Here is a 144,179-nt window from a genome sequence, read left to right as displayed (position 1 = left end):
GTATTATTGTAACGGAGGCATTTTTGAAGATCCTTAATGGATCCACAAAAAATGCTAGTGTAAAAGTAGCCTTATCTGTATGTCGTGAGTGCAGAACTCCCGGTGTATCCTACGTAATGCTGTTTTACATTGTTGCTCTCCCCTGACTCACACTGCCTGGCAATACTGTCTGTGTGTGCTTTGTACAGACTGTCCAGTGTATTCTTATGAGATGCTGCTGCTGCACACTGCCCTCCTCTGACTCCTACTATGTGTGTGTGTGCTTTGTACAGAATGTCCAGTGTATTTCTATGAGATTCTACTGCACACTGCCCTCCTCTCATCCTATCTGTGTCTGCTTTGTACAGAAGGTCCAGTGTATTCCTATGAGATGCTGCTGCACACTGCCCTCTCATCCTATCTGTGTTTGCTTTGTACAGAATGTCCAGTGTATTCCTATGAGATGCTGCTGCACACTGCCCTCCTCTCATCCTATCTGTGTCTGCTTTGTACAGAATGTCCAGTGTATTCCTATGAAATGCTGCCGCACACTGCCCTCCTCTCATCCTATCTGTGTTTGCTTTGTACAGAATGTCCAGTGTATTCCTATGAGATGCTGCTACACACTGCCCTCCTCTCATCCTGTTTTGTACAGAATGTCCAGTGTATTCCTATGAGATGCTGCTACACACTGCCCTCCTCTCATCCTGTTTTGTACAGAATGTCCAGTGTATTCCTATGAGTTGCTGCTGCACGCTGCACACTGCCCTCCTCTCATCCTATCTGTATCTGCTTTGTACAGAATGTCCAGTGTATTCCTACGAGATGCTGCTACACACTGCCCTCCTCTAATCCTATCTGTTTTGTACAGAATGTCCAGTGTATTCCTATGAGATGCTGCTACACACCGCTCTCCTCTAAGTCAGTGTTCCCCAACTCCAGTCCTCAGGGCTTTAGAATTTCCTTAGTATTCAGTAGGTGATATAATTAATGGCAATGCATCAGGGCTTACCTCAGGTAATGATTCTGTGGTATGTTCTCAAATCATGACTGATAGGTGGGCCCTGAGGACTGGAGTTAGTGAACACTGCTCTAAGTCATGCTATGTGTGTGTGCTTTGTACAGAACATACAGTGTATTCCTATGAGATGCTGCTACACACCACTCTCTTCTAACTCATACTGTGTCTGCTTTGTACAGAATGTCCAGCATATTCCTATGAGATGCTGCTACACATCGCCCTCCTCTAAGTCATACTATGTGCGTGTGCTTTGTACAGAACATCCAGTGTATTCCTATGAGATGCTGCTTTAGAGTGTGAAAACTATCACAAGCAGGAAGCAGGGGAGGCAGGCTGAAGCTGCATCACATAGGATGCACTGACACTGCAGTGTGAGCTAGGGGACAGCAGTTCTGTACCACTAATCTATCACTTGGTATCTTTGGATCTTTAGACAGGACTCAGAACAGAGCAACTGCTGTGGGATGAGACTAAGCCCCCTCTGTATCTAAGAAGCCAGAGGCATGCTGGGAAGTATAGGCTATACTAGTGGCCCATATCAAGGTGGTGGAGTCACTAAAGCGAGTATACACAAGGCAGGAGCCATGTTACAATGTATCAATCAAGACAATCATATGTAAGCTAAAAATAACAGTTGCACACATTTCTCTCCTGTCCTAGACTCCAGGTAGACTGCACCTGAAGCATGAGGTCAGGGTAGGTTTTCAGCCTCTGGAGAAACAGTGCAGACATACACAGCTGAGGTTTGTATCCAGTCTTCGTAAGCCCTTAACTCCAGATCAATACATTAAGGCGTATTGCAGGTTCCTGATATTGATGAACTATTCTCAGCCCCATTGATTAGCTGTTCCCTGCAGCCTCCGACACTGGAACTAGCTCTTGAATGGAGCAGATAGAACAGCTCCGGTCAAAGTGTAGTGGCCGTGCTGGGTTACTGCAGCTTAGCCACCATTTAAGTCAGGCACCTTCAAACTGCGGCTCTCCAGCTGTTGTAAAACTACAACTCCCACAATGCCCTGCTGTAGGCTGATACCTGTAGGCTGTTCGGGCATGTTGGGAGTTGTAGTTTTGCAACAGCTGGAGCGCCGCAGTTTGAGGATGCCTGATTTAAGTTAATGAGAGCTGCAGTAACCCTGCACGGCCACTACACTTTGACCGGAGCTGTTCTAAATTGCTCCATTCAGGGAACAGCTGATGGGTGGGGGTGCGGGGTGTCAGACCCTCATTGCTTGGATATTAATGACCTAACCTGAGTAAAGGGTCATCAATATCAGGAGCCCAAAAAACCCTCTTTAAAACTGTGCCCACACTATTATGGTTTATGTTTATAATGGAAACCACAATGCACTGACCGATCAGTGGCAGATTCCACTCCCTATAGACCCCATTGACCTACAATGGGTTTAATAAGGTTTTGTCCCGGTTTCTGTTGTCAGATCTTCTGGGGCTGCTGATAGAGCCACCAAACGAAGCCACTGAAGGCAGTGTGAACGCCGCCTTATCTGCACTGATACAGTGTTGCAAACTTGTAGGACAGGAGACTGATGTATTTAGCTACCAGATGATTGTCTAAACTGGATACAATTGTAGCAAACTTTCAATTGTGAGAAATGTTAGGCTGCGTTCACATCTGCATCACAAAATAAAGCAGCATGCAGCACAATTTGGCAAAGTGATGACAGACTCCATTATCATCAATGGGGTCCATCGGGCACTGCTGTCGTCTATCATGTGACTGATCCAGCACTGCTGACCCATGTGACGGAGCAGAAAAACAGAAATGAACATGACAGATGTGAACGGGGTCTTAGATAATGAAAGGTTTTCATCTTTAATCCGTGCTGAAGAGGTTTCTCTACTTACAGCAAGCAGAGATCTTGTAAATAGTTAGGAACTAAAACAATTATAACAATTATATTGCAGAACTTTTCATTTTACAAATTTAAGGGTTTTTCCAGGCTCCTGATATTAATATCAGATCAGTGGGGGCCTGAAGCTCTGCACATTCTTTATCAGCTGTTCCCTGCAGATTCCCGCACTGGAAGTAACCCTTTGAATGGAACAGGAAGCACAGCTCCATTCAAAGTGAAGTGGCCGTGCTGGGATGCTGCAAGTCAGCTCCCATCATATTATAAAGCTGTCTTCCTGCAGCTACCACTAGGGGGAGCTCAGTGCATAGTAGTTTATACAGTTACCATTGTCTGCAATGGAAGCTGTTATCATCATTTTGCACTGAGCTCCCCCAAGTGGTGGCTGCATGAAAATGCACTGTTTTGACATCGGAAACAAAAGAAGTTCAGCGTCGGGTCCCATAGCAGTCGCGTTCTCTGCCTCCATTGAAGGTATGCCACTGGTCATGCCCGACAGGGGCATTTGTGACTTGTTGGCTTATGAGTTTGACTTTAAAAGGGTTTTCTGACATTTTACTACTGATGACCTAGTCTCAGGATAGATCATCAGTATCTGATTGGTGGGGGTCAAACACACAGGATCCATGCCAATCAGCTGTTTGAGAAGGCACCAACCATCCTGTGAGTGCCGCGGCCTTCTCTGTGCTCACCAAGCACAGCGCCGTTCATTGTATAGTGGCTGTGCTTGGTATTGCAGCTTCATTCACTTCTACAGGGCTGAGCCGCACCTAGGCCACATGACTGATAAACATGTTTAAAAGCAGAGAGGAGGCCATGGTGCTCACAGGAGAGCCACTGCCTTCTCAAACAGCTGATCGGCGGGTGTCCGGGGTGTCAGACCCCCACCGATCAGCTACAGAGGATAGGTCATCAGTAGTAAAATGTCGGAAAACCCCTTTAAAGGTCTTTTTTACATTTTTATGTAAATAAAGTGTAATCATTTAGTTAAGAAAAGTTCTTCAACTTTCAACTATATTATGTGATTACGATTTTCAAGATCTGTGCTTACTACCAGTGAATAGAAATATTCTTGTCCAGCCCCAGAGGCCGAAAACCTATAGTAGAGGGTTTGTCACAGTTGTATCCAGTCCCCATCTGTAACAGTCGTTCTGGTCCATTAAGGGGTCTGATCCCTGGATGTGGGGGGAGGCTGAGGACACTACAGAAAAAGGATTACAGGCCCCAGCCATCGGCATGGATCTAGTCATTACTTTCAGGACCGTGATGACTCAGAACCAATCCGGGGTCTTGTAATAAGGGTTTAGGGGCCCTTTAAAGCCGTAGCCCTTATTGTTGGTAACCTTAGTACACATGAAGGAAACAAGTCTGTGCAGTGACCTTCGTACTGACAACAACCGAGACCTAAAAGAACCTTCCTTATATAATGTTTGGGATTTTCCTGCTTATAGTTCCCTATAAATTGTTGCCTTGGCTTCATAAGACCTGTATGATCTTATAACGGGGTCTATAAGGAAGAAAATGTCTATTTTCGGAGCCCATTAAAACAGTGTCTCTCCAGCAGTTGCAAAACTACAACTCTCAACATGCCCATAGGCTGTCATAGCATGCTGGGAGTTATAATTTTGCAACCGCTGGAGTGTCACTGGTTTCAGACTACGGTCTTAAAGGATACGTCCATGTTTTTTTTTTTTTTTTACTGATTTCTTTTTACTTTTATCTCTTGGAGCAAGAGGAGAGGGGGAGGGAGAGTTGAAGGACTAAAAACTAAAAGCAGTGGCCCCCGAAAGTGAAGGAGAGCACACTGTGCATGCGCGGTGTGCTCTCCATTAATTTCTATAGGAGTTCCGAAAATAGATGCGAGAACACACTTGGCTATTTTCGGTACTCCAATAGAAATGTATTGCGAGAGCACCGCGTAGGTGCGGCCACCATTCCATTCAGCTATTTTCGGCAGCTCATATAAAAAAGAATGGAGGCCAGCTGCAAGTATCTTTGAAAGTCCCATAGAAAGGAATGGAGAGTGCACTGCGCATGCGAGGCCGTCTCTCCATTCACTTCTCTGGGACTGCCAAAGATAAACGAGCGAGTGCTTGTCTATTTTCGGCAGCCCCATAGAAAAGAGTGAAGAGCAGCTGTGCATGTGCGACTGCTCTTCCCTCACTTTGGGGGTCCCATTCTGGGACCCTCACCTATCTGATATTTGTGGCATATCTTATCGATATGCTATCAATGTCTAAAGCCCCTTTAACCTGACTTCTTTACCTGTTGCTTGCCTGCACTCACTACTAGGGGAGCTTCTGTTTAGTACAATACTGCCTGTATAAATCTATACGCAGTGAGCTCCCCCTAGTGGTGACTGCAGGCATACAGAATGTTATCATCTAACCCAGGCATGCTCAACCTGCGGCCCTCCAGCTGTTGCAAAACTACAACTCCCAGCATGCCTGAACAGCCTACAGCTATCAGCCTACAGCAGGGCATTGTGGGAGTTGTAGTTTTACAACGGCTGGAGGGCTGCAGGTTAAGCATGACCGATTTAACCCTATAACTATGGTTACTTATACTCCAGTTACATCAAAAGCTGCATTCAGATTTTTGCTGTTTTTGCTCTGGGTTTTTTTTGTTTTGTTTTAATACAGGGATTCCCAACCTGTGGCCTTTCAGCTGTTGCACAACTACAACTCCCAACATGCCCTGATAGATGTAGTCTGTCCAGGCAAGCTGGGAGTTGTAGTTTTGCAATAGCTGGAGGTCCGCAGGTTGGGCATCCCTGTTTTAATACATGGCAGAATCTCCCACCTCAATCCTTGCTGGTTCAGGGTCTGTACAGAACGCATCTCTGCTGCTTGGGATTCGGGGAGATGATGGCGTTGCACATTAGATGTGAGTTTACCATACCGCTGCATTACAGGGGGCTTGGCTAGAGGTGTGTCTGTCAGCTCCGCGCTGACGGATCCCGAGCCGTAAACTGCAGAATCAGGAGCTGAGCTTTGTGACTACAATATGGCTGTACGATCCAGATACAGGGGTGTAGCTATAGGGGTGCAGAGGCTGCGATCGCAATCCGGGCCTTGGTGCCTTAACGTGTTAGAGTCCTCCCTGTGCCACCAGTATAATAAATAGTACATAGGCCAGGAGCTCCAATGAAGGCCTCTGCTGCCCCCTACAGTAAATTATACTCCTAACTAGGAGTCTTGTGACCACATAAAGAGGTGGCAAAACTTTTAAGTAACTTCTCATATTATAATTTATACTATGGAATACAATATTCTTCATAATACAGGACAATATAGGACATTTTGTGTCACATGAAGATTTATATAAAAGATTAACCAGTGATATACCTACTATAGCTACCTACACCACTGCTAAAGGACTGACCATCATAGAGTAAAATAATAGCATTCTGTCTACCTGGAGCTGCCAGTAGGGGGAGCTCACTGCATACAGATTTATACAGAGTTCAGGAGGAGTTGTCCGAATCCATATGCTATGAGCTCCCCCTAGTGGTGGCTGCAGGCAGACAGTATTCTATTATTATTTTTTTTTTACATCTCTCTGTGTCAGAATAAAAGGAGCTGCAAATAGTATAATAAAGGTTTGTACCCACAGCCGGCCCGATCTATTGTCTCTGTCTCATAGCAGAATAGTAAGTGCCCCCACATTTGAAATGTGTTATTCTCTTGTTCCTAATAGTAACAATGTCTCATACATATTTTGCCTTCTTGCTCCCCAATCCCGGATCGGCTTCTCCAGCAATGACTCTTCTGTGTCTTTTTAGACTCCCCGCCTTAAAATACATGCATGGGGCTTTCCTGAAACCTCTGCATCTGGTTTTAGAAAGATTCCTTCAGGTTTTTTTTGGGCTCCAATGAAGCGGCTCACTTAAAAGGTCACTCAGCTCAACATCATCTGACTTCAGATGACCCAACTCTAATTTTATTTTTCCTTTTTTGTGACTGATGAAAGAGGACAGATTTTTTTTCTGCTACCATTTAATATAGCCTGGCTCCTGAGGAGGATTATTGGACGTATCGGGGTATAGGTGGCGGCCCGCCATGACCACAGTCTCTGCACTTTTCTTATTGTTGCTTTTTATTTATTTATTTTACCCATTTACTTTTTGGAACTGCAGCACAGAGTATTTCAGAAGATGACAGTGCATTTCTAAATTCACATTGATGGCCCATAGTTAGGTTAGTGTAACGGGGCGCACTCGGTCTCCCATCAGCCGCAGACCTGCTGCTTAGCTTCGGGAGCGAGGATCTGTGTTCGGCCTCGTTCCCAGGGCGGCTTTGCTAGCTGGGAGGCTCCCTGCTCCTAGGTCTGCCTTGAGAGCTGATCACTCGGTGCTCGACTTGTCTGTCTGTCGGTCATGTGACGCTGGCCACGTCACATGACCCTCACTCCCCACTATAAATACAGGCGGCCTGCTGGCTTCAGGTTGCCTGTGATTTTCGTCTCTAGGGCTGTGTGTACTATTATTATTGCTTCCTACTTGCCCTCTGGTATTGACCTTGTTTGTTTCCTGACCTCGCTTTGCCCGCTCCCTTGGTACCTACGCTTTCTCTCGGATTTGACCTCGGCTTGTTCTCGGATTTCGTCTCCTGCCTCATCCCTTGTATTGACGTGACCTCCCGGACCGACCTCGGCTAGTTGACCCGCCATTGCCTTTCCCATCACTGGGTACTGTTGTCTTTTCTACCCCCTGTCTATCCGTTTGCCTTAGTCTTGTGTACCGTCTTCTGCCTTGGCTGTATGTTTCTCTCTTTCTCTGTTCGCTCTGCTCTACACTTACGTAGGGCAGGGACCGTCGCCCAGTTGCGCCCCGTCACCTAGGGCGGGTGGTGCAAGCAGGCAGGGACAGGGTTGAGGGTGGCAGTTTAGGGGGTGCACTTCCTCTCTACCTTCCTTACCCGTGACAGTTAGGCTATAAAGGGTGTAATGCATGGGTTCCTGTGAATGGGGCTGAATACGGGATGAGGATGCAGGACCAGATGCAGCCACCTATACAGAGAGGCCTCCATGAAAGGGCTGCAGTGCCCGAGCCCCCTCCGGTGATGCCTTAATGACCTATCCTAAGAAAAGGCAATGTAATTTCCTACATAAAGCAGCATGTGATAGTGGCAGTGCCATGAAGTAAGGTCGGGATGGGGTTGTTGGAAATCAGACGGTAGGGTAGCTTTTCATAGTGAAAATTACCATGGCCCCAGCAGCACAGAGTATTGCAGGAATCAGGAGAATGATGTGCTAGATCTTCTGGCAGATCACAGACTGAAAGGTACAAAGCTGAAGAAGCAGAGGAGTACTCCAGCAGCACAGAGTTTTTCAGCAAAGAGCTGTGCTGACCTTGTGGGATGTAGGGACCATAGTATTTCAGGAGAATAATGTCATCTCCACCTTTTTTTTTTTCTTTAGAGACACAATTTTGTGCTGATTATTTTCCTAATACATCCTCATAGCAGTCAGTGCTTTTTTTTATTATTATGCAAAGCCCCAAATCCTCCAACATGTGTCACACTGACTGACTGCCTGATGAGCAGTATGCGGTGAGCTCCCTCTAGTGGTAGATATTCACTTTAACATGTCAGTGTGGCTCTCTAGACCAGTGGTGCACAACCTTTTCTGGTTGGGGGCCACATTGTCAGCCTACACCAATTCCAAGGGCCGAAAAAAACAACTTAAAGGGGTATTACCAACTGAAATACTGTATTTTTGGCATATTGAACATACAGTATATTCTATAAATGTTTAGTTACAATTCCAGGACTCCCATCTAATAGGAGAATACATGAAAGATACATGTAAAAAGCCATAAGACATAGACATACATGTCTTTTACCAGATGTTTGGGGGCCGCACAGAATGGTATCGAGGGCCGCATGTGGCCCCCGGGCCGCAGGTTGTGCACCCCTGCTCTAGACCATTCCAGATTTTTGGATTAGAAGTGCGGGACACAGACGATGTCTGGAAGTCTGAACAAGTCCAATCTGTTCACCAGTGACTGGTCCCAAGCAATTACATCTTCCCGAATCTTCTTTCTCTTATATGTATGCACATTGTGGGAATTCGCTCTGGTAGGCAGGGTAAGCGGACGCAGTACAGAGGCAAATTACCAGTTCTTTAATCAAACTTCAGTGTTTATTCACACATGGGACAAGTTCACAAAACAAAACGTCACTTTGCAGTCTTGGAGTTAATTCACACACAATGGCGAGTTCATACAGCAAAAATCACCCGCCTCCAGCAGACTAGCAGGCTTCAGGGGGCCTGTTTCCCCGACACGTGGGACTCAGCCCTCCAGCCCCAAACAAGCCTCAGATCCCAGCACAGAGATTGCTGCTTAGCCCAGCTCTCTTTTAAGGACAGCCAGGTGCTGCCAAAACCCGGACCGACACTTAAAATCCGGTCCGGTATTTGACCTCACCCGACAGCAAATCAGCCCAGCAGCAAACGCTGGGAGGAAAATACCTGTTTTCCCAGACCATACCCTTCCCTGTGTCACAATATATTCTGTATATTATGTACACTACGGCAGTGTTTCCCCAACCAGTGCGCCTCCAGCTGTTGCAAAACGACAACTCCCAGCATGCCCGGACAGCCTTTGGCTGTCCGGGCATGCTGGGAGTTGTAGTTTTGCAACAGCTGGAGGCACACAGGTTGGGAAACACTGCACTACGGTATGAATATACCTTTGAGTTCCACTTTAAGAGATGATGACGTTGATGGTTGTTAATTACCTGGGTTATCCCCTATGTTAATTACATGGTTGTGCAAATGTTCCGTTTAGACGCGTCCGATCACACAAGAGACGGCAACACTGAGGACGATCGCAGTCCTTACAAGATCCAGGAGCGAGGCTGGGGGTCCCCCATACCTGTGAGTGGTTACTTGCATTTACTGAACTAACTCTGCTATACTGAGCAACTCGGGTAATGGCACTTTGTGTATATTTTATAGAGAGAAGGCTCATACATTATAAACTGGATCTACCTTGTTGTCTTTAAAGTGTTTCGATTTCTGGAAAAAATTTTTACAGTACAAATCGATTTATGAAGTTATTACGCGAAGTCTCGCGAGACTTCGCAAAAGTAATAACTTCGACTCATCGGAGCCAATACATTCTAATACTGTACGGAGCTCCCGCTCCGTACAGTATTGAAACAAAGTTTTATGCAAATCGACTTTGGATGTTTCATCCGAAGTCGATTCGCTCATCTCTAGTTACAATGTTTCAGTGCAGGCGAGTGCACTGAAACTTACTTGCAGTTCAAGCAGTATAGATCAGCCTGGACACAATTGTAACAAAGCCTCTGCTGTGAGAAGATTTATGCCTATGCAGGGGTGCACCTTCCATGAGGCCAGGTGAGGCGACTGCCTCAGGCGGTGAAACCCGGAGACAAGTGGCGGCGGTGGCAGGGCCATGGAAAATGAGCGCTTCCATTGTAGAAGTGCTCGTCTCTCTATAGTCAATTGTATCACAGTATGCCTTTAACAGTAGGGCTGGATGGGGGGCGCCGTTTCAATTTTCGCCTCAGGCAGCAGAAAGGCTAGGTGGACCCCTGTGCCTATGAGATGTGGCGGCCATGTGGTTGGGGTAAAATAGCGGGATTACAGCCTGACAGAGTTACTATAATTTATGCCAGGTGCTGGTGCAGAGCTGACATAGGTTTGATTTTGTGGCACACGGACTGCTGGAAGATGCGCCAAATTCGTAGCCTTTCACTTCAACAGACTTTAGACTAAGACGGGCGTCGAAGAATGTTTTTGTTTTGTTTTTTTTAACTAGTTTTCATTTAGTTGCCAGCACAACCACTTAAAATTCCAGCGCAACTGCAAGGGGAACTCCAGAGATTCTGTGAAAGAAAAGATCACAGCACATTCCTTGGTGCCTCTTATACCGAAAATTATGTTTACTGTTATTAAGAGACGTTACTCGCCGCAGACTTCACCCCACCGGTTTACTTACATGTGACTTAAGTGTTTGTGAGGGAATAAAATGGTAATTAATGTAATTCCCCTAACAGGGGACAATAATTTAGGATTTTCAGCCAATAAAAAGCAGTAAGATGTGTGCAGAATGGGGTTCTCCGGGAATAAAGAAAATGAATATACCTATATATTACTTTATGATAAATATATTCCCAAATACCTTTCATTAGTTATAATGGCTCATTATGTCTAGGGTGCAATCATTAGGAGAAATAAAATGGCTGCTGTCCTATACATACTCACAAAACCTGTCCTAATCACACAGGACAAGTTACGTCAGAGCTAAAGAGCCGCCTCATCCTCCTCTCTGTTCTACTTGTCAGGGATTATCATAATGAACACAGTTTAATATGATCCATATCTGATGAATGTCTGTAGGAACGGAGTTCATGAGGAGACATGAAGTACAGAGAGGACAGACTGTGGTAATGGAGACTGTATACAAGTGCTGCCCGTTATCCACAACCCCACCTCCTCTCTGTACTTTTATGTCTCCTCATAAACTCCATTCCTACAGAGATTCAGCTGAAAATCCTTGACAAGCAGAGCAGAGAGGAGGATGAGGCAGCTCTTTGCCTCAGTGTTCTGAAGTAACTTGTGCTGCTGTGCGATTAGGACAGGCGTTGTATGCAGTAATAGGACAGCGGCTATTTTATTTTTCCTAATGATTGCTCAAGAGACTAAACGAGCCATAATAACTAGTGAAAGGTATTTGTGAATATATTTATAATAAAGTAATATATAGGTATTTTCATTTTCTTAATTCCTGGAGAACCCCTTTAATGAACTACAGTAAGAATTGTAGGAAATTCTGGATTATGAAAAGGGCATCTCCTGCCTTCCCCACACTTCATGATGTCTACATAGCACTGAAGTCAATATTGTACTACTATCTACACTATGTCTATGTCTCTCAAACCACCAATGACCTAGTGCTGATCGCCCCCTAGTGCCTAAACAAAGATAATTTCCTACTAGTCTTGCTGTCTCATTCCTAATAAATACCTCTGGACCATGTAGAGGAATATAACTACTATAATACTGCTCCTATGTACAAGAATATTACTACTATAATACTGCCTCCTATGTACAAGAATATAACTACTATAATACTGCTCCTATGTACAAGAATATAACTACTATAATACTGCTGCTATGTACAAGAATATTATTACTATAATACTGCTCCTATGTACAAGAATATACTACATAATACTGCTCCTATGTACAAGAATATAACTACTATAATACTGCTCCTATGTACAAGAATATACTACTATAATACTGCCTCCTATGTACAACAATATAACTACTATAATACTGCCTCCTATGTACAAGAATATAACTACTATAATACTGCTCCTATGTAAAAGAATATAACTACTATAATACTACCTCCTATAACTACTATAATACTGCCTCTATGTACAAGAATATAACTACTATAATACTGCCTCCTATGTACAAGAATATAACTACTATAATACTGCCTCCTATGTACAAGAATATAACTACTATAATACTGCCTCCTAGGTACAAGATATAACTACTATAATACTGCCTCCTATGTACAAGAATATAACTACTATAATACTGCTCCTATGTACAAGAATATAACTACTATAATACTGCCTCCTATGGTACAAGAATATAACTACTATAATACTGCCTCCTATGGTACAAGAATATACTACTATAATACTGCCTCCTATGTACAAGAATATAACTACTATAATACTGCCTCCTATGTACAAGAATATAACTACTATAATACTGCCTCCTATTGTACAAGAATATAACTACTATAATACTGCCTCCTATGTACAAGAATATAACTACTATAATACTGCCTCCTATGTACAAGAATATAACTACTATAATACTGCCCTCCTATGTACAAGAATATAACTACTATAATACTGCCTCCTATGTACAAGAATATAACTACTATAATACTGCCTCCTATGTACAAGAATATAACTACTATAATACTGCTCCTATGTACAAGAATATAACTACTATAATACTGCCTCCTATGTACAAGAATATAACTACTATAATACTGCTCCTATGTACAGAATATAACTACTATAATACTGCCTCCTATGTACAAGAATATAACTACTATAATACTGCCTCCTATGTACAAGAATATAACTGCTATAATACTGCCTCCTATGTACAAGAATATAACTACTATAATACTGCTCCTATGTACAGAATATAACTACTATAATACTGCTCCTATGTACAAGAATATAACTACTATAATACTGCCTCCTATGTACAAGAATATAACTACTATAATACTGCCTCCTAGGTACAAGATATAACTACTATAATACTGCCTCCTAGGTACAAGAATATAACTACTATAATACTGCTCCTATGTACAAGAATATAACTACTATAATACTGCCTCCTATGTACAAGAATATAACTACTATAATACTGCCTCCTATGTACAAGAATATAACTACTATAATACTGCCTCCTATGTACAAGAATATAACTACTATAATACTGCCTCCTATGTACAAGAATATAACTACTATAATACTGCCTCCTATGTACAAGAATATAACTACTATAATACTGCTCCTATGTACAAGAATATAACTACTATAATACTGCCTCCTATGTACAAGAATATAACTACTATAATACTGCTCCTATGTACAAGAATATAAACTACTATAATACTGCCTCCTATGTACAAGAATATAACTACTATAATACTGCTCCTATGTACAAGAATATAACTACTATAATACTGCTCCTATGTACAAGAATATAACTACTATAATACTGCTCCTATGTACAAGAATATACTACTATAATACTGCTCCTATGTACAAGATATAACTACTATAATACTGCTCCTATGTACAAGAATATAACTACTATAATACTGCTCCTATATACAAGAATATTACTACTATAATACTGCCTCCTATGATACAAGAATATAACTACTATAATACTGCTCCTATGTACAAGAATATAACTACTATAATACTGCTCCTATGTAAAAGAATATAACTACTATAATACTGCTCCTATGTACAGAATATAACTACTATAATACTGCTCCTATGTACAAGAATATAACTACTATAATACTGCCTCCTATGTACAAGAATATAACTACTATAATACTGCCTCCTATGTACAAGAATATAACTACTATAATACTGCCTCCTATGTACAAGAATATAACTACTATAATACTGCTCCTATGTACAAGAATATAACTACTATAATACTGCTCCTATATACAAGAATATAACTACTATAATACTGCCCCTATGTACAAGAATATAACTACTATAATACTGCCTCCTATGTACAAGAATATAACTACTATAATACTGCTCCTATGTACAAGGATATAACTACTATAATACTGCTCCTATGTACAAGAATATAACTACTATAATACTGCCCCTATGTACAAGAATATAACTACTATAATACTGCCTCCTATGTACAAGAATATAACTACTATAATACTGCTCCTATGTACAAGAATATTACTACTATAATACTGCTCCTATGTACAATAATATAACTACTATAATACTGCCTCCTATGTACAAGAATATAACTACTATAATACTGCTCCTATGTACAAGAATATAACTACTATAATACTGCTCCTATGTACAAGAATATAACTACTATAATACTGCCTCCTATGTACAAGAATATAACTATTATAATCTAGATATATATTTATATAGTAGGTTTGTACATTGCGGTTATTTTTGCTCCCCTCCCCCGCAGACAGTTGTAATATACCAGAAATATATTTCTTTAAATAACGAGGAGTCAGTCCCATGGAGGCACAGATCCCTAATTACGACACTTAATCCTGCCCCAATTACTTATTTTAAATAAGTGCACTCATGAGAATAAAAGCGAGCCGACAAACCCAGAATTGGCGCCACCAGGTTAGGCCCCCACCTCCCCGAGCTATACAAGGATAGCGCCAGTCCTGGAAGGAGTCTTGGCTCTCACAGTGCCAGCTATCAGGTTCCCGGAGTCCTGTGTTTGCCAGCTTTTAGTCTCACCCGACCAGCTGTTTATTTTCAGATATGTTCTGCAGGTGACCTCTGTCAACCTCAGGAGTCACTCAGTCCTTACGAGTTCGACTACACGGCGACAGCAAGACGCAGAAAAGCCACGTGACACAAAAAGATGTGGGCCTCGTCTGCAAGGTGTGCATGCGCGACTCTTTTAGAACTGTGATGGGGTCTTATAAACATTGGGGGGAGGGGTTTGATTGGGGGTCTTATAATCAATGGGGGTCTTAACTGAGGTCCGATTGGGTATCTTCTAAACATTGGGGGGCCTGATCTGAATTTGATTAGGGGTCTTATAAACATAGGGGGTCTGATTTGGGGTCTTATAAACATTGGGGGAGGGGTTTGATTGGGGGTCTTATAAACAATGGTGGTCTGAACTGAGGTCCGATTGGGTATCTTCTAAACATTGGGGGGCCTGATCTGAATTTGATTAGGGGTCTTATAAACATAGGGGGTCTGATCTGAGGTCTGATTGGGGGTCTTCTATACATTGGAGGGCCTTATCTGAAGTTTGATTTGGGTTCTTATAAACATAGGGGGTCTGATGTGAGGTCTGTTTCGGGGTCTTATAAACATTGGGGGTCTGATCTGAGGTCTGATTAACATTGGGAGTTTGATTGGGGCTCTGAGCTGAAGTCTGGTTAACATTAGGGGTCTTATAAACATAGGGGTCTGATTTGAAGTCTTTTAAACATTGGGGGTCTGTTCTGAGGTCTGATTAACATTGGAGGTATGATGAAAAATATTTATTTTCTTATTTCTCTCCTCTAAAACCTAGGTGCATCTTGTAGGGTGAAAAAGGTGATGTCTCACTTCAGCAAATGGCATTTATCATGTAGAACTTAATACAAGACACTTACTAATGTATTGTGATTCTCCCTATTGCCTCCTTTGCTGGCTGGATTCATTTTTCCATCACATTATACACTGCTCGTTTCTATGGTTACGACCACCCTGCAATCTAGCAGCGGTGGTCATGCTTGCACACTATAGAAAAAAGTGCTGGACTATGTGCGCTCCCGCAGTCCTAGCCATCAGAGAAGCCGGCACTTTTTCCTATATTGTGCAAGCACGGCCACCGCTGCTGGATTACAGGGTGGTCATAACCCCTGGAAAGGAGCCGTGTACAATGTAATGGAAAAATGAATCCAGCCAGCAAAGGAAGCATGATAAATGCCATTTGCTGAAGTGAGAGGACCCCTTTAACTCTATATTAATGCAGGGGTTTAGTGCCCTATATGAGAAAAACAGGGCACTGACCCCTCAGGTGACATTCACTTTAAAGGGTTATTCCCATGTCAGCCCTTCACGGCTCTGATCGGAGGCCTTCAGAGGGTAATTCTGATCTCAGCCATGAAAGTCCTGATAAATGACGTCTTGTGTGGGTTTCATTTACTGTAAATTTATAGGAAATTAACAATGCTCCGCCTCTTATGACATCACACATGACATCATTAGGCCACAGTCTGACTTATTGTAATATTAAAGGATCATTGCACTCGCCTTCTGGAAGAAAATGTACGGTGACTCAAATGTCGAGTTCCCAGACAAAGACGATAAATGATCGGATTATCTCAACCGAAACAATTAGTAATTACAACTTAGTTTTTTTGCGCTGAAAACCCCCGTCCGGCACGTTCAATGACAGCAAACAATCGCTGTGATTCACCCGATGGCGAAATACGTCAGGCCAGGTTTCCAAAACCATAAAAAATTATTTCATCTGGAGTTTTCGGACACGAAGCCTAAGCATAAATTGCTTTGAAAAGGAATCTTAAAACTCGCCGTGCGCTTTGTGCATTTTTTTCCGACTTCTAGGTTTCAAAAACGCTGCACTTTTTGTTGCTTTTCTTTGGAGCAAAAAATGCTACACGCAGATGTTACATGATGGCCAATAAAAAATTATTTAAAAAAATGTCCTACAAACCTGGCAAAAAGTATCACAATTCTTCTGGCTGTCATTGGAAACAGTCAGCAAGTTTGTTGAAAAACCAACCCCTAACAGCTTGGTCACTAAATACAGGCACGTTGGCCCATGCGTCACACACAGAGCACAAACATAGGGTGACTATAACATCAGCTGAGCGCCTAGAACGCAGGAAGGAAGTTTGTTTTTCTATACATACAGTAATTGTGCAGTGCTAGAAGGAGGACATTCCCTTGAATGCAAATCCTTATAATAACCTTTGTGCAGACAGTGGACGAGCAGGCCTGCACCTAGCCTTCCTGCTGCCTGAGGCTAACACTGAAACGGCGCTGTAAAAGACATACTTGGAAAACACTACATACATCGCTACAAAACGTACAGAAGAATACAGCGCCACATAGTTCTTTCATCCAGTGATGTCTCCACTGATGTAGACATTCTCTTTCCTCATCTTCTCCATTCAGACCAGACCGCCATGATGGCTTCTTTCAGCCATCTCTTGTCTCTGCAGAGTTTGCCAAACGGACATCTTTGTTTCCTACTTTTCCTTCCACCTTCTGAACACCCCATCCTGCCACCCCCAATACTGTGCCCGCTGTGCTCTCCAATACTATACTGCAGAAACAATCCCCCTGAAAATGCTATTACCACACAGATAGTTGCCCTTCAATAATTATTGCCCTAAAAAGTAACTGTGCCCAGCAAATAGTGTCTCTGAAACCTATAGTGCCGTAAACATAATTGTCCTCCAAAAATAATTGTGCTAAGCTGATACTGTGACAGTCCTCCCAAAAGTCCCACCAATAGTAATAATTCTCTGCCAGATTGCACTATGTGATAATAGTGCACCCAATAATAATAATAATGTCCCTTATTTTGCCCCAGAAGTAATTATTCCCCCATAGTGCCCCCAGTAGTAATAATTCCCCCTATAATATGTGCCAATACAAAAAAATGACCCCTTATAATGTGTGCCAGTAAAATAATTCCCCATTGCAATTTGTGTCAGTACCAAAATACCCCCTTATGTGTGCCAATAGAAAAATGCGCCCTTATAGTGTGTGCCAGTACAAAAAAAACTTTTAGTGCCCCCTGTAGAACAAATGTCCCCATATTGGCCACCTTAGAATGTGTGCCAGTAATAAAATGCTGCCTTATAATGTGCGCTAAGTACAATAAATGCCTCTTTATGTGCCAGTACAAAAAATGCTCCATTATAACGTGTGTCAGTACAAAAAAGAACCCCCTTTAGTGGCCCCTGTAGAACGGACGTCCCCATATAATGTGTGCCAGTACAAAAATACCCCCTAATGTGCCAGTACAAAAAATGCTCTCTTATAATGTGTGTCAGTGCAAAAACACTACCCCCTTTTATTGCCCCCAGTAGAACAGATGTCCCCATAGTGGCCCCCTCATAATGTGTGTCAGTACAAAAATGCTTTTTTACATCCGTTTTACAGCTGCAATGTCCCCATAGTGCTTTCTCCAGTTACAAAATTATGATCTCCCCCCCCATTGTGGCCCAACAGCATGCCGCCAAATAAAAAAAATTAACTCAAATACTTTCCTCTATTCTGCTGTCAGCGATGCGGTGCAAGTCACGGACCTCTTCTAGTCTGTGCCCTGAGCTCTATACAGCCCAGCTCAGGCAGCGCGATAATGATGACACCGACCTCTGATAGGCTACAGGAACTAGGACTAAAGCCTATAAGGCTACTTTCACACTCGCGTTTTGTGCGGATCTGTCATGGACGGATCCGTTCAGATAATACAACCGTCTGCATCCATTCAGAACGGATCGGTTTTGTCGGGGATATAAAGCAAAAGGCTTTGTATAAAAGAAATGATCAAGGAAAAAATTTCAAATGATTATTGATCTTCGAGGTGGACATATATAATACCTCAAAAAGAGTTTGATCGGTTATTTAATTATATTGTGCAATTAGTAAAACAAGGTACAAGCATCTATGCAAAATATTAATTATTTATTATACAATAATTTAAAATACCATCAAAGATTAATCAATGTGAAACTCAATAATCTGCAATGATACACAGTGATATGCAGTACCCAAAATTCGCCACCAGATGGCACCAACACAAATACCAGCGTATGCACAGTACCTCTCAGACATAAGATGAAATATAACGTCCCGACCACACTTTTATTGAGATATAAAAACTCAATAACGTTAATAAAAGATATGAATCCTTGCTCTGCACAAACTATGACAAATCTTGGATAATGAGGTAGCAATATAAATTATCAAGCCTGGTATTGACTATGGAATGAAATTATTCCAATCAGAGAGTTACCTTTGAAATCAATATTTAGGTATTTTATTCAGTAATATGCATTGTTACTGAATAGTGACAATATTGATGTAGCACTTTTAACAACTATACTTCTGATTAATTTATATCAATACTACACAAAATAAAGTTATACATTACCGAGAATGCAGATGAATAAGGGAAGTCAGCTCTAAGGTACGACCTGGTCATTAGGATCTTTCTCCTGGGTTTTCTTTGTTTCTCAGCGTTTTCTCTTTTTTCTTGTTCTTTTCCTCATGTGTGTATGGTTTATGATCACAAACTTATCAGTTTGACACACCTTCCTAGCTTGGAGTTTTCCAATCATTGTCGGCTAGGCGTGTACATATGATAAGTACTGTGATGTCATTGTATTACCAAAAATACACTTCTGCTGTTGGTGTAATGTTACTCATTTACCCCTAGGTGATACTATTACCTAAGCTATTAGTATCATTCTATTAAGGGTTAAATATCCAAGTATGACTTTATCTCGCATTCTATATATATGACCTCTGGAACCTATATCAAAGCTAGAGGGATTCATTCTGACACTTCTATCAATTAAGCACAGACTTTTAGGCACCATTTAAATGTTTCCCACATTGTTAATTTATGGGACCAATAACAATATGATGAGCCTTGTTTTCTCATATCTGTGCCTCCTCTGCTACACCAACAGGTGATTGATGGTTAGTTAAAATATCACATCTTTACAGATACTCATTAACAAACTCCATACTTAAACTGTTCTCAAATAATAGGAATATATGTGTTCCTATTGAGAAATATATATGACGACAAATACATAAAAGTCCTTAATAATATGTAACAATATAAAACGATACATATGTCTTATTGATTTTCTTGTACAAAACTATATAGATATCACAGATTTTCTGCTTCGTTAAGAAATACCAAACTGTAGAGGTAATTAGCACCAGTTGCTTCTAGAGAACATCCTAATCTCCTGTCATAAATCCATAAGGAGACAAGAAGGCCTCTTTTCAGACTGGTACATCCATGAGAAGAAATCTTATTATGTCCTTCCCATGACACTCTCTCGGCCATCTTTAAAATACATACGTATAGCAATATAGCCTCTTGTAGGTCTAATCAAATCCACTATAATTATGATATTTAGATAAATGTTTTATACACTTATGAAAAAGCACAACAGTATGTATTATCTTTAACATAGCCGAGACGGATCCGTCTTGAACACCATTGAAAGTCAAGGGAGGACGGATCCGTTTTATATTGTGCCAGATTGTGTCAGTGAAAATGGATCCGTCCCCATTGACTTACATTGTGTCTAAGGACGGATCAGTTTGGCTCAGTTTCATCAGAGGGACACTGCAAGCAGCGTTTTGGTGTCCGTGTCCAAAGCGGAATGGAGACTGAACAGAGCCAAACTGATGCATTCTTAGCGGATCCTTATCAATTCAGAATGCATTAGAATGCAAACTGATCCGTTTTGGACCATTTGTGAGAGCCCTGAACGGATCTTACAAACGGAAAGCCAAAACGCCAGTGTGAAAGTAGACTTAAAGGAAACGGTGGTCCACGAAGATATCGCTCCCGTGCCCGGTCGCGGCATTCAACTGCACTGCTGTCCTAAGTACAGCAATTCAGTTGAATATGTAGAGATGAGCGTTTCCACAATGGAAGTGCTCATTGCTGATGGCCCTTCCGCGGCCCCCCTACCTGGTGCTGCCTGAGGCCATCGCCTCATCTTGCCTCATTGGCGGTGCACCCCTGTGAACAAGCAGGAAATGCTGGGAGATTTCGGCTCTGACACTGCAGATTTGTGAATTAATCTCTGGAGTATACAAGTTGTAAGTTAAAACCAAATATATAATGTGTGTATACAGTGACTCCACCAGCAGAATAGTGAGTGCAGCTCTGAAATATAATACAGGATGTAACTCAGGATTGGTGCAGAATAAGTAATGTATGTACACAGTGACTCCATCAGCAGAACAGTGAGTGCAGCTCTGGGGTATAAAACTCTGGATCAGTACATGATAAGTAATGTAATGTTTGTACACAGTGACTGCACCAGCAGAATAGTGAGTGCAGCTCTGGAGTATAATACAGGATGTAACTCAGGATCAGTACAGGATGAGTAATGTATGTACACAGTGACTGCACCAGCAGAATAGTGAGTGCAGCTCTGGAGTATAATACAGGATGTAACTCAGGATCAGTACAGGATAAGTAATGTATGTACACAGTGACTGCACCAGCAGAATAGTGAGTGCAGCTCTGGAGTATAATACAGGATGTAACTCAGGATCAGTACAGGATAAGTAATGTATGTACACAGTGACTCCACCAGCAGAATAGTGAGTGCAGCTCTGGAGTGTAATACAGGATGTAACTCAGGATCAGTACAGGATAAGTAATGTATGTACACAGTGACTGTACCAGCAGAATAGTGAGTGCAGCTCTGAAGTATAATACAGGATGTAACTCGGGATCAGTACAGGATAAGTAATGTATGTACACAGTGACTGTACCAGCAGAATAGTGAGTACAGCTCTGGAGTATAATACAGGATGTAACTCAGGATCAGTATAAGACCCCATTCACACAGCTTCTTTTGATGTAGCAATTTTGCTGAGGATTCTGTGCCAAACAGCCAGCGGCATCTGCATGGAATCTGCCTCTTTTCTGTGGGAGGTCAAGCTGTGCCAAGAAAGGACATATCTTCTTCTCCTTTCTCAGCTTGGTCTCCAGACAGACCCCGCCAGTAGCCGTCTGGAGCCTCACAGTTTGGGCCCATTCACTGGGGCTAAACTATGAGCTGGTCTGCAGCATCAATATTGAAAACCTGCGTCGGTTTCGGCCACGGAATAAGCAGTGGATTTTGTCTTTGGTGAAATCCACAGTGTGAACATAGCCTTAGATCAGGAGGGGCAGGAATTTACAAATATCAGGTTATTTATTTTGTGTCAGTGATATACAGTGATCCCTCAGGATACAATATTTTCAACATACAATGGTTTTTTCTGACCCAACATACCATGTGTCAGAGTCAGCCCCAACCAATAAAGGTGACTTCTCTGGTAAAATAGCTGTACGAGTTGCTAGTTAGCAGCTTTTCCTGGCTGTTATATGTAAGGACTTGTCTTATCTGTCTTAGTTATCTGCTTATTTTTCTTAAAATCTTCATTTTCTCTTATCTTGGATGACATTTTGGGGCTTTGGAACCAATTACTCAAGTTACAATGGTCGTCCTGGAACCAATTAATATTGTAACTTGAGGAACCGCTGTACTGAGAATAGTCGATATTTAACTTTGGAACGACAAGAATAAGGAGACATTGGTTGAATTAGACTTGCCCAGTATGTTTTACCCTATGCATTAGGGCTCATGCACACAACTGTATGTATTTTATGGTTTGCAAAAACGGATCTGCAAAAAATCCGTATGACATCCGTGTGCATTCTGTATTTTGCGGAACGGAACAGCCGGTCCCTAATAGAACAGTCCAATCCTTGTCTGTTATGCGGACAATAATAGGACATGTTCTATTTTTTTTGCGGAATGGTCATACAGAAACGGAATGCACATGGGGTAACTTCTGGGGTTTTTTTGTGCACGCACTGAACCGAATAGTTCCGCATATGTTCCACAAAAAAAAACTGAACGGAAACGGAAAGAAAATACGTTCCTGTGCAGGAGCCCTTACTGAAACACATTAAGGGGGGCATTTATCAAATCAGATTTCTCAGTTTTGCGGCTTTAAAGAGTCAACTGTTCCGTTTACACAGCTCTTGCACACTCACAGGTTGCACTGCAGCCGCTATACACAGGGATCTGCAGCAGCCTTTGGTTTACACTGCTCTTGCACACTCACAGATTGCACTGTATACATTAGTATAAGTGCACATACCTTACAGGACAGCCGCTATACACAGGGATCTGCAGCTGCCTTTTGCTTGCACTGCTCTTGCACACTCACAGGTTGCACGGTAAACATTAGTGTAAGTGCACATACCTTACAGGACAGCTGCTATACACAGGGATCTGCAGCTGCCTTTTGCTTGCACTGCTCTTGCACACTCACAGGTTGCACTGCAGCCGCTATACACAGGGATCTGCAGCTGCCTTTTGCTTGCACTGCTCTTGCACACTCACAGATTGCACGGTAAACATTAGTGTAAGTGCACACGCAGTGTCCCACTCCGTGTTGGAAGTGGGTCCCTTAAATCTCATGTATGTCATTTTATGCCATTGTATTTTCTATGTATTATGGCTCATGCAAACAAACATATTTTCTTTCCGCTTCAGTTTTTTTCCGACCGTACGCGGTACCATTCACTTTAATGGGTCCGCAAAAACAACGGAAAGTACTCCGTGTGCATTCCGTTTCCGGATTTCCGTTCTGAAAAAAAGTAGTGCATGTCCTATTATTGTCCGCAAATCCTGGTCCGAGGTCCCATTCAAGTCAATGGGTCCGCAAAAATACGGAACGTACACGGGACACATCCGTATGTCATCCATATTTTGCGGATCCATACTGTAGAAATGCTATGCTCAGCCCATATTGCTCATGTATTTGGTGATTAATAAGTTACTGTTTTCGTTTCCGATCCGCAAAAAACGGATCGCATACGGAAACCATACGGATATGTTTTCTAGAATAACGGAACGGAAGAGGTCTTAAATCAGAGGGGAAAAAAAAACTCAGATACGGAACAACAGATCCGTGAAAAACGGACCGCAAAACAACGGTTGTGTGCATGAGCCCTTAAGCTGCAAATTCCCTACAACAGGCTGGTAGTTGCATTACATCCATTCACCCCTAGGTGGTGCTGGCACCACATATATATATACACCTTAGGGTGTGTCAGTTCTGTGTAGAAGGAAGGAAGTTAGCTGAGGAGTAAGGAGAGAGGTAGTGATGTGTGAGGAGCAGGAGAAGCAAAGTCCAATATGTAGCTGCTATCTTAGCCCTGGCCAAGCTGAGGGCGTGTGGAGAACATCCTTACAGCTGCCAGACCAGAGTAAACTGTGGATATAGAGAAAGTCTAGTGGAGATGGAAGCAGCATTAGCTTATGGACTCCACTGCACCAGTGACCGGGAGAAGCCCAAGAGCACCTGGACACAGCCGGACGACTAGGCGCAAGGTTGTCCATTACCACATGCCTCTATGGACATTGTGGACCAGTGTTTCTGAAAGCAACCAGTGCCAACAATGGAGCAGAGGATTCATGCCTGCCATTAGGGAGACCGCCCTGTGGGTCATTATTATATTCAGTATCTAGAGTGTGGACATAGTGAGGACAGTTAGAAAGGAACCCTCTCATACCAGCCAAAGGAAAATCTCAATGCACCTATTGTCCAGCCTGTTACTAGGATTGCAGCGAAGCCAATCGTGTCTGCATCATATGGGTTGTCACCCTCGCCATGTAAATGTACGGCACTGACTACCTCAAGGCAACTGATTAAGTAAAAGGTTCCGTTGTTTACAACCATTGACTCCTCATCCTTTCTACCACCTTCCTTTGCACCTAACGGTGCTGGCGTCACGAACACCAGGGACTTATATCAACCATTCCACCAAGGGCACCCCAACCACCATCTGGCGGGAGTCCCTGGACAACAGAGTGTGCCCCGAAGGAACTGGTGCTGTCCTTCCATTCACTGCACACCGGCCCAGAGAGCTCTACAGAACAGTGAGTAAACAACTACTACCCCCATCGGCCCACCAACACTCACATATTGCCCCTGCGGCCTGGTCGCTGCACACATACATTACAGGACAGCCCCTGTACACAGGGATCTGCTGCAGCACTTGGCTTGCACACTCACAAGTTGCACTGTATACATTAGTGTAAGTGCACATATATTACAGGACAGCTCCTATACACAGGGATCTGCAAAAGCCTTTGGCTTGCATTGCTCTTGCACACTCACAGATTGCTTGTACACATTAATATAAGTGCATACACATTAAAGGGCAGCCCTTATATATACGACTTTCCAGTAGTCTTCTAGGACACTGCTCTTGCACACTTACAGGTTGCACTGTATACATTAGTGTAAGTGCACGTACATTACAGGGCAGCCCCCATACACAGGGGTCTGCAGCAGCCTCTGGCTTGCACAGCTCTCGCACACTCACAGGTTGCACTGTATACACTCATATAAGTGCACATACAGTGCCTTGCAAAAGTATTCACCCCCTTGACTTTTTTTGTGTCTTGTTACATTACAGCCTTAAGTTCAATGTTTTGCTAATCTGAATTGTATGTGATGGATCAGATACAATAGTTTAAGTCGGTGAAGTGAAATGAGAAAAATATATAAATAAAACTATTGTTTAGAAATAGAAAACAGAAAATTGCCCCGTGCGTATGTATTCCCCCCCTTTGTTAGGAAGCCCATAAAAAGCTCTGGTGCAACCAACCTACCTTTAGAAGTCACATAATTAGTGAAATGATGTCACCTGTGTGCAATCTCAGTGTCACGTGATCTGTCATTACATATACACACCTTTTTTTAAAAGGCCCCAGAGGCTGCAACACCTAAGCAAGAGGCATCACTAACCAAACACTGCCATGAAGACCAAGGAGCTCTCCAAACAAGTAAGGGACAATGTTGTTGAGAAGTCAGGGTTAGGTTATAAAAAAATATCCAAATCTTTGATGATCCCGAGGAGCACCATCAAATATATCATAACCAGATGGAAAGAACATGGCACAACAGCAAACCTGCCAAGAGACGGCCGCCACCAAAATTGACGGACCGGGCAAGGAGGGCATTAATCAGAGAGGCAGCACAGAGACCTAAGGTAACCCTGGAGGAGCTGCAGAGTTCCACAGCAGAGACTGAAGTATCTGTACATAGGACGACAATAAGCTGTACGCTCCACAGAGTTGGGCTTTATGGCAGAGCGGCAGAAGAAAGCCATTACTTTTAGCTAAAAACAAAAAGGCGCGTTGTGAGTTTGTGAAAAGGCCTGTGGGAGACTCCCAAACTGTATGGAGGAAGGTGCTCTGGTCTGATGAGATGAAAATTGAACTTTTCGGACATCAAAGAAAACGCTATGTCTGGCGCAAACCCATCACATAACCCAAAGAACACCATCCCCACAGTGAGACATGGTGGTGGTGGCATCATGCTGGGGGGACTGGGAAACTGGTCAGAGTGGAGGGAAAGATGGATGGTGCTAAATACATGGATATTCTTGAGCAGAACCTGCACCACTCTGTGCGTGATCTGAGGCTCGGACGGAGGTTCACCTTCCAGCAGGACAATGACCCCAAACACACGGCTACAGCAACACTGAGAGGTTTAAGGGGAAACATGTAAATGTGTTGGAATGGCCGAGTCACAGCCCAGATCTCAATCCAATAGAAGATCTGTGGTCAGACTTAGAGGACCTTTCATCAGTTTTGACATAGGCTAATTATGGTATTACCTTGTAGGGTGGCCCTCACTGATGCCATGGGTGTTTTTTTTTAAAACGCAACTCACAAGCGGAGCCCCGAACACTAGTGTGAAAGTAGCCTAAGCCTGCTCTCCCTGCACTCACTGGAAGCCATTTGACACCAGGAGTGGTGTGGAGTGGCCCCGGCATGCATGTTGATACCTGCATTCCCTGGATTTAATGGAGGCCATTTTGGCACCAAAGATGACAATAATTAAAGTGGGCCCAGCATGCACGTGGAACCTACAATCCCTGAATTGTATGGTAGCCGTCACGGCACATAACAGGTAGAATTCCCGTCTTACAGAGATCGCCTTGACGTGCGGCAGACGGGCATAAATAATTTTGTACAAAATGTATTTGCCAAGCATCTCTAATTTATATAATAAGCGTAGCGTTAGAATAGTTTTTTGTACTTTATTTGGTTTGCAGAGATCTGTTGCATTGCATTTTTTACTTTGTGAATAGTTACGCACACTGACTTTTTCTGTTATTTTGTCCTATTTGTTGTTTGCTTCACAATAAATAAATACAAATCTTCAAAGTTGTGGCATGTATGATCCAAATCCTCAAACAATCCATGTTATTCCAGGTTGTGAGGCACCAAAAACACAAAAAAGTCAAGGGGTGTGTGTGAATGCTGTATATTACAGGGAAGCCCCTATACACAGGGATCTGCAGCAGGCTTGCACTGCTCTTGCACACTCACAGATTGCACTGTATATACACTGCTATAGTGCACATATATTACAGGACAGCCCCCATACACAGGGATCTGCTGCAGCCTTTGGCTTGCATTGCTCTTGCACACTCACAGATTGCTTGTATACATTATTATAAGTGCATACACATTAATGGGGAGCCCCTATATACACGACTTTCCAGTAGTCTTCTAGGACATTGCTTGTATTGCTCTTGCACACTCACAGGTTGCACTGTATACATCAGTGTAAGTGCACGTACATTACAGGGCAGCCCCTATACACAGGGCTCTGCAGCAGCCTCTGGCTTGCACTGCTCTTGCACACTCACAGGTTGCACTGTATACACTGGTATAAGTGCACATACATTACAGGACAGCCCCCGTACACAGGGATCTGCAGCAGCCTCTGGCTTGCACTGCTCTTGCACACTCACAGATTGCACTGTATACACTGGTATAAGTGCACATACATTACAGGACAGCCCCCATACACAGGGCTCTGCAGCAGCCTCTGGCTTGCACTGCTCTTGCACACTCACAGGTTGCACTGTATACACTGCTATAAGTGCACGTACATTACAGGACAGCCCCCGTACACAGGGCTCTGCAGCAGCCTCTGGCTTGCACTGCTCTTGCACACTCACAGGTTGCACTGTATACACTGGTATAAGTGCACATACATTACAGGACAGCCCCCATACACAGGGCTCTGCAGCAGCCTCTGGCTTGCACTGCTCTTGCACACTCACAGGTTGCACTGTATACACTGCTATAAGTGCACGTACATTACAGGACAGCCCCCGTACACAGGGCTCTGCAGCAGCCTCTGGCTTGCACTGCTCTTGCACACTCACAGGTTGCACTGTATACACTGCTATAAGTGCACGTACATTACAGGACAGCCCCCATACACAGGGATCTGCAGCAGCCTCTGGCTTGCATTGCTCTTGCACACTCACAGGTTGCACTGTATACACTGGTATAAGTGCACGTACATTACAGGACAGTCCCGATACACAAGGATCTGCAGCAGCCTCTGGCTTGCACTGCTCTTGCACACTCACAGGTTGCACTGTATACACTGGTATAAGTGCACGTACATTACAGGACAGCCCCCATACACAGGGATCTGCAGCAGCCTCTGGCTTGCACTGCTCTTGCACACTCACAGATTGCACTGTATACACTGGTATAAGTGCACATACATTACAGGACAGCCCCCATACACAGGGCTCTGCAGCAGCCTCTGGCTTGCACTGCTCTTGCACACTCACAGGTTGCACTGTATACACTGGTATAAGTGCACATACATTACAGGACAGCCCCCATACACAGGGCTCTGCAGCAGCCTCTGGCTTGCACTGCTCTTGCACACTCACAGGTTGCACTGTATACACTGGTATAAGTGCACGTACATTACAGGACAGCCCCCATACACAGGGATCTGCAGCAGCCTCTGGCTTGCACTGCTCTTGCACACTCACAGGTTGCACTGTATACACTGGTATAAGTGCACGTACATTACAGGACAGCCCCCATACACAGGGATCTGCAGCAGCCTCTGGCTTGCACTGCTCTTGCACACTCACAGGTTGCACTGTATACACTGGTATAAGTGCACGTACATTACAGGACAGCCCCCATACACAGGGATCTGCAGCAGCCTCTGGCTTGCACTGCTCTTGCACACTCACAGATTGCACTGTATACACTGGTATAAGTGCACATACATTACAGGACAGCCCCCATACACAGGGCTCTGCAGCAGCCTCTGGCTTGCACTGCTCTTGCACACTCACAGGTTGCACTGTATACACTGGTATAAGTGCACATACATTACAGGACAGCCCCCATACACAGGGCTCTGCAGCAGCCTCTGGCTTGCACTGCTCTTGCACACTCACAGGTTGCACTGTATACACTGCTATAAGTGCACGTACATTACAGGACAGTCCCCATACACAGGGATCTGCAGCAGCCTCTGGCTTGCACTGCTCTTGCACACTCACAGGTTGCACTGTATACACTGGTATAAGTGCACGTACATTACAGGACAGCCCCCATACACAGGGATCTGCAGCAGCCTCTGGCTTGCACTGCTCTTGCACACTCACAGGTTGCACTGTATACACTGGTATAAGTGCACATACATTACAGGACAGCCCCCATACACAGGGCTCTGCAGCAGCCTCTGGCTTGCACTGCTCTTGCACACTCACAGGTTGCACTGTATACACTGGTATAAGTGCACGTACATTACAGGACAGCCCCCATACACAGGGCTCTGCAGCAGCCTCTGGCTTGCACTGCTCTTGCACACTCACAGGTTGCACTGTATACACTGCTATAAGTGCACGTACATTACAGGACAGCCCCCGTACACAGGGCTCTGCAGCAGCCTCTGGCTTGCACTGCTCTTGCACACTCACAGGTTGCACTGTATACACTGGTATAAGTGCACATACATTACAGGACAGCCCCCATACACAGGGCTCTGCAGCAGCCTCTGGCTTGCACTGCTCTTGCACACTCACAGGTTGCACTGTATACACTGGTATAAGTGCACGTACATTACAGGACAGCCCCCATACACAGGGCTCTGCAGCAGCCTCTGGCTTGCACTGCTCTTGCACACTCACAGGTTGCACTGTATACACTGCTATAAGTGCACGTACATTACAGGACAGCCCCGATACACAAGGATCTGCAGCAGCCTCTGGCTTGCACTGCTCTTGCACACTCACAGGTTGCACTGTATACACTGGTATAAGTGCACGTACATTACAGGACAGCCCCCATACACAGGGCTCTGCAGCAGCCTCTGGCTTGCACTGCTCTTGCACACTCACAGGTTGCACTGTATACACTGCTATAAGTGCACGTACATTACAGGACAGCCCCGATACACAAGGATCTGCAGCAGCCTCTGGCTTGCACTGCTCTTGCACACTCACAGGTTGCACTGTATACACTGCTATAAGTGCACGTACATTACAGGACAGCCCCGATACACAAGGATCTGCAGCAGCCTCTGGCTTGCACTGCTCTTGCACACTCACAGGTTGCACTGTATACACTGGTATAAGTGCACGTACATTACAGGACAGCCCCCGTACACAGGGATCTGCAGCAGCCTCTGGCTTGCACTGCTCTTGCACACTCACAGGTTGCACTGTATACACTGCTATAAGTGCACGTGCATTACAGGACAGTCCCCGTACACAGGGCTCTGCAGCAGCCTCTGGCTTGCACTGCTCTTGCACACTCACAGGTTGCACTGTATACACTGGTATAAGTGCACGTACATTACAGGACAGCCCCCATACACAGGGCTCTGCAGCAGCCTCTGTCTCGCACTGCTCTTGCACACTCACAGGTTGCACTGTATACACTGCTATAAGTGCACATACATTACAGGACAGCCCCTATACACAGGGATCTGCAGCAGCCTCTGGCTTGCACTGCTCTTGCACACTCACAGGTTGCACTGTATACACTGGTATAAGTGCACGTACATTACAGGACAGCCCCCATACACAGGGATCTGCAGCAGCCTCTGGCTTGCACTGCTCTTGCACACTCACAGGTTGCACTGTATACACTGGTATAAGTGCACGTACATTACAGGACAGCCCCCATACACAGGGCTCTGCAGCAGCCTCTGGCTTGCACTGCTCTTGCACACTCACAGGTTGCACTGTATACACTTGTATAAGTGCACGTACATTACAGGACAGCCCCCGTACACAGGGCTCTGCAGCAGCCTCTGGCTTGCACGCGCACAGCAGCAGGCCAGGCCAGGGGATTTCCATGCATGCCGAGCAGAGGAAGTAGCTAAAGGGACTTTCCAGCTTGAAGCGCGTAGAGAGAAAGAGAAAAAAAAAAAGTGGGCGGCGCAGTAGAGGGCAGCAGAGGGCGCTGGGTAAGGGGCTTTTTCTGTACCTCATGCGCCCATCTGATTCACCCTTCAATGTCCGGCTTTTTAGATTTGCTTTGAGCAGAGACAGAGGCGGCTGTGAGGGCCGGGCGTGCACCTCCACACTGCAGGAACCACAGTAAGTAGCCTCTGCCTCTGCCCCTGCCCCTCCACCCCCCGGGGGGCACCCCTTGTTATCCCCCTTGTATCCTGAGGATCCCCGATCGGATACAATGTAGCACCGTGCGCTCCTGTGGGAGGACCATGGCCTTAAAGGGACAGCGCTCCTAAGCTCCAGTCTCCGGGCAGGGGATGGGGTTTGGGTATTTTGAGGGGCCTGGGAAAACTAGTTGAGTGCCTGACCTCTGGTGGGTTCAGTGTGGGGGGGGGGGGGGGGGGGGGGCGTTTACATTGTCCTGTGCCATGCTCTGCAGTTGTGGTGGGCAAGGGGTTAAAAGGTCCTGCATGGTTGATGCTGCACTGACAGGCTATAGGTATGAGCAGTGCGATGGCTGCTGCCTTACCATGTGTATAGATATACCTGCTTACTACACACATTACAGATCTATCTATAATTATATATTGTCACACACACACTAATGCATAGCTAAATATACTTCATATATATATATATATATCTCCATTATTTATTTATTTATATATATATATGTGTGTACTTGTGTAGCTAAATATATTTTCATATACACACCCACCTAAATGCACATTGTCCTGATATATATATATATATATATATATATATATACATTCCAACACTGGCAAACATAAAAATGCACACGTGTGTCCGATTTTTACATATACACCTAAATCCATTCATCCTCATCCTCCCATGACCATCTACATATATAAATAGAGAGGTTGTGTAACAGATCATTGCTGTTTTGTGCTTGATGATGGCCTCCTTCCTGACTCATGCTGGATGGACTGGTTTTCTTGAAGTTCCATAAAATTCTCCTTTGTATGAAAAACTTCTATTTAAAAAAAAAAAAAAAAAAGTATAATTGTCTATTCATTGCATGTAACCTCCGGGGGCGGTGGGTGGGCTGTGGATACATACAGATCTCAGTGTACTATTACTATTCTATGCATGTTATTTATTTTGTTGCGAGGGCTTGTTTTGTAAATATTGTTGTATTGTTATACATTGTTGCAGTCTCTGAGCGGGCACAGTGCTGCAGACTGCTGCCGTTCTCACATGGTCTCATGCGTTTCTGAGGTCATTTGGTATGGGATGGAAGCGTGTCAGCTGTGCGGTGTCACTGCCCGGCCCCCCATGACTTCGCTCCAGACGTCATGTTCCGACCATGTGAGGTAACTCTGTGAGCACACGTTACTACTGCTCTTGTGCAATTCTTACTGCCTGCCCTGTGTCAGTTTTTAGTAATCTCCTCCGTCAGAGCAGCAGAACGTTTCCTTGTCCTGAGTCATTGAGAAACCTTTTATCCGGATGTTCCTTTTTTGATCTTTGGGAATTTTTGCCTGGTACTATAAAATCTATGTTTCGGGGTGAGCAGTGCGCCGTAAGCTCCTATCACATGACTTCTGTATGGGAAGTTGTTTGGGTCACTATGGGGGGAAAACTTTTGGAACTGCCTTTTAAGCAATTCCCTACCTGACACAGGACGACCTGTCAATAGAGTATATTGTGCCCTACGAGTATCTATGAGAGCGATGGCCCGTCAGATGTTATGGGGGTCTCTGACATGGCCCTTGGCAGGGGCGGACTGGAAACTTAAAGTGGCCCTGGAAATAATACTAAAAGTGGCCCCATTTTGTAGTTGGGTCCAAATTGATGGAAGGCAGGGCAAGCAGTACCATATTGTGGCACATTATACATCCCCAACAGAGCCAAATACCACAGTCCATCACAAAATACTGCCAGCAACACATCCCCCTAAAGCTTCCAATGGCCGGCCATTAGGGAGCACCTAGGTGGCCCCCTGGGCATCAGCCCACCGGCAAAAAACCCTTTAAGGTCTATGGCCAATCCGCCCCTGGTCCTTAGCTATATAAAAGGGCCACATATCACATTGAGCCAGGACTGGGACCTTGACTCTCATATTGGTGGTGTGTTTCCTCTGTCTATGGTCAGTCAATAGAGATGTCTACACGTTGCCTTCCTCTGAGGCCCTGGCATCCCTGGTCTCTTATGCCCGTGCCTCAGCAATAGATGCTGGTCTCTGGGCTCATGCACATAGCCCTATACAGATCCCATACTGTACCTCTGTGGGCCTCTAATTTTTGCATACCATATTTTGGAGGTTTTCTCTCCTAGAAGAATCACTTCTATTGGAAGATGTGGTATCTTGCGCCTTCTTAATATCCAACTGCAGGGACTCAGCATGCCGCCATACGGTGCAATGCACGCAGCTTTCCTTGCGCATGAGCTGGCCGTACAAATGAGAACTGCTGGCCTAATGCTCATCCTGACCCTGCATACACACGCATTAATGCAGCTTAAAATTAGAATATTGTGAAAAGGTTCAATATTCTAGGCTCGAAGTGTCAGCTAATTAATCCATACCCCCTGAGCAAAGGGGACCTTAAAATTTAGACTTTGCGGTTTTCATAAGCTGTAAGCCATAATCATCCAAATTATAACAAATAAAGGCTTGGAATATCTCGCTCTGCCTGTAATGAGTCTCTCATGTTAGTTTCACCTTTTAAGTTGCATTACTGAAATAAATGAACTTTGCACAAAATTCTAATTTTTCGAGTTTCCCCTGTATGTAGATAGTTATGTCTCAGGGTGACTTCCTTTTGTAATATCCTGAAGAAATGATCAGATGAGGAAGGAATGGGTTAATGGTAAATGTGTACAATTTCTGCTTCTGGATCCTGGATTTCCAGGAAGTCATCCTGTTTTACAGTCGTTGCTTATTTAAAGGGGAACTCCACCTCTCCTCATCTTCTGAGGTGTTATAGAAACATCGATAGGGTCAAGGAGGCTCGACTCCTCCTGACCAGTTTGATCAGTGAAGGTGGTTGTACAGGATTGAAAAACGTTGCCGATTTCTTACAAAAAACAGCGCCGCACCTTCTTGTAGGTTTGGGGCGATGTTGAATTGAGGAGAATGGAGCGCTGCAGTCTCTCCAAACAGCTGATCGATGCGGGAGCACCATCCATCTGATATTCATGACTAGTGATTAGTGTTGAGCGAACTTGTGTTTTAAGTTCGGCGTCTAAAGTTCGGGTTGTCGAAGTATCCCGTTATGGATTCCCTAACAGAATTTAGAATCCATAACTGGATACTTTTGATAACCCGAACTTTAGACGCTGAACTAAAAACACAAGTTTGCTCAACACCAGTGATGAGCGAACTTCTGTTTTAAGTTCGGCGTCTAAAGTTCGGCTTCCGGTTAGCGGAGAATCCCGATATGGTTCCCGATATGGATTCCGACTTCCGTTGTGGTCCGTGGTAGCGGAATCAATAATCGGCCATTATTGATTCCGCTACCACGGACCACAACGGTATTCGGAATCCATATCGGGATTCTCCGCTAACCGGAAGCTGAACTTTAGACGCCGAACTTAAAACAGAAGTTCGCTCATCACTACTCAACACTACTAGTGATGAGTGAACTTGTGTTTTCAAGTTTGGCGTACGAGTCAAAGAATCCCGTTATGGATTCGGCTACCACGGACTTCTATGGCGGCATGCACCCTACGGAAGCCTAGAAGAGGCATTTCATATTGCATTGTGTCATACTAGAAGTCTATGCTGGCCATGGCCGTGGTGCATGCCGTCATAGAATTCAGTCACAGTCCATGGTAGCGGGATTCTTTGATAACCCAAACGCCGGACTTGAAAACACAAGTTCGCTCATCACTATTGATGACCCATCCTGAGGATAGGCCTTCAGTATAGGAAACCAGACAACCCCTTTAAAGTGACACATATTTTAGGGCTGACCATGTATTATTTAAAAAAAAATTCTGTAATTGGTACCGGGCACTGCTGCTGATGTTCTCTGACATGTTAGATGAAATTTAAAGGTGCAGTTTCCGCTGTGGCAACCCAGGATCGCAGAGTAGTGGTGACCCCATAGAAATTAAAGACATCGCTGCGCCAGTCGCAAGAAATCCAGAAGTGTTGGACCAGTGTCTCCTTGTAGCCGTAACCCGTAATGCATTATAGAATACATTGTAGCAGATAGGTGCAAGGGGGCAGCTTTGGATTACACTGCCGGAGGATGAAAAAAAGAACGAGTGGAAAATGTATCGCCATTGAGCTGAGAACTCCTGTAGCGATCATTAGTGCCAAGGCAGAACCTCCTTTCATCACTGAACACAATCAGAATTTGCTGGAACGCCTACTTCTTTCCTGCATGGAGCAGACGCACAGGAATGGGGCTCCATTAGTCCCCGTGGCCGTTCCCATCTGGTATTCATGGAGAGAACATTGACCAGTTTTCGGTACGTCCAGGACTTTGTAGAACCAGTCCTATTGCCTTTTTTGACTCGGGAGACGTGGTGTTCCAACAAGATAACGCCGCCACACACTGCCCGCACCACACAACCTGCTCTTCAGGGTCTCAGCAGCTCCCCTGGACCGCTCGATCACCAGATCTCTCCCCCGTGGATAATGTCTGGGACTGGATGGGGCGAGGGATCTCTGACAACCACCTTTGTCTGAACTACAACTCCAAGGTGTAAGAGCTTGTAATGACCACAGGAGGATCTCCAGCATATAGGGGCACCACCTTGGTTGTGTGATCATTGATCCAGCACCTCTAGCCGCTTATACTTCGCCAATCTTCGCTCAATCGCATTACGTTTTCCGGGTCTTCTTCCACTGGTGTATTTACTACCATAAAAGCTAGACTTGGGGCATCTAAATTTGAGGCTTTGGGTCTGGAGTGAGCTCTTATTTTCTACTTGGGGAAGGGCATTTGCATTTCATTTACTGGAAACCTCATTGCTGAAAAGCTTGTCTTTTGTCAGATATTTGGGAGCTGCCCGTGATGCCTCCTGTGATTTCTCCTGGGTTGGGGCTTGGGTGGCACAGGGTGGTTTATGGCACTCGCTGCTGATACTGACCAAGCTGCTGACAGTAAAGTTTTACTTACTTTTTATTGTATGCTCTAGGGCTGGGATCACTGTGTTGCAATGGACATGTGCCTTGGAGAAATATTCGGGGATTTTCATTAAAGGGCCGGTAGCTGCTAAACAGGAAGCGTACTGTCAACAGTAAGCGGGGTGTAGATTTCGGTGGAAAATGTAGAAATCGCCTTCTTTGGTAAGCAGACGTGACCCTGGGGTTCCAAAAAGCTAATTATTGTATCTGTATGGATTTGAGATCATTGTCGGTGCTTATTAACCCTAAGGCCCCTTACACACGGGCGAGTTTTCCCGCACGGACCCTTTCATTTCTATGGGGATGGGGCTGTGCACACGAGCAGTGATTTTCACGCATCACTTGTGTGTTGCGTGAAAATCACAGCAAGCTCTATGTTGTGCGTTTTTCACGCAACGCAGGCCCCATAGAAGTGAATGGGGCTGCGTGAAAATCGCAAGCATCCAGAAGCAAGTGCGGATGCGGTGCGATTTTCACGCATGGTCACTAGGATGAAAGTTTATTCACTGTATTATTAAAATAATAGCATTCTTTAATACAGAATGCTTAGTAGAAGGTCAATTAAGGGTTAAAAAAAATTACAAATAAACTCACCTCCTCCAATTGATCGTGGAGCTGCCGGTCTCCTGTTCTTTCTTCAGGACCTGTCAAAGGACCTGTGGTGACGTCACTGAGCTCATCACATGGTCCCTTTGCGGGATCCCGAGCAGTATAGAGCCATAGGCACTCCGTGTGCTGCCATATGGCGATACCATACAATAATGTACTTCTATTATTAGATTTTTCTTTTTACGAGCAGGGGTAATCCATTAATGGAGCAGGAAAGTCAAATTCCCCCTGTCCTCCCTGCAGTCTCTCAGCAGACATTGGCTGCTCTACGACATCTTGTGCCTGCGCTACTATAGGCAGTGTACAGGCTCCTTTATTGGTCCCCGCAACGCCGCGGCTGCTTCTCCCCTTGCGCAGATGAAAACACCCGGTGTCTGGGGGGGGGGGGGGGGGGACCAATGGCAGACGAGGACGAGCCTTCCTAGCGTCACTCCGCCATACTATTGATGCTTGTCCCCGTGCCTGCCTGCCATTGGCTGCTTCCCCCCCAACACCGGATGTTTTCATCCGCGCAAGCGAAGAAGCTGCAGGACCAGGAGCGGCGCAGGAAGCCAGGTAAGTATATTCATTGTGAGGGGCCCGGCATATGGGGGGCATTTAATAGTCTTGATAACCCCTTTAAGGGAAGTCAGTGCTTGCACAGAATGCGGCCTTCTCTTCAAACAGCTGAACGGCGGGGGTGCCTGGTGTCGGAGCCCCGCCAATCTCATATTGATGACCTATCCTGAGGAGAGGTCATCAATAAAAAATCCCGGAAAACCCATTTAATGTCTCTATGTCCTTTTATAGAGCTGAACTAAGTGAACAATTCCTTTAAGGCTTCCAACTCATATTAATCTGTATTTCCTGTAATTTTATTTCGGATCTGCTCTGCCACTGGTGCCAATGATCCAGTCCAGGGAATGCAAACCAAAGCATGGATCCCATGGTCCGGTCTTGACGATCAGAAACTCTTGATGTTTCAATGGAAAATAGGGGCAAATTTTTTTTCTGCCACGACCACAACTTCCAATTTTGGGAGTTTCTTCTTCCCATTCCCTATGTTGCCCGATCCTTGATCTGACCGACCTTCGTGGACCAAGTCCCATTTTCTTCTCCTCTGAGGGCAGCTGTACCGTCAACACGTGCCCAAGTAGTTTCAGACTTGATCTTGTCACTTGGTGACATCTTGTAGACTCGGGGCTTGGATCGTATGAGTCAGTGCGATTCCACTGGAGTGGGCAGTGTTTGACTACTTACTCAGAGTATTTTCGCTTGTGAGTAGAGCAGGCCTGGATCTATGTGAAGAAAGTGGGCTGCAGCCAAATTTCTGAGCTCAGAAAGACGTAGGTGGCGGCTGAATAGTCTCTACACACGTGTCGTGAATTTTTGGGAAAAACCTTTTAAGAGAAAGCTTGGAGTCCTGATAACTCTTCTGTTTGGTAGTAAACTGTTGTATTTTCATTTTTTTATGTAGGAGAATTGTTATTTTCCTTGCTTTTTTATATATATTTTTTTTCTCTCAAAATTTGCTGAATTTCAAGCTGCATTATAATCTTATAATCTGCTTATATTTCTTGGTTCTTTTTTGCTGGGGATTTCCCTTCTCGGAAAACTATGTGCGCATATTTTTTATATATTTTTTTTTTTTTTAAGGTCACACGGAAAAGCCTCTTCCCTAACCTTTTTACTTATATAATCCTTGTCCTACAAAAAAAACAGCACCCCTTCCTGTTTCACATTCTTAAGAGTTCAGTAAACTTTCGTAAAGACTGACACCCAAATAGATCAATAGGTAAATGGGAATGACTGGGGATGTACAGGGACGAGCACTTTTAACTAAGGATGAGCGAACTTCTGTTTTCAAGTTCGGCGTACAAGGTTCGGGTCATCTAAGAATTCCGTCACCACCGACCATAACTTATTGTCCGTGGTAGCGGAATCCATAACGGAATTCTTAGATAACCCCAACCCGAAACTTGTACACCGAACTTGAAAACAGAAGTTCGCTCAGCACTACTTTTAACTTATAGACACAGATTTCCGGGGAGAGAAGGATCGGGCGTGTTGGACCTTGAAATACCCGATCTTTTTTTCCCCCTCTTCTCATTCAAAATGCATGCATGCTTGACCGAGCTGAGCATGCGTGCGTATATAAGAGGATTGGCTAATGGTCATCCCATGTCTATGGCTGGCTGCTCTTTTTCTTGTACTGAGCTCGAGTTGTCTGCTCCAGTCACATCTAAAGCTGCATGTAGAGTTTTGCTGGTATTAACAGAGAAAAGTGCATTGTGGGAGCTGGTAGGTCACACGACTGACTGTATGATGGAGACCTTTGGAGGATTGAAATCAACATCTACGTCAATACTTACACCCTAATCGGTCTAAATAGTGGGAGACATACAGTGGGTATAAAAAGTCTACACACCCCTGTTAAAATGTCAGGTTTCTGTGATGTCAAAAAATGAGACAAAGATAAATCATTTCATGTTTCCACCTTTAATGTGACCTATAAACTGTACCACTCAATTGAAAAGCAAACTGAAATATTTTAGGTGGAGGGAAGAAAACAAAAAAAATAATATGGTTGCATAAGTGTTCACACCCTCTTAGAACTGGGGATGTAGCTGGGTTCAGAATTAAGCAATCGCATTCAGAATCCTGTTAGATAGGAGTCGGCATACACCGGCCATCATGTAAAGTGCCTCTGATTAACCCCAAATAAAGCTCAGCTGCTCTAGTTGGTCTTTCCTGAAATGTTCTTAGTTGCATCCCACAGCAGAAGCCATGGTTCACAGAGAGCTTCCAGAGCATCAGAGGAGTCTCATTGTTAGAAGGTATCAGTCAAGAGAAGGGGACAAAAGAATTTCCAAGGCATTAGATCTACCATGGAACACAGTGGAGACCGTCATCATCAAGTGGAGGAAATATGGCACAACAGTGACATCACCAAGAACTGGACGTCCCTCCAAAATTTATGAAAAGACGAGAAGAAAACTGGTCTGGGAGGCGACCAAGAGGCCTACAGCAACATTACAGGAGCTGCAGGAATATCTGGCAAGTCCTGGCTGTGTGGTACATGTGACAACAATCTCACGTATTCTTCATATGTCTGGGCTATGGGGTAGAGCGGCAAGACGAAAGCCTTTTTTTACCAAGAAAAACACCCAAGCCAGGCTACATTCAGCAAAAACACATCTGAAGTCTCCCAAAAGCATGTGGGGAAAGGTGTTCTGGTCTGATGAAAGCAAGGTTGAACTTTTTGGCCATAATTCCAAAAGATATGGTTGGCGCAAAAACAACACTGCACATCACCAGAAGAACCCCATCCCCACAGTGAAGCATGGTGGTGGCAGCATCATGCCAAGGGGCAGTGTTTCTTCAGCTGTAACTGGGGCCTTAGTTAAGCTAGAGGGAATTATGAACAGTTCCAAATACCAGTCAATATTGGCAGAAAACCTTCAGGCTTCTGCTAGAAAGCTGGACATGAAGAGGAACTTCATCTTTCAGCACGACAACGACCCAAAGCATACATCCAATCTACAAAAGAAATGGCTTCACCAGAGGAAGATTACAGTTTTGGAATGGCCCAGCCAGAGCCCAGACCTGAATCCGATTGACAATCTGTGGGGTGATCTGAAGAAGGCTGTGCACAGGAGATGCCCTCACAATCTGACAGATTTGGAGTGTTTTTGAAGAGTGGGTGAATCTTACCAAGTCAAAATGTGCCATGCTGATAGACTCCTACCCAAAGAGACTGAGTGCTGTAATAACATCAAAAGGTGCTTCAACAAAGTATTAGTTTAGGCTAGTTTCACACTAGCGTTCGGCTGTCCGCTCGTGAGCTCCGTTTGAAGGGGCTCACGAGCGGACCCGAACGCTTCCGTCCAGCCCTGATGCAGTCTGAATGGATGCGGATCCGCTCAGAATGCATCAGTCTGGCGGCGTTCAGCCTCCGCTCCGCTCAGCAGGCGGACACCTGAACGCTGCTTGCAGCGTTCGGGTGTCCGCCTGGCCGTTCGGAGGCGTGCGGATCCGTCCAGACTTACAATGTAAGTCAATGGGGACGGATCCGTTTGAAGATGACACAATATGGCTCAATCTTCAAACGGATCCGTCCCCCATTGACTTTCAATGTAAAAGTCTGGACGGATCCGCTCAGGCCAATTTCACACTTAGCTTTTTTTTGCCAATATAATGCAGACGGATCCGTTCTGAACGGAGCCTCCGTCTGCATTAATATGAGCGGATCCGATCGAACGCTAGTGTAAAAGTAGCCTTACACTTATGCAACCACATTATTTAAGTTTTTTTTGTTTTCTTCCCTCTGCATAAAAGATTTCAGTTTGTTTTTCCATTGAGTTGTACAGTTTATAGGTCACATTAAAGGTGGAAAAAGTTCTGAAATGATTTATCTTTGTCTCATTTTTTGACATCACAGAAACCTGACATTTTAACAGGGGTGTGTAGACTTTTTAGATCCACTGTAAGGCCTGTGACAACAATGCACGGCTGGAGGGGACATGTAGTCATTGGGTTCATTCGGTAGTGCAGCCTCAGGCTTTGGACCTGTAACTTCCGCTGATCACAGAAGTCCGATATCTACAAACCGTTCTCACATTTGTAACGGATGCTGAAGGGTCCTTTTATGTGTGTATTCAGATGGGAATTCTCTGAGAGTTGTCGCCCCAGTCCAGCAGTCTGTGGGAAAGCTGGGTGACAACAGTGTGACACCAGAGAGCTCCTGGGGGGGGGGGGGGGGTTGTCACTTAGCTTTTGCAGAGCCCTGAATGATAAATCTGGCGACACATCCTTCGTCCTATTACTACTGAGCTAGGTAGATCAGGACATAGAAAAGCTGGGTGACAGCCCTAGTAGTAGTCTCCTTAAAGGGGTTCACTAGGAATTAAGAAAATAAATTACTTAAATATTACTTTAGTATAAATATATTCCCAAATACCTTTTATTAGCTATAATGGTTCATTTTGTCGAGAGAGCAATCATTAGGAGAAATAAAATGGCCGCCATCCAATAATACACACAACGCCTGTCCTAAGCACACAGGAGGACAAGTTACTTCAGAACACTGAGATAAAGAGCTGCCTCATCCTCCTCTCTGCTCTGCTTGTCAAGGATTATGATCCTGAATACAGCTGATAAGATCTTCAGCTGAATCTCTGTAGGAATGGAGTCCATGAGGAGACATAAAGTACAGACTGTGGTTAATCCTACTAGTACACACAAAACCTGTCCTATTTACACAAGAGGACAGGTTAAAGAGCTGCGCCATCTTCCTCTCGTACTTGTTAGGGATTAAGTCATTCCGTTATGCATTCCCTCATAGAACTGCGTTATAGTCCGTGGTAATGGAATCCATAATGCAGTTCACCTTTTACCAGTAAACGAAGCGTGAACGAACTTCTAAATATGAAATTCGCTCACACCTCAGCTGCTGCAGAACCTCGTAATACACACCTCAGCTGCTGCAGAACCTCGTAATGCACACCTCAGCTGCTGCAGAACCTCGTAATGCACACCTCAGCTGCTGCAGAACCTCATAATGCACACCTCAGCTGCTGCAGCACCTCATAATGCACACCTCAGCTGCTGCAGCACCTCATAATGCACAACTCAGCTACTGCAGCACCTCATAATGCACAACTCAGCTGCTGCAGCACCTCATAATGCACAACTCAGCTGCTGCAGCACCTCATAATGCACAACTCAGCTGCTGCAGCACCTCATAATGCACAACTCAGCTGCTGCAGCACCTCATAATGCACACCTCAGCTGCTGCAGCACCTCATAATGCACAACTCAGCTGCTGCAGAACCTCATAATGCACAACTCAGCTGCTGCAGCACCTCATAATGCACAACTCAGCTGCTGCAGAACCTCATAATGCACACCTCAGCTGCTGCAGAACCTCATAATGCACACCTCAGCTGCTGCAGCACCTCATAATGCACACCTCAGCTGCTGCAGCACCTCATAATGCACACCTCAGCTGCTGCAGCACCTCATAATGCACACCTCAGCTGCTGCAGAACCTCATAATGCACACCTCAGCTGCTGCAGAACCTCATAATGCACACCTCATCTGTCGCGGAACATCACAATATATGCCTCAGGTGCAAGTTGCTACAAAGAGCGCCATATACAGTATTTAAAAAAAATACAAATAAATGTCAGCGCATATATCAGTACGCAGTGTATTCGGCGCTGTCTTCATTGCTCGGGGTTGGGTAACTCCAGGTTCCTGGTCTCCTCTGCCTAATGATGTAGTACTGATGGTTATCATCACTTTTTTACAAGAAGCACAAATTATCTGTGAAAAGTCCGGCCATCGATAACCGTAAACGAGATATGACAGGAATGCTGCTATTCCGAGAAGCAGACAATGCGCCGCCCTCTCCTGCTTGCTGACTGTCGCCAGTGACCGTGCAATGCGCCGCCCTCTCCTGCTTGCTGACTGTCGCCAGTGACCGTGCAATGCGCCGCCTCTCCTGCTTGCTGACTGTCGCCAGTGACCATGCAATGCACCGCCTCTCCTGCTTGCTGACTGTCGCCAGTGACCGTGCAATGCGCCGCCTCTCCTGCTTGCTGACTGTCGCCAGTGACCGTGCAATGCGCCGCCCTCTCCTGCTTGCTGACTGTCGCCAGTGACCGTGCAATGCGCCGCCCTCTCCTGCTTGCTGACTGTCGCCAGTGACCGTGCAATGCGCCGCCTCTCCTGCTTGCTGACTGTCGCCAGTGACCGTGCAATGCGCCGCCTCTCCTGCTTGCTGACTGTCGCCAGTGACCATGCAATGCGCCGCCCTCTCCTGCTTGCTGACTGTCGCCAGTGACCGTGCAATGCGCCGCCCTCTCCTGCTTGCTGACTGTCGCCAGTGACCGTGCAATGCGCCGCCTCTCCTGCTTGCTGACTGTCGCCAGTGACCGTGCACTCTGGTTTTAAGTGTTTTTGGTGACCCTCAAATCCTTTTACACTAAAGCTTTGTGAACGGTGCTGCTCCGACTTCCAGGACCCTCACCGATTCCAAAATCGGAGACCATGAGCTCCACATTGGGCAATTCCGCCCAGCGGCGCCCGAGTCTACCAGCAGGAATAGGTCTCGTGCGCGGCTGCTTCCTGGTTCGGTATAGAAAGGGTTTTTCCATTTTCATGTAAATGAAGCGTAATTGTTGTAAAAAGAAAAGTTCTGCAACTTTCTAATCTACGTTGTGTTTCGATTCCTCACTTGTCTCCAGATCGGGGTCGGCTTTCGTTGAACGGGAACATTTGTGTTTGCATCCTGAAGCTTAAAGGGGGGTTTCCGGGACATAAATGTTGATGACCTATCATTAGGATAGATCATCAATAGATCCATGTGTGTGTGGGGGGGGGGGGGGTGTCTTACTCCCTGCACCCCGCCGGTCATCTGCTTGGATGGACTGCAGCACCGCTGGGCCATTTCATAGTATACTGGGCAGTGCGCCATTCATTGCTGCAGCTCAGTCCATTCGCTTGAAGGTCATGTGACTGATGGAGGGGTCGATGAAGAAGCCGCAGAGCTCCTCCGAGCACCATAGCTGGTCGGCGAGAGTGCCAGGAGACAGACCCCCACGATTAGGAAATTGATACCTGGAGGATTGAGGATCATTTCTGATATCTAACTATCCCGAGACCCCTTTAAGGCTGGGTTCTGATCCATCTGAAGAACAGTCAGGAAAACGGATCCTGTACAAAAAAAATGACCCTGAGCATCCATTATGCACATTTTGCATCTGTTTTAGCCATTTCCACCTGTTTGTTTTTTTTTAGACGGAGAAAAAAGTCCTGCGTGCCAAAAAAAACTGATCTCAGGCGGAAATGACTAAAATGGATGCAAAATGTGCATAACAGATGCCTAAAATATAGGATCCGTTTTTTTTGTTTTTTTTCTGTTCTTCTGACGGATCAGAAGAATGGAAACTGAAACGGTGATGGGAACTCTAAAAGGCTACTTTCACACTGGCGTTTCCGTCATGGATCTGCACAGACGGATCCGTTCAGATAATACAACCGCATGCATCTGTTCAGAACGGATCCCTTTGTATTATCTTTAACTTAGCCGAGACGGATCCGTCTTGAACACCGTTGAAAGTCAATGGAGGACGGATCCGTTTTCTATTGTGTCAGTGAAAACGGATCCGTCCCCATTGACTTACATTGTGTGCCAGGACGGATCCGTTTGACTCAGTTTCATCAAGCGGACAGCAAAACGCTGCAAGCAGCCTCCAGAGCGGAATGGAGACGGATCGGAGGCAAACTGATGCATTCTGAGCGGATCCTTTTCCATTCAGAATGCATTAGGGCAAAACGGATCTGTTTTGGACCGCTGAGCCCTGAACGGATCTCACAAACGGAAAGCCAAAACGCCAGTGTGACAGTAGCCTTAAATCTGCACAGACCTAATGCATCTCAGAGCTGAGGAGTTGTTGCAACAATCGTCCGTGGGCTCTGGGGGCTGATACATGTTATCTGCAGTGATACATTGTAACAAACTATCAGCACTGGAGAGACCTTTTCTGCAGATGTTCACATCTCCAGTGATTTAATTTTGTTAGTCTGTTCCGTCAGAGGAACAGACTAGCGGAGTTACCATATCCGGCATGGCAGTATGCCACCGCTGGATCCCCATTGATTATAATTGGATCTGAGGAGGATCCGGACGTTTTCCGGAATAAATGCTGGATTTTGGACGAACAACATGTAGCTGTATTTGTCCAGCCAAAAACCAGCATTTATGCCAGAAAGCGGCTGGGGGGGGGGGGGGGATATCTGTACGGTGGTATCCAGTAGACAAATTGTCGGAGATGTGAATCTTCTCATAGTGGCCATAATTATGTTCCCCAATAATGTCCCCCACCCCCATGCCAAGAAAAAAAACATTCCTCCTCATCCACATGCATGGGGACACCTGCTCCTTACTGGAGCCAGCAGGACCTGACTCTCCCAGCATGGTGACATCACGTCAGGTCCTGCTGCCTCCAATGAGGAGAAAGTGTCCCCATGCATGTGGATAAGTGTTTGTTTTTTATTTGTATTTATTTATTTTTTATTTCATTTGTTGGCATGAGTGTGGGGGACATTAGCGAGGAGCATGATTATGGCCACTATGAGAAGACTTATACAGAGTGGATGAGGTATTATTCGATTTTATTTTTTTATAAATGTCTGTTAGACAGGTGCACTTGATTTCAATGGGGTCCAGCCATGTGAATAGCCCCATAGACTTTAATTGGCTCTGAAAACGGCCACGTGCCGGCCCTTACAAAAAAACGGATGTCGAGCTGCCTATTTTTCACTTGTCCTGTGAATGTAGCCTATGTATGTATGCTGCTCTCCACTGACAGCAAGCAGAGAGTTTGACAACGGTGACTTATTCGAACGCACTGTCATATAAAGACCCCTCAAATCTCATTTTGGTCGCTTTTATTTTTTTCACATCGACCTTGCAGAAAGGGAAAGTGACGTAATGTCCTGGCCGATAGTCGGGCCCCTGCAGATTATTCTTCATAATAGCCAAGAAGGAAAGACACAAAGGCGGCAGAGCGCCCGCTCTATTCTAGTATTCACAGTGGGCGTGCAAACTGCTGCAGTGTTTGGATTTTGGGGGCGAGAGGGCGGCTCTTCCAGGACTGGATGATTTCGGGGTTGTCAGGGTGATGTTCTAAAGGTATAATTGATTATAATTAACGCAAGTCAAAGCCGAGGACGGTGTCCTGGGGATTTTTTTCCTATAAATCTCCTTTTACTTAGAAAGACTATTATGGTATAAAAGGAGCAAGAAGTGAAATTTAGGGAGTTGTCTTATGAGCGACTGCACAAATCCTCGTATTGTGCAAGTGTCCTGCTGAAACGTTGTATTCTGGTGACTGGTTGAGCAGCCGTGTGGACGTTGAGTTGCAGATGGCTTGTGTAGACGGCAGAGCCTAGGTGGCGGCATGCACAGTGCCTAGGCTTCCGTATTACGGCTCTGTCGGCACTCGCGGGGCTGCGGTATGGTGCCCCGGAGATATTCTAAGGTGCAATGAGAACAGCTCTATATTGAGGCATCTTCCAAGGGTCAACCTTGGACTCGTGGCACAGATTGCTCTGCAAATGCAAATCGTATATTTTTCGACACGTATTTTGCCGTATGCCCATAGGTGCGGTATTGTGACCCTTGTGCAACCCGAGGCTTGTAGGGGAGCCGTAATACATCTATATTCATGAGGCTTCCAAGTGGGAATGCAAAGGATGTCATAAATGTGTGTAAGATGAGATTGCCCCTCTTGAAAACTGCATTGACTCGTAATAGACTTACTGTAGGGAATTGCTAATAATGCAATTCCCTAATGTGCAGCGGTGATCAGACAATGATTATGTACGAAGGAATCTGCATTAAAACATATGTTTTAAAAATCCTTTGCTTGACAGTTGCCACCGGCCAGCTTTGCAGCTCCTTTTTGGCCACTAGGGGAGCTGTTCTATTGGCTGTAATTTCAGGATATTTCAGCCAAACGACAGATTTGTTGGATTTGATGAACTGCTGTAGATACAAATAAGAGTTGTCATGTAGGAGAAAGAAGCGCCCAGAGCGAGTGCAATTCTGCCTTTTAGCCAAAAACTGCTATTTGCATCTCCAGGCTTTTGCTGGTCACACTGCGCAAATCATCCTGGTCGGCCTCCAGCTGGGCAGTGGGCCAATCCCTGACTGTAAATACCTTATTATTGTGCAAGTTTGAAAAGAAAAAAGAATTTTACTTTCAGTTTAATACAGAAAAAAAAAAAAAAAACGTCTTTAAGTCATTGAACATTACACAGAAAAGTGTTGGAAACTTTCCGCAGGGGAAGTGCTATTTACACGGACTCGAGGATGTCTCTGCAGTCTCTGGTGCAGGTAATCCCCTCGGCATCACATATACTACAGCAGCCGCAGGAGGAAGAGGACGTCAGTTGTGCACGCTGCAGGGGACTTGGAGGTTGTATAGGATTTCAGATGCTTGCACTTGTGGAATAACAGAAATTTGGAAAGTGGTGACTTACCCCCTGGGTGTAGGTGAAGGTTTTCTGGGATCTGAGTGAACGGATGTTCGCAGCAAATCCAAAAATGGCTGTTATATTCTGTGTCTGGTGAGTAGGATTGCATGGTATATCTACAGTATATCAGCAGAATAGTGAGTGCAGCTCTGGGGCATAATACAGGATGTAACTCAGGATCAGTACAGGATAAGTAATGTCTGTACACAGTGACTGCACCAGCAGAATAGTGAGTGCAGCTCTGGAGTATAATACAGGATGTAACTCCGGATCAGTACAGGATAAGTAATGTCTGTACACAGTGACTGCACCAGCAGAATAGTGAGTGCAGCTCTGGAGTATAATACAGGATGGAACTCAGGATCAGTACAGGATAAGTAATGTAATGTATGTACACAGTGACTGCACCAGCAGAATAGTGAGTGCAGCTCTGGAGTATAATACAGGATGTAACTCAGGATCAGTACAGGATAAGTAATGTATGTACACAGTGACTTCACCAGCAGAATAGTGAGTGCAGCTCTGGAGTATAATACAGGATGTAACTCCGGATCAGTACAGGATAAGTAATGTAATGTATGTACACAGTGACTTCACCAGCAGAATAGTGAGTGCAGCTCTGGGGTATAATACAGTATGTAACTCAGGTTTAGTACAGGATAAGTAATGTATATACACAGTGACTGCACCAGCAGAATAGTGAGTGCAGCTCTGGAGTATAATACAGGATATAACTCAGGATCAGTACAGGATAAGTAATGTATGTACACAGTGACTCCACCAGCAGAATAGTGAGTGCAGCTCTGGAGTATAATACAGGATGTAACTCAGGATCAGTACAGGATAAGTAATGTATGTACACAGTGACTCCACCAGCAGAATAGTGAGTGCAGCTTTGAAGTATGATACAAGATATAACACAACACTTCTGGGACTTGTGGTTCTAGGGTGGCTTCATCCAGCCTCCATTTCTCTGCTCTTTTACCTTGCATTGCACTTTCATAGAATTGGCTAAAGGTACATTTTTTTAGCTGACAGTGATTTTTCTCGCTCGTACGGAGCCGCACAGCACATTGAGGTTTCTATTAATATATTGTAGAAGAAAAAGCCCCTTTCAGATGATGGAAAATATTTTATCATGGCTGCCTCCATGTGTAGCCGGAACCTGGTCTTGCATTGTCTTCGCAGTTTATTTTCCAGTTTGACTTTTAATGCTCCAGACAATAGTTTTAGGAGGGGAATTCAGATAAAATGTGACCTTATAAGCCAGGGCAGTACCATAGAGGCAACCATTGGGGCCGCCATGGGGCCCCTGGACTGAGGCTGGCTCATCCCGATGGCAAAGTGACCTCCCCCCTCCTCTCCAGGGGGCGCTAGCGAGAAGACACACGTGGCGGCACATCTGGGTTAGGTCTCGTTCACACAAGCGTGTGATGCCCGTTGCCGTATTGCGGATCCGCAATACATGGGCACCGTTCCGTTGCCATTCCGCATCACGGATGCAGACTCATTTATTTTAATGGGTCCGCAAATCCGGAGGTGCGGAACGGAACACTACAGAAGCACTACGGAGTGCTTTTTGGGGTTCCATTTCGTTCTTCTGCGCCACAAAAAGATAGAACTTGCTCTAGCTTTTTGTAGAACGAAAGGATCGCGGACCCATTCAAGTGAATTGGTCTGCAATCCCCATGCGCCTGCCCCACGGACGGTGCCCGTGCATTGTGGACCACAATTTGCGGTCCACAGCACCGTTGTGCATTGTGCGGCGACAGATAGGAGATCCGACAACAGACGCCGCTGATGTCGGATCTTTCCCCTGCACAGCTGGAGGCGCGGGCCTCGTCATAGATTTGGAATATCCTCTAGCAGGCCGTCTGCCATGCCGAAATCTAGTGCAGCCTCCTAGCTGGCATGAATGAAGATAAGTATGCCCTGCCCCCTGGCCCCGCTCCCTCCCTGCCCTCACAACGTACCCTTTTCGGAAAGTGGCATGAGCAGTGTGGAAACGGCAACAAAATTTTGTCGTAGTGGCGGTTTTATACCATGGGGTAATAATAATAAATAATCCTCTACATTTTTATGTAGATTTCAACTTTTTGGAGTAAACCTGAAACACTTTCAGGGCAGGATTGGATGTGTCTGTGTGATCTCACTGCAGACAGTTAGGCCTCTTGCACACCGTGGGGCAGCCGCAGCAGATCGCGGAGCCATTCACTATAATGGGTCCGCGATCCGGCCGTTCCGCAAAAAGATAGGACATGTTCTATCTGTTTGCGGAAAGGAAGTACGGGACGAAACCCCACGGAAGCACTCTGTAATGCTTCTGTAGGGTTCCGTTTCGTGCTTCCATTCCGAACCATTCGACATCTCTGGATTTGCGGACCCATTGAAGTGAATGGGTCCACACTTGGAATGGTGCCCGTGTATTGCAGATCCCCAAATGCGGTCCGCAATACGGCCACGGAGCGCACAAGTCCGTGTGCAATATGACTTAACCTCCAAAGACTTGTCTTTTTTCTATAGATATATAATTTTTCTTTGTTGTTTTTTTGCTTTTTATATTTTCTGTTTATGTTCTTTGCTTTTTGTTATATTTCAGTTTTTTTTATGTTCTTTCTTTGTATTACCGGTAGCTTTTTTTGTTGTTTTTGTTGCCTTTTGTTATATTCTTGTTTTATAGTCTATTTTTATTATTGTTTTTTTCTGTTTTTGTTATAGTATTTCTTTGTTATTCTTAGTTTTCTTTTTTCTTTTTTTGTTCTTTTTTTTTGCTCTTTTTTGCTTTTGTGCAGATTAATTATAGTCTTTATACTAACAAGAATTTGGAAGACGTTTCTCATAATAAATACAGAACATGGGCTCTCCCTCAAGAAACATGAGAATAAATTGTCTTGTAACTTTGCATATAGCCCTTTGCCCTGCTGGTTTTGTGCATGATAAAACTAGTTTATACTCTTTGACAACAACAAAAAATGCAACCAGATTGAAATTTTGGATTGCTGCAAAACTCGTCATGTATTTATGTCTGAGGCAGATATGTAAATGATTACATTACTTATCCTGTACTGATCCTGAGTTACATCCTGTATTATACTCCAGAGCTGCACTCACTATTCTGCTGGTGCAGTCACTGTGTACATACATTACTTATCCTGTACTGATCCTGAGTTACATCCTGTATTATACTCCAGAGCTGCACTCACTATTCTGCTGGTGGAGTCACTGTGTACATACATTACTTATCCTGTACTGATCCTGAGTTACATCCTGTATTATACTCCAGAGCTGCACTCACTGTTCTGCTGGTGCAGTCACTGTGTACATACATTACTGATCCTGAGTTACATCCTGTATTATACTCCAGAGCTGCACTCACTGTTCTGCTGGTGCAGTCACTGTGTACATACATTACTTATCCTGTAGTGATCCTGAGTTACATCCTGTATTATACTCCAGAGCTGCACTCACTATTCTGCTGGTGCAGTCACTGTGTACATACATTACTGATCCTGTACTGATCCTGAGTTACATCCTGTATTATACTCCAGAGCTGCACTCACTATTCTGCTGGTGGAGTCACTGTGTACATACATTACTTATCCTGTACTGATCCTGAGTTACATCCTGTATTATTCTCCAGAGCTGCACTCACTATTCTGCTGGTGCAGTCACTGTGTACATACATTACATTACTGATCCTAAGTCACATCCTGTATTATACTCCAGAGCTGCACTCACTATTCTGCTGGTGCAGTCACTGTGTACATACATTACTTATCCTGTACTGACCCTGAGTTACATCCTGTATTATACCCCAGAGCTGCACTCACTATTCTGCTGGTGGAGTCACTGTGTACATACATTACTTATCCTGTACTGATCCGGAGTTACATCCTGTATTATACTCCAGAGCTGCACTCACTATTCTGCTGGTGGAGTCACTGTGTACATACATTACTTATCCTGTACTGATCCTGAGTTACATCCTGTATTATACTCCAGAGCTGCACTCACTATTCTGCTGGTGCAGTCACTGTGTACATACATTACATTACTTATCCTGTACTGATCCTGAGTCACATCCTGTATTATACTCCAGAGCTGCACTCACTATTCTGCTAGTGGAGTCAATGTGTACATACATTACTTATCCTGTACTGATCCTGAGTTACATCCTGTATTATACTCCAGAGCTGCACTCACTATTCTGCTGGTGCAGTCACTGTGTACATACATTACTGATCCTGTACTGATCCTGAGTTACATCCTGTATTATACCCCAGAGCTGCACTCACTATTCTGCTGGTGGAGTCACTGTGTACATCATTGCTTATATTGTGCCACAAAAATTCATATCATCCTCAAATTCAGATCTCTGTAAATTTGGGGCTTCCCATGTTCGGTCACAGAATTCCAGTGAAACTCATTCATGGGAAGCCCCGTACAATCATGTTCTGGTAAATGACTGGATTTGTTCTTTCATTGTTTTCAAAGGAAGTTTAGAATCAGAATTGCAGCCGGAATGTTGGTGTCAGGAGCGCACAGCCCTGGACGGAGGAGAGGATGATGATGAATGGATTGTTGTGTTAGCGCTAGGACGCCACCTACTGTATAGTTAAGAGGGTTTTCTAAGATTTTATAACTGATGACCTATCCTCTGGATTATAAAGTCTAGGCAAACCCCTTTAAATATAAAGCTGTGCATATGGAAGTATTATGTGACATATTCTGATAACCGCTATTTTTGCAATTTGCAGTTTTTTTGGGGGCTATACTAGTGCTGTGCTCCAGGAGAAGACTGGAAACTTAGGCACCTGGTCTGGGATTAGTAGAGTTAATTTTCCCTTGGAATGCAGCAATATAATGTATGTACACAGTGACTCCACCAGTAGAATAGTGAGTGCAGCTCTGGAGTATAATACAGGATGTAACTCAGGATCAGTACAGGATAAGTAATGTATGTACACAGTGACTGCACCAGCAGAATAGTGAGTGCAGCTCTGGAGTATAATACAGGATGTAACTCAGGATCAGTACAGGATAAGTAATGTATGTACACAGAGACTGCACCAGCAGAACAGTGAGTGCTGCTCTGGAGTATAATACAGGATGTAACTCAGGATCAGTACAGGATAAGTAATGTATGTACACAGTGACTGCACCAGCAGAATAGTGAGTGCAGCTCTGGAGTATAATACAGGATGTAACTCAGGATCAGTACAGGATAAGTAATGTAATGTATGTACACAGTGACTGCACCAGCAGAATAGTGAGCGCAGCTCTGCAGGATAGGACAGGATGTAAGTCTATAATATAATGCCCATACTGAAATCTGTAAACTTGTGAGATTCTGTGTGAGTTAGTTTTTTTTCTATTCCCTTAGGCTACTTTCACACTCGCGTTTGGTGCAGATCCGTTCATAACGTGTCTTGAACACCATTGAAAGTCAGTGGGGGATGGGTCCGTTTTCTATTGTGTCAGTGTAAACGGATCCGTTTGGCTCTGTTTCGTCAGACGGACACCAATACGCTGCAAGCAGCCTACAAAGCGGAACGGAAGCAAACTGATGCATTCTGAGCGGATCCTTATCCATTCAGAATGCATTATGGCAAAACCTGATCCGTTTTGGACGCTTGTGAGATCCCTGAACGGATCTCAAACGGAACCAAAACGCCAGTGTGAAAGTCGACTTAGCTGTAAGATCCTTGGGGACTTCCCAACTAACTTTGTGACTACTGAGGAAAAAACCAAATATACGATGTCTAAGATGACTTTGGAATGAGAAGGGCTTATATCCCCGAGGTGTCGGTGCTTATTTCTGGGTGTTGCACCAAGCAGAAAATTATTACTGATGACTGAGAGGATGCGAGCGTGTGTGCGTGCGAGTGTGTGTGCGTGCGAGTGTGTGTGCGTGCGAGTGTGTGTGCGTGCGAGTGTGTGTGCGTGCACGCCCTGCAAGCCTGAGAGAGGGTCGGCATTAGTGAACGTAACACACACAAAAAATTATCATTATTGGCATTCTATAATGATTAGGCTCCATTCACACGTCCGCAACATGTTTTGTGGATCCACAGAGCCGCAAAACACGGAAAGCCGCAATGTGCGTTCCGCATTTTGCAGACCGCACATTTCCCTAATAGAATATGCCTGTTCTATTTTTTAGTGGACCCGGAAGTGCGGATCCGCAATTCCGTGTCCGTGCAGCACATCGTGCTGCCCCATAGGAATGAATTAGTGCGCAATTCCATTCCGTAAAATGCGGAACGAAATTGCGGACCTGTGAATAGAGCCTTATACTGGTGATTCTGTGTGTATTATTAGGCTTCCAGTTCCCAGTACTCGGGAAACACTTCCTAAGGGCTTGTTCACACAAACGTATGGGTTCCGTTCCATGCATTGCGGCCGAACGTTCGTGAGTCCTCCGGGACTGATCCAGATCCATTCAACTTGAATGGGTCTGCATCCCTCCGTTCCGCAAAAAGATAGGATATGTCCTATCTTTGTACAGAATCCCGCAGAAGCACTCCGTGGTGCTCCCATGGGTTTCTGTTCCGTGCTTCCAATCCGCATCTCCGGATTTGTGGACTCATTCAAGCGAATGGGTCCGCATCCATGATGCGGCATGCACACGGTACGGTGTCCGTTTATTGCTGATCCGCAATACGGCAACGGAACCCATATGTTTGTGTGAAATTTGAGCGTCATCTGCATTTTCAATCATTTTCGTTATGTTTGACGCCAAACGGTCGTAAGGCAGCAGCTGTCTGCAGCAGGAGCCTCTGTCTTCTGCCGTGTCTGAAAGAAGGTATAAGAAGGGACTGGCGTCCATTGGGGTGTATCAAGATGTCTTCGTCACCTGCAGATTTGGAGTTGTCACCCATGAATAATATATTGCATCGTTACCGTCCCGTGGTCTCTCCCATCAGTATGTGGTGCCGCTCAGTTTATTTACTTACACCCAAAAATGCCTCTCTTTAGACTGGGGGTGCGCTCACGCATGTTTGTTATTTATTTTCCCTCCGGGAATTGCTTGGTGTTTTTGCTCAGTTCCTTCCTGGAATGAACCCTTTGTGGAGTTTACCTCGTAAATGTTATACTTTGAATTTCCCCCTTTCAACATAACGTCTGCCTGTTTTGCATTGATGAGCATCCCGCCCTCCCGTTAGTACACGTAGGCTTTTAAGTTTTCCGTTTTTTCATCATCACTCAGCTTTCCCAGGCTTCCGAGCAGCAGACTGCAGCATTTCACCCGCTTAATGACCGCAGACTTTTGTATGAAGAAAACCAGACATAGCGGTGTGATACATTGATACATTCCTCCCGCAGCGAATCCGTTTCTGTCAGTGTTTGAGGAGATTCTTGTTTTCTCGCTGCTTTAGTCCTGCTCACAACTGTAGGTTTGTTCCAACGTATCAGTGTAGATTATTGCTATCATTCTTAGGTCTTGAAGGAAAGAGATTTGTGCTGCTGGAGAGGACTTTGCCCAGCTCTATATCACTGGCAGAATGCAGAGTCCGTATTGATAAGTCTCAGCCCCCAATGCAACGAGCATTTCTTAGTGTCATTTCAGAACTATCTATATACACTGCCCGTCCCCAAAAAAAGTTACGACTCCCGACCAAAAATATTTCGTTGGACCGCCTCTAGCTTTGATTGCGGCACGCATTCGCTGTGGCATTGTTTCGATAAGCTTCTGCAATGTCACAAGATTTATTTCCATCCAGCATTGCATTAATTTTCCCCCAAGATCTTGCACTGATGATGGTGGAGTCTGACCGCTGCGCAAAGCCTTCTCCAGCACATCCCAAAGATTCTCAATGGGGCTCAGGTCTGGACTCTGTGGTGGCCAATCCATGTGTGACAATGATGTCTCCTGCTCCCTGAACCACTCTTTCACAATTTGAGCCAAACGTTTAAGTGATCGCCGATCACCATCATTCAGGATTTTTTCCCCGCCACATTTCTTCCTCGAATACGATGGGTCCCCACTATTCTTCCGGTTTGTAATAATGCTTTGGACAGTTCTTAACCCAATTTTAGTAGTTTCTGCAATCTCCTTGGATGTTTTCTCTGCTTGATGCATGCCAATGATTCGACCCTTCTCAAACAGACTAACATCTTTTCCACGACCACGAGATGTGTCTTCTGACATGGTTGTTTAAGAAATGAGAAGCAACTCATTGCACCAGTCGGGGTTAAATAACTTATTGCCTGATGAAAGATAATCGCCCGGCAGTAATTATCCAATAGGAGGCTCAGAACTATTTGCTTAGTTAAATCCAGGTGGCGACTTTTTTTTTTTTTTTTGGACAGGCAGTGTAACTATCTATCATGCAAAGATGGAGCATTTCTAAACTTGAGTGTACTGTCATGTGACAAAAGCAATTGAAAAAGTTAATCAAAAGTTACTTGCCCTTGTTTACTTATTGGGCATCTGTCAGCAGTTTTTTACCTATGACACTGGATGACCTGTTCCATGTGCACTTGGCAGCTGAAGGAGTCTGTGTTGGTCCCATGTTCATATGTGCCCGCATTGCTGAGAAAAATGATGTTTCAATATATGCAAATGAGCCTCTAGGAGCAACGGGGGCGTGGCCATTACACCGAGATGCTCTGCAACTGCTGCACCCTCTGCACTTTGATTAACAGGGCCAGATAGTGAAAATATCATCACCACACCTGGTCCTGTCAATCAAAGAGCAGAGGGCGCGGCAGCTGCAGAGAGAGCAGAGCCTCTAGGTGTAATGGTAACGCCCCCGTTGCTCCTAGAGGCTCATTTGCATATATTAAAACATCATTTTTCTCAGCAATGCGGACACATAGGAACATGGGGCCAACACAGATGCCTTCAGCTGCCAAGTGCACATGTAACAGGTCAGCCAGTGTCATAGGGACACATCTGCTGACTATCTTTCATACTGATTACATTTGTCCTTTTTGATTCAGTATTTACTTCCTTCATTGACTTGGAAATTTGAAGAGATAAGACAAATCCTAACTCGGGGTGGGGACTTTGTAGCACAACGACGTCCATATTGAGTGTTCATTTTAGGTATAACTTCCATATTCTATTTGAACGACTTCTGTTCTGAGAGTCTTGCTCGGTCTTCCGGTGGAGCGCGGCGATGAAATGGCCGGTGATATTAATGCTTTCTACAGAAATGTTTTATTTTGTGCCATTCGTATTTTTACGGTATTTCAATGACATTCTCTATTCAGAAATATTACAAAATTTTGTAAAATAATCTGATGATATAGACATAATATAGTCGTAATAAAAGTGTGTGTTTTCATTCACTTCACCTGCTTAGTGTACATACAATTGTGTCAGTTTTGGTCTTTAAATGTGATTTATATATATATTTATTTTTAACTTTTTTGCATTAGCAATCTTTTCCCTATTGCCCACATTCATCTCCTGTGGAATCTATTTTTACTGCGTTCACACTGTATTTCTGAGTCAGACTGTACAGAAATATGCTGCCTCAGTTGTAAAAATGTCAAAAGGGGAAAAAAAAATGAAAATGGCGAGGCGTGGTCCGCGGCTTGTGATCACAGCGGCGATATGACTCCTCACGGCCGGACTGGTGGCTGTCACTATACGGGGCCCATACGAGGAGGCGGCCTGCGGGGTGATCGCACTACGGTGACATTTTCACAGCATTGACAAAACTTGTGCACACGGAAAGATGAGTAGGTTTAAGCTTTACAGTCTTACACAGAAGCTGGTAGCGTCACGCTGGCTCATTCAATTCAAGACTTACCTCATTCTGACCGTGACGAAAGACTAGACGGCACACGGCCAAATTCCTCGGGAGGCGACATGAAAGGGGGGATAGTGCAGCTGAAATCGCGTATCCTATGAGGCTTGGGTGGTGACCTAGGAGCCTAGGATACGTTATCTATACCTGCAGTATCTCTACGGTTTTCTTATATGACCAGAGGAAGCAACCTACCTGGTGTATGTTCTGTACGAGGGCATCCTCACTCCTGTACGGTGCATAGCGCTTTAATTCCTTTTGACAACTGCATCCCGATGACCAGACAGTTTAAACTTTGCATGGTTCCTACCCCTTTTAAATCCTTCAATTTTACGGGCAAAATTCGTCATTTATCTCTTCTGTACGTAAAAGTGGTTGTGCCAAGTTATCCTTTATGTACAGGAATAGGGGATAGCCATCATTGGTGGGGGGTCTCATTGCCGGGACCCCCACCGAACCGGACAACAGGGTCCAATTTCCCGATGTGAATGGAGTGTCAGGTTGAGCATGTACATTCACTTTCTATAGAACTGCTGGAGATTGACGTGCCCTCTACTCTGGCAGTCCTATAGAGCAGTGTTTCCCAACCAGCGTGCCTCCAGCTGTTGCAAAACTACAACTCCCAGCATGTCCGGGCAGCCTTTGGTTGTGCGGGCATGCTGGGAGTTGTAGTTTTGCAACAGCTGGAGGCACACTGGTTGGGAAACACTGCTATAGAGAATGGAAGGGTGCATGCCTGGCCTGCTACTCCACCAGGACGGGGACATGGGACTCCCATTCTTGGGATCGTGGGGGGGGGTCCCATCGGGATGTCCATGCGTTATTAATGGCTCTTTTCTCTACCCTCTTTCAGAATTTAGCTGTCATATCATGGATGCCAGCAAAAAGATAGACTTACAAACACTACAGCAGAGAAGCAACCCCGACCGCAGCCTCGCCACCACCATCTACGTACCGGAGCAAGGAGGCTACAAGGAAAAGTTTCTGAAGCAGGTGGAAGAAAAGTACAAGTGTGAGAAGTGCAGGCTCGTCTTGTGTAACCCCCGGCAGACAGAATGTGGTCACCGATACTGTGAGACCTGCATGAACTCATTACTAAGGTGAGCGACCACCGCCGACTGAGCGCTGGGGCGTAGCTATAGGGGGTGCAGAGGTAGCAGTCGCTGAGGGGCCCAGAGACCCTTGTGCTATATAAGAGGACACTGGTATTATAGACAGTGCATACTGGTCAAGTTACACCTCTGGCTGAAGGGAAGGGGTTAGGTCAAGAATTTGGATTGAGGGGGATGCTGTTTCAATTTTTGCCTCAGGTGGCACGAAGGCTATGTGTTTCCCTGTCCCTTGCCACAAAGTAGGGGCCCAAGCTGAACTATTGCACCAGAGCCCATGAGCCTTTAGCTACACCCCTGCTCACAGCAGTTGTCAGTCTTCCCCACACAATATCATCGAGGTATGGCTTGCTGTAAAGCATCATGGTCTATGATATTGTTATGGGGGTCAAATAAAATTGACTGTATATGACCGGTCTGTTACCTTGTTTAAGTCCCTCAATGCCTAAGGGGCATTGATATTTAAGTCTCTGAAACCCCTTTGAATTATAACATGGCATAAACTAGGTGCATGGACATCATGTACTTGTATATACCAGACTTGTATGCCCCGGTTTTGGAGCAGGTTTTTCATACAGATGATGTTGGCTACAGGTCTGTATCCCTTAGGCCTCATGCACACGGCCGTTTTTTTTTTACGGTCCGCAAAAACGGGGTCCGTAGGTCCGTGATCCGTGACCGTTTTTTCATCCGTGGGTCTTCCTTGATTTTTGGAGGATCCACGGACATGAAAAAAAAGTCGTTTTGGTGTCCGCCTGGCCGTGCGGAGCCAAACTGATCCGTCCTGAATTACAATGCAAGTCAATGGGGACGGATCCATTTGACGTTGACACAATATGGTGCAATTGCAAACGGATCCGTCCCCATTGACTTTCAATGTAAAGTCTGAAGTCTCTTTTATACCATCGGATCTGAGTTTTCTCCAATCCGATGGTATATGTTAGAATATACTGTCGGATATGAGTTACATCGTGCAAACTCATATCCGACAGTATATTCTAACACAGAGGCGTTCCCATGGTGATGGGTACGCTTCTAGTTAGAATATACTACAAACTGTGTACATGACTGCCCCCTGCTGCCTGGCAGCACCCGATCTCTTACAATGGTATTGATGCAATAGAGGGAGGGAGGGGGGGCCAGGGGATGCCGCACACTGCCACTAATGTTATTAATACAATAGAGGGAGGGAGGGGGGCCGGGGGAGGCCGCACACTGCCACCAATGTTATTAATACAATAGAGGGAGGGAGGGGGGGCCAGGGGATGCCGCACACTGCCACCAATGTTATTAATACAATAGAGGGAGGGAGGGGGGGCCAGGGGATGCCGCACACTGCCACCAATGTTATTAATACAATAGAGGGAGGGAGGGGGGCCGGGGGATGCCGCACACTGCCACCAATGTTATTAATACAATAGAGGGAGGGAGGGGGGCCGGGGGATGCCGCACACTGCCACCAATGTTATTAATACAATAGAGGGAGGGAGGGGGGCCGGGGGATGCCGCACACTGCCACCAATGTTATTAATACAATAGAGGGAGGGAGGGGGGCCGGGGGATGCCGCACACTGCCACCAATGTTGATAATGCAATAGAGGGAGGGAGGGGGGCCGGGGGAGGCCGCACACTGCCACCAATGTTGATAATGCAATAGAGGGAGGGGGGCCGGGGGAGGCTGCACACTGCCACCAATGTTAATAATGCAATAGATGGAGGGAGGGGGGCCGGGGGAGGCCGCACACTGCCACCAATGTTAATAATGCAATAGAGGGAGGGAGGGGGGCCGGGGGAGGCCGCACACTGCCACCAATGTTAATAATGCAATAGAGGGAGGGAGGGGGGCCGGGGGAGGCTGCACACTGCCACCAATGTTGATAATGCAATAGAGGGAGGGAGGCGGGCCGGGGGAGGCCGCAAACTGCCACCAATGTTAATAATGCAATAGAGGGAGGGAGGGGGGCCGGGGGAGGCCGCACACTGCCACCAATGTTAATAATACAATAGAGGGAGGGAGGGGGGGCCAGGGGATGCCGCACACTGCCACCAATGTTAATAATACAATAGAGGGAGGGAGGGGGGCCGGGGGAGGCCGCACACTGCCACCAATGTTAATAATACAATAGAGGGAGGGAGGGGGGCCGGGGGAGGCCGCACACTGCCACTAATGTTATTAATACAATAGAGGGAGGGAGGGGGGCCGGGGGAGGCCGCACACTGCCACCAATGTTAATAATACAATAGAGGGAGGGAGGGGGGGCCAGGGGATGCCGCACACTGCCACCAATGTTATTAATACAATAGAGGGAGGGAGGGGGGGCCAGGGGATGCCGCACACTGCCACCAATGTTATTAATACAATAGAGGGAGGGAGGGGGGCCGGGGGATGCCGCACACTGCCACCAATGTTATTAATACAATAGAGGGAGGGAGGGGGGGCCAGGGGATGCCGCACACTGCCACCAATGTTATTAATACAATAGAGGGAGGGAGGGGGGCCGGGGGATGCCGCACACTGCCACCAATGTTATTAATACAATAGAGGGAGGGAGGGGGGCCGGGGGATGCCGCACACTGCCACCAATGTTGATAATGCAATAGAGGGAGGGAGGGGGGCCGGGGGAGGCCGCACACTGCCACCAATGTTGATAATGCAATAGAGGGAGGGGGGCCGGGGGAGGCTGCACACTGCCACCAATGTTAATAATGCAATAGATGGAGGGAGGGGGGCCGGGGGAGGCCGCACACTGCCACCAATGTTAATAATGCAATAGAGGGAGGGAGGGGGGCCGGGGGAGGCCGCACACTGCCACCAATGTTAATAATGCAATAGAGGGAGGGAGGGGGGCCGGGGGAGGCTGCACACTGCCACCAATGTTGATAATGCAATAGAGGGAGGGAGGCGGGCCGGGGGAGGCCGCACACTGCCACCAATGTTAATAATGCAATAGAGGGAGGGAGGGGGGCCGGGGGAGGCTGCACACTGCCACCAATGTTAATAATGCAATAGAGGGAGGGAGGGGGGCCGGGGGAGGCCGCACACTGCCACCAATGTTAATAATGCAATAGAGGGAGGGAGGGAGGGGGGCCGGGGGAGGCTGCACACTGCCACCAATGTTAATAATGCAATAGAGGGGGGCCGGGGAGGCCGCACACTGGCCACCAATGATATTCAAACTGGGGAGGGGAGGTCTGCCCCCTGCTGCCTGGCAGCCCCTGATCTCTTACAGGGGGCTATGATACGCACAATTAACCCCTTCAGGTGCAGCACCGTAATTGTACGGATCACAGCCCCCTGTAAGAGATCGGGTGCTGCCAGGCAGCAGGGGGCAGTCATGTACACAGTTCGTTGTATATTCTAACTAGAAGCGTCCCCATCACTATGGGAACGCCTCTGTGTTAGAATATACTGTCGGATCTGAGTTTTCTTCGGATCCGTCTGTATGAAAGTAACCTACGGCCACGGATCACGGACACGGATGCCAATCCACGGATCACGGACACGGATGCCAATCCACGGATCACGGACTCATTGACTTGAATGGGTCCGTGAACCGTTGTCCGTCAAAAAAATAGGACAGGTCTTATTTTTTTGACGGACAGGAAACACGGATCACGGTCTCGGCTGCAAAACGGTGCATTTTCCGATTTTTCCACGGACCTATTGAGAGTCAATGGGTCCGCGAAAAAAAAACGGAAAACGGCACAACGGCCACGGATGCACACAACGGTCGTGTGCATGAGGCCTTAAGGTCTCTCTTGGAAAGTAAGAAGCCCGATCACATTAATCTCCTTCGTTGTTCTGCCTTTTTTTATTTTTTTATTAATTTGATATTTTTGATGTTTTTGGCCCCCAGCTCCTCCAATCCACAATGTATGGCTTGTGAAGAAATTATTATTAAAGATAAGGTAAGAACTTTATTCATTTTTTTTTTTTTTTTTTCTTTTGAAATCCATGAAACGATGATGTCCAGACAAAGCCAGAACAAAGCAGGGGGTGGGAGGATGGGTGGGAGAGAGTCTCGCTGTAAGTTAGGAAATCGGTATGAGCTATGTCTTAGACTAGTTCCACACATGCAGTAAAGAGATCAGCAGGGGAACAGCTGGCCGGGGTTCCTCGTATCTGGCTTAACCGTATAGGGCCGTGTATCGCTGGAGCCCATTGTCTGTAATGGGTTCTGGTGGGGATTCGTCTGGTTTCCATCATGAGCGCTGGGTTTCACCCAGATTGAAACCCGGCGCTCATGCCGAAACCGGCTAGATGTCATTACAGTCAATGGGTCTGGTTGTGAACAGCAGTATCCGGCTATGCCAAATACGTTGAACCCTTGGCAGTCTGTTCCTGTGCTGGATAGCTTCACCCCATCTATGGAACTAGCTCCCAACTGGTGGTGGTGGTCGAACTTGATTCCACTAGATATGTCTTTGGTCCCTCCAAAGTCTGTGAATGAGATCATGTACAATATCTTTGCCCAACAGTTAGCCATAGGCTTTACAGTTAGTGTTAAGCGAACTTGTGTTTTAAGTTCGGCGTCGGGTTTTGGAAGAATTCCATTATGGATTCTAAATTCCGTTATGGTCCGTGGTAGTGGAATTCATAACGGGATTCTTCGATAACCTGAACTTTAGATGCCGAACTTAAAACACAAGTTCGCTCAACACTACTTACAGTCTCATATAAGCATGTTTATAAAACTTGTCTATCCATGTGAACTTGGGCCAGCTTCACTTACTACAATCGTTTTATAGAGCTCCTCTGTCCAACCGGCGGAGATGGACAATCTTGACTCTACTAGATATTTCTATAGATCTGCTCTGTCCATTTGGTGACCATAGGCCCTCTTAACTCCTTTAGAATAGGTTATAGAGCTTGTCTGGCCAACTGTAAGACATGGGTCCTCTTGGGTCTGCTAGTCATGACTTGTAGAACTGTCCCAAATTTAGCCCCCCCCCCCCCCCCTAAAAAAGTCCATGGGCCATCTTCAATGTTCTGTGATAGTAGCATTTTCCAGCCTGTACCCATGGAAGCTTTTGGCTCTGCTAGACACGTTTATACATCTGCTCTGTTCTTGTGGTGGCACAGGCCATCTTTGTTCTATTAGACCTTTTTTATGAGATTGTCCTGTCCAACCAGAGGTGTTGAACGGTCTTCGTTCTACTAGAAAAGTTAACAGAGCAGCATTTTCCCCAGCATTTGACCGTGGACAATTCTGACTCTAGTGGAGTTTTTATAATCCTTGTGGAATTGAAGGAGATTTCACAAAAAGACTAATTAAATTCACATCCAGCAAAGCAAGTTGATGTGGATATCTTGAACAAGCTGATTCTCTCACTTATGGTCATGGACAGTTGACCACATTCGTATGGCCGCATCAACACCGAAAGTTCTGGAGGCCCATGAGTCTTCTCGCTAAATGGCTAGATAGAAGGAGAGGAAGGGATATGATAATTATTGCTTCATTACGTGAATTCCTTCATGCAGTTATCATTGTTACAATGCTGGTTAATGAGGTTGCATGGCTTCCGATATAATGTGGGAAAGTTTTCTTGTGCAACATGATCACTATTTACACGACTGAAGGATTGCATCAATGTCCGTGTGTCAGTGACACATTTGTTCCACCTGGTTTCTTGCTGCTGATACTAATCGCTTTAAAGCATCAGTCTACCTACCATAGGGGCCTATGGCATTGTGTGCACATGGGTACTAGTGACCAACCGCGCCTCAAAAGTGCAGATTATAATTTCCTTCTGTTGGGAATAGGACGTTTAGATGGTGTCCTCTCTCCTCACCCTTTCTTGATTTCAGACCCATCCCACCATGGGACACCTTTAAAACCTCTCCAAAACACAACATCTTTCAGAAGGCCATCCCAGGTCTAGACCAGATCTGCCATTACTTTATATCTTGTGTGTACATTAACCCGCTTCTTTAAGATCCTCAGCTAGAGGCCCAGTTTGACTACAGTTTTGGGTTGTGATTTCAGAGAATTCAGCAAATTTAAAGGGAATCTGTCAGCTCCAAAACTAGGCAGCGATGCAGAGTGAGAAAATATAATTTTTATCTTCATACTCGCTTGCGTTCCGACGCTGTGCTCCCACAAACCAACAGTAAAATGCATTGAGAAGACAGTGGACTCCCATGCTCAGGCACATAATGGAGAGGACTCTCAAAGAGGAGTCCTCTCAATGCATTTTACTGTTGGTTTGTCATAGCGCAGGATCAGATTGGAAGCGAGTATCAAGATAAATACTACATAGCCGGACTTGGCATCACTTAGGGGCCATTTTGTAAATGCAGCAGTCCCCTCCACCAGCGAGCAGGTGATTATCGGGAGGGAACACTTCCTTCCTTACAGTCTTTTGCTGTACCGTCCCATGTAAAGGATCCTTTACACTATACACCGCTTACTCTAGTTTGGAGGGTGTTTTGAAGCTGACAGATTTGCCTCATTACCTTAGTGGCCACGGTAGAGGACAAGCCTGATCGGGTCGCTGTGGATGAGCTCTCGGTGTGTTGGTGATAGAAGAAAATTGTGGAGTCCTAAATTCCAGCCCATTTGCCTATATTATCATGAGGGGAATATTTGAAGTCCGTTTTGCTTGAGTCTGCGTTGACGTACTTTATGCCACATTTATCAAATGTCACAGGTTGTTCTATAAATGTGTCTCATCCTTAAACCTTAAGACTGTTGTCTAGAAAAGCTACCCCACCCTTCTACTGGAGTGAGATTGCAAAAAAAATGTTTTGTTTTTGCTGATTTTTAAAAAAGCCTCATTGATAAATCTGGAGTAAAACTCATTAACATGGCTAACCATGCTTACTTCCAAACCCATATTTCAAAAACTGGAGAGAGTGGTGTAAAAATAGAGAAAGGTGCAAAATGTTTGCACAAGTGAGGCCCAAAAACATGCAAAAAGCCCCATTTTGCAATTTTTTTAAGCCAGAATTCCGGAGTGAAGTATGATAAATCGGGGCCATGGTTGCTTGTTAAGATGGAGCCAAATCGATCAAGACTTATTTTTCTCAGGGTTTTTGTAGGAAGTGCCGGATCCAGGTTCTGGAGCGCGCCTCGGATCTTGTTGGTACTGTTTAGAAACAGCTCAAATCATTTGTTCCCTTTTCTGTAGTAGAAGTTTCTAAGCGTCTGGCGCCAATGTGGGAGGGCTTGAATGGAAAATGCGGCTCATTTAGCCTCTGAGCAGAAGAGAGAACTGTAATTACTCAGGAACTGTTAACTCTTTGATCACGGCATTCTCATGCTATGATGGAGAAGAATCCAAGGAGATGAGAAGGCGTGAGAAAACTGATAGGCAAGAAACAGAAAGCTGATGAGAGTACAGAGATTGCCAAGAAAATCTGAACTCCAGCACTGGAATCGGCACTCCTTGCGTAAACAGGAATATAAATTCTGGGAGGTCTCAAAATGTCTCACACGTTTCAAGTCTTAGGCTGTGACTAAGAATAGCTAAGAAACTATGATTACAGCATGAGACGTACTCAAACATTAACCACGACTCCCCATTGAGGGAAAACTATGTTGCAGGTGATCAGGGCAGTTTTATTTTACCTCTTGCATCATCTTGGGTGGTGCTATTTCGGTTTCCTTATCCCCTGTATGGGCATAGCAATGGATAAAGGATAAAATTAGGGTGCCTCTCAGCCGCCACTAGGGGGAGCTTTGCATCATGATCATACATTGAACGCCATAATAACACAATATACAGTAAGCGTCCCTTAGTGGTGACGGCACACAGGCAGAATTTATTTTTTAACTTTGACTATCAAGGGAGTTTGGAGCTTTGTATCAGAATCTTGGACCTAAAAAATGACCAGGTTTTTCAGAAGATGAGTTCTTTATATGCTGCAGACCATCAGTGGTGGGTTTCAAGATCATATTTGTCATGTTGCACTCACGTACAAGATAATTAAAGGTAAGGAAGGAAGAAGACGGAGCAGAGATGCTGGTAAAGACGTAGAACAGAAAAAGAGGAAGACCTTCTAGTAAATGATGGTAGGGGAGTAGCCAGGAAGTCTAAGAGGGCTTGAGAAGTATAGGAGGACTTGGACATGTCTAATGACCTGTCAACTATGTAGGTCTTAATCTTTCAAGGAGTATGTGTTACCTTCTAAGCATTGAATGCTGGATTAAAGAGCGAATATGGTGACGTCCACTTGCCTCGAGGGTGGACACATGACAGAGAACTGAGAATAGAAGAATCGTCCTTCGTCTGATCCATCATTTCAAGTAACTACTCAGCTTCAGTATGTGGATGATTGAGAAAACACATAGATGTAGCATTGGGGAGTGCCAGCATTATCAAGACGCTGCTCACATCTTCAGCATTGTTTGTGTGAATAAGCTTGAGTTGAGAAGGTTTGGAAAGTCCCAAGCAAGAAACAGGATGCATGTCTCTACAGGATATTTTTGTCGAAATCTGATCTTAACCGCTTGGACTATGGCACTGTAGAAGTATCTATAGGTCCTCTGAACAAAGGGAAGCCTTGAGCCAGGGGGATTTCAAAGACGGTGACTGGTATATATGACTAGCTTTAAACCGGACTTCACATAATGATACTCGGCCTTAAATTATGACCTGTCCCTAGAAAAGAGACCTTTCAGTCCATGTGGCTACAGAGCACATGTCATGTTTCCTGTGGATAGATGCCTGATTGTCTTTTAAACCAAGGGCTGATGCGTCAAAATTTCAGACACTTAAGATTTTAAAAGAATGCTAAACACAAAAATGTAAAAAAAAAATTAAAAAAATTCCCAGCAGTTCCTCCATTAATCTCTTCCTGCCCTCTGAACTTGTTTTGTCTCACAGTACATTTAAAACCGCAGTGTATATAGAGATCTCAGGAGCTCAACCGTGTCCTCCTCCTCCTCACAATGCTATGACTGGCTGTAAGACAACTGGCCGTAGCAGGAGCCTCCTCCCTCAGCAGTAGGCCAACATGGTTGTTAAAGGCTTTGGACACCTTGGGGGCAATGTTTTATTATTGCATTTTACTGATTTGGGGCTAAAAATCAATTGGTCGTTATTAAAAATTGCTAGCTGTTTTTGTGATACATTCGGTTAAAATCAGTCTATTTGCCGGCTGTCCCTCCATGTAAAGCCTCATCTCTGATCTCATAAACACCCATTTAAGGGTACTTTCACACTTGCGTTGTTTGATTCCGGCAGGCAGTTCTGTTGCCTGAACTGATCAGTCAGAAAAATGCATTGCAATACCGGATCCGTTTTTCCGGTCATCAGGCAAAACGGATCAGGTATTTATTTATTTTTCTCATTTTTAAAGGTCTGCGCATGCGCAGACCAGAAGGACGGATCCGGCATTCCGGTATTTTGAATGCCGGATCCGGCACTAATACATTCCTATGGAAAAAAATGATCCGGCATTCAGGCATGTCTTCAGTTTTTTTCGCCGGAGGTAAAACCGTAGCATGCTGCGGTTTTCTCTTTTGCCTGATCAGTCAAAATGACTGAACTGAAGACATTCTGATGCATCCTGAACGGATCGCTCTCCATTCAGAATGCATGGGGATATGCCTGATTAGTTATTTTCCGGTATAGAGCCCCTAGGACGGAACTCTATGCCGGAAAAGAAAAACGCTAATGTGAAAGTAGCCTAAGCCATGTTCTTAGCCGTTTGATAAGAGATTAGCTATAATAGGTGTTTATGAGGTCAGGAGATCAGAGATAAGGCTTCACCTGAGCCATCAGCTGACAGAACTCAAGAACAAGTCTGCAGAAAGACTGATTTTTAACTGCATGTATCACCAAAGCTGCTACATTTTATTTAATTTTTTTTAAATAAAGACTGACTGAAAAAATTATTCTAAGCCCAAAATTGCCCTGAGGGTGTCCCTAGCCTTTAAGCCCTGTCCCTTGAAGTACCCCAACCCACATGGCAGAATATGGAGCAGATCAGCAAGACTTTGTGCTCTCTGCAGAATTTCTTCAAGACTGTTTTAGGATCCTGCAGAATCACAAACAGTGGGGCCTAAAGTATCCCCGTTTCTTTCACCGGTCATTTCTAGATTTAGTGTTCCTTTAAGGAAAAAAATACAAATTATATCAGAAATGGGTATGAACGCAAGAGTTGCTGGTGGAGCCAACACATAGTCTTTGTAGCATAGTTGCTGCAGTTTTTGGTGAAAACCTTCTGCAAATGGGTTGTGGCTCCAGAAAAAAAAAGTTTTTTTCATACGAGGATAAGCTTGAAAAAGTTACACCAAGACTAAATCCTGCTATTGTATCGGTCTCGTAGTCATACTGCTAATTACAGTTTAATGGTTCCTGACTGATATGGTGTTGGCTATAATTGGTCAAAGCCATTAGCGGAGGAAGTTCATCGCAGGTTGGTCAGGACCACACATATACGGGTGACTGGATTTGGGGACAAGTGCGATAAATATAGGTTGTAAGTTGGTCTTGACACATAAATTATTCTGTAGTACAGAAAATAAAGTAGAATTTTCATCTCTGCTGCTCAGTACCCCGTCTGTGGTTAAAATGTAATATTCATTTATTTTTAATGTGGATAATTTCTAGGTGGGCTGAGAGAAAAGCTCAAGTAGGCATTCCACGGTGATAAGCATATTAGTGCCGGTGGGATAAGCATGGCTGTTCGGATTATACAAAGCGTCCGAAAGAAAATGAATTCTACGAGTAATAAAATAATCTCTTGATTTTCAGGTGTTTAAGGATAACTGTTGTCGGAGAGAGGTGCTTGCACTTCAGATGTACTGCAGGAATGAGAGCAGAGGCTGCAAGGAGCAAATAACACTAGGCACTTTATTGGTAAGCTGTAAATCAAAGCCTTGGGGTAAATATCGCTGCCATGTAATTACCGGTGGCTTCAGTACAAAGTGCACCAAATTCCATTTTTGTAACTGCAAAAACAACCTTCCATTAACCTCGCCTGCCCCATAAATAAGGGACCCAATCAAGGTCTTGTTCTTTGCAGAGACGTTGGTTTCCTTGTCTTCCTCTTTTACTCCCTGATTTTCTTACTTTCTTTCTTCTTTATTTCCTTTCCTTCTTTCCTTACTTTTTCACTTCCTCCTTTTTTCTGCGTTTCTTCTATATCTATTGTCATCCTTCCCTTCTTTATTTTCCTTCCCTTTCTTACTTTATACCTTGTTTCCTTATCTACCTTCCTTCCACCTCCCTCCTTCTCCCATTACCCCGTGATTTCCTTTTTTTCCTTTCTTTTCTTCTTGCTTTCCTTTCTTTTCTTTCTCTTTCTTTTCTTTCCCACTTTACTTTCTTTTCTTTTTGCTTTCCTCTTGTTTCCTTGCTTCTTGCTTCCCTCACCTTGATTCCTTCTTTCCTTCCTCTCATTCACTACTTCCCTCTTTCCTTTCCCACTCTCCTTTCTTTCTTTTTCGCTTCCTCATCTTTCCTTCCTTTCCTTCCTGCTTGCCTCTCTGTGATTCCTTCTTTACTTCCTCCCATTCCCTTCTTCCCTCTTTGCTTTCCCACTCTCCTCCCTTCCTTTCTTTTCCTTCTGTTCCTCTTCTTTCCTTCCTTTCCCTTTCTTCCTTTCCTTCCTGCTTGACTCTCTGTGATTCCTTCTTTACTTCCTCCCATTCCCTTCTTCCCTCTTTCCTTTCCCACTCTCCTCCCTTCCTTTCTTTCCCTTCTGTTCCCCTTCTTTCCTTCCTTTCCTTCCTGCTTGCCTCTCTGTGATTCCTTCTTTACTTCATTCCATTCCCTTCTTCCCTCTTTGCTTTCCCACTCTCCTCCCTTCCTTTCTTTTCCTTCTGTTCCTCTTCTTTCCTTCCTTTCCTTTTCTTCCTTTCCTTCCTGCTTGCCTCTCTGTGATTCTTTCTTTACTTCATTCCATTCCCTCTTTCCTTTCCCACTCTCCTTCCTTTTTTTTCCTTCTGTTCCCCTTCTTTCCTTCCTTTCCTTTTCTTCCTTTCCTTCCTGCTTGCCTCTTTGTGATTCCTTCTTTACTTCCTCCCATTCCCTTCTTTCCTCTTTTCTTTCCCACTCTCCTTCCTTTCTTTTCCTTCTGTTCCCCTTCTTTCCTTCCTTTCCTTCCTGCTTGCCTCTCTGTGATTCCTTCTTTACTTCCTCCCATTCCCTTCTTTCCTCTTTTCTTTCCCACTCTCCTTCCTTTCTTTTCCTTCTGTTCCCCTTCTTTCCTTCCTTTCCTTCCTGCTTGCCTCTCTGTGATTCCTTCTTTACTTCCTCCCATTCCCTTCTTTCCTCTTTTCTTTCCCACTCTCCTTCCTTTCTTTTCCTTCTGTTCCCCTTCTTTCCTTCCTTTCCTTCCTGCTTGCCTCTCTGTGATTCCTTCTTTACTTCCTCCCATTCCCTTCTTTCCTCTTTTCTTTCCCACTCTCCTTCCTTTCTTTTCCTTCTGTTCCCCTTCTTTCCTTCCTTTCCTTCCTGCTTGCCTCTCTGTGATTCCTTCTTTACTTCCTCCCATTCCCTTCTTTCCTCTTTTCTTTCCCACTCTCCTTCCTTTCTTTTCCTTCTGTTCCCCTTCTTTCCTTCCTTTCCTTCCTGCTTGCCTCTCTGTGATTCCTTCTTTACTTCCTCCCATTCCCTTCTTTCCTCTTTTCTTTCCCACTCTCCTTCCTTTCTTTTCCTTCTGTTCCCCTTCTTTCCTTCCTTTCCTTCCTGCTTGCCTCTCTGTGATTCCGTCTTTACTTCCTCCCATTCCCTTCTTCCCTCTTTTCTTTCCCACTCTCCTTCCTTTCTTTTCCTTCTGTTCCCCTTCTTTCCTTCCTGCTTGCCTCTCTGTGATTCCTTCTTTACTTCCTCCCATTCCCTTCTTCCCTCTTTTCTTTCCCACTCTCCTTCCTTTCTTTTCCTTCTGTTCCCCTTCTTTCCTTCCTTTCCTTCCTGCTTGCCTCTCTGTGATTCCTTCTTTACTTCCTCCCATTCCCTTCTTCCCTCTTTTCTTTCCCACTCTCCTTCCTTTCTTTTCCTTCTGTTCCCCTTCTTTCCTTCCTTTCCTTCCTGCTTGCCTCTCTGTGATTCCTTCTTTACTTCCTCCCATTCCCTTCTTCCCTCTTTTCTTTCCCACTCTCCTTCCTTTCTTTTCCTTCTGTTCCCCTTCTTTCCTTCCTGCTTGCCTCTCTGTGATTCCTTCTTTACTTCCTCCCATTCCCTTCTTCCCTCTTTTCTTTCCCACTCTCCTTCCTTTCTTTTCCTTCTGTTCCCCTTCTTTCCTTCCTTTCCTTTCTGCTTGCCTCTCTGTGATTCCTTCTTTACTTCCTCCCATTCCCTTCCACCCTTATTTTCTCTGTCCTTTCTTTCTTTTGTCCCTTCCTTCCCTTCTTCTCTTCCTACCTCTCACATTGTCATATGAGGTCAGAAATTCCTCCTCCCAACAGCGCAGTCGTTTCATTCAACCCTGTAAACTGCAGCCCTATATCCATTCGGAAATGAGGGAAGAAAGGAACTAGTACATCAATGAAACACTAAGCGACACCCTAAACCTTTGGGAAATGTTATCGGTCTATCCCAGAATCGGATCGGTTACATTACCAAGAACTGTGGCCTCTACATTTACAGAATGGACAATGAGCCAGTCCCATATAGATGGGATTACCAAGGAATTATTAATGGAAGTAATGAGGAGCCGCTCCACCTGCGCCCGATGCTGATTAGACGCAGCTCTGGCGATTACCATTACGTCACAGAACCCTATGCCACGTTAAAGCCAGATGACTGCAGACCCCATAGCAGTCCTTTACGTGACCCTCTTCCAACCTCCGTATACATTGGGGGGATATTAGTGCAACTCTGCTTTTCCTTTGCACTGGTTCTGATAAATCTCCCCCATTGTGATAGAAAAAAAACCACCCTGACATAGAGATCACATTTCTTTGGAGAGATACAATGTTTCTCACATATTTAACATAAATATTAAGCTATTTTGAGCACCTAATGCCAAGTAGCTGCTGCCAAGGCATGTAGGAATTTATAGTTCCACATAAGCTTGTGAGTCACTCGTTCGCCTTTCTGGAGTCAATGGAGGGGCGGCTTTAAGGAACCAGCTGCCATTTAGAAAGCTTTCTGACATCAGTCCTGTAAAGGGACTCACCCTCCGACCTGCTGACACATGGTACATGTCTTTATCCCCAAGAGGTGGCGCGGCGGTATCCTTTTCACGGTGAGAAAATTAATGACGTCATGCAGTTTATGGAAATCCAGTAAAAAGAGATTAGACAGGTGGCAAACTGTGTGACTGGTTTATAATGTTATTTCTGCCTCTTTTATCTTAGATACACTTAAAAAGTGATTGTCAGTTTGAAGAACTTTCCTGTCCTCGGGCCGACTGCAAAGAGAAAGTAATTCGTAAGGATCTCAGCGACCACATAGAGAAGACATGCAAATACAGAGAAACGCCCTGTCAGTACTGCAAGAACCAAGTGCCGCTGGTCGAAATGCAGGTAAAGTCGTAAGACGACGCAAACGGCCTCCTGCAACTTTGTTTGTGAAGATTCAATTTGTATCTTCGTCTCCATCTGGTGCAATGTGTCATCCCTCTCGCCAAAGTAAAGTCTTTCTTGTTCCGTCACATTGTCTTTTATACGTTTTTCCTTTAGTTTTCTTGAAGTTCGTGCATTCTTGTGCATCCCGCTAGCTCAGTGAGAGGGACCTAAACAAGTCTGTGCACCGCAGAGCCGCTATGTATTAATATCGCTGATAGAACTTCATGCGAATACTTTTCTGCCTATAGATACATGTAAGGCTACTTTCACACCAGCGTTTTTGCTGGATCCGTCATGGATCAGAGAAAAATCGCTCACGTCACGATAATACAACCGTCTGCATCCGTTATGAAGGGATCCGGTTGTATTATCTTTAAAATAGCCATGACATGATCTGTCATGAACACCATTGAAAGTCAATGGCGGACGGATCCGTTTTCTATTGTGTCCGAGAAAACAGATCCGTCTCCATTGACTTACATTGTGAGTCTTGCTCCGTACCACATAGCGGACAGAATGGGGACGCAACCAAACGGAACGTAATGCATTCTGGCGCATTCCGTTTAGTTCATTTCAGTTTTGTCCCCATTGACAATGAATGGAGACAATACGGACGCGTTTGAGATCCGTCATAGGAGAAAGGGAAAACGCTAATGTGAAAGTAGCCGAAGGAGGTGGTCGACCAAACAGGAAATACAGCGATTGCTATGCAGGGGCCGACTGGGACTAAAAATCAGCTCTGGAAGTATCACCCCCTTGCTCCTAGTACTAATCTGAAAATGGCGATGAACAGTATGGAAAGTTTAGCTTTAGGCTGATTTCACATCACCGTTTCATTTTCCGTTCTTATGATCCGTCAGAAGAACCGGAAAAAAAAAAAACTGATCCTGTTGCATCCGTTATGCACAATCTTGCATCTGTTTTAGGGTCCATTCACACATCCACGGATCTGCAAAACACAGACAGCGGCAATGTGAGTTCCGCATTTTGCGGACCGCACATTGCCGGCACTAAGAGAATATGCCTATTGTTGTCCGCTATTGCGGACAAGAATAGGACATGTTCTATTTTTTTTCAGGATCGGAATTGCAGACCCGGAAGTGCGGGTCCGCAATTCCGATCGCGGCCACACGTCGTGCGGCCCCATAGAAATGTATGGGTCTGCAATTCCGTTCCGCAAAATGCGGAATGGAATTGCAGACGGGTGAATGGACCCTTAGCCTGAGATCCGTTTTTTTTAAGATGGGGGGGGGGGGGAGGTACTGCATGCAGGACTTATTTTTTATTATTTTTTTTGGCTAAAACGGATACAAAATGTGCATAATAGATGCAACATGTTTAGTTTTATTTTTTTGTTCTTCTGATGGATCAGAAGAACAGACAATGAAGCGATGATGTGAAACCAGCCTTACTTGGTCACTACTCGGACCTTAAAGGGGTCGGCCCATCCCTACAGGAGTTATGGAAGCAGTGTGGCTTATTTTGCTGTGCTGTTTGCATAGCTCCCATTCACTAGCCAGCCCACTCGAATGTTTCCCTAAGCCCGGCCACCTAGGGTTGGCAACCCCTAAAAAACAAATTCAGGCCCCAGATCAGACTACTCCATTTACCACACAGACACTACAAAAAGTAGATACAATACACTCACACACTGCTTAAAGGCTATGTACACCTTTGGGGCAATTGTTATGATTGCATTGTACTTTATTATTTATTAAAAATGTTTAGTTGAGTTGTTTTTGAGCTACAAGGATTAAAAATCAGTCTGTTTGCAGAGTATGACTTTCCAGTCCCATCAGCTGTCAGCTCATGTGAAGCCTAATCTCTGATCTCCTGACCTCACCAACACTCATTTAAGCTATATTTCTATCCGTTTCATAAGAGTTTAGCTATAATGAGTGTTGGTGAGGCCAGGAGACCAGAGATGAGGCTTCACATGAGCTGACAGCTGATGGGACTGGAAAGTCATACTCTGCAAACAGACTGATTTTTAATCCTTGTATCTCAAAAACAACTTAACATTTTTAATAAAGACCAACTGAAAAAAATAATTTAAGTGCAATCATGAAAAGAATTGTCCCAGAAGGTGTCCATAGCCTTTAAAGCACACGACTAGCAAGCATCCCACAGCTCTCCGGTGCCCCCCCACACACATTACTTACAATAATGACTGCCCCTATGCCCCTTATAACTATGATGTTGCAAAAGGTCCTGCACCCTGTTACATAGTTAATACGGTTAAAAAAAGACAAACGACCATGAAGTTCAACCAAGGGATCGGTGGGGACGCGAATCCCAGAAGGAAGTGAGACTCGGATTTCTACACGTTCAATAGCATTAATGTTTTTTACTTTTAAGAATTCATCTAAACCCTTTTTGAAACTGTTCACTGTTCCTGCTGTGACCACGTCCTGAGGAAATCTGTTCCTATTTATCACAGTTCTTACAGTAAAGAAGCTTTGACGCTTCCGGAGACTGAACTTTTTCCTCTCCAGTCGGAGGCAGCGCCCCCTTGTCTATTGAGCACATTTTACATGGAACAGTTTTTCACCGTATTTTTTGTATGGCCCATTTATATACTTGTACAGGTTAATCATGTCCCCCCTTAGACGTCTCTTCTCAAGACTAAATAAATTCAATTCTTTTAATCTTTCTTTATAACTCAGACCCTCCAGGCCCCTTATCAGTTTAGTCGCTCTCCTCTGTAGTTTTTCCAGCTGCAGAGTGTCCTTTCTATGGACTGGTGCCCAGAACTGAACTGCATTCCAGATGAGGCCGCACCAGCGCTTTGTAAAGTGGTAGTATTACATCCCTGCCCCGCGAGCCCATGCCTGGTTTAATGCATGAAAATATCCTGGTGGCCTTAGAAGCAGCTGATTGACATTGTGCTGTAATTTAATCTACAATCTACAAGGACACCCAAATCCTTCTCTATAAGTGACTCTCCCAGTGTTACATCCCCTAGGACATATGAAGCACAGAGATTATTACTACCAAGATGCAGAACTTTACATTTGTCCACATTGAACCTCATTTGCCAAGTTGATGCCCAATCACTCAGATTGTCCCAGTCCGCTTGTAGTTTGTAGTTTCTCTTGGACCATATCTTACTTTTTCACTTCCTCCTTTTTTCTGCGTTTCTTCTATATCTATTGTCATCCTTCCCTTCTTTATTTTCCTTCCCTTTCTTACTTTATACCTTGTTTCCTTATCTACCTTCCTTCCACCTCCCTCCTTCTCCCTAGCCAATTGAGTATATTACTGGATGTACCAACAGACCAGACGCCACAGATATCAGCTCCCTTCTCTTCTTTTGTATATACAGAGCTAAAAAAAACATTTAGTAACTCTGCCTTTTCCTTATCTTCAGTGACTACCCCCCCCCCCCCCTTTACCATTATTTAGGGGACCTACCTGCTCTAGGTTTTTTAGCATTTATATATTTAAAGAATTTTTGGGGATTTGTTGTGCTCTCTTTTGCTACCTGCTGTTTGTTTTGTATTTTTGCTAATTTTATCTCCTTTTTACAGATTTTATTAAGCCCTTTGTAATCTTCAAACGCTACAGCTGACCCCCCCTCAGATTTGTATTTTTTAAATGCTCTCTTTTTGTCTTTGCCCTTTTTGCAGTAGCTGTAAGCCATGGGGGGTTTAATTTTAGCCGTTTATACTTGTTACCTAAAGGAATACATTTTTTAGTGCAATTACTCAATGTGGATTTGAAGCTCTCCCATTTATCCTCAGTATTATTATGTGACAGTAGCTGCCCCCAGTCTATGCCCTGAAATGCTGCCCTCAACCCGGGGAAATTAGCCTTTTTGAAATTCAGTGTCTTTGCTTTGCCCGACAGAGTTTGCTTCTTATGGTTTAGGGGGAATATAATTATATTGTGGTCACAATTACCTAGTGTTTCTCGAACAGTAACATTACCAACAAGCTCTGCATCATCAGAGATTACCAGATCCAACAGAGCATCGCGCCCAGTGGGAGCTTCTACAAACTGGCCCATAAAGTGGTCCTGCAGCAAGTTGAGGAATTTTACCCCCTTTGAGGCAGAACAATGACCCCAGTCAATGTCTGGGAAGTTAAAATCTTTCATTATGACCACTGTACCAGCCTGTGCAGCTGCTCTATTTGGTTATACAGTTGCCTTTCTATCTCTTCTGTGATGTTAGGGGGTCTATAGATTACACCAAGTATTATTTTTTCAGTGTTTGTATCCCTTTGAACTTCCACCCATAAGGTTTCCACATCCTCACCCACAATCGCCTCTTTCCCACTTGTCTTCAGATCACTCCTCACATACAGGCACACGCCACCACCTTTTCTATTGACCCTGTCTTTCCTAAATAGTGTAAAACCCTCAATATTAACAGCCCAGTCATGTGAAGAGTCCAGTCATGTCTCAGCCCTTCCAACTGTGCAAAATTAAGTAAACACCACTGCAACTGTACCATGATTTGCATAGAACTGCATTAATTCTAGAGCCGTTCTGTGCAAATTTTTGTAAAATAGCAGCAGTTTTGCCCTGATTTTGCACAAACGACTGCATTTTAACAATGGCGGGACACTTGTATTGGGGATCTGTCTAGTAGGGCACATTGCAATTCTCGTCAAGTTGCTAGGCAGTGTGATATACCACAGCCTGCAAAATACCCTGAGACCAGTCAGTGATTCGTAACAGTTGCTATAGGGGGGGGGGGGGGGGGTGTAATAATTTATCAAGGAATGGCATCAGAGGTATGCGTGAAAAATGCAGATTTAAAGGGGAAGTGCACAGGCTTTAGATACAGGTTTGTTGCATGCATTCACTTCCATCCGACTTTATTCTTTGAATGGAGTGATTTGCAGTCTGAAGGATGCTGTGGCTAGTAGTCATTTTTGAGAGATTTTATTATTATTTTGGTGACCCGATAGCATTATTATTTTTAATTTTTTTTAGTGACTGTTTTATGCAGTCTTATAACTGTGTTACTTTTTGCCTTTTGCAGGAACATGAAGATATAGATTGCCCGTCAGTCGTGGTGTCCTGTCCGCATAAATGCAGTGTAAAAAGTTTATTGAGAAGTGAGGTAGGTGCATTGCTGTGGATATGGAGGCCATGTCTTCTGTAGTTTTGTGTCAGGCACCTGTATACGCACTTAAGGCAATCACTTTCTGTAGCGGAGGCTGGTGGCTTCTAATGCTCCCTTTCCCCCTGAGCGTATGAAGCGACAGCTGGTGGTAGGGGTCCAGGAGATAAAGGGGGTCATTTTCTGACTGTTCGGAGATTTGATATTTCTGAATTTGAGTTTTTCCATGCTCGGCATGCTGTTCACTTGAATCGAGCAGTGCAACCGCTTATTATCAGACTTGTCGGGTCCTTCACATTGGTTCAACAAATGTAAGATTCTCTGTACAATGTATTGTTAACACCAAAGAAAATAACTATTGCTGGCCATTACTAGACTGTACAGGAGATCTGACCACAGTGACGCCCCTTCTCTGACATCACTTCCTGCTCTGCAGCTATTGGCTGAAGCTGCACCTTACAGACTTCCTGTTCTGCCCGCCCACTACATGCACGCCTTCTATACTTTGTGACGCTGTGTTTGCATTGTTGTCTTACAAACCTTTTTGGGGAATTTTTCACAAATATAAAATTTTAATTTCCTCCCTCTCCAGCTGAATTCTCATTTATTAGAATGTGTGAACGCCCCCAGCACCTGCAGTTTTAAACGCTATGGCTGCAGTTTTAAGGTCAGTATTCCTGTATTTCTTTTTGGGTTACATCCTCAGTTTCTTATTAATGAAATGCCCCCAAAGTTAATTGGCTTGTCCAGCTGTATTACATTTATTTTTTGTATTTATTTTTTTTAAGATTTGATTCACATTGGGTTAAAAATAATTAAAAAAAAAACACAGTATTCCGTCTCGCTGTTTACCTGCTGCTGCTTTGATGCATACCAGTTCCTGCTGCTCTCCACTTCCTGGTCCTGGAAGTGCATGGCGATTCCTGCTCAGCCAATCACTGGCCATAGTGGTGACCCGCCTCAGTCTGTGATTGGCTGAGCTGGTCTTGCTGGAACTGGAGAGCAGCGGGAAATGGTGGAACAGCAAGAGGGGATTGGTGTGGGGGAGCAATATATATATATATATATACTGCTAAAATGAGTTTTGTGGTGTGTTGGAAATATAGGAGATATCAGCAGTAAGGCCTCATTCACACGTCAGTGTTTTGTCAGTGATTTCCATCAGTGATTTTGAGCCAAAACCAGGATTGGAGCCTTCACAGACATAAGGTATGAGGGAAAGATCTGCACCTGTTCTGTGTTTAGAGCTGCACCTGGTTTTGACTCAAAATCACTGATGGAAATCACTGACCAAACACTGACGTGTGAATGAAGCATAAGAGCTTGTTCACATCAGCATTGAGACAGCTTGCCTGTTATCCCATAATATAGTGCAGGTTATTGTAGTGATTAGAGATGTCTTTCTTGGGGTTGGAGTCACTGATGTCATAGAGATTATTAGATCAGGTGAGCAGTAATGAGTGGCTTTTTTTTTTTTAGCAGACCTCCAGCTGATCACAAACTGAATATAGTTTTTAATGGCAATTGTGGTTTACCCTAATTTTTTTTATAAATAACTCTTAAATGTCCTCATGTAAGCAAAACACATGCTAAATGTTATAATACAGCTGAATATAACTACTATAATACTGCTCCTATGTACAAGAATATAACTACTATAATACTGCTCCTATGTGCAAGAATATAACTACTATAATACTGCCTCCTATGTACTAGAATATAACTACTATAATACTGCCTCCTATGTACAAGAATATAACTACTATAATACTGTTCCTATGTACAGGAATATAACTACTATAATACTGCTCCTATGTACAAGAATATAACTACTATAATACTGCCCCTATGTACAGGAATATAACTACTATAATACTGCTCCTATGTACAAGAATATAACTACTATAATACTGCTCCTATGTACAAGAATATAACTACTATAATACTGCCCCTATGTACAGGAATATAACTACTATAATACTGCTCCTATGTACAAGAATATAACTACTATAATACTGCTCCTATGTGCAAGAATATAACTACTATAATACTGCCTCCTATGTACAGGAATATAACTACTATAATACTGCTCCTATGTACAAGAATATAACTACTATAATACTGCTCCTATGTGCAAGAATATAACTACTATAATACTGCTCCTATATACAAGAATATAACTACTATAATACTGGCCATATGTACAAGAATATAACTACTATAATACTGCCTCCTATGTACAAGAATATAACTGCTATAATACTGGCCATATGTACAAGAATACACCAGGCGGTATATTTAGGCTGAGTTTTTTTATTTCCGTGAACACTCTGCTTTTAGTCTGTAATTTTTACTTCTTTTCTGCTTTCAGGGAACAAACCAACAAATTAAAGCACATGAAGCCAGCTCTGCTGTTCAGCATGTAAATTTAATGAAAGAATGGAGCAGTTTTTTGGAAACCAAGGTTAGTTTTTCAAGTTTGTTTTGGCTCTCCGTTAAAGAGGAATGTAAAAAATGTATCCAGAAATGAAGAGAAGAGGCGCTTGAATAAACACTGCCTACGTTTTCTTCCCCTCACAGGTTAAATGAATAGAAAAGTAACTGTAGCGCTGAAGGTTATTTCTGTTGTTATGGGGTTTGCTTCCTTTTACTTGACAGTTGTGAATCACTGGAAATCCCAGGATTTGCCCGTCTGACCACAGCCCTCTTCTTTGTAGAAGGCAACAATCTATAAGGAACCGGGCCTTTCTTTCTTTCTCACAGATATTTTTGCTTTTTCGCTTTTATATTGTTTCATGTTTCACAAGGCAAAATTCAAGTAGTTTTTTTTTTTTTATATATTGCAAAATTCCTTCCTTTTTCTTTCCTGACTAAATAAAGATGTTTAGAACCCCTTTAAGTAGTCACTTTAAGGGTATGTTCACATGTCAAGATTGCATAGCGTGTATTTTATAGTAGGGTCCATGACAGAAATCTGAGGCTGACAACTCCATTCTCCTAGCAAGAATCAACCCTGTTGTCATTCAGTGGGACTAATCTACGACTAATTCTCCATCTTCAGTGTAGTTTTCTTTTTCAGTATGATGTAGACAAAAATCTGAAATGTTTTTTTCTGAATAGGGTACACCCTGAGGAATTGTTCTTGTAACCCCTTCCCAACATGTGACGTACTATTACATCATGGAAGTCAGTGACTTCCCGCATTTTTTTACGTCATAGTACGTCATCGTGATCGGGTGGGCACCTGAGCGGTGCGCGCCTGATCACTGCAGGGGTCCGGCAGTCCCTGGTAGCCGGGCCCCTGCTGTATCTGCCGGCGGATTAACCCCTTCTTTGCCGCGGTCAGCGCTGACCGCGACATAGTAGTGGTTTGCTACGGGTGAGGGAGCGCATCGAGTCCCCGCGCTGCTTTGGCAGGGACCGGATGCGTGACAAGGCAGCCTGATGCTGTGCAGAGACTGCCCAATGCCTTGCACGGCACTGCCTTCTACGGGTGCCCAGGAGATCCAGCCTCAGGCCCAGGCAACCTGATAGCACTAACAGGCAATACATTACAATACAGATGTATTGTAAAGCATTGCAGAGGAGATCAGACCCCCAAAAGTTAAAGTCCCATAGTGGGACAGAAATAAAGTGCAAAAAAAATAAACAAAGTGTTTTTAATAAAAAAAAAAAAAAGTTTCAAGTAAAAAAAAAAAAGAGCCCCTTTCCCCAGATTTCATAATAAAAAAAGGAAAAACACACATATTGGGTATCGCCGCATCCGTAACGACTGGCTCTATAAATATATCACATGATCCACCCCGTCTGATAAAGATTATAATTTTTTTTTTAAAAAGCCGTTTTTCTCACCTTGCATCACAAAAAATACAACACCAAGCGATCAAAAAGGAATATGTTGAACAAAATGGTACCAATAAAACCGTCACCTCATACCGCAAAAAATAAGACCCTACCTGAGACAATTGGTAAAAAAAAAATATGACTCAGACAATAGACACAATTTTTATTTTTTTTTTTGGGGTTGTGATTTTAGGCCCCATGCACACAACCGTATTTTTATTTTTTTCCCCCGCACTTTTTGGGGACCCATTCATTTCAGTGGGGCTGACAAAAATTTGGACATCATACCGTGAGCTGTCCGCATGTCCATCCAGTGGACTGGAATGGGCATTTTGGGAAGGGGATCCTCGGAAATTGCGAGATGCACAGGCATGGTACAGAATGCATATAGACATGTGTATGAGGGCTTAGTGGTTTGGGTTTAAAAAAAATAAATAAAAAATTTAATCTTGAGAAAAGGTAGAGAAAATTATATCATCTTTAACCCTTTCACGATCTATGTTAAGGATGATGATTAAAAAAAAATTCCCACCGGTCAGAAATCCGTGTAAGATGTGGAGGAGATTCCATATCTGCTCTACTGCAGCCATTGTTTCCTTCCCGCACCCGGTAGCTTCGCACGGAATCCGCCTGTTGTAACTTGTCAATGAGGTTTAGGAATTTTCTCTATAAACCGACAATTAATATATAATTTATATATATATATATATATATATATATATATATATATATATATATTATTTTTATTTATTTTTTATTCCAGGTGTCGAAACTACAAAACGAAAGCTCTGAAAAAAACAAAAGTATCCAGCTATTGCATAACCAGATGTGTAACTTTGAAGTGGAGATCGAAAGACATAAAGAGCTGTTAAGAAACAATGAGGCGAAAATTCACCAGTTACAGGTAGAAACAAAATTATACATATAAACGCAGAATATTTGTCAATATTGTATTTTTTTTTCTAATATTCTAACTTTTTTAATTTATTTTTTTAATGCTACATTGCATTTTCAGCCTGGGATATTCAATTTATTTATTTTTTTTTGTAAAAAAAGAAAATTGCCGAACTTTTTTTTGTGTCATAGAATCCAAATAAAAACATTGATGTCTCCTATTATCCGAAGAGTTTTTGGTCTTTGGATGCACCCTCTGTAATAAGAATAAGCCAAAAAAACAAAAAAGATCAATGTTTTAGTGATTTTTTTTCCCAAGTCGGTCGTCAACCTTTTTATTATTCCTGCTAGAAGTTTATGAATAAAGGTACAACTGAGTGTTACCAGTTAGGGGTGTTCCTCTGCACATTCTGACTCTGTCCAATCAGTGATGCCCGTGCCAGACTGTGCAGGGACACGCCCTCAACTGGTAACACCCAGCTGTACCTTTTCTTCATAAACTTCTGCATGGATACCGGAGGAACGGTACAATATACAGTTAAAAGAATAGAGGCTCCAGAATTGTTATTGCAAGTGGTTACTAAAGCAGACATGTCGTGAGAGGGGACAGGTCCTCTCTAAACTTGGCCACGTGAATACTTATTCCTCTAGGAATCTGTTAACCTCTGGGGCGTTCTGTCTGGGCCAGAATCTCGTGTGATCGGGACGATGAAGTAGAGGTCAGTAAGCAGCTTAAAAATATAACAAAAAATATAATAGTAGCGGTGAAACCCTTCCCGCACCAGTCACTTCTTGTAAATGACAGAACTGAAACAAAAAGTTAGAAGTCCTCGCTGCCTCATTTTAACACTGGTCCATTCATCGCACGAGACGAGAATCTTAGGCTAAACATAAAGGGGTTGTCCTGACCCTTGATTTTTTATTTTATTTTTACCAAAAGCACAGAAATAACAAATTGAGTGATACTTTACCGACCTCCCTTGCAGCCACTTTCGGGGTCCCCCGCCTTTCTCTGTATTCTGCCCTCTAGCGATGACTTTTTGACATTTGACCGCAGTCTGTTACTCTTCTGTGTTGAGACGTCATCACTGTAGACAGGAATCCTAGAGCAGCGGAGGACTCCAGAAGAGCCTGCAGGGAAGTGGTTAGGGGAGTATTACTAGTTTTTATTATTTTTAGCATTTTACACTTTTGGTAAAAATTTCAACTAACTGGACAACCGCTCTGTCGCTGTTCAGAGAAATGGTTTTGGCTGAATTCCCATCTGATGTAAAATAACAAAATATTACTGACCGTTAACATCATTTTGGAGACCTCAGCAGTTTTGTGTGAATTTTGCCTTTCAATGGAATCTGTCAGCAGTTTTGACCATGCTAAACTGGTGACAGCGCTAGGTAGAGGCTGGGGAAAGCAGGACGAACACACCATTTGTGGAGCTTTTCTCATTAAGAGAAGAGAATCCAGCACTTTAAAAATCTTTAATGCGCTTTATTTGATATTGTAGCAAAATGACTCAGAGACAGAACCTCCACCCCGGCAACGCGTTTCAAACACAGGGGTGTTCTTAGTTGTAACTGAATGTGACCACGCTGATAAACCTTATTTTACTAGGGTAAACTCCACCCTCTGGTAGGGAGAGGGGGAGAAATTACTTTAATTCATTTATATAAAATACAGGTGCGTGGTCACATAAACTTATCACACATAACATACATATAAAAATACATAATAAATAAGCGCATTCTCGCAATATTTGTCTCTATTTCCAAACAAACAGTAAAACAATGGACATGTTTATAATAACTTGTTATCATGATTGTTAAAAATCATCAGTAGTGAGAATATGAACTTTTATTCAGCCATATTCTGCACCTGGAAGCCCACAGGAGGCGGAGCTTCACTGTGAATCATCTTCTGATTGGATGCTACAGCTGTCACTCGGAGTGAAGGAGAGGGCTGTGAATCTGCTTTCTGCAGAGAGCACTGTCTAGTGAAGGAGCAGAACCTGGCAGGATAAAACTTCATATTCACACTATTCCTGTGTTTTGTCCTGCTCCTTCCCCAGACCCTACCTAGTCAGCAGTTTAACATGGTCAAAACCACGGGATCACTGGAGCCCCCAGCAATCATACATTTACCGCCTATCCTGCAGGTAGCAAATAAATGTCATTGGTGGGCAAGCCAGGGGAGGACCGCTGTAAAGGGACAGGGCAGGACCTTTAAATCCAACCTGCCCTGAGAGCAGGACGTCCTAGATGGAGAGAAGCTGAGCTACGTGATGTATAGGTTTATATGATTAGGACCAGGAATTTTGAGTAAAAAGCACAGTAAATTCCAACAGGACTCCTAGGAGCGACCATAAGAGTCCTGATGACCCTACCCACAAAATAGACCGTAAGAGTCCTGATGACCCTGCCCACAAAATAGACCGTAAGAGTCCTGATGACCCTGCCCACAAAATAGACCGTAAGAGTCCTGATGACCCTGCCCACAAAATAGACTGTAAGAGTCCTGATGACCCTGCCCACACACAGTCACCTGCCACACAAATCTTCCCCTCTCAGAGACAATCGAGTCAGGGGATATAGTAGAATCCCTATAATCCGGTATCCAGTCATCAGGAACCTCCGCTAATCTGGTAAAAATACTGGAAAGTACCTGCTAGTCTGGCACTGCTGACATGTAAGCATCAGCAAGTCAACTGGCCATTGGTAAGTACCCTCCAATAGCCTGACAATTCTGATATGGCCTCATGCGCACGACTGTGTGTGTTCTGCGGTCCGCAAATCATGGATCTCGGCTGTGTGCAAGCCGCCATTTTTTTATTTTTTTATTTAACTCCTGTGCAAACCGGACCAGAATAGGACATGTTCTGTGTTTTTTTATTTATTTTTTTGGCGGACAAACACAGCTGTCTGCATCTTTTGCGGCCCCATTGAAATGAACGATGTGTCGAATGCGAATCGGAAGCGGACCGTGAATACGGTTGCGTGCATGGAGCCTAATCCAGAACCTCAAGGGCCCCGTTTCATGCTGGATTCATGGATTTATTTTTCTCTGGTATCAAATGAAAAGCGAGTTCTTTACACTTGAGTGGAGACGGCTTCCTTCACTGGATCCCCTCGCGCCGCACTAATCGCCATCGTGTTCTCAGGCTGATGAGATATTAGAAGGAACTGACGACGCGGCTCAGACCTTTCTCGTTCTGACACATCAGTTTCACAATTGTCTCAAATGGGCAATTTCTTTGAAAAGATTTGCATTTCTTCGTGTAGAATCCCAGAGTCTGCCAGTGGCTTATGTAAGAGTATGGAGGCTGGGGTGATAGGTCCACGGGGCCCCCATGTCACCCCCCAGACTAGAGAGAGGCTGGACGTAATGGTTTTTAATGGGATGAGTGACGGGTAGTACACAAAGCTCCCTGCACCCCCCCATGATGGTGCCAGGATAACGATGAGATTGCAGGCACTTGGCATCAGGGGTATTCCCACCATAAGCGTATTGATTAGCTCTACCAGACATGTGTGATTGGTAAGGACTGAATCATTGGCACGCCCCCTAAAGCCTCAAATAAAATTGGCATGGTGCTGGGTAAAGTGCAGCGCCCAACTTCGACTTTGTCGGAAAAAAACGGCCCCACGCCTGACCTGGCACTTTGCTGGGGTTGTAAGACGGCCCCATTGACTCTTCCTAGGTATTAGGCGGACACTCGACAAACGGACATTGCTACCCTATTATATTGATGTACCGTCAGTGTTTCCATATTACCGGAAGGCTCTATGTTGTGTTAGGGAATTGTTATTTATGCAGGTTTTGCACATTTTGGCGTAGGTCCACCGCAGATCTCATGAATAAGTGTTGTACAGCTCCGTGTCGTCGCTGGCACAACTCAGCTGCGGTTTACTTGTGGCTGCAAGACTTGCAGGAAATACCCAATGTGGTTTGGTCGCGAGCGCCTGTCATGTACTAAGGTTAGAAATGTTAATGTTGAAACAAAGAGCTCGTTCACACAAACGTTTGAAGCCCCTGCTGTGGACCGCAAATTGCCGTCCGCAATGCACAGGCACCAACCATGGGGATCGTGGACCCATTCACTTGAATGGGTCCGCGATCCCTCCGTTCCGCAAAAAGATAGAGCATGCCCTATCTTTTTGTGGTGCGGAGGCACGGAACGGAACCCCAGGAAGCACTCCATAGTGTTCCGTTACCCATCTGCGGATTTACGGACCCAATAGAGTGAATGGGTCCGCATCTGTGATGAAAAATGCACACAAAACGGTGCCCGTGTATTGCGGATCCGCAAATGCGGTCCGCAATACGGCAACAGGCAGCATGAGCCCAAAGACTGCGGACAGATCAGCAGAACCACTGATCCTTAACCTTAATAATCTGAGTCTGGATTCTCAAGTCTGTCAGTCCAGTATAATAATATATCCTTAATCTATATATAAAAGCTGAGTCACACTGCAAATATATGACGTTATCCTGTACATCCTGTGATATACTCCAGAGCTGCACTCACTATTCTGCTGGTGCAGTCACTGTGTACATACATTACTTATCCTGTACTGATCCTGAGTTATATCCTGTATTATACTCCAGAGCTGCACTCGCTATTCTGCTGGTGGAGTCACTGTTTACATACATTACTTATCCTGTACTGATCCTGAGTTACATCCTGTATTATACTCCAGAGCTGCACTCACTATTCTGCTGGTGCAGTCACTGTGTACATACATTACTGATCCTCAGTTACATCCTGTATTATACTCCAGAGCTGCACTCACTATTCTGCTGGTGCTGTCACTGTGTACATACATTACTTATCCTGTACTGATCCTGAGTTACGTCCTGTATTATACTCCAGAGCTGCACTCACTATTCTGCTGGTGGAGTCACTGTATACATACATTACTTATCCTGTACTGATCCTGAGTTACGTCCTGTATTATACTCCAGAGCTGCACTCACTATTCTGCTGGTGGAGTCACTGTATACATACATTACTTATCCTGTACTGATCCTGAGTTACGTCCTGTATTATACTCCAGAGCTGCACTCACTATTCTGCTGGTGGAGTCACTGTATACATACATTACTTATCCTGTACTGATCCTGAGTTACGTCCTGAATTATACTCCAGAGCAGCACTCACTATTCTGCTGGTGGAATCACTGTATACATACATTACTTATCCTGTACTGATCCTGAGTTACATCCTGTATTATACTCCAGAGCTGCACTCACTATTCTGCTGGTGCAGTCACTGTGTACATACATTACTGATCCTCAGTTACATCCTGTATTATACTCCAGAGCTGCACTCACTATTCTGCTGGTGCTGTCACTGTGTACATACATTACTTATCCTGTACTGATCCTGAGTTACGTCCTGTATTATACTCCAGAGCTGCACTCACTATTCTGCTGGTGGAGTCACTGTATACATACATTACTTATCCTGTACTGATCCTGAGTTACGTCCTGTATTATACTCCAGAGCTGCACTCACTATTCTGCTGGTGGAGTCACTGTATACATACATTACTTATCCTGTACTGATCCTTAGTTACATCCTGTATTATACTCCAGAGCTGCACTCACTATTCTGCTGGTGGAGTCACTGTATACATACATTACTTATCCTGTACTGATCCTGACTGCACCAACTATTCTGCAGCTTCACAGCTGAAATCTCCCAGTGTTCCCTGGTTGTAGATTGCCGTGGTGATTGGTATTGTGGGAAGTGTTGACTTTACACCAGGTTCTGCAGTCATCTGATCCGGTAAATCCACTGTCCCCTCACATTAGTGAGCACAATGCTGCTATTGACGAGCTTGCTGACTGTTTCCAATAACAGCCAGTGAGGATTATTTCATTTCATTTTCAGTGCATTCTCTATTTATTTATTTTTATTACAACTTTTATTTTTTATATATATATATATCTGTTCACAGAGGGTGATTGAAGGCCAAGCAGACAAACTGAAGGACTTAGACAAGGAGATCCGAAGCATGCGGCAGACGGGAGACGACGACGATAGTGTGAAAAACAGCGTCGAGTCATTAAAAACTCGTTTGTCCCAATTAGAAACCATGAGTAAAACCGCAGTTGCTTGGAACCCTGGTGAGAGCCGTATCCATCTCTACATGACTAAGAAAGTGACAGAAAGCCATTCCTTAAAGGGGATGTCTCCCCTGCGACATTGGTGGCACATCGCTAGGATGTCCGATAGGTGCCGGTCCCAGAACGTGACGCCCCAAAGTTAGGGAGAAGCGCATTGCACATAAGCGGCCGCCCCCATTCATTTCTATGGGAGTCCTCTAGAAATGAATGGAGAATGCACTGTGCATGTGCGGCCATCGCTCCATGCACTCCCATAGAAATTGTGGGTGGCCGCACATGTGCGGTGCACTCTCCATTCATTTTTAGGCCACTTCCGAAAATATCCAAGCCCCCGCAGAAATGAATGGAGGGCAGCCGCACATGCGCTGTACTCTCTTGTTCCCTTTGGAAGCTTCGTTCTAGAGATAGGTGCGGGTCCCACCCGTCTGACATTGGTGGCCTATCCTAGCGATTAACCCCTTTTAATCTAATCTTAACCCCCAGCTCCATGGCTTGCTGTACATGGCCTAGTTTCTTCCCTTGATGACAAGGAAAGAATTGGAGCAGCCTTCTGAATGATAGGGATCTGTTCCATTATTCATCCTAGTCCATGAATATAATACCCCAACTGCAGTGAACACTGACACATAGACTGCGCAGTAGGACAGGGATGACTGGGGATGTAAATATGACTGGTAATGCGCTATATATGCTATTCCTGAGTAACAAGTGTTTTTCCCCCCTCTTTAAGGTGTCTTGGAGACTCAGATCAATAGACACGATCAGATGCTGAGCGTTCACGACATCCGCCTGGCCGATATGGACCTCCGGTTCCAAGTGCTGGAGACGGCGAGTTACAACGGGATCCTGATCTGGAAGATCCGGGATTACAAGAGGCGGAAGCAGGAGGCGGTCATGGGGAAGACGCTATCTTTGTACAGCCAGCCCTTTTACACTGGATACTTTGGGTACAAGATGTGCGCAAGGGTCTATCTGAACGGGGACGGCATGGGCAAGAACACGCACCTTTCGCTGTTCTTCGTGATCATGAGAGGAGAGTACGACGCGCTGCTGACTTGGCCCTTCAAACAAAAAGTCAGCCTCATGCTCATGGACCAGGGGCCGTCAAGACGGCATTTAGGGGACGCCTTTAAGCCAGACCCAAACAGCAGCAGCTTCAAGAAACCCACCGGGGAAATGAACATCGCCTCCGGTTGCCCCGTATTTGTCGCCCAAAGCGTCTTGGAGAACGGGACGTACATTAAAGATGATACTATTTTTATTAAAGTCATAGTGGATACCTCGGACCTGCCAGACCCTTGAGAACAGGCGGCAAGGTGTTGTCAGGTAGAAGACAGAACAGCTTCGGGGTGTTTTGTATGTCGGTCATGAAGGAGGGAGGTCCGAAGGTTTTAAAGGAGGAGCGGTCGGCGCTCGAGCAGGAGGCTCTGAAGGAACAAGGACGGCGGAGTGTGACGTGCGGCCCCACAACTTACCTCGCCAAGGATCGAAATCTATATGTTGTGCTGATGAGAATGTTGGATATATTACAAACTTTAGGAGTAGTGTGACCATTGTGAAAGTTGCAGTTGTAATTTTTTATTTTTTTTGGCCGGGGGGGGGGGGGGGGGGGGTTGATCGGGGATGTAGGGATTAGGGTGGTAATAACGGAGGGATTTCCTTGGGGGGGGAGGGAATTGGCAATTTTTAATAAAATAAAAAAAATTGCCTACTTGTTTATATTATCCCCAAAGATTTTTATTTATTTTTTTCAAAAAGTTTCGAAGATTTTTATTTTTTAAGATCCCAAGTTCTTCCTATTAACCCATTGGGTGCTAGACTTGGCCGCCGTCAGCAATGTTGATACCGGCTTCAAATGGGTTAATGTAGGGGGGGGGGGTTGTGGGGAGTCCTGGAGGAAAAACTGTCCTTTCAAGGACAGTCGCCTTATCATTAATATTATCATTTTTTATTTCTCATATCTTGTGGTCACCGGCGTTGAATTCAGCATCTCTCTCCTAATGCCATTGACTTTCATATCTACCGAAGTTACTGTTGTGGGTGGTCCCCACAAGACATGACATTTTTTATTTTTTTTGACATTTTTTTTATTATTTTTTGTTTGTTTTTGCTCGTGAATACGCTTAAAGTTCCTAACAGAAATGGTTTTTGTTAGCACTTCTAAGCTGTTCAGTGTTGTATTATTTCACTTTTGAAATGTAAAACCAACTACATGTCGTAGGTTATGACAAAAATACCAATTATTATTATTATTATTATTATTACATACCTGGACGCTTCTTCGATGCTGTGCATCAGAAAACAGGCTTCGGGCTTTCACCCTAAACTAGGGGTTTGTTGAACTTTGGAGTTCTCAATAAATTTACTTTTATGGTTTCTCTGCATTGAAATAATTTTTTTTAGCTTTTACAGGGTTAGAGTAGCTTTGCTCAGTGTGGCCTCCTGCAGCTTTGCTCAGTGTGGCCTCCTGCAGCTTTGCTCAGTGTGGCCTCCTGCAGCTTTCCTCAGTGTGGCCTCCTGCAGCTTTGCTCAGTGTGGCCTCCTGCAGCTTTGCTCAGTGTGGCCTCCTGCAGCTTTGCTCAGTGTGGCCTCCTGCAGCTTTGCTCAGTGTGGCCTCCTGCAGCTTTACTCAGTGTGGCCTCCTGCAGCTTTGCTCAGTGTGGCCTCCTGCAGCTTTGCTCAGTGTGGCCTCCTGCAGCTTTGCTCAGTGTGGCCTCCTGCAGCTTTGCTCAGTGTGGCCTCCTGCAGCTTTGCTCAGTGTGGCCTCCTGCAGCTTTGCTCAGTGTGGCCTCCTGCAGCTTTGCTCAGTGTGGCCTCCTGCAGCTTTGCTCAGTGTGGCCTCCTGCAGCTTTGCTCAGTGTGGCCTCCTGCAGCTTTGCTCAGTGTGGCTTCCTGCAGCTTTGCGCTGTGTGGCCTCCTGCAGCTTTGCTCTGAACACCAGGTACCAGAATTAGCAGAAATGCTGAAACTTGTGATGTCTGGCAGCCCTCAGCTTCCCTGCTGCAGATTTTAGGCCTCATGCACTTGATCGTATTTTCGGTTTGAATCCGATTCACAATTTTTCCGGATTTAATGCGCACCCATTCGTTTCTGTGGGCCTATTCTTTTTCGTTTTGCGGACAAGAATATGCATTTCTACAATGGGGCCTGCAAAAAGTGCGGGATGCATGCGGACCACATAACGACATCCGCCTGGACTGCAAAACCGGTACGCTCATGTGCATGAGGCCTTAAAGGGATCAAGCAAAACTGCAGCCCACAAAGGAAGTGTTTTAGCTGTTTGCAACCTTTCATAGTTAAAATTTTTCTAAGTTGTTGAGCAGCTTACTATATACCTTGCTTTGACTAATTTGGACTTTTCTTCTCCATTCCAAGCCCTCTTGCACACGAACGTTGCGGCGGGTCCGCAATACACGGGCACAGGCCCGTGTGCACTCATCATCACAGATGCGGACCCATTCACTTGAATCACTACAGAGTGCTTCCGTGATGTTTCTGTCTGTGCCTCTGCACCGCACAAAAATAGAACTTGTTCTATTTTTTTAGCGGTGCGGACGGATCACGGACCCATTCAAGATGAATGAGTCTCGATCCGTCCCGGCCGTCGCGCGGACGTTGCCTTTGCATTGGGGACCGCAAATTGCGGTCCCCAGTGCACGGAACGGATGCACAATGTTTGCGTGCAAGAGGCCCAAACCAAAGTTAAATCCAAAAGTCTGCTGTGGTTTCCTGTTACGAAAGAGCAGAGAAGATCACTTGACTGACGACGAGGCGGACATAAACCGTTGTCTGTTTCCAAGGGCAACCAGCAGAACTTTTGAATGCAGCTTTGGACCTGAATGGAGAAAAGACTACAAAACCGGTGTAGGAAATATTTTTGTAAAGTTATTCAACATTTTATATTTCAGCTGTAAAATGTTAAAAGTGATGACACAGTATGAAAGCCTCCCGCTCATGTCCAACCTTGTCTGTAAAAAAAAAAAAAAAATAATCTGTAATGGGCGGTTTATGAAAACCAATAAAGTGTGCTCATAACGACCAATTGGGGCGGCACCTTCTAGGCTGAGCTCTGTAGTTACAGGCCCGAAGCTTGAGGCTGCACTACTGAAAGATTCCAAGGAGTACAGGTTCCCCCTTGTGAAGTGACGGAGACCTTGGTCGCTATGGGCTAGCCGCTACACAACTCTTTGTTTTTGAAAATCTGCCCTAATTTATGATAATGTGGCAGCGAAAGGAGTAAGATGGAGAGGGGCCATGTGGCAAGCTAAAATGAACCGCTTCCCCTTTTTGCTGTGGCCCCTCCTCAGAGGATCTCATCAGTGTAGGTTTACCTGACTAGCAGCCTGGGCTTCTCTTTACAACGCCTTCTTTTTATCAAATAGCGCTGTAAAAAATGCCCGTAAAAGCAACATTGGGCGGAGTCACCGTTTCAATGGAGGGATGGCATATTAAAAGACGTGGATATGATGTGCGTAGACCTGGTATCACCGGGGGATGCACGGATGAGAAACTCTGCAATTCAGCAAACGCAATACCAAGCTTCACGGATAGCAGCCAGTATGGGAGACATTACCCCCAGCAACCAATCAGAGTGGAGCTTTTATTATTTTAGAAGGCGGTGATACGATCAGTTGCTGTTAACCATGGCGATTATTCGTGAGGTTCAATATTACACTATAAGGCTTATTTCACACTAACGTGTGCGCTCCGCGGCCGTATTGCGGACCGCATTTGCGGATCCGCAATACATGGGCACCTTTCTGTGTGCATTCCGCATCACCGATGCGGACCCATTCACTTCAATGGATCCGCAAATCCGGAGATGCGGCACGGAACCCTACGGAAGGACTACGGAGTGCTTCCGTGGGGTTTCGTCCCATACTTCCGTTCCGCAAAAAGATAGAACATGTCTAATCTTTTTGCGGAATGGCCGGATCGCGGACCCATTAAAGTGAATGGGTCCGCGATCCGCTGCGGCTGTCCCACGGTGGGTGATGGCGCATTGGGGGCGCAGCATGGCCACTGGGCGCACACGTTCGAATGTAAGAGGCCTAAGACTGGCCTGTAATAGTGTTAGGCCCCCTTCACACGGGCGAGTTTTCCCGCACGGGTGCAATGCGTGAGGTGAACGCATTGCACCCGCACTGAATCCGGACCCATTCACTTCAATGGGGCTGTGCAGAGGAGCGGTCATTTTCACGCATCATGTGTGCGTTGCGTGAAAATCGCAGCATGTTCTATATTCAGCGTTTTTCACGCAACGCAAGCCCCATAGAAATGAATGGGTCTGCGTAAAAATCACAAGCATCCACAAGCAAGTGCGGATGCAGTGAGATTTTCACGAATGGTTGCTAGGAGACGATAGGGAAGAGCAACCCCGGACCCCATTAAAGTAAATTCACTGTATTATTTTCCCTTCTAACATGGTTATAACGGAAAATAATAGCCTTAGCCTACAGAATGCTTAGTAAAATGTCGATTGAGGGGTTAAAAAATAACAAAAATTAACTCACCTCATCCTCTTGTTCGCGCAGTCGGCGTCGTCTTCTTTCTTCTTCTTTCAGGACCTGCAATAGGACCTTTTGATGATGTAATCGCGCTCACCACGTGGTGACGTCTGTTCAGGTCCTGCTGAATGAAGATAGAAGGATCTTCTATCTTGATTCAGCAGGACCTGCGCTGATGTCCCCGCGCGATTACATCATCAAAGGTCCTTTTGCAGGTCCTGAGAGAAGAAGAAAGAAGACTATGCCGGCTGCGCGAACAAGAGGATGAGGTGAGTTAAATTTATTTATTTTTTTTAACCCCTCAATCCACATTTTAGTAAGCCTTCTGTATTAGGAATGCTATTATTTTCCATGTTATCAAAATGGTGTACAGTAGAACTGGCTTAGTTGTCCATAGCAACCAATCAGATTCCACCTTTCATTTTTCACAGCTCCTTTGGGAAATGAAAAGTGGAATCTGATTGGTTGCTATGGGCAACTAAGCCAGGTCGACTTTACACCAGTTTGATAAATCTCCCCCTTAGTGTTTAGATTCCCCACCCCATCCCTGCAAACAAAATGTCCGGTCACAATAGAGGCAGCCATTTTGGGGGCTTCACTTAATGTTCCTATCACTGCTTCTAGAAACCACTATATGAAAAATTGTGAGCTATCATGGGCCGATGGGCAGTGTAGAGTATGAGCCCCATCAGACGTTAGCATTTACAGCTGGATCAGTGTCTATGGGCCGGTGTTTATTAGTAGGGCCCATGAATTGGCTGTCTGTAGTATCGAGGGCATAGTTGCCAAATTTGCAGGGACTCTCCCTAATTTTCACAGACAGCCCTTGCAAAATCGGGCTGTTCCCAGCTGGAAATGGGCATGGCTTATGTAAGCTCCGCCCAAGGGTGGAGTCTTTTTGTCCCTAATTTACCAACTGCGGTATTGGTGAATATGAGAGGGGCCCATGGCCGCTTAGCCATATAAATCACATGGCAGGCCGATGGTTGTGATGAGGCGCCTCCATCTTGCGGCCCTGGCGCTTGAACGCATAGAACCCTATAGTCCTATTGTCCGGTTCCTGAGAACCAGGGGGGGGAGGGTTGTGTTACAGCTGCTACATTACTGCCATAGCTACTTTCCACCTATATCTTCTCTATTGGGCCCACTCCTGGCCTCTTTTTTTTTTTATATACATCTCTTACATTTTTGGTTTTTGATTTTCTTCTTATTACGATATTTTCTTTTACCTCCGACAATCTCCAGCACTATAAAAACCAAACGATTGTAAGCTCTGTGGCCCAGAGCCTCCTCACTGTCTCCGGTACGGTGGGACTGTCAGTATTATCACAGAATGTAATATTTTTTGCAGTATACGCCGCCGCCATTCGCTTTCCATCTTCGTGCGTTATAAGAATAATGTTTACAGTATTCCATTTTTCTGTCCTCGTCCAAACACTGGTGACGTCGGAGCGAACGTCACCAGAGGACGCTGTCAGGTTCTGTAGCATCTAGGCTATAGGAAAAAAATGTATTTTATTTTTTTACGGACCTTTACAGGCTACGTATAGAATATATATATTTACTATGCCATTCTCTGTTATTTTCTACCAGATTAGAGTCTAGAATGACAAGAATAGCAAAAAAAGAAAATCACGTATTTTATCACAGTATATATTTATAGCGATCTATATTTTCTATTTGTTATAGTATGGAGCGTGACAGCCGCACCAGTCAGGTGACTTCAGCTCATGGGTTGCTAGGGTCCTCCTCCCGGCAACCAATCAGAATTCAACTTTCATTTTCTCAACTGTGCTGGAAAAATGAAAGCTAGGATCTGATTGGTTGCTATAGGCAACAAGGCCTTCTGCTGAAGCATTTTGAGGCCCTGCCTACGTCAGTCACTGTATCTGACAAATTGGAGACAAGTCTGTCTGTCTCCTCACTCCCCTTATTGGCCTCAGTTTCCAAACTTTCTCCGGCTGGAGTCCGCTCCCACTATTTTTGGGGTTAGTTTACGGCCATGTTAATTAGGGCAGATACTGAAGTCGGCCATTGAAACCATCCCTAACGATACTTCTGGTCGTGGTATAAAGCGATCGGTGCGGACAGATGGAATTTTTCAATTTTTGGCCATTTAAAAAAAAAATAATATATATATATAAAAAGTTATCAATGGGGACGCAATGCACATCGAAAATAACAAAGGGTTAATTTAATGGATTAAACATATTGCGACGAGTGCGCCCCATTAAGGCTAGGGAAGGACAAAAAGCTTACGACTACACTGTGTCGCGCAACGTTTCTTGTAATGATAGTCAATGGAGTCGCAGTGTGATGTGACAATTTCACAGCGCGACACCATTGACTATGATTACATGAAATATTGCGTGACATTTCTGCGTGTAGCCCTACAGTAGCTTAAGGCTCCCTGCGCGCACAAATTTTGCCTTTCTTTTTTTTTTTTTGTTCATGGCACCTGCATCATTTGCTGTTTTCTTCATGGCATTTTTCCGCTGTATATAAGTGTTGTGAAAACGCATGAAAAAAAAACAAAAAACGACATGAGCGCCGGCAAGACAAAAAAACACCACCTAAGGCCTCATGCCCATGACCGTATGGGCATGACCGTGAGGTGAACGCATTGCACCCGCACTGAATCCGGACCCATTAATTTCTATAGGGCTGTGCACATAAGCGCTGATTTTCACGCATCACTTGTGCGTTGCGTGAAAATCGCAGCACGTTCTATATTCTGCGTTTTTCACGCAACGCAGGCCCCATAGAAGAGAATGGGGCTGCGTGAAAATCTTAAGCAAGTGCAGATGCGGTGCGATTTTCACGCATGGTTGCTAGGTGACGATCGGGATGGGGACCCGATCTTTATTATTTTCCCTTATAACATGGTTATAAAGGAAAATAATAGCATTCTTAATACAGAATGCTAAGTAAATTAGGGATGGAGGGGTTAAAAAATATAAAATTAAAATTAAACTAACCTCATCCACTTGTTCGCACAGCCCGGCTTCTCTTCTTTCTTCTGCTTTGAGGACCTGGGAGGAAAAGGACCTTTGGTGACATCACTGAGCTCATCACATGGTCCATCACCATGGTTATGGACCATGTGATGAGTGCAGTGACGTCACCAAAGGTCCTTTTCCTCCCAGGTCCTCAAAGAAGAAGAAAGAAGACGAGCCGGGCAGCGCGAACAAGTGGATGAGGTTAGTTTAATTTTAATTTTATTTTTTTTAACCCCTCCAGCGCTATTGTACTATGCATTCTGTATTAAGAATGCTATTATTTTCCCTTATTACCATGTTATAAGGGAAAATAATAATATTTACACAACACCGATCCCAAACCCGAACGTCTGTGAAGAAGTCCGGGTTCGGGTCTGGGTACCAAACATGCCGATTTTTCTCATGCGCGTGTAAAACGCATTAAAATGCTTTGCACTCGCGCTGTAAAATCTTGCATTTTCCCGCAAAGCACCCGCCTCCTATCTGGCCCTCACACGCGACGCCTGTGTGAAAGAGGCCTATCTGTTTTGTGTTCCGCAAATCGCAGATCTCCAAAATACGTATGCTGTCCGTGTTGCTTCTTCATTTTTTTGCAGACCCATTGGGGCACATTTACTAAGGGACTTGCGACTATTTTAGGCATTTTTAGCCAGCCCTGTGACACGATTTAGCCTCCCAGCCGCTTTTAAGACGTGTCTGCCTGCTGGGCATGTCTGAGGCCTTGCCAGGACTCCAGCCCCGGCAAATTTACTAACCTTTTATGCATGGAAACAGGCGTAAATGTTAGCGATAAACTACGCAAGACACTGGCATGGTTTATATGCCCAGCGCAAGGACTGCCACAGATGTGCCTTATTTATGATGAATTAGACGAATCTTATGGCAGCACAGGGGGAGGGGGGGGGGGGGACTAAGACTGTCGTAAAAAAATCCGGTCTTAGTAAATGTGCCGCATTGACTTCAATAGGTCCATGGTCCAAATTTAGCGGACAACTATATTACATATTCTATCTTTTTGTGGAACAGGCCTATGGATGACTGAAAGCACACGGATCAGCCATGTGCTTTCCACATCCTCATGTCCGTTCCGCAAAAGATAGAACAAAACGCAGTCCACGGACCCATAGAAGTCAATAGGTGGACAAAAAATACGGATGGAAGACGGAAGTAATTTGTATTTCGCTGATCCACATTTTGCAGACCACTAATTACATTTGATCGTGTACGTGAGGCCTAATGAACAAAAAACTGTATCCTGCGTTCAATATTTCTCGTACACCTCTAAAAAAAAAAACAACTAAAAGCGCAGGAACAGAAAAAAAAGCCTCTAAAAAGTGCAGTAAAATGACAGCCGATATGTGAAAGCACCTAGACCAAATTCCTGCAGCGACCTCTGCTCCTTTGACCGCACAGCATCTTAATGATTTCTAAGGCTTCATTCACACAACCGTTGTTTTGGTCCGCATCCGAGACACATTTTTTTGCGTCTCTAATGTGGACCCATTCACTTCAATGGGGCCCCAAAGATGCGGACAGCACTCCGTGTGCCATACGCATCCGTCTCTTCTTTCCGTGGCCCTCAAAAAAAAAAATTAAAAAAAATGTGTATATATATATATAAAGAACGTATCCTATTCATGTCCAGTTTGCGGACAAGAATAGGCGTTTCTATAATGGGCGGCCTGTTCCACAAATTGCAAAACGGACACGGGCGGCATCCGTGTTTTGCGAATCTGCAAATTGTGGACCGCAAAACACAGCGCGGTCGTGTGTGTGTAGCCTAATGCTGTGTGTCTCTGCTCGACCGCAGCTGTGATGATTTGTGCTGACCACATTATGTCCGTTAAAATGATTACAGCTAAAAAAAACAATTAGAACAGGGGTCAGCAACCTATTTGTTAAACTACAACTCCCAGCATGCACACTTGATCATAGAAGACAATGGAGCATGCTGGGTATTGTAGTTTCACAACAGTTGGAGAGACCGAAGGTCCCCTGAGCTTAGGATAAGGGCTCATTCACACGACCCGTGCCAGTGCAGTTAACAGCAAATTGCGGTCCGCAATGCACGGGCACCGACCGTGGCCCAGCCGCATGGGGATCGTGGACCCATTCACTTGAATGGGCCCGTGATCCCTCCGTTCCGCTAAAAAGATAGCGCATCTTTTTGTGGTGCGGAAGCACAGAATGGAACCCCAGAAAGCACTCCGTAGTGTTCCGCATCTCCGGATTTGCGTACCCATTGAAATGAATGGGTCCGCACCCGTGATGCGGAATGACAACGGAACGGCGCCCGTGTATTGCGGATCCACAAATGCGGTCTGCAATACGGGAGCGGGACGCCAACGGTCGTGTGAACGAGCCCTAAAATGACAGAAACGCTGATCGGATCAGCGGCGAATTCACCTGTGTACTACTTGAGTTTAACCCTTCACGTGCATTTTAAAGATTCCCGTATGTCATGTGTATATTCTCATGGACCGTATAGAGCCAGGGTATGAGGACTCGAAGCTTCGGGATTTATTAGGACATCTATCATTGGGGGGGGGTCACTATACATATCATGAAGAGACCAGTGGTGTAAATGACGTGATCGTTAATGGGGGGGGGGCGGGGGTTCCTGCTACAGATTTGGGGTTATGTATCTGTCCATCATGCGACGCTGCTAAAACTATTTTTATTATTATAATTCTATATTTTATTAGAGGCCTGTTGCCTATAAGTGAAAGCCGTTATTATATGACTTATGAGGCGCTTAGTGCCTCATGGCTCGTTAACCTCATTAGTCCAACATGGTGCATATATTGGTCCGGGCACACGTCACCGGTCATTTCCGTGTGTAGGTGATGAGAAAACTTATCTGCACTATTTCTGTATGTTCGCAGATTGCCACCGAAGAAGCACTAAGACCCCCGAGACGGTGGCACCTGTTGTTTTCAGCCGCAGGATTAAATTTCGTCTCTTGCGTGGAGACGCTGCTTGCCTATCACATACAGATCATTGGTGCTCATTTTAAGGTAAAAGCCAAAATGTAAAAAAAAAAAAAAAAAGTTGAGAAACTTTTTATAAAAATAAAAAATACCAAAAGTAGCAGATTTTCACAGGATGAGGAATGTATGGTGTACATGTACTGTCTGTGTCGGCCTCACACTGGGGGCTCGTTATTCAGAATAAATAATAAAACTCTAATAATTGCACAGATCGCTGTCTGGATTCAGTCCCTTGTAGAAAAATGTATAATGTCATTAGTGTGGATGTTTGCAGGAGTTCTCCTTTTTTCATGTTAAAGGGGTTCTCCGCTTTGGAGAATCCTTACTTGTTAAAAGGGTTCCCTTAATAAGCTCATCACAAAGTGTCCTTCTACTTGGGACCACCAGTGATCAGCTGGAATCTATGGAGAAACCTGGCAGGAAGTGTTCGATTTCCCTGCAGCGCCACCACAGGTGTAATGCAGCATGACACCATTCACATCGAAGGGCTGTCTGTGTGATGTGGTACAGGACGGGTCCTCCAGAGCGAGAGACGCTCTTCATCACCGCCCTCCACCCTGAGCCATAAATACCACCTTAGGGCTCATGCACACGAATGTATTTTCTTTCCGTGTCCGTTCAGTTGTTTTTTTTTTGGGGGGGGGGGGGGGGGGGGTTTGCGGACCGTATGCAGAACCATTCATTTCAATGGGTCCACACGAAAAAAAAAGGGGGGGTTACTTTGTGTGCTTTCCGTTTCCATATGTTCGTATTTCCGTTCTGCAAAAAAATAGAACATGTTCGGTTATTATCTGCATTACGGACAAGGATAGGGCTGTTCTATAAGGGGCCCGCTGTTCCGTTCCGCAAAATACGGAACGCACACGGACGTCATCTGTATTTTTTGCGGACCGCAAAATACATACGGTCCTGTGCATGAGCCCTTAGGTCCATTAAAATCTCAGGCAGGCCTATTAAGAGGTCATTTGTACTGGACTTTTGTCCTCAATGGTCACTTTTAAATAAAAAAAAAAATGTAACTACCTGTGCAAAATAACTGCAAAATTTTAGGCAATTTTCAAAAAATTCCCCCTTTACAAATTTATAAAATATAACCAGTTGTAGAAAATATTCCCTGGCAGAACCCATCAGCACTTTGACAGCCCTTCCCACTGGTCTGTATGGTATTCTGATCACAGTGTCAGGGGTTTGAGGGGTATTAAAAAGGGCTCATGCACACGAACATATTTTTGGTCCTCATCCGATCCGCATTTTTTGCGGACCCATTCACTTCAATGGGAACGCAAAAGATGCGGGCAGCGTCCCCTTTTTACGCACAAGAATAGGACAGTTCTACAGCGGGCAGGACGTTGCATTCTGCAAAATAAGGGGAAACACACATCCGGTATCCATGTTTTGCGGATCCATAATTTGCGAACAGCAAAACGGTAAAGGCCGTGTGCATGAGCCCTAATAATGCACAGGTAATTGGTTAGTACATGGGGGGGGGGGGGTGACTATGTGAGTGACTACTCTCCTAAGTGCCATTTTCCGGGGCAGTTGTCCGTTCCCTTGTCCAAAGAACACGATGTGGACACGTAGTCCTCCTCCAGCCTTTATTAACACTTCGCAGTCATGTTGCTTTTATGCCATGATGGTGCCCTGTCCTTTCCGCGTGACCGAGTCTCCTTGTTCTTTTCAGATTTTTAGCTCATTGGCCAATATGTGGCCAACCTAGACGGGGGTGGCAGAGGTGCGGACCCTCTGCCAACTCTACAGCAATCCACAATGCATGATCGGATCTTTGACACTTAAAGGGGTTGTCCAGAATTTAAAAATAAATAAATAACAGCGCCACAGTGGTTCACAGGTTGTGTCTGGTATTGCCACCCAGCCCTAATGAAGTGACCTGAGCTGTAATACTACACACAACCTGTACGCAGGTTGTGGCAGCAGACATGTATTTGTGATCCTGTGCTGGAGTTCTCCAAGAGCGCCGATCACTGCTGGACCCCATAGACCAGGCATGCTGGGAGTTGTAGTTTTGCAACAGCTGGAGGGCCGCACTTTGGACATGCCTGCCATAGACGATATTCGGATCCGGTTGCTTTCCGGCATGAGTGCTGGCTAAAAACATGCATGGCCGGATCTGGAGAGTTCTGGCAGGCTGTTCTCTGCTGGATCCAGGATGCCGCAGATACCCGTACATGGTGCTAACAATGTCACCCTTTTTCAGCTGCTGCAGTTGTTCCCTTGCCTTGAAGCTAAAGGGAGGACACGCCCATAATAGGAATGCACGCCCTGAACACAAGGCACCATGAAAAAAGCCGGAATGCTGGATTAGTACATGATGCTGATTCCGCCTATGTAACGATATATAGCGGATTGGAATGCCTTTGAACACCGGACGCGTCCACTTCCGTCCGTCTGTCCAACTGCATCTCCAAAATATGAAAATCTTGGCTCAGTATTCCTATTACGTGCTTGTCGCTAAGCAACCAGAACAGTCAGCTGTAAGGATAATACCACCTCCATCTCACCAGGGACCCCCATGTCCCAGACCCTTAGACCAGAGCCTGAGTCATAGGGGACTGAGTCCAAACACGGCGAATAGAACCGCGAATGTCAACTATATACTTGAAACCAACGCCAATACAAACGCAACCAGCGATCTGAGACGTGTACCATCTGTTTCCTTCCTGTAAATTTCCTTCCAGTGCCGGGAATAATAACCCCCATCCTCTATACAGAAAGCAAATTACTATTTTGTAAAGCGTCTGGAGAATTTCCCCTTTTTGTCCTGAGAATAAATAAATAAATAAAAAGCACACTGAGAAAAGAGAACGTTCATCACTTGTGGCGCAACTTTTTGGAAATTTTTGTAGCATTTTTTTTTTCGTGGGAAAGTTCCTACAAAGGTCAAATTGTATTTTAATGAGCAATACATCCATGCAAAAGCAATCGGAGCACGTTAACGCTGGGTTCACACCTAGGCGTTTCCATGCACGTTTTTGTCGCGCGTTTTATGCGCGTTTTTTTTAATAGTGAACGCGCGTTTGGGTGATTGACAGCAGTGTTGTCCAAAGAGTCTATGGCCCAAACGCGCGTCAAACGCGCCAAAAAAAGCTCCTGTACTTGTTTGTGCGTCGGGCGTTTTACAGCGCGATCGTACGCGCTGTAAAACGCCCAGGTGTGAACCCTTCCCATAGGGAATCATTGGTTCTTGCCTGTTGTGCGTTTTACAGCGCGTAGGAACACGCTGTAAAACGCTCAGGTGTGAACCCAGCGTTAAACTTTTCCGACTGTGCAGTAAAATGTAAATGGCGTCCAAGGGTTGTCGGGGGTTAAAAGGACGGCACTGTGCCTGTCCACGGGTTGTTTGCAGAAGCAGAAAGCTCAGCCCCATTCGCTTCAGTGGAGCCGAGCTGCAATACCGGACACAACCTGTGGACAGGTGTGGTGCTGTTTCTGAAGTAAAGCAGCCATGTTTTTCTACCTCTGCACAATGTTGCCACAGGGGAAGGCCCAATGAAATTAGAGTATTTGTATGATGGCAAGAAATAAGCTCCACCCACTGAATCTGTAGTGTGTCACATGACCTGTTTCATTTAAAGGGACCTCTCCCTGTAAAAAAAAAATGCCCTTCAAAATTGGAAGTATGGCATCCACTCATTATTGCAATATTTAAATTAATTCAAATACAAATTAGTTATGGAGCTTACCCCCCTCCCCCGGTACTGTTGGCTCTCATTGGACATGGCAGAGAACAACGCCCTTAGCAGTGAATCATGGACTCTCTTTTCTCAGCGGCAGACCTTCTTGCATGGTGCTGTAGACTTAGGCCTCTTGCACACGAACGTTGTGCATCCGTTCCGTGCATTGGGGACTGCAATTTGAATGGGTCCGTAATCCGTCCGCACCGCAAAAAAATAGAACAAGTTCTATTTTTTTTGGCGGTGCGGAGGCATGGACGGAAACACTCTGTAGTGCTTCTGTTCCGCATCTCCGTGATTGCGGAATGAGTCCGCATCCGTGATGCGGAGTGCACACGGACCAGTGCCCGTGTATTGCGGGCCCGCAATACGGCCGCGGGCCCACAACGTTCGTGCGCAAGAGGCCTTAGGGGACAATTCTCATTAGATCTGAGGCCAGGCTCATTAGGCCTGGGCCTTGGGTGGCAGAGGCCCTGCTGGGTGCGATTGCTTTTGTCTTTTTTTTTATGTTGTATTGTTGTATCTATAATCACTTGTTTATTTATTTACTTTGTATCGACGTTCTTACTACTTTGCTATGTACTAAGGACTATAGTGGGTTATGGTGCAAGGTATCAGGGGAGGGGAAGTGGGCGGGTGTTGAAATTGTGGCTTCTTCGCTGACGGATTCTTATAAATCTGTGTCTTAATGTATATGGAAAAAATAATGCGATTGCATCACGGAAAATATAACATTTTATAATCTCTTGATGTCTCTGTATCACTTACTATATCGGTGTGACTGTATTTTGCATCTGCTTATTATGATTTTTTTATTTTAAATACCCCCTGGAAGATCTCTTGTGCTTGCTATTCTTTTGTAATTTCGTGTCTGTATCTGCAAACAATAAATAGAATATTTTTTTGTTCTTTTTTTAATTTATTTTTAAAGGCATTGTATCCACCGGCCTGTCCAGAATTATTAGATGCTTCTTATTATTGAAAAGTAAAGATTTTGTCCCCCCTACCCCCTCCAAAAATGTGTTCCATTTTCTAAGACTGACAAGCCCCACCCCATTTGACAACTAGCCACGCCCACTTTTGGGGGGAAACCTTTTATCAGACTCAAATAATTGTCCATCAGTTTGATTAAAAAAAATAGCATTTGTCACCCAGGACAGTTCTGAGGTTACGAGGCCCGCTGCCCCTGACATGTCGCTTTTTTTATTTTATTGCACTATCCCTTTAAATACTGCTGGTAAGAATGACTCAGTCTGACACCACCGGTCCTCACACTGCTGTAAAGGACGTGACAATCTCCTGTTCTCTAGGCTTTGAAGCTGATTCATAGATGCTTCACAGTGACTTTACACACGATCACGTCTGGTAATTCGAATTTACATGGGAAGCGCTTTAGGCTACGTCAACACTTTTGCGCGACAATTTTCCATTCGAGATGGATTTTTCTGCGACTGTTGCGTCACAGTCGCAGCATGTTGCATGTTGCAGTGCGACACCATAGACTGCTATTATAAAAATTGTTGCGCTACAAATGTTGCAGTGTAGTTGCGCCCTATCTGTCGCGCGACTTATTGTCGTCGTGTAGACGTAGCCTTAACATCAACACTGGGGGTCAATTACCTACATTTTTATGCCAGTTTTGGGGGTAAAAGTAACCGAAAAACTACTCCACTCAGAGTGGAGAGAGGAGCCTTTATTTTTTTGAATGCAAAAATAATAAAATTGCATTGTGATGTAGCAAAAAATTGCGATTGCATAATATGCCATGCAGTCCCCTCCCATTAGGGTACGTCCACACACGACTGCAAACACAGTGGAAAAAAATGCAACAAAACCCCATGTATTGGGCCACCTGCACACGGGTGAATGCGCATAAGATCCACACGAATTTCTGTGCGTTAATGCAACATATCCGCAATGTCTAATTGTGGATTTTGATGCGGTTTTTCCGCAGATCTCATCCTTCCATTGAAAAGGGTGAAATCTGCAGCTAAAATCGCAAACCTAATTGACATGAAGGCCAATTTCAGCACTGAAAAAATTCATAAAGTGTACAAAGACCTGTGTAATCTCATGCACTTTGCCGGTACTGTAATATGCTGCGGTTTTTTCGCAAAGGAAAAACCGCACCTATTTCGCACCATGTGCAGGCGGCCTGAGGATGCCTTCACACATTGTGTAAACTTCTGCCAGAAAATCCGCAGGATTGTTGCGGAGATTTAGTTGCAGATTTCCTGTACGAGAATCTCTCTATTCAATTCAGAGAACGTCGCAGAACAATCTGCAGCGAAATTCATGCAGATTTTGTTGCAGATTTTTCCACTGCAGAATCAGTTTGCCATAGGATAACATGGTGGAAGTCTTGATGTTGCGGATTTTCTGACAGAATTTTCCGCAACGCGTGAAGGCCCCCTTTCCCACGAGCTAGTTTTCCGCACGGGTGCAATGCGTGACGTAAACGCATAGCACCCGCACTGAATCCTGACCCATTCATTTCAATGTGTCTGTGCACATGAGCGTTTTTTTTTTCACACATCAGTTCTGCGTTGCGTTAAAAACGCAGCATGTTCTATATTCTGTGTTTTCCACGCAGCCCCGACCCCATAGAAGTGATTGGGGCTTCACTGCATCCGCAAGCAAGTGCGTACAGTTTTTCCCACTGCTGGGATCCTGTTATGGGGCGATGCCCAACACTCGGCCTCCTCCGTGGGTCACTTCTGGTGTTCTCCTGGTTGCAGGTCTTTCTCCATTCACTGTCAGAGACCAGAAGGTTCCTCCTTTGACGAGCTGCAGCTGCTGAGATCACAGGTGTGACCATCACCATGATTCTGAGCTCCACGGCACCAGACAGCCTCATCCTGGACTTCCCTGCTTCCTTCCTCATGCCGATGCAATGTTGGGAGTTGTAGTCCTGCAGAAGAGCACAGAGGAACCTCTATTCATCAGGACACAGGTGAGCGAGGCTCAGGTCGCAGGGTCAGTGTGTCACCGATCAGTGGGGAAGGGTTGTCAATGTCTGGTATGAAGGTTCTGACGCCCCATTTGTTTTCCAAGATGTCAATTTTGTTTTCAAAAGGGGGTACAGTGGGGTTGGGTGATTTTTAGGGTGGTTTGTAACCTATGGCCAGGCATGGGATCCAGCCGGTTCTCTCCGGTTCTGCCGAACCGTTTGTTAAAATTACAGGCGGTTCGCAGGACCGGTGAGAAGCAGGGATCCCGACCCGGTCCTGCAGCTGCGCCTGCACCAGTGGCGTAGCTATAGGGGTGGGGGCGGAGCGGAAGCCGAGAGGAGAGGCCCTGTGTGACGCGCACTGTGCAGGGCAGCTGGGCAGGCGAAGTGAGGAGGGGCCGGGGGAGCGGCTTCAGTTGAGGTGCGACGCAGGACTTAGTCACGTACCTCACTGTGACCTCCTGCGGCGGATCTCGCGAGATGACGCGATGACGCGGCGCGGGAAGGCACAGTGAGCGAGGCATTGGTGACCGCCTGTACCAGGATGCCACAAGCTGGAGAGAGGTAAGTATTAATTATTTCTCCTAAGCAGGTGCCTACTCCACCTTCTCCTCATCCTGACCCAATGTTTAGATTCTTTTAGCCAAACAAGAGTTATGGATGGGGTTGATGACAATATTTAAGGTGGCCACACACAGGGAAACACATCTATTTTGCCCACAGAGTAAGAGCAGCTTTTTTAAGCGGTACTCCACTATGTAATGGCCCCCTCTTTATTATTAATATAATGGCCCCCTCTTTGTTATTAAAGTGGGGGCCATTATATTAATAATAAAGTGGGGGCCATTATATTAATAATAAAGTGGGGGCCATTACATTAAAAATAAAGAGGGGGCCGTTACAGTAATAACAAAGAGGGGGCCGTTACAGTAATAACAAAGAGGGGGCCGTTACAGTAATAACAAAGAGGGGGCCGTTACAGTAATAACAAAGAGGGGGCCGTTACAGTAATAACAAAGAGGGGGCCGTTACATTAATAACAAAGAGGGGGCCATTATATTAATAATAAAGAGGGGGCCATTATATTAATAATAAAGAGGGGGCCTGTAAATATGTCGTGACTGTGTTGCATATATATGGTGTATGTAAATATGTGTCATGACTCGTGACGCGCTGCGTATCCACCGCTGAGTAGGGAACCTGTTGTTAAAAATTTGAATCCCACCCCTGCCTATGGCTATCTTGGTCTGCTGCATTTGGGCCCCATTTCAGTGTTGTTGGGGCCCCATGGCGTGATATGAGATTGCAGTCCAAATATATAAATGGTGATTGTGGAAATGTAATCATGGACGTCATGAAATCCCCAACGCTGCAATGTGATGCGGCCCCATAGATGTACATTGTATCATGCCTGTATTTGTGTTGTGCTCAGGTCGTATTTTTTTTTGCTGTCCTTTTTGTATATTTGCTGCAATTAAATAATCTCAATTTGTATCTTCACACATTGTTATGTGCCACAGTTACCGCACTGTGTATTACCGATGGCAAACGGTTAGCTCAAAATACAATGGGGGTCAGTTACTAAGACTGGCTTTTTACTCTAGTCTTAGATTTCCCCCTGCGCTGCGGGTGCCCTTGGCTGGAGTAGTTTTCATCAACTTTTATGTGTTAAATGTTATTAAAATTGCTGGGGCCGGAGTCCGGACACGACCCTTGGCTGGCCTAGTTTTTAGCTAACATTTGCGCCTGTTTCCTGGCGTAAATGTAAGTGAATTTGCTGGGGCTGGAGTCCCAGCACGGCCCCTGTCACGCACAACTGCAGTACAAGGCGCAAAACCGTCCGTGAGCCAAAGTTGTGTCGCACAGTTGGACAGAAAAGTGGACTTGCGACACTTTTAGATGTAAAAAGTGTCGCAAGTCCATTAGTAAATGTGCTCCATAGACTAGAAAAAATAGGGACAAATATAGGGCATGCTCCCGTGGTGTCGCCATGAATCCGTATATCCAGTCTGCAGATTATAGAACATGCCCTACTCTGGTCTGCAAAATGCAGTCTTTCGACCCATTAAAGTCAATGGGGCACAAAAAAAATACGGATGGCACACAGACAGAATCCGTATTAGGCTACATGCACACGAACGTTGTTTGTTTCCGTGTCCGTTCCGGTTTCTTTTTTTTTTTTTTTTTTTTGCGGATAGGATGCGCACCCATTCATTTCAATATGTCCGCCAAAAATTCGGACAGAACACCATGTGTTGTCCACATCAGTATGTCTGTTCCGTAGCCCCGCAAAAAAATAGAACATGTCCTATTCTTGTCCGTTTTAGGCATTGTTACAATGGATCCGTTAAAAAAAGGATGGCATACGGATGTCATCCGTTTTTTTTTTTGCGGACCGCAAAACACATACGGTCGTGTGCATGTAGCCTTAGGCTACTTTCACACTTGCGTTCGGGGCTCCGCTTGTGAGTTCCGTTTGAAGGCTCTCACAAGCGGCCCCGAACGGATCCGTCCAGCCCTAATGCATTCTGAGTGGATGCGGATCCGCTCAGAATGCCTCAGTCTGGCACCGTTTGTCCTCCGCTCCGCTCAGCAGGCGGACACCCGAACTCTGCTTGCAGCGTTCGGGTGTCCGCCTGGCCGTGCGGAGGCAAACGGATCCGTCCAGACTTACAATGGGGGCGGATCCGTTCAAAGGTGACACAATATGGTGCATTTTTCAAACGGATCCGCCCCCCATTGACTTTTTTTTTTTTGTTCATGGTAATGCAAACGGATCCGTTCTGAACGGATCTAAGCATTTGCATTATAGGTGCGGATCCGTCTGTGCAGATACCAGACACCAGACGGATCCGCACCTAAACGCAGGTGATCTATACCAGTGTATTACTGTACTGTGCCGGCAGCAGGGAGCGCATGGCGTCATAGCAACCAATGACGCCGTGCGCTCCTGCTCTCAGGAGGGATCCAGGCCGCGGTTCCACGGCCCGCACACAGCTGTGAAACACGGCCGTGTGCATGTGGCCTTAAATGGAGCCACGACCCGTGATTTATGGCCAAATATAGGACAAGCTCTATCTTTCAACGGAACGGAAATACGGAAACGGAATGCATACGGAACACATTCCGTTTTTTTTGCGGAACCATTGAAATGAATGGTTCCGTATACGGAACACAAAAAAACGGCCCGTACACCCGCAAAAAAAATGTTCGTGTGAACTAGGCCTTATGTGGATCCTCAGTTTGCAGAAAGGAAACGGTCGTGTGTGCAAATCCATACCAGCCACATCACAAATTACACAACAAAACTTTTTCCTGTTTGGGTATTCTCACATGGAGATTTTTCGACATGGGTTTTGGCGCAGATTCCGCACCCAATAAACACTTCATCTCCATTGATGTCAATGGGAAAACCGCTTATACATTCAGGTGCCGCTGTCTTTTTCTGCTCGCGGTGTTACGGCTGGGTTTATGTGACTGATTAGCTGTGGACTTTCTGCAATAGGAAATATGGCCCGTTTTTATCGCTGATTTTGTTGCTAAAATGTTGCTGATTAGACGCAGTTTTCATTATTTGCATTAAAAAGGGTGAAATCCACGGTATGAATTCACATACTGCCGATTTAGAATCCGCACCACAAGTCAATTTCTGCAGAGGATTTTTTATTTTTTTCTGCCACGTGTGAATGACAATTGCTAAATACTCATTCACTTTGCTGGCACTGTCCTGCACGAAAATCCACAGCTAATCGGTCACGCGTGAACCCAGCCTAAAAACCGTGCCTCGGAATAAAGGTGACGCGTTCATTCGCATCGAAATGAGATCAAAAACCCGCAAGGAATCCTGAGGATCTTGTCTGCAACAACATCTGCTGCGTATCCCGTGGCAGAAACCGCTGCGCTGTGGGTTTTAGCTTCATTGAATGGAGCTAAACCACGAGCAGTCTCCGGCCGCGGCTTTGCGAGGGTTCTACGTGGTCACCACGCCAAGAATGGACCTGTACATTCTTGAAAACTGAGCGACAAAAACCCTCAGCCACAGGAACTGCGGTCCGGCCTCCTATTGAAAACAATGCAAGACAGATTCGCCCCGGTTTTCGTGTTGAATCTGCACTGAAACCCGTGCCCAAAATCCTCCATCTGAACTTACCCTGAAGTGGATTCTGCATCCGTTTTTTTTTTTTTTTTTTTTAGCACAGAAACAAATCTGTGGATTGATCACATTGAACCTTCAAGGGTTTAGTCATTTGCTGCGCCATTTCGAAAATAAATCAAAACCAGCGACAGGCCTTGTTCAGATGGACATAATGCGCCAATTCAGGTCCCCACCCGAACTAACGGCATGGATACTCCTCCAATTTTGCGAATCAATTAAAATGCATTATGATTTTTCTGCGAGGTTGCAGTCGTCAGGATGGAAGCCTCTTCGGCGAGGTTGTGTGGGAAATGTAACCTGAAAAGAAAGAGTTAAAGAGGTTCTTTGTTTCTTGGAAACTTTGTTGCTTTCTGACAGACGGCGGGGAGTTTCAGAAGAGGCCGCGGTCATCACTGGAGATGTCGGGGGAAATGATAGAAGTTTTTACAGAAGATTGAAACTTTTTAAGATTTTACACCTGCGCAACCGCCAGGGTCACATTATCTGGGCGCAGGGTGGCAGCTGATCTCACAGCAGGAGCGTGTGAACCTCAAAAAGGAAGCACGTACCCCCCTAATGTATTATCATCATAGTCCTGAGATGGCCCCAGCAGGACTGACTCCTACCCAATGTGTGTGGCCTCCTCTAGGCTCACATTCACTTAGCTTGGCATATCTTACACTGGTCTAAAAAGGGAGGACGTTGAAGCGGTTTGCGCCAAATGTATTTAAAAAGTGCATGCCTCTTAATAAATTTGGGGCCTTTGGGACTGTCAGAAAACGAAATATATGCGCAGGCAAATATTTTAGCCATAAACTGGCTTAAACCGCTTAATAAATGTGGGTCGTAGTGTAAATCTGCTGTGGACCGGACCTAGACGTCTGCACCAGTAGCCACAATATCTGCATGGTACATACGGTTTCATTGTGGATTTCAGTTTGCTTTATACCATAGATAGCACTGCACCTGTCCACAGGTTGTGTGTGCTATTGCAGCTCCTCCTTCATACACTTCAGTGAAGCATGGCTGCAGTACCACACATAATCCATTGACAGGTGTGGCGCTGTTTCTGCCAGAAAGCAGTCAAGTACAACCCCTGAGGGCGCAGATACATGTGAATACAGTGGTGAAGCAGAGCCGTCAGCTCCCTGTTCAGCCATTCCCTGGCCTGTGCTCTCCCCAGCAGAGAGGGGCGCTACAGTGACGGCATTGTGCTTGCTGGGCTGAGAAGGAGAGAGGGCACAGGCAGGGGAATGATGGGCTTCCGTCATGGGGGGAACGGGGCTAGGTGAGTAGCGCATTTTTTAATTCTTGTACAGGGACATCACAATTGTAAGAGGGAGGGGCAACACTATTGTGAGGGCAGGGGGCACTATGGAGGGGCAACACTATTGTGAGGGCAGGGGGCACTATGGAGGGGCAACACTATTGTGAGGGTGCTGGGACATGCATTCAGGGTGCAGTTTTCAATTTAGCCAGTTTAGCAGCCTCATTAAACCCTGATGTTTTGCATTGTGTAATGATTTAATTAATTTCAGCTAGCTACAATAAAAAAAAAACCTGCATCCTGAATGCATGTCAGAACGGCACTGTGTGCAAACACCCTAAGGGCAGGGGGCACTAAGGAGGAGCAACAGTATTGTAAGGGCTGGGGGCACTGAGGAGGAGCAACTCTATTGTAAGGGCAGGGGGGACTGAGGAGGAGCAACTCTATTGTAAGGGCAGGGGGGACTGAGGAGGAGCAACACTATTGTAAGGGTAGGGGGCACTATGGAGGAGCAACACTATTGTAAGGGCAGGGGGCACTAAGGAGGAGCAACAGTATTGTAAGGGCAGGGGGCACTAAGGAGGAGCAACTCTATTGTAAGGGCAGGGGGTACTGAGGAGGAGCAACTCTATTGTAAGGGCAGGGGGCACTGAGGAGGAGCAACACTATTGTAAGGGCAGGGGGCACTATAGAGGAGCAACACTATTGTAAGGGCAGGGGGCACTATGGAGGAGCAACACTATTGTAAGGGCAGGGGGCACTATGGAGGAGCAACACTATTGTAAGGGCAGGGGGCACTAAGGAGGAGCAACACTATTGTAAGGGCAGGGGGCACTGAGGAGGAGCAACACTATTGTAAGGGCAGGGGGCACTATGGAGGAGCAACACTATTGTAAGGGCAGGGGGCACTAAGGAGGAGCAACACTATTGTAAGGGCAGGGGGCACTATGGAGGAGCAACACTATTGTAAGGGCAGGGGGCACTAAGGAGGAGCAACTCTATTGTAAGGGTAGGGGGCACTATAGAGGAGCAACACTATTGTAAGGGTAGGGGGCACTATAGAGGAGCAACACTATTGTAAGGGTAGGGGGCACTATGGAGGAGCAACACTATTGTAAGGGCAGGGGGCACTATGGAGGAGCAACACTATTGTAAGGGCAGGGGGCACTATGGAGGAGCAACACTATTGTAAGGGCAGGGGGCACTAAGGAGGAGCAACTCTATTGTAAGGGTAGGGGGCACTATAGAGGAGCAACACTATTGTAAGGGTAGGGGGCACTATAGAGGAGCAACACTATTGTAAGGGCAGGGGGCACTAAGGAGGAGCAACTCTATTGTAAGGGTAGGGGGCACTATAGAGGAGCAACACTATTGTAAGGGTAGGGGGCACTATAGAGGAGCAACACTGTTGTAAGGGCAGGGGGCACTGAGGAGGAGCAACACTATTGTAAGGGCAGGGGGCTCCATTCAAGTCAATGGGTCCGCAAAAAAAACGGAAGACATACAGAAATGCATCCGTATGTCTTCCGTTTTTTCTAAACCATCTATTGAAAATGTTATGCGCAGCCCAATTTTTTCTATGTAATTACTGTATACTGTACATTGCATACGGAAAAACGGAACGGAAAAACTTAAAGGAAACGGAAACACAACGGAACTCAAAAACAGAACAACGGATCCGTGAAAAACAGACCGCAAAAAACTATAAAAGCCATACGTTCGTGTGAACTAAGCCTAACTGAGAGAGAACAAAATAATATATAAGTCTCTCCTGGGATCTAAACTTAGGAACTCTACATGCAAGGCTGACCATTTACCACCAAGCTACAGCCTTGCGTTAGGAGCGGATCCGTCTGGTGTCTGTACAGACGGATCCGCTCCTATAATGCAAATGATAGTATCCGTTCAGAACGGATCCGTCTGCATAACCAGATCTGATTTTTCACTTTGTGAAAACTCAGATCCGACAGTATATTCTAACACAGAGGCGTTCCCACGGTGATGGGGACGCTTCAAGTTAGAATATACTAAAAGAACTGTGTACATGACTGCCCCCTGCTGCCTGGCAGGTGCTGCCAGGCAGCAGGGGGCAGACCCCCCCCCCATATTTAACTCATTGGTGGCCAGTGCGGCCGGCCCCCCTCCCCCCCCCTGTTTTTAACTCATTGGTGGCCAGTGCGGCCGCCCCCCCCTCCCCCGCTGTTTTTAACTCATTGGTGGCCAGTGCGGCCGGCCCCCCCTCCCTCCCCCCCCGTTTTTAACTCATTGGTGGCCAGTGCGGCCGGCCCCCCCTCCCTCCCCCCCCCCCCCCGTTTTTAACTTATTGGTGGCCAGTGCGGCTGGCCCCCCCTCCCTCCCCCCCGTTTTTAACTTATTGGTGGCCAGTGCGGCTGACCCCCCTCCCTCCCCCCCTGTTTTTAACTCATTGGCCAGTGCGGCCGGCACCCCCCTCCACCCCCCCCTAATTAAAATGACCGACCCCCCGCCCCCATCATTGGTGGCAGCGGAGAGTTCCGATCGGAGTCCCAGTTTAATCGCTGGGACTCCGATCGGTAACCATTGCAACCAGAATGCTACTGCATTCCTGGCTGCCATGGTTACTAAAGCAATTTTAGAAGCATTATACTTACCTGCGATGTCTGTGACCGGCCGGGCGCTCCTCCTACTGGTAAGTGAAAGGTCTGTGCTATAAGCAATGCGCCGCACAGACCTGTCACTTACCAGTAGGAGGAGCGCCGGGCCGGACTCCGATCGGAACTCTCCGCTGCCACCAATGATGGGGGGGGGGGGGTCGGTCATTTGAATTAGGGGGGGGGGGGGTGCCGCACTTGCCACCAATGAGTTAAAAACAGGGGGGGAGGGGGGGCCGGCCACACTGGCCACCAATGAGTTAAAAACAGGGGGGGAGGGAGGGGGGCCACACTGGCCACGAATGAGTTAAATATAGGGGGGGTCTACTTCTTTAATGATGAACTACCGGCTAGGACCTGTGGTGACGTCAGATCACATGCTGCAATCACATGGTCCATCACCACAGGTCCTAGCCGGTAGTTCATCATTAAAGAAGTGAAAAAGAGACCGGCAGCTACGCAATCAAGAGGAGAAGGTGAGTTAATTTTATCGATCACCTACTATGCATTCTGTATTCAGAATGTTATTATTTTCCCTTATAAACATGTTATAAGGGGAAATAATACAATCTACACAACAGCGAACCCAAACCTAAACTACCAGTTCCAGATTGAAGCATACATATAAATTAGCGGACGACACATGTAAAGATTGGATGTCAGTCCCTAAAGTTGACCTTCCAGTGGCCAGATTGTCAAAGAAGGCGCTTTTTCCATCTGAAGAGACTTCCTTGATCAAGGATCCGGTAGACAAGAAGGCAGAGTTTTTTTTTAAAAAAAGCATGTGTCCACTTCTTCTTCCCGTGTACCGGCCCTAGCCTCCGTGCCAATGGCAACATCTCTGCGGATCTGGCTTTCCCAATTATCCCATGACCTGGAAGATGGGATTCCAAGGGAAGAAATTTAAAAAAATACCCTCCATTAGATTCATTAAAGTTTTCAAACAATCCATTAATCCACACTTTCTTCAAAGCCTTGAAGAATATTAATCCTTCCTTCCATTCTCCAATTCCATCCTGAGACCTGTCGGTGGTATTGTCCGCCTTGTGTAAACCTCCATTTGAGCCGCTGGAAGAAGCTTCCATAAAACATCTGTCGGGGAAAACCTTATTCCTAGTATCAATCACATCAGCAAGACGTATAAGTGATCTACAAGCTCTATCCTGCAGAGAACCATATTTCAGGGACTTAGGCCACTCCTTGGTTCTACGCACGATGCCAGGTTTTTTGCCCAAGGTTGCTTCGACTACCAACACTCCCAGTAATCCAGTCTAACACTCAAGACCAGGATCAAAGTAAATTTTAGTTTTTTCTATACTTAGAAAGCTAACACATATTACTGGTTTCTTTATAATCATATATTGTGCCTGTGAATAAGGCCTCATGCACACGACAGTGTTTTTTCACTGTCAGTGATTTGGCTTCAGTGGTCCGTGTCCGATTTTGCTTCAGTTGTGTTTCCTTGTGTCTTCCTTTTTTTTTTTTTTTGTCTGACAGGGGGGGAAAAAAAGGAAGGTTAATGAAAAGTGTAATTTTATTGCACCAAGGTCTTGTAGAAAAAAAACGGACGCGGGCACGGATGACATACCAGTTGTGCATCCGTTTTTTTGACGGACCCATTGACTTTAATGGTTCCGTCCTCCATTTTCACTGACAAGAATAGGACAGTTTATATTTTTTTGTCGGACTGGAATCACGGATCACGGACGCTGAGAAAAAACAGAGGACTATCAGGTTTTTTTCACAGCTCCATAGAAATGAATAGGACCTCCACTAAACTGTGAAAAATGACGGAATGGACGCGGATGCAGACAACGGTCGTGTGCATGAGGCCTAAAACACGTAAAGTAAGGTATAATTTTAAAGGGGTTTTAACATGTGATAGGTCATGAATATGAGATCTGTTGGGGTCGGACATCCGGCACTCCTACCAATTGTGGGATTTAAGGGCTCCAAAAGTAAACCGTGTATGGAGATGGACCACCACAGTGCCGTTCACTGTGTAGTGACTGTTCTTATTCAAGAAGTCAGATGTTCAAATAGAGCAAAAAAAGGGCCATGCGCTGCTCTGAGACCTCCGTTAAAATGTTTATTAAAAGAAAACAACAATAAAACAGAAGATGTAAGCTACGCGATTCAGTGTTGGGCCGTCACCTTCCTCAGGCAAAAAAAATAATCCATGTGCAAGTAGGCAAATAAATAGCGGCATACATATGTATGTATACGTTTACTTGCAGAACCTGTGGCAGCCGTTATCAGCTGATCGGAGCTGGCTGTCAGACCTCCACCAATCGCTATTAATAAGAGCGCGCTGAGGTCTCATTCTTGACTGCATGTTGCTTGCCAACTGGAATGAGGTTGGTGGGGGTCCCAGCTGCTGCATCCCCCTAACAGTTATATTAGTAAACCTGTGGGCCAAACATGATATGAACAGAGCCCAACAGCGACATCAAATTGCAAAAAGGAATATAAATTTTTACAAAAATTTGCAATGGACTAGAAATAAAAAATATACAAATTTGCAAAGGAATAATGAAAAAAAAAAAGTGCTAAAAAGTATTTGTCTCTCTCCCTATGGAAAAAAAAAAAGAACTTGTAAGAAAACCACTCAGTGAAGGTTTGTGCTGAAGCTGCAGGATTCTTCTCCTTATCACATGACAGCGGTCAAGGTGCAGGAAGCCCCGGAGTCACTGGGGACAATGGATACCGTGCAGGCCCTGCTGTCACTCCTGTCCGTCAGTAAGTACCGATTTTCTTAATCTATTTCACATCATAATAGTAGGGGGCAATGATAGCGAGTGTCAGACATCGGTGGGGGTCTATCGGCCGTACCCCCTCCCTCCCCAGGAGGATACGAAAGGTCATAAAATGGTATTGAAATGTGTGCACAAAATGTCAATGACAAAATAAGTACTTGAATCTGGAATTTTTGTTGTCTGGTCATTTTACAATTTATTTTTTCTATGAATTCTGCAGGGGTGTAGAAAAATATAAAATGCACTAAAACTTGGGAAATATTCTGGAAAACGTAAATGTGGCTCAGATTGGGCATTTTTTAGCATTGGGTCCGTGAAGCTCCGTCTGACTGATAATGGATGGGCAACTACTCATTGTGTGCCGCCTCACAGTGACGGGGAGGTTATGCCAACTGGTCCTTAGACTAAGGGGGCACTTACCCAGCTTTGCCAGTTCTTCCATGCAGGGTGGAACTGCAGCCAGACCGTGAGAGTCCTAGAGATCACAACCCCACCAGTGACAAAGTAATGGCGTACCCTAACGTAATGAGACGGGAATACTGGTAGTCCTACACTGGAGATAGTATTCAAAGGGGGGCCTATCATTCCAGCATGGCAGCAGTTGTATAATGGCGTCCGGGTGGTGAAACTCCCATGACCGCTTACATTGCAGCCCCTCAAACCCCTTACACTATGTTCTGCTCTCCTTGGAAAGCAGAGGATTGTAAAGGAATGTACTGCCGCAAGAATAGAAGCTTTATTATTACCAATGCGTAAAAATCTGCGCCGTATGAACTTTGGCACACATTGGCATCAGTGGGAGGTGGATTTTAAATGGAATAGTAAGATAGTTTGTGAGTCTGAAAACAGCCCTCCGTCCATCCAGTTCAGCCGGTTATCCAGAGAGGAAGGCTTCCTCCACACTTCCGGCAGGCTGGTTCTTTGCTCTCTGGATCCGGCATTGCCAGGCGGTATAGAGCCGACTGGCATTCCGGTACCATCCAGCAATGCCGGAACCAGAGAGCTTTGGCCAGGGGCCCGAGTGGCCCTGGAAAAAGAAACAAAAAGTGGCTCCATGTTGTGGGCTGGTCCAAATGGACAGAAGGTGGGGCACAACAGAGGTGGGCGGGGCCAGCACTACCACAGTGCAGCACAAAATACCGCCCCAGCAGAACCAAATATCACAGTGCAGCATAAAATACTTTCTGAGGACTGTGATAGAGTTAAATCGAGGGGGGCACATGCTTCCGTTGGTCAGGTGCATAAGTATCTGATGCTCCTAGCACTAATTATTGCTGAGAGCATCACATCATTATGTGCCCAGCCACTGTGGTGAGGGCTTGGGTGGCCCCCTGGGCATCGGCCTATGGCCAGTCCGCCCCTGGCGCTTGCAGGCTGTATTAAGATACTGTATCAATGCCATTATAATAAGGTAAGGCTTGTCCATTGCAGCTGCTGGGACCTGAGAGATCGGGGTTGTTACTATGTCATTTATTGTTGACTTTATTTTTTAAAAAGAAAATTTGGAGGTGGTTTGCTTTTCTTACCCTCCAGATAGAAAATTGGCATCTAAAATGAGTTAAATGTTACAAATCCTAAAATGCAGATAAAATAAATGGAGAAAACTTAAAGGGGTATTCCGATTGATAGAAGTTATCCCCCGCTGATCACTAGAACGAGCCCCCCATATCCCCTGCAGGCTGCTTGTAGCTCCCCAAAGTGGCTGGTCGCACATTCACACAGTCGCTCCATTCATTTCTCTGGGAGTTCCGGGGATAGCCCAGCGGTAGGACCCCCAACAATCCTAAAGTTATCCCCTATCCTGTGGATAGGGGATAACTTGTGCCAACTGGAATGCCCCTTTTAAAGAGCCTCTGTCAGCACGATCGACCATTATACCAGACATATTGCCTAGTAGGGTTGATCCTGCTGAGTAAAATGATTAAATGCCAACATATATAAATTTTTATATTTATGTAAATTAGGTGTTTGGAGCACCGGGGGGCTGGCCATAGCACTGGGAGGAACACTACAGCTACGCCACCTGTGCTTTCTGTACTCTCATCCAGCCCTGTGTTCCTGCGGCAGCACCGAGGCCCAGTGACTTGACGCTTGCGCACTGAATCTTCTGCTTTTTGAGCTCAGGAAGCAGCATCTGATTCACTGCGCAAGCGCTCAGTCACTGAGCCATATGGAAACTGTAGTGTGGACAAGACTCGGTGGCCTCTAAGGGTGTGGGCAAACTCTGTGACCTGTGCATACATCATTGAGCAGGGAGGGGGAGTAGATACATACATTCTATCTATCTATTCACATGTCATTGCAATCCTACCTATGATGATAATGAGATGACTACTGAGAAGTGACCTAGAAGTGTCCGCTTATTATGAGACTCAGTGAAAACTAACGTTTCAGTTTTTTCAAATATAGATAATGGCATGGGAAAAAAAAAAAGGCTCTGTAGACGATTTTTGGGTGTCGCGTTCCTCTTAAGATCTCTTCCTGACTTTGGCAAAGATCCCTAAAAGTCAGCCATGTTGTTCCAATAGGAGGTCCTTCTTTTTAGTAAGGTGTCACTTCAGGTTAGTAAGGTATCACGCCAGGTTTCAGGGGGGGGGGGACATCTGTGTAATGAGACCACTTCATGTGACAATTTCCTTTATCTGGAAATCTCGTAAAGGAGGGCAGTCCAGAATGAGAAAAGCATGGCTGCTTTCTTGAAAACACAGCGCCACAGCGCCACCCCTGTGCTCAGGCTTTGCGTGGTATTGCAGCTGTGTTCCATTTACTTTAGTGGAGCTCTGCTGCAATACCGCACACAACCTGTGCCTAGGGGTGGCGCTGATTCTAGAAGAAAGTTACCATGTTTAGCTAATTTTAGAGAAACCCTGCAGATGTTTACGGGCTGCCCCTCTAACAAACGTGGTTGAATACCCCCATGTAATCATATCTATAGATAGTCACACGAACCCCCCAAGCTTTTTGAACGTAAGGGGCCATTGCTTTGCCTTGGTATAGGCAAATAAATGTCAGTAACTGGCTGTGATCTCATCCGCCGGTTTGGCTTTATCGAGTATATTTGATAGCTGCATGATCGCATACATATATTAAAAAAATATAATATTGGGCAGTTTCCCTTTAAATCGCAGAATATTGACCTTTATAGCGGATCAGGGCTTTTTACATTGGTTTCCGGTGAGCATTTTCGATATTATTAGAGGACTTGTGGGGTTTATAGGTCACAGGTTCAGTCCCCAATGTCTCTATAGGGGGTGGGGGTTGTGCACGTGAAATGACAGTCCCTGAGGACCGACTGGTGGGTGAAAACCGCCAAGATACCGATGGTGGTAATGACTCCATTAATAGTGTGACGGGGACACGAGGGGAATTATATGAAGGGATTTTTCACCTTTCATTTCGCTATTTCTCATATATCGAGTTCTAGAATGACTGGACCTGATCTGAAATACATTGTGATACTGAGACACAGGAGAAAGAGAAACATAACTGATACAAACACTGAAAACTGAGTGCTCCCCCCCCCCCACCCCAATGGCCTGACCCACGTATAGTAGCAAATCTGCGCAATGGTATGGTCCAATGTAAGACCGGCCCACGCAGGGATCTTCTATAGGACCCAGTGTCTGCTGCATTAAACAGGATTTGTACTGATGACTTCTCTTCTGGATAGGTCATCAGTATCTGATCGTGGGGGTCTGACACCCGGGACACCCGCCAATCTGCTGTTTGAGAAGGCCCCAGCGTTCGCAGTAGTGCCACGGCTTTTTCCAGCTTTTCCTAGGACAGTGATGTCACGTTCATCGGTCACGTGGCCTAGGAGCAGCTCAGCCCCGTGGAAGTGAATGGGGCTGAGTGCGATACCAAGCACGGCCACTATACAGTGTACGGCGCTGTGCTTGGTGGGTAGAGAGAAGGCTGCAGGGGCGGATAGGCCATAGACCTTACAGGGAAATCTCCCGGTGGGCCAATGCCCAGGGGGCCGCCTGAGCCCTCCTCTCGGCCGGCCAGTGGAAGTTTTTGGGGATGTATTTTGTGATGGACTGTGCTGAGGCGGTATAATGATATTCCATCAATTTGGACCTGACTACAAAATGGGGCCACTTTTAGTATTTTTTCCAGTGCCACTTTATAGTTCCCAGTCCACCCCTGCTACTGTGGGCACAAGTACAGTCTGATTGGCTGGGGTTCTGGGTGTCGGAAAACCAAGCCCAGAAGTTACTTACAAAAATATCCAAAAATTACAATAGGGGTCACATTTTAAAGGGCATCTGTCAGCAGTTTTGTACCTATGACACCGGCTGACCTGTTACATGTGCACTTGGCAGCTGAAGGCATCCGTGTTGGTCCCATGTTCATATGTGCCCGCACTGCTGAGAAAAGTGATGTTTTATTATATGCAAATGAGCTTCTAGGAGCAACGGGGGTGTTATCATTGCACCTAGAGGCTCTGCTCTCTCTGCAACTGCTGTGCCCTCTGCACTTTGATTGACAGAGCCAGGTGTGATGACGTTGACACTCCCTGGTCCTGTCAATCAAAGTGCAGAGGGCGTAGCAGTTGCAGAGAGAGAAGCCTCTAGGTGCAATGATAATGCCCCCGTTGCTCCTATAGGCTCATTTGCATATAATAAAACATCATTTTTCTCAGCAGTGCGGGCACATAGGAACATGGGACCAACACAGATGCCTTCAGCTGCCAAGTGCACCTGTAACATGTCAGCCGGTGTCATAGGTACAAAACTGATGACAGATGCCCTTTAAGGTGGCCCCTCAGCCTCAACGACCCTCATGTGTAGTAGAATTGGTGGCATCACTATATAGAACTTTTAGAACAGTGGAGCCTCTAGAATACATATCTGATGGTCCCTGTCTGACACTATGGAAGAATTTGGTATTTTTAGAATAATACAGACAAGCTGTCGTCTGGGGCCCCGCATCTTCTGGTGTAACCCCCCCGATGGTCCCGCAGCCCCATACTTGCCTGTGAATCCCCTGCAGGGTCCCGTTATTCTCCTCCTCAGCACCGGCAGGAGGGTTGTAATGGACCAGCCTATATTTCTATGAATTTGGGTTTGTCCGTCTCGCTGCGCCCGTCACCTTTGACCGATGTAATTATGGGAACATAGGTTATTTTTTTGTTTTTTTTTCCCACAGTTTCCGTATCAGAAGCCACGTACAAACAATGGATTCCTAATACAAACTTTGAGAATGCCGCCAACTGGAGGGAGCAGAGAGTCCCCTGCGCCCAGGATACGACGACCTTCCTGAGAGACCAGGTATTTGTCGCAGTGGAAACATAATATCTCTACAAGGAAACAAAGTAACAAACCTTCTTTATTCTGCTGCCTGGAAACCATCAACAAGCAGGTTATCTGCTGTTTACAGATCCTATTATGGTCTGTGTGTATACACCGAAGTATAAAGGAACCAAACCTCTCTCGGCTACCTTGTATCTGTAGGTGTCCACCCGGTCACTGCCCAGTGGGTGCCCCTTAGGAACACAGCGGACTCGTAACTACTAGTCAGACTGCACAATATTCTTGGCGCAATTTGGGCTAGATGGATGACAAATGTGTTTTAAAGGGGTTGCCTCATGAAGACCACCCCTGTCTATGCAGTAATAGGACATACGGATGTCGGAGGGCCCCGCTTCCCGCTTAACACCCCCAGATACAGATAAACACGCTAAAATAACATTTCACCAGTACATGCCATGCTGGCAAATGCCGCAGGTCAAAACCTGCAGTCAAATCTAAGGCGAGAATACAGCCTTGTGCGCTCATGATACTAAATAAGATGCATAGTCAAATAACAGGTCCATCAACAGCAGCTTGCTGACTTCCTAGGTCCTGAAAAGTAACAGAAATGATGTTTCGCCAGTACCTGCCATTCGTAATATCTGTAAATCCAAACGGCAGTAAAACCTAAGGTGAGAGTACAGCCCTGGGCATTCATGATACCTAAGATGTGTAATAAAATGCCAGATCCATCAACAGCAGCTTGCTGACTTCCTAGGTCCTAAAAAGTAACAGAAATGATGTTTCACCAGTACCTGCCATTCGTAATATCTGTAAATCCAAACGGCAGTAAAACCTTGTGCATTCATGATACCAAATAAGATGTGTAATAAAATGCCAGATCCATCAACAGCAGCTTGCTGACTTTCTAGGTGCTAAAAAGCAAGAGAAATGATGTGTGACTAGTACACGCCATGCTGGCAAAAAGTTGCAAGACAAAACTGCAGTAAATGTCACGGAAAGGTGAGGCGCTAAAGCTAATAAACTTTATTGAAACTATTACAAACAGGGGAACGTGTCACCGCGTAAATGCAGAGTATTGTTGGCTGATGTATCGGCTCGATCAGTAGTTACCAGGTCGAGTACCAGCGCAACAAGGGGCGGAGGTAACTGCGTACGGAGTGATTTGGCTGTGAGAGACCGTTTGGTCAGTGTCTCAGTAGTGACGGATATCTGACCTTAGTAATGTGTTGGGCCTTTTGTGGCCCGTTTTTCACGGATCCGTTTTTGTTTCCACTGTGTTTCTGTTCCGTTTTTCCGTATGGCGTATACAGTAATTACATAGAAAAAATTGGGCTGGGTATAAAATTTTTAATAGATGGTTCAGCAAAAACGGAACGCATACGGATGCATTTTTTAAAAAAAATTTGCGGACCCATTGACTTGAATGGATCCACGGAATGTGATTTGCGGGCAATAATGGGACATGTTCTATCTTTCAATGGAACGGAAAAACGGAAATACGGAAGTGGAATGCATACGGAGTACATTCCGTTTTTTTTTTTGCGGAACCATTGAAATGAATGGTTCGGTATACGGAATGCAAAAAACGGCTCTTAAACGGAAAAAGAAAACAGGTTGTGTGAAAGAGGCCTTGGGGGCCATTCACACGTCCTTAGTGTATTGTGGATCCGCAATACCCCCGGCCGGCACCCCCATAGAAATGCCTATATATTATAGGACATTTTCAAATTTTATCCGGAGACACAGACCAGAAGATCGGGGGCGCACTCCGGAAATGCGGTGGTGGACAGCACACTGTGTGCTATCCGCATCCATTCCGTCCCCAGAGAGAATGAATGGGTCCGCACTCGTTCCGCACAATTGCGGACTTGTGAATGGAGCCATAGGCCTCTTTCACGCGGGCATGTGCGCCCCGTTGCCGTATTGCGGATACATTGCCCTGTTTTTAATAGTTTCAATAAAGTTTATTAGATTTAGCGCCTCACCTTTCCGTGACCTTTATTCCAGATGAGACGGCTACCTTATAAAAAAAATTCAGAGCAGTGATTTTTTGTTTGTGAGGTGAGAATGCAGCCTTGTGCGCTCATGATACAAATTAGATGCATAATCAAATACCGGATCCATCAACAGCAGCTGCTGACTTCCTAGGGGCTATAAGTAAGAGGAATGATGTTTCACCGGTACCTGCTAGTGGTGAAAGCTGTAAATCCAAACTGCAGTGAAACCTAAGCTGAGGGGACAGCCTTGTGCATTCATGATTCTAATTGTGATGCATAATCAAATACCGGATCCATCAACAGCAGCTTGCTGACTTCCTAGGTACTAAAAAGATACAAATTATTGCTGGAAGCCAGCGGCTACTTCATACAAGCTGTGACTAATGGCGGTGGAGATGTGACCCTCCGATCTCCTCTTATTAGCCACCAGTGACGGCCATGTCCGTGGACGCCCCCGTATACAGTGCAGACCCCGCACCCCCCCCCCCCACCGTAGTCACAACCTTCCCTGTTTAGTCTCTGGTGTAATCGCCGGTGGATTTCCTCTGCCCTCATTTGACTACTCGCTTCAGTTTCACTTTAACCGTGGCGCCTAAAAATGGAAATGTCTTAACACTTCGCTGCCAGGAAAGAAATGACCCCACGAGGGGAGGGGGGGGGGGGGGGGTTGTAGGGATTTCACGTATGTTCTCATTGTGTGACATGTGATGTGTTCTCTCTACAGAGAGTCTCCGTCTTCGTACAGTCGTCCCGTCCCCTCACCAATCTGGTAAGAATCTGCTTCTTACGATCGTCTTGTCGTGAAGATCATTCTACGGTCCTCCAGTTTGGAAATTCAAGAAGATTTGAACTTTTAAAGATTGTGCAAGTTTAGAAATCCTGACCGCTTTCCACCAAAAACAGCGCCACACTTATCCACAGGGTTTGGGTGGTATTGCAGCTCGCGCCCATTCACTTCAGTGGAGCGGAAATGCAATACCAGACGCAACCTGTGCACAGTGGTGGCGCCATTTCTGGAATTAAGTAACTGTGTTTTTCAAATCTTGGGCAACCCCTACAGAAACCTCCCTCGGGTCATCGATTTGTTGCAGTAAGCGGTAAAGTGTTTGGTCCGGCCATTTCTCAGTTATCTGCTCCTGGGAAAGCTGGGTGACATCTAGTATGAACTGCTAATACAACTGCAACCTTTCCAAGACATCTGGATGGCAAGTCTGCTTAGGGACACATCTCCCCATATTACTGCCTATTTAGCCTGTCTGAACAAGCAAAGCTGCAGTATAAAGCATGGGGAAAGGCAGGTCCTCATTTCTCAGTATGTGATAAAATGAGGCTCTTGTAATGCGGCATGCTGGATGTTCAAACATTCCGGATTATTGGACTGACCTCGTTTTTTCATTTGCCCCATTTAGGCGGACTGGCCTGTCTGAACAAGCAGAACTGCGGTATAAAGCAGGGCAGGGCAGGAGTTTGAATCTCTAATGAGACAGTCAGTGGATTTCAGGCTCCAATATACAATGCAGCTAAGGTGTCGGTCGGTGATTAGTCACGCCTTAGCCATAGGTAGTGACCCCTATAGAATAGCCCGGAAATAGACGGGTGTAGCAGAGTTGGGTTTGTCATATGACATGTATATCGCAGTATATAATCTGTTTCCCATAGGCCTGCAGGTATACATACTAGGTTTATTGTAGTGCAACGACGATATCAGCCCTGCTACATCTGTCCATACGGAAACCAGTGACGGGGAGTGGCCCCTGGTGCCTTCATTTCTCAGTATGTGATAAATCGAGGCTCTTGTAATCCGGCATGCTGGATGCTCAAACCTTCCGGATTATTGGACTGACCCCATCTGTCCCAGCTATTCACGGATGGCGCCGAGGGAGTAGAGCGGTCATTGGGGGGGGGGGGGGGGGGACTTTTTTATTTGAAGATCTATCCAAGACCAGACCGCAGCTCTGCTCCCCACCTCCCGGGTGCAGGGATTTCCCTAGGATTCTTAAGTGCTGAGGACTGAAGATGAAACCGCTGGGGGGAAAGGGGGGGGGGGGGGGGAGGCGCAACAACAGGAACGGAGAGGTAATGAACTCCAAAAAGTGGAAAATCCCCCTACAGAATAGAAAAGCAATGAACCAGGACCAGTGAGAGAGAGGGAGAGCGCCGCTGTGGTGCGATTCCTATAATCCGCCCTCTGATAATCCTACAAATAGCGGAAGAGATTTGGAGAATTTGGAGCCAGCCTTGTGTGCCTCCATATTCCTTTAGCCTCCCTGAAGGATCTGGTATTACATATTCCCGTCCGATAGTCCAGAATATGTGATAATCCGGAACCTGTTTCTCCCTACAGACTGGATCATGTGATTGCATCGTAAGGGTCGCAGGTATTTCCGGTTATGATACGGCGCGCTGCTCCTTTAAGACAGGCTTACAATTATCCGTTATTAGTGACTGACGACTTGGGCGCGCATGATTGCAGCACAGTGTGGACCGCCCTTCATCGGGGCAGCGGTCGGGCCAAGTCCTGGACTGATGGAGGAGGCACCCGCCTCTGAAACCTGCCCCCCTCGTCTTAAAATATTTTGTATAAGTTTTAAAAAAACTTAAAGGGGTTGTCCGGGCTTTTACTATTGATGACCGGATCTACAGGATAGGTCATCAATATCGGATCAGCAGGGGTCCCCCGCCGATCAGCTGTATGAGGAGGCAGTGCGCACGTGCCATCTCCCGTCTCTCTGCCTGTCTGTGGCAAAGACCATAGACGGCAGCAGTGGACAGGAAGAGAGACGGCGCGTCTCCTCATACAGCTGATCGGCGGGGGTGCCGGGTGTCTGGTATGGATGATCTATTCTGTAGATGGGTCTTCAATAGTAAAAGCTCGGACAACCCATTTAATCTTTGGTACCATCAGCGCCCCATGCATTATCCCTGTACTGTGACATCACTGTGTGCATCGTCCCTGTACTGTGACATCACTGTGTGCATCGTCCCTGTACTGTGACATCACTGTGTGCATCGTCCCTGTACTGTGACATCACTGTGTGCATCGTCCCTGTACTGTGACATCACTGTGTGCATCGTCCCTGTACTGTGACATCACTGTGTGCATCGTCCCTGTACTGTGACATCACTGTGTGCATCGTCCCTGTACTGTGACATCACTGTGTGCATCGTCCCTGTACTGTGACATCACTGTGTGCATCGTCCCTGTACTGTGACATCACTGTGTGCATCGTCCCTGTACTGTGACATCACTGTGTGCATCGTCCCTGTACTGTGACATCACTGTGTGCATCGTCCCTGTACTGTGACATCACTGTGTGCATCGTCCCTGTACTGTGACATCACTGTGTGCATCGTCCCTGTACTGTGACATCACTGTGTGCATCGTCCCTGTACTGTGACATCACTGTGTGCATCGTCCCTGTACTGTGACATCACTGTGTGCATAGTCCCTGTACTGTGACATCACTGTGTGCATCGTCCCTGTACTGTGACATCACTGTGTGCATCGTCCCTGTACTGTGACATCACTGTGTGCATCGTCCCTGTACTGTGACATCACTGTGTGCATCGTCCCTGTACTGTGACATCACTGTGTGCATCGTCCCTGTACTGTGACATCACTGTGTGCATCGTCCCTGTACTGTGACATCACTGTGTGCATCGTCCCTGTACTGTGACATCACTGTGTGCATCGTCCCTGTACTGTGACATCACTGTGTGCATCGTCCCTGTACTGTGACATCACTGTGTGCATCGTCCCTGTACTGTGACATCACTGTGTGCATCGTCCCTGTACTGTGACATCACTGTGTGCATCGTCCCTGTACTGTGACATCACTGTGTGCATCGTCCCTGTACTGTGACATCACTGTGTGCATCGTCCCTGTACTGTGACATCACTGTGTGCATCGTCCCTGTACTGTGACATCACTGTGTGCATCGTCCCTGTACTGTGACATCACTGTGTGCATCGTCCCTGTACTGTGACATCACTGTGTGCATCGTCCCTGTACTGTGACATCACTGTGTGCATCGTCCCTGTACTGTGACATCACTGTGTGCATCGTCCCTGTACTGTGACATCACTGTGTGCATCGTCCCTGTACTGTGACATCACTGTGTGCATCGTCCCTGTACTGTGACATCACTGTGTGCATCGTCCCTGTACTGTGACATCACTGTGTGCATCGTCCCTGTACTGTGACATCACCGTGTGCATCGTCCCTGTACTGTGACATCACCGTGTGCATCGTCCCTGTACTGTGACATCACCGTGTGCATCGTCCCTGTACTGTGACATCACCGTGTGCATCGTCCCTGTACTGTGACATCACCGTGTGCATCGTCCCTGTACTGTGACATCACCGTGTGCATCGTCCCTGTACTCAAAAAGAATGAAGAATGGGTGTTCCCTGGTGTGATATCATTGAAGTAAGAGGCGAACCTCATTGGTCTAGGCACAACTCTAGAGTGACTCCAGACTACTAGAGCGTCACGCTCAGTTGTAGGTTATTAGTTCCTAATAGGCGGCTCAGGGTGTTTTTACTAGTCTTATGCTGCGCGGCGCCGGGCGTTTACGGTGTATGTATGCCGCACATGCATTGCTAGATTACTGGCTCACATTAGGCAACCTGGGACTTTGGTTGCCCCCTGACTAGTGTGCCGTGTAGGCCCTGCCCTTGGGGTGATATTCCGCGGTCCGGCAGTGACACCCGGTTATGAACGTTCGGATTGAACATCCGGATGTCGCGCCTTTTGCCTTCTGGTCTGCCGAGAATTCCCTTCAGTTTCCAACGATTTGCCCACGTTGGGATATTTGCACCTGATCTGATTCTAGACTGTGTCGGCAGAGAAGAACCACTTGGCCCATCTGCCCAATAACTTATCCCAGACCTCTGTGTTTACAGCCCTCTGGATACCTCGGGTGTAGGTACTCGGGCGTTTTGTGTACCCTTTCCCCCTAGTGTGTTACACAAGCCATAACTTTACATGGGGCCCCAGAAATGCCAAATCCGCCCCCGTTAACAAGGACTGACATCATTTATGAGAGAACCCAGGGTCTGACCTCTTGGCAAGGGGGTGGACCTTGGCTGACACCCCTGGGCACTACAACTGGCTCTATAGTAGAAAAATCCCCAGAACGCAGCAGCGATCTCCCGTTCTTTTTTTTTTTTACTATGGTAGGAGCTCGCTTCTGCACTCACTGACGCCCCCTGCTGAATCGCGCACTAGGTATAAGTAGTGGGGGAGGGGAAGCGACAACTGCTCGGCACGTACTTTGCAGCCCTGGAGTCGCGTTGGTGTAATACGCCGTCTCCTCGAACGGAGGACCGTAAGCCGACTGATGCCCCCCTTTGTGTAGCTGTCGCTGCTGAGGCGCATGTTAACAAAAATACATTTTCACGGTACGGGTTGCCATGGAAACGCATGGCTTGTGTCGGCAGCCGTCAGTGATCGCAGACAAGTCTGTGTCTAGTAGGAGTTAATGAGGGACGTTCTGTTTTCTCGGCGAGCGTGCGACTGACGGGGCGGCCACGTGTCAGAAAATGTACTGGCCCCAACAAGTAGCATTCTTCTAAATTCATAGATTTAACCGTTTAGTGACCGGGATTCATCAATCTATCGCTCTCCATCTCATTATCTCTCTAGGGAGGGGATCAAAGGACATAAAACATCAGAGGGGGGGGGGGGGCATCTTAATTTTGAAGCCTTCTCTCTTGAGCACGGCCCCCCCGTCCCCGTCCCCCAGGACACATTTTAATGTTTTGGGCTTGGGGTTATTGAAAGCAGTTTTTGCAGATTTATATAAACAGTGTTACAACTTTCTGGGGTTCCATTCATCACACTTTCAAGATATCTGCTTTCTGTCAGTGAATGAGGGCACAAAGATTTGCAATGATATTCCAATATTAGGCTATCCCAACAGCAGGGGCATACACAGAAATGATAGGGCCCCATTGCAAAACTAAGAATGGGCCCCACTTTGGGTTTGGACCGACCTGTCGTGTCTACTACTTCTACTAAATTCTGTGCCTATTGTTTTGATAATCTATACAGAGAAGCTCTGATTTCCTGACTCTATAAAGGATATAATTCTGGTCGCCTGCAGCCTCCACTAGGGGGAGCTTTCTGAATGTAAGTATTGCACTCACTGGACGTTGTATACATGTGTCTGCAGTGAGCTCCCCCTAGTGGCAGCTGCTGGTAGACAGTATGCAGTGCGTGCACTGGTTCTACGGGAGACGCTTCGGCAGGGCTCAGTATAAATGACGTAAAGTTTTAGGAGCGGTGCTGCTGATCGGCGTCTGTCCTTAACGGGTTATTGGATCTTCTGGGTCACTGACTTGTAACTAACACAGGGGAATGTGCCTGCGAGTAACAGGATCCGGACTATCGGCCGCTCAGAGCATTGTGTCATGTACACGGCAGCCTGGCTGTGATCCAAGGGACACCAGACCCTTCCCATCACTTATGAATCATTCACCTCTGATCTTTCACATACTGAATAGGAAACTCATCAGCAAGACTGACGGAGGCATCAGGGGGAAAGGTAAAAATACAGAATGCGCAGGGACAACTGCGGCGCGTGGTGGCCACAAAAACTAATGGAAGCTAACAGATCTTTGTAGACCTCTTACTGCAAGCCATGGTGGACGGCGGTGACCCAATAGATCATCCAGATTAGGTCAGAGAAATCCTATTATGTACCAAAGAGACTGAAAATATAGAGCAGGCTTAAAGGGCATGTCCTCCATTCTGTTTTACAGTTTATATAGTACATACTTTTCGTGACTTATTCTGTACTGATCCTGATTTCCATCCTGTATTATACTCCAGAGCTGCACTCACTATTCTGCAGGTGCAGTCACTGTGTACATACATTACTTATCCTGTACTGATCCTGAGTTACATCCTGTATTATACTCCAGAGCTGCACTCACTATTCTGCTGGTGCAGTCACTGTGTACATACATTACTTATCCAGTACTGATCCTGAGTTACATCCTGTATTATACTCCAGAGCTGCACTCACTATTCTGCTGGTGCAGTCACTGTGCACATACATTACTAATCCTGTACTGATCCTGAGTTACATCCTGTATTATACTCCAGAGCTGCACTCACTATTCTGCTGGTGCAGTCACTGTGTACATACATTACTTATCCTGTACTGATCCTCAGTAACATCCTGTATTATACTCCAGAGCAGCACTCACTATTCTGCTGGTGCAGTCACTGTGTACATACATTACATTACTTATCCTGTACTGATCCTGAGTTACATCCTGTATTATACTCCAGAGCTGCACTCACTATTCTGCTGGTGCAGTCACTGTGTACATACATTACTGATCCTGTACTGATCCTCAGTAACATCCTGTATTATACTCCAGAGCTGCACTCACTATTCTGCTGGTGCAGTCACTGTGTACATACATTACTTATCCTGTACTGATCCTGAGTTACATCCTGTATTATACTCCAGAGCTGCACTCACTATTCTGCTGGTGCAGTCACTGTGTACATACATTACTTATCCTGTACTGATCCTGAGTTACATCCTGTATTATACTCCAGAGCTGTAATCACTATTCTGCTGGTGCAGTCACTGTGTACATACATTACTGATCCTGAGTTATATCCTGTATTATACTTCAGAGCTGTAATCACTATTCTGCTGGTGGAGTCACTGTGTACATACATTACTTATCCTGTACTGATCCTGAGTTACATCCTGTATTATACTCCAGAGCTGCACTCACTATTCTGCTGGTGGAGTCACTGTGTACATACATTACTTATCCTGTACTGATCCTGAGTTACATCCTGTATTATACTCCAGAGCTGCACTCACTATTCTGCTGGTGGAGTCACTGTGTACATACATTACTTATCCTGTACTGATCCTGAGTTACATCCTGTATTATACTCCAGAGCTGCACTCACTATTCTGCTGGTGGAGTCACTGTGTACATACAGTTTTACTATATACTGGAAACTGTCAGCAGGCTGGTCTCCAGGTCTTCAGTGAACCCCTCTTACTCCTGTCATATAAATATGCATTGTATTCCTGCAGCTTGTTACAGTTGTATCCGCTCTCCACAATCCTGGGAGCTGAACATACTGGGCTCCAGACTGTGTCCCATTTTTACCTGCACTGATACATTGTAGCAAACTATCAGGAAAGGGGAGAGCTTTATGCTGCTGATGTGTTTTGCCTAAAATGTAGCGAACCCTCAGCTGTTATCAGTATCACTTTTGGACAGCTTTACCCTTTGGCATTACAAATGGGAAAGTGTCCCTTAAAGGAACACTCAAGTCAAAGCTGATGAGTAGTTTTCTGACTAGATTGGGGTGTGAGGGGGTGGAGCCGTGACACCCTGATTCATTCTTGTAAACCCCTGACCCTGTACGAGACATAGAGCAGTGCCCGGAGTGCTCCTTTAAGCAATGGTGGTAATTACACAAAGATTCGGGCACGTGAGTTTCTTATCATAATTTGTATCCACTGAGCGCAGGAAACATTCCGGAATTTCTCGTTTTCGCATTTGAAATGTTGGAAATTTCTGAAAGCCCCTGGGAATGAGACAGGAGAAGAAGGGTTAATGATAACGAAAGGAGGAAGGTGGCATGGGGCGGGCGCCGGGCGCCTCGTGAGATCTGATTTGGTTACAGTCAAGGAATTTCTTTATTAAAAAGCTTGGGTAGTTTCCGCAGCGGTTACATGAGGTTATTGATGCGCTTCCTTCTATTGCCCAAACAGTAGGGGTCTGCGCCACCTGCTGGGCAGCGGTGGAAAGCCTAGAATTCTCTGTCTAGTATCTTGATGATGAGGATTTCATGTCTGACCTTCTGCTACATTTTTTATTTTATTTTTTTGACTGCATGGTTACGTATACGGTCCGCCAAAAAACCGGAACGGACATGGAAAGAAAATACGTTCGTGCGCATGAGCCCTAATATTGCTAACATCCAAGACAGTCGGAAATCCACCTCCTGTCTCATTAAAAGCTGTTGCTTTATTCCTCTTTACCATGCTTTACACTGCAGCTTTGCTTTTTCCTAGATTCACGGCTATGTACAAGGACAAGCTTTGCAGTTGAGCTGAATTCTATTGTAGTAAGATCAGAATGATGGTGAATGACGAGCAACTAAATCCCCCTGGGAAGAAACAAATCGATAGACTAAATGGGAGGGGCCTCCGAAATGGGAGGGGCCTCCTAAGGCTACATGCACACGTTCAGGATTTATGCGCGGAGAATCCGCACTGAAATCCGCAGGTGTTCACAGGCAAATCCGTGCGGTCAATCCGCATTAATTGGTGCGGATTTGCATGCGGATTTGCGTGCGGATTTGGTGCGGATTCGGTGCGGATTTTCTGCATGCGGATTTCACTAAGTGACTTAAGAAAATCCGGTCAGGAAAAAAAAAATTAATTGACATGTCGCGGATTTTAAAATCCGCACCGCAGGTCAAAATCCGCGCAGAAAAAATCCGCATCGTGTGCATTGAGAATTTGAAATTCTCATAGAATACAATGTACATGACCTACGGTGCGGATTTTCCGCACGCAATCCTGATCGTGTGCAGGGGGCCTTAAGGGGAGGGGCTGGAATATCCACTTTGCTGTGGCAGAGGTGTTGGCTTTTGATTTCTCTGCATGAACCAGTGTAATATGTGAGCACCCCTTATAAAAAGACACAGGGGTGAAGTTTTTATTGAGATCTTACTTTAAAGGGCTTGTCCAGGATTAGAAAAAACACGGCTGCTTTGTATCCAAAACAGCGCCACCACCCTGTCTGTGGGTCATTTCTAGTATTGCAGCTCGTCTGCACTGGAGTGGCAGAGACGCCCCATGGACTGACCATTACTGAGGAGTCGGGAGAGGCCGGCCACACAGGGACTGATGGGTATTTACTAAGAAAAGGGGCGAGATGGGGGAGAAAAGAAAGGGAAGCTCCAGAAACAGAAACAAACCCGGGGGGAGCATCAGGGGAATATAAGGAGGTGCGGCTCGTGTTCTGGGAACAGGCAGTGGATTCAGGGAATGAAACGGCAGACATCATTACAGAGATTTCACATGAAGGCCAAGTCTGGCAAGTTGGCTGAAATGGGCATGCTGTGGGCAATGGGCGCTCTATGTAGGGAGTGATGAGGAGTGGGCTCTCTCTATGTTGGGAGTGGGCTCTCTCTATGTTGGGAGTGGGCTCTCTCTATGTTGGGAGTGGGCTCTCTCTATGTTGGGAGTGGGCTCTCTCTATGTTGGGAGTGGGCTCTCTCTATGTTGGGAGTGGGCGCTCTCTATGTTGGGAGTGGGCGCTCTCTATGTTGGGAGTGATGAGGAGTGGGCGCTCTCTATGTTGGGAGTGGGCGCTCTCTATGTTGGGAGTGGGCGCTCTCTATGTTGGGAGTGGGCGCTCTCTATGTTGGGGGTGGGCGCTCTCTATGTTGGGGGTGGGCGCTCTCTATGTTGGGGGTGGGCGCTCTCTATGTTGGGGGTGGGCGCTCTCTATGTTGGGGGTGGGCGCTCTCTATGTTGGGGGTGGGCGCTCTCTATGTTGGGGGTGGGCGCTCTGTATGTTGGGGGTGGGCGCTCTGTATGTTGGGGGTGGGCGCTCTGTATGTTGGGGGTGGGCGCTCTGTATGTTGGGGGTGGGCGCTCTGTATGTTGGGGGTGGGCGCTCTGTATGTTGGGGGTGGGCGCTCTGTATGTTGGGGGTGGGCGCTCTGTATGTTGGGGGTGGGCGCTCTGTATGTTGGGGGTGGGCGCTCTGTATGTTGGGGGTGGGCGCTCTGTATGTTGGGGGTGGGCGCTCTGTATGTTGGGGGTGGGCGCTCTGTATGTTGGGAGTGGGCGCTCTGTATGTTGGGAGTGGGCGCTCTGTATGTTGGGAGTGGGCGCTCTGTATGGTGGGAGTGGGCGCTCTGTATGTTGGGAGTGGTGGGAGTGGGCGCTCTGTATGTTGGGAGTGGTGGGAGTGGGCGCTCTGTATGTTGGGAGTGGTGGTAGTGGGCGCTCTGTATGTTGGGAGTGGTGGGAGTGGGCGCTCTGTATGTTGGGAGTGGTGGGAGTGGGCGCTCTGTATGTTGGGAGTGGTGGGAGTGGGCGCTCTGTATGTTGGGAGTGGTGGGAGTGGGCGCTCTGTATGTTGGGAGTGGTGGGAGTGGGCGCTCTGTATGTTGGGAGTGGTGGGAGTGGGCTGCAGGCGTCATATGGGGTCTCTGTGGCTGCGCTGTGTGTATGAGGCTACAGGCGTCATATGGGGTCTCTGCGGCTGCGCTGTGTGTAATGGGCTGTAGGCAGCACATGGGGTCTCTGCGGCTGCGCTGTGTGTATGGGGCTGCAGGCAGCACATGGGGTCTCTGCGGCTGCGCTGTGTGTATGAGGCTGCAGGCGTCATATGGGGTCTCTGCGGCTGCGCTGTGTGTATGAGGCTGCAGGCAGTACATGGGGTCTCTGCGGCTGCGCTGTGTGTATGAGGCTGCAGGCGTCATATGGGGTCTCTGCGGCTGCGCTGTGTGTATGAGGCTGCAGGCGTCATATGGGGTCTCTGCGGCTGCGCTGTGTGTATGAGGCTGCAGGCAGCACATGGGGTCTCTGCGGCTGCACTGTGTGTATGAGGCTGCAGGCAGCACATGGGGTCTCTGCGGCTGCGCTGTGTGTATGAGGCTGCAGGCGTCATATGGGGTCTCTGCGGCTGCGCTGTGTGTATGAGGCTGCAGGCAGTACATGGGGTCTCTGCGGCTGCGCTGTGTGTATGAGGCTGCAGGCGTCATATGGGGTCTCTGCGGCTGCGCTGTGTGTATGAGGCTGCAGGCGTCATATGGGGTCTCTGCGGCTGCGCTGTGTGTATGAGGCTGCAGGCAGCACATGGGGTCTCTGCGGCTGCGCTGTGTGTATGAGGCTGCAGGCAGCACATGGGGTCTCTGCGGCTGCGCTGTGTGTATGAGGCTGCAGGCAGCACATGGGGTCTCTGCGGCTGCGCTGTGTGTATGAGGCTGCAGGCAGCACATGGGGTCTCTGCGGCTGCGCTGTGTGTATGAGGCTGCAGGCGTCATATGGGGTCTCTGCGGCTGCGCTGTGTATATGGGGCTGCACATATTATTAGTATCAGTGGTGTTTGCATTGATGTATGTAACGGTCTGTTCTGTTTCCAGTTCCTGCCCCTGGATGGAGAGTTCATCCTGTCGCCTGGTGCCGGCTTTATTGCTGCGTCCAGAGATGATCCAGAATGCGGCCAAGGTAAAGTGAAGACTCTTCTGACATCTACAGTGAGGTATGATGGAGGTGCACTACATTCTGGTGCCCCCTAGTGGACAACCCCAGCAGTGCATTACAGCAAGGATCGTGTACCCTATTACTGTAGATTGCAAATCATAATACGCACCTCAGCCTCTGTAGAACCTTATAATATGTCCCACAGCTGCTGCGGAACCTCTTATTATATACCTCTGCTGCTGCAGAGCCTCTTATGATATACCACTTCTGCTGCTGAACCTCATAATACACACCTCAGCTTCTGCAGAATATCTTAATACATGCCTTAGCTCCCGCAGAACATCTCATTATATACCTCACCGGCTGCAGAACCTCTTATTAGATACCGCTGCTGCTGCAGAACCTCGTAATAGGCGCCTCAACATGTATCAACCAGGAGCCCACTGAGCTTATGCACATGAGGGGGCATGGCTGGCACGGTGGGCATTGCACAGGATTTGCCCCTTCGGTGCGGTCGTGTGATAATTGTGCTGCTGACTCCGCGTCTCTTACATTCAGGGACGTCTTTACACTTTCACGATGTGGATCGGTTTCAGTGGTTTGACCCGACGCTCTGGCACTCTGCCCTGTCCACCGATGACCTGGACACGGGCAGATTCCTCTTTGCCGTGGACGCCGAATGTGTTCCCTGTCGCTATGATGACATCATTTTTGCTCCTGAAACCTCCTTCCGGGTCCAACTCGAGGAGTCCAGATCCGACATTCAGCTGAGGAGCCTCTCTGTGCTGGGCCGAGTAAGTTCCTTCAAGGAATTTTTATTTATTTATTTTTTTATGCTCTAATGAAGAATGGTTTTGTGTACACAGCCTCCATGCAGATCTAGGTGTCTCCATGGTTATATGGGCAAAAAAATGGTATTATACCTAGTGCAGGGTCTGAAGGGGTGGAGCATGACACAGCTCCGCCCCCACAGACCCTGCAAGAAACAGCTTTGCCTGGTGCTTTCCTTGACATGCACATACCACAGGTCGCCTGCAGGGGGAGCAAAGACGTCAAATATTGCATAGAGCTACAGTATAAAACAGAGGGATGTGCAGCCTCATTGGAGTGTGGCCCCTAAATATCTTGGGGCCACATGAAATGACAAGGTACAGACCAGACATTATGATAACTGGCTTCTATCGGGGGTACAAATGTCACTTAAAGGGGTCGTCCAGTTTTATGTAAGTGGAGCTTAATCACTCTATAAGGAAAAGTTCTGCGACTTTCTAATATACTTTGTATTTCTTTTTCTCCTCATTTTCAAGAACTTTGCTTGCTGTCAGTGAATGGAATGAATCGTTTACATCAGGAGGCTAAAACGTGGTCCTGACTAATATATCTCTCACAGCTGAGGGTTTGTTACAGTTGCATCCAGTCTAGACAATCCTCTGAGAGTCGCACATCAGCAACACAAATCCTGCCCCTGTCCGATAGTTTGCTACAATGTATCAGTGGAGTTAAAATATATCAGTCTGGTGTTCAGGCTGACTGAATACAATTGTAACGAATGTTCAGCTGTGAGACGTATTAGGTCTGTACTGGTTTTGAGCCTCTGGAAATAAATAAGAATGTTTCCAGTCATTTTCAGCAAGCAGAGGTCATGGAATGTAATTGCAAAACCTTTCGTAATCAGAAGGATAACCTTGCCTTTCAGGGGAATGCTAAAGAATTGCATAAAGAGCCTCTGTCAGCATGATCAACCCTATTAAACCAGCATGCTGCCTGGTAGGGTTGATAATGCTGATTAAAACGACACCTTTCTTTTGCCTGTATGTTAAACAGCTGTCAAGATTTCTGAGATTTATTCATATGCAGATGAACATGTTGGAGCACCAGGGGGTGAGCCTGAATTCTTAGAGCACTGCTTTTGTAACACCCCCTGATTGACAGGGCTAGACATCAGCATGCTGAGGGCAGAGCGGTGTCCTAGCATGTACATATCATATACACGACTTACTAAAGCCTTACTATGTTGAGAATAGAGATTTTCTACACTTAGAAAGCTAATACCTATTACTCACAGGCACAATATATGATTCTAATGACACCAGTAATATCATTAGCTTTCTAAGAATAGAAAACCACTGTTCTCAATAAGGCTGTAGCCTAGAGGTAAGTGCTCAGCCTTGCATATAGATTTTTAAATCCCAGGAAAGATTTTAGGATTTTTTTTTCTTCAGTTATTTTTCTCTCTCTCTCTCGTTTAACCCATGATAACCCATGCTATAGCCTTACTATATTGACAATACAGGTTTGCTAAACTTAGAAAGTTAATGCATAATATTGGTTTATTCATAGGCACACTATATGATTATAAAGAAGCCAGGAATATGTATTAGCTTTCTAAATATAGAAAACCTCTTTTCTCAATGTGGCAAGGAGGTAAGTGGTCAGATTTGCATGTAGATCTGCCAGGTTCAAATCCCAGGATGAAGCTGTAGATTTTTTCTTCATTTTTTTTTTCTCCCTCATTTAACCCACAATGAAAGGCTATAAATTGCCTTACTATATTTAGAATACAGCTTTTCTGTATTTACAATGAAATGTATAGTTTTAATCAGCATGATCAACCCTACCAGCCAGGATGCTGGTTTAATAGGGTTGATCTTTCTGACAAAGACTCTTTAAGTAACAATCCCATAAGACCTACTGGAGAGTTTCCAGGCAATATCAGATTCACTGTCTCCAACCTCTTGGGGGTTGTAGTTATGCCGCAGACCACTGCTCTATATCTGCTGGAGTTCATTCTCCTGACAGGCACACAAGCTTGTGATAAGGAATTGTCTTTTAAGCAGTTGTCAGATCGGATCTGGACGGTAAATGTCACTTCTTGTTGTGCCACCTGCGGTCAAACCCGATCTGTGTGTGGGCGGCTGCCCGTGCCATCCTCCTCACCTGCGCCGACTTGTCGCCGGTGATTCACGTCTTCAGACTTCGCAAACACGTCTCAGGTTTCTGGGCGTTTTCTTCAGACGATAATTAAAGATCTTTCCTTTTTACTCCTTGATACAATAACGAATTCTCCACCGCAGAGCGTTAACCCTTTCCCCGACCTACAGCAACAGACGCACCGCTATGCTGTGACCTTAAGAGACCTCTGCAGAACATTGCTCTCGTCCCTCTACCTCCAGAGACAGAGTGCCATATTCTGCAGACTATTACATTAACGGCCTCCAGAGGTCTGCAGAACATTGCTCTCGTCCCTCTACCTCCAGAGACAGAGTGCCATATTCTGCAGACATTACATTAACGGCCTCCAGAGGTCTGCAGAACATTGCTCTCGTCCCTCTACCTGCTGAGACATAGTGCCCTATTCTGCAGATTATTGTTACAGTATTAACCCCCAGAGGCCTGCAGAACTTTGCTCTGTTCTTTTCACCTTCTGACGCATACCTAGTGATGCATGCTGCAGATTATCACATCATTGCTATTACACACCTGCAGAACATGGCTCCACCCCTTCCCTTCCGCAACCTCCTCATGCCTAGTGATTTATTCTGCAGATTATTGCTTGGTTGGCCTGTAGAGATCTGCAGAACATTGCTCTGTTCCCTCTTCCCCTTGACAAAACATATTATGTTCTACAGACTATTGCATCACTCCTTTATTTAGGCATCTGCAGGGCATTGCTCATTTCTGACCATGTGGTGGATACACATCAATATGCTCTGCAGAACATTGCGCGCTCTACCCCCTCCTGATACATGATACAGTGATATATTCTGCAGATTATTACATTATCAGGAGATCTGCAGAGCATTGCCCTGGTCCCTATTTTCATTGGCGTACGGTGGAATATATTATCGTGTATATTCCTGACTTCTTCTACCAGGAGACCTAAAATGTATGAAAATTTTGAGGAACCACCCCAAAAAAGCTACAAATGCCCAAATTTAAGGATATGTTCCATTTCTTCTTGGCTGTCTTCTGCAGACTATTACATAGTGATCGGGTGTTCATTATATTTTGCATCTATAGAAACCACTGAACCTATCAAATCACCATACAGTGCCAACCACCTTCCCTTTAAGGTTGTCACAGCCCCGCCCCCAGGACATGGTCAATAATAAGCCTTGACGATTATATAAAAATAAATGGATTCAACCAATCATTAGGTGAATTTATTGAACTTAAACTGTATCCCCAGGCTCCTCCCCCTTAGCAAAGCCCCACCCCCATATCAAGGCCCCTCCCCTCCGGTTACTTCTTGACCTCTTTTCTCATTTCTGTACAGTAATCACCTCTCCATGCGCCGACTTCCTGCTCTTCTACAGAGAGTCCAATCAGACCTGCAGTGTAAAGCAGCGCCCACTTGCTGCAATCAAGTCAAACGCTATCTGTGGTAGGGAGAACAGTCCCTTGCAGCGGCTCTCATCTAGTGAAGTGCAATAAAACAATATTCCAAGATGGACAATTCCTTTTAAGTGTTTTTTTTCTCTTTTTTTCTTCCCGTCACCTTCGAGTACCTTTTGCTTCAGGTATTCTTTAGTAATTTGTCTCTTTCTTCCTCAGAAATTCACCAGCAATGAAGACTTTTCACAATATCTTAAGTCACCCACAGGGAGGCTTCAGTTCCCCGGACCTGCCCAACCTCAGATCACCAGCTCCAGATGCCAGGACACCACGGGCTGCCTCTGCGGCAATGACGAGGTGAGGGCGCCGCTCGATTTACACCACGGAACGACATGTCCTCGTGAAAACCACGCAATCCGCTCACGTGTTTATCTACAGGGAAAGTACAAATTCCTGTGTTTCTGGTCTCCTTCTAGATGCTCCAAGAAATCTGCACCGCCCGTCTCCAGTACACGGGCGACAAGTGTCCAGAGGCGACCTGCGCAAATCCCCTGCACCCAGTGGGACATTGCTGTGGCATCTGTGGTAGGTCCACACTGAAGACAGGACATTACCCCATCACCAAGTCCTGTATACGCCAGTCCGTCCCCTGTTGACCAGTATACGCCAGTCCGTCCCCTGTTGACCAGTATACGCCAGTCCGTCCCCTGTTGACCAGTATACGCCAGTCCGTCCCCTGTTGACCAGTATACGCCAGTCCGTCCCCTGTTGACCAGTATACGCCAGTCCGTCCCCTGTTGACCAGTATACGCCAGTCCGTCCCCTGTTGACCAGTATACGCCAGTCCGTCTCCTGTTGACCAGTATACGCCAGTCCGTCTCCTGTTGACCAGTAGTCAAACAGTGCCCCTGACACTTATAGTGTATCCATCATTTGCCACCAAAAATAATTCTCCTAGGCTGATACTGTGCCAGGGTGCCCCCCACAGTGCCACCAATAGTAATAATGCCCCCATGTGCCCATACTAGTAATCATGTTCCCCATAGTCCCCCAGTAGTAATAATAATTCTCCTTATATTGTGCGTCAATACCCCCTTACCTTTCAGATCAGACCCCCTTACCTTTCAGATCAGACCCCCAGATCAGATCAGACCCCCAGCAATGCCAGATCATAGTGCGCGCGCTGCATCCTGACTCTGTACGCAGTCGGGACACTCCAGCGTGGACCTGGAGAAGACTATAGGAGGGTGAGTACAGCGCTCGCAGCGCTACATTCCCCCCCGCCTCCTGCGGACTAGTGGGTGCTTCCATAATGGAAGCGCTCGCTAGTGTTCACGTTATAAGATGCAGTGCATCTTATAAAGCTAAAAATACAGCAATAGGCGGTGCGCCACTGGCTTAGGGGCCCGATCGCAATTGCGACCCCCCTATAGCTACGCTGTGGATATGTTTATCGCCTTATTTTTTGGCTGCCCACAGTCACCACTAGGGGGAGCTCACTGTCTGCAGTTTCAATGTATGTAATAAGAGCTCCCTCTAGTGGTGGCTGCAGGCAAACGGAATGTTTTCATTGCCCCAGGCAGCGTGGGAGGTTTACAGCGCCAGAGGTCAAACTGATTGTACCGTATGTTAAAGGGACATATAAGAATATACACACACTTTTATATCCTCTCAAGTCTGATATTTGAATTCTAACAATCCTGTTCCCATATTCTTTTATGTCACCAGGTGTCATCGTCAACCTGGAATACTCTTCTGCATTCAACCTGGAGACCTACAGAAGTCGCCTCCTCCACATGTTCCTCAGTCTGGTACCGATCCTCTAACGAAATATTAAAGAGCAGAAAAATTATCTTTATCAGTTTTAGGAAAAGCTGGATGACCCAGTATGGGTGCCAGAGGCAGGTCTGGAAAGATGGGTGCTGGTGCCCACACTGCTGCCTGAAGCTGATGGCTGAGTGGTGCCCGCCATACCTGTCCCTATAGGTTCTTCCTCCCATACACTCCCTGTAGTTACGAGCAGCGGTTTTTTCCCGCTTCCTCATACGAAGGATTCAAGCGCGGGTCAGGATGATGGCTGCAGGAAGTCGTCTCCGGTAAAGAACGGTCATTTCCCATCATATAAGTCACCGCTTCCCTTTTCTGCTGATGTCTTAATGAGCCATCACTTTTGTGGAAATGAATTTG

At 45.6% G+C, this 144,179-nt stretch overlaps 2 protein-coding genes across 11 annotated transcripts in view; both read left to right on the top strand.

The window, feature by feature from the left end:
• The first annotated feature begins 31,246 nt into the window (after positions 1 to 31,246).
• Positions 31,247 to 90,845, top strand: TRAF3 (TNF receptor associated factor 3). Of its 7 annotated transcripts, XM_044272435.1 has the most exons (12): positions 31,362 to 31,395; positions 32,428 to 32,585; positions 58,602 to 58,848; positions 62,715 to 62,766; positions 69,562 to 69,666; positions 73,113 to 73,280; positions 78,313 to 78,393; positions 78,986 to 79,060; positions 80,765 to 80,857; positions 83,000 to 83,140; positions 89,088 to 89,256; positions 89,987 to 90,845. In XM_044272435.1, the coding sequence occupies exons 3-12, from the start codon at positions 58,619 to 58,621 to the stop codon at positions 90,556 to 90,558; spliced, it is 1,686 nt and encodes a 561-aa protein (XP_044128370.1). In that variant the 5' UTR covers positions 31,362 to 31,395; positions 32,428 to 32,585; positions 58,602 to 58,618; the 3' UTR covers positions 90,559 to 90,845. The 7 variants fall into 7 exon arrangements, with proteins under 7 accessions (XP_044128372.1, XP_044128368.1, XP_044128370.1 ...); XM_044272437.1 differs by lacking the exons at positions 31,362 to 31,395; positions 32,428 to 32,585 and adding an exon at positions 31,247 to 31,262; XM_044272433.1 differs by lacking the exon at positions 32,428 to 32,585 and having other exon boundaries at positions 31,269 to 31,395.
• A 27,212-nt stretch (positions 90,846 to 118,057) lies between these two features.
• The window catches only part of LOC122922194 (protein amnionless-like), a 43,698-nt gene continuing 17,576 nt past the window's right edge, over positions 118,058 to 144,179 (top strand). For 3 of the 4 annotated variants that reach the window (XM_044272715.1, XM_044272716.1, XM_044272714.1), the window contains exons 1-8: positions 118,058 to 118,165; positions 123,334 to 123,455; positions 126,162 to 126,206; positions 137,597 to 137,681; positions 138,216 to 138,451; positions 142,212 to 142,349; positions 142,469 to 142,577; positions 143,721 to 143,803. In XM_044272715.1, coding sequence (XP_044128650.1) covers positions 118,081 to 118,165; positions 123,334 to 123,455; positions 126,162 to 126,206; positions 137,597 to 137,681; positions 138,216 to 138,451; positions 142,212 to 142,349; positions 142,469 to 142,577; positions 143,721 to 143,803 — 903 coding nt within the window. In that variant the 5' untranslated portion in view covers positions 118,058 to 118,080. The remainder of the gene's footprint in view (positions 118,166 to 123,333; positions 123,456 to 126,161; positions 126,207 to 137,596; positions 137,682 to 138,215; positions 138,452 to 142,211; positions 142,350 to 142,468; positions 142,578 to 143,720; positions 143,804 to 144,179) is intronic. The other variant, XM_044272717.1, reaches the window with a different exon arrangement.

Source organism: Bufo gargarizans, chromosome 11, assembly GCF_014858855.1.
Source record: "Bufo gargarizans isolate SCDJY-AF-19 chromosome 11, ASM1485885v1, whole genome shotgun sequence".
Lineage (NCBI taxonomy): Eukaryota > Metazoa > Chordata > Amphibia > Anura > Bufonidae > Bufo > Bufo gargarizans.
The sequence above is the reverse complement of the archived record's forward strand: the minus strand, read 5'-3'. Positions and strand labels throughout refer to the sequence as shown.

Coding starts and splice junctions, on each gene's coding strand:
- TRAF3 (XM_044272432.1), top strand. Junction 73,281..78,312: donor TGCCGCTGGTCGAAATGCAG/GTAAAGTCGTAA, acceptor TGCCTTTTGCAG/GAACATGAAGATATAGATTG. Junction 83,141..89,087: donor CGAAAATTCACCAGTTACAG/GTAGAAACAAAA, acceptor ATCTGTTCACAG/AGGGTGATTGAAGGCCAAGC.